The sequence below is a fragment of the Pelobates fuscus genome, chromosome 5 (assembly GCF_036172605.1).
Source record: "Pelobates fuscus isolate aPelFus1 chromosome 5, aPelFus1.pri, whole genome shotgun sequence".
In the NCBI taxonomy this organism is placed as follows: Eukaryota; Metazoa; Chordata; class Amphibia; order Anura; family Pelobatidae; genus Pelobates; species Pelobates fuscus.
The window spans coordinates 286,585,467-286,729,645 of record NC_086321.1 but is presented as its reverse complement, the minus strand read 5'-3'; the positions used below and the strand labels follow the sequence as shown (position 1 = coordinate 286,729,645).

General features: G+C 40.6%; 1 protein-coding gene across 1 annotated transcript; it reads left to right on the top strand.

Annotated features, from left to right (window-relative positions):
* Positions 1–54,078: 54,078 nt before the first annotated feature.
* On the top strand, positions 54,079–132,570 carry TMEM59L (transmembrane protein 59 like). Its single transcript, XM_063455405.1, has 8 exons — positions 54,079–54,348; positions 78,152–78,257; positions 106,497–106,591; positions 119,079–119,228; positions 121,423–121,531; positions 123,555–123,666; positions 125,546–125,663; positions 129,468–132,570. Exons 1-8 carry the CDS (start codon positions 54,184–54,186, stop codon positions 129,627–129,629), a joined length of 1,017 nt encoding a protein of 338 aa, XP_063311475.1. The 5' UTR covers positions 54,079–54,183; the 3' UTR covers positions 129,630–132,570.
* Positions 132,571–144,179: the final 11,609 nt, after the last annotated feature.

Genomic DNA, 144,179 nt, shown 5'->3' with positions numbered 1-144,179 from the left:
GGGAACAGGGCCGGACCCGCCTAGCCTCTCGGTTCTGCCGGTCCGCTGGTGGGCAGGATAGCTGGGCAGCGGCCGTCCGCCCAACTCACCACCCGGGCGGTCTCCGGGCGATCACCCCACCTAGGAACTAATACCTCGCGGCAAGCCTCTCCTCGGGACCGGGGATGTTGGCTTGCACCGGGGCACCGCTGTCGGTTGTCGGTTCAGCTTTTTGCCGGTTATTTGGGGCTAAAACGGAGCAGCCTTGCAGGAGCTGCTCCTCTGTGCGTCCGCTCAGCATGGCGGTCCGGCCCCGCCCCCCTCTCCTGTACTTTTCTATGGCTGTCAATTCACATATTATACAAAGTGTCAGAAAAAAACAGAACTTAAAGCATTAGTATATAGTTGATAGAATTTAGATGAGTGTGTGTGAGATACTTCTATTGACACACATCGCTATTCTAATACGGCTTTGCCTTGCTCTGGGGGGACACTAGATCTCATCATTAGAAATGTATAGCTATATGGGAGACTGGACGTCTGAGAGAAAGAACAAAACAAAAGAAAAACAAACATACATACAGACGTAGAGAACAACAAAAAAAAAACCATTATGGGAGGTTTTAGTTGCTGGGACCCCCCAAATAATTATTTCCCTCCTCTCTCATCTGTTCCCTAAGCACTTTCATATCTGCCTCCAATCTCTCAGTCTGTCTCTTCAGGTCCCAGTATTCTCTATTCCCTTATTTATTCCTCCAATTATCCCAATTTTGTCTATTGATCTGATGCTCATTCCATCTATGGTTGCTTCTCCAATTATTCTCCTAATAACAGTTTCTGTTGTTTCTCCATGTTTCTCCCAAACTGTGATTTTCCCAGTTATTATCTGTCCTTTTTAGCCTCTCCCAGTTATTATTATTCCAATTATTGTTGATTACCAGAGGCTCCTCCCATTTATTTTTCCCATTATCTCCCATGACATTGCTTCCTTGCTATAGTCCCTCTTTGGATCTCTCCAGCTTTTGTCAAAGTACTGTTTTAGTCACCAGTTCTCATTATCCTTCTTGTTCTGGGGTACATCCCACCTCTGGTTTCTCCATTTACCATCTATATCTCTATCAGACTCGACCTTGAATGTTCTTATGGCTGAAGCAGAGCAGGCCTGTTGTCACAAATACCAGGAGAACTTAAACACACAGACAGATCACAGACACAAAGATATTGCAATACCGGTCCTTAGAATGGCCAGGCTATGCAAAAGAGATAGAGTAGTCAGAGTACAAGCCGAGGTCAAGGATCACAGAAAACAGAGGAAACTAGAAACAAGCCGAAGTCACTAACCAGAGCATAAACCACAATACAAACGCGCTATTGGGCTATGAAAGGCCACAACAGGTCACTGAGGCAAGGCGGAGGTGAACTTATATACACACAAGGTGTGTATACAAGGCTAACTTCCAATTAGTGTTAATTACAACACATAGGAGGGTTCTTTTCCCTCTCAAGTGATCAGTGAGGTCATCACTGTGTGCCGGGTCACATGACCGGGTCTGACACACATATAAGGAAGCTGCCTTGGAGCGTGCAGCGTCAGAAACACTGTCAGGTTGGGGAGTGGCAGCAGGGACAGCTGCAAGCTGTGGACAGGAACCGGAAGACGCCGCTCGCGGTGATGGGGTAAAAAAGGATGCCGCGAGCGGCGCAGGGACAGGGGACCTGCCACCTGTTCTATGAAAGGATGCTTGATCCACCAATTGTCAGCTCTAGTTAGTACCATTTCTAGGTCTGTTTGTGTTGGATCAAAAAGCCTAACAAATTCTTGACACTCCCAAGGAAGGACTTCCATTACTTTAGTTATGTGTTCTTGTGAACCCAACATCATAGGGCGCTGTGGCTGGCACAATGTAGACAAGAACAATAACCTTTGGGCTACCTCTCTAGGACCATCTGTTGGTCTTTCTAAATGAAGGTCTATTGAACTTATTTACTCTGCATATACCTTTATTGCACCCTAGGACTCATTGTTTTTGCTAATTATTTTATCAACAAGGGAGGATCAACATCAAACACTTTGTCTCCTGATCCTGCAGCTCCATGTCGCTCCACACATGCTTGTTTTTGTCTGACAATATGTGAGTGTTTTTAATCTCTTAATGAATAAATTATTATGTTTTAACAGAGAGTACTATGGCTTTTTAATCAATCTTTCAGAACACAGTGAAGATCCCGACACTCTAGATATGTCACTGTGATCTGAGAGTGATTATCATCTTGTACTGCTTCTTACTGTCAGTATATTTACTGGCAGACATTTTGTGTTAAGACAGAAATTAAAAGTGTATACTGTAAGTCACCATCAGCACAGAGGTGACTCCATTTTGTATTACAAGGCTAAGACAGACACAAATTTCTCTTTCTGTAATTCTATTCTTCCAGATCTGAGCTAAGGAATGCGACTTACATAAACATTATAAGATAAAACCTGAGATAAGGCATGATGTCTAACAGCAAAAGGGGGGTTGAATGCTACAACCCAGAGACAATATATATATATATATATATATATATATATATATATATATATATATATATATATGTATATATATATTTACAATATCCACATATAATTTACTATTATTATATTAATCATATATAATTAGTACTGTGTTAATAATATAGAATATTCATTGATATAATATCAATGAAGAAATTACATATTATTTACTAACATTAGTGGAATATGTGTAATAGACATATATAAATAATACTAACTACACTGTTTCACACAAGAGAACCAGACACTAATGACAGATAACACAAGTAATTAATTTTACTATCTAAAAAAACTAAAAAAAACTAAAAAAAAACTAAAGGAAGGGTGAAATTAAAGGGAAACTCCAGTGCCAGGAAAACGATCCGTTTTCCTGGCACTGGAGGGTCCCTCTCCCTCCCACCCCCCAATGCCAGGTTACTGAAGGGGTGAAAACCCCTTCAGTCACTTACCTGAGGCAGCGGCGATGTCCCTCGCCACTGTCTCCTCCTCCGCGACGCTCCTCCTGTCCATTGCGTCGACCAGTGGGCGAGACTGATCCCGCCCACCGGCCGACGAGACCTAATACGCATGCGCGGCAATGCCGCGCATGCGCATTACATCTCCCCATAGGAAAGCATTGAAAAATAATTTCAATGCTTTCCTATGGGGTTTTGAGCGACGCTGGATGTCCTCACACAGCGTGAGGACGTCCAGCGACGCTCTAGCACAGGTTTCCTGTGCTAGGAACCAGGAAGTGCCCTCTAGACAGCCACTAGAGGTGGAGTTAACCCTGCAAGGTAATTATTGCAGTTTTACACTTGCAGGGTTAAGAGTAGTCGGAGTTGGCACCCAGACCACTCTAATGAGCAGAAGTGGTCTGGGTGCCTGGAGTGTCCCTTTAAGGCTACATATGCCAATTCTAAAATTATGACCAAAAAAACAGACGCTCTGGCTGGTTGAAAACCAACCAAAGCCTTTGAAGATGACAGCTTCTGTTATGTATAGTAGCCATAAGAGGTAACAAAAATTATGTCAGACACATCACGAAATACAGTTAACCTATTATACAAAAAGGTAAATGGACACCCTGACAAGAATTTTCGTTGATGTAATTGCGCCATCTACTGACCAAAATCTAGATGGTAGTCTGTAGGGAAGACACGCCCACATTTCTCTATTGGTTCTATCAACCAGCAGAGAATGTTTTCCTTTAAAAAGTAAGGACAAAGGGAAGAGAGACACTGATACTAAAACTGGACTCAAGACTCCCACTCTCAAACACTCAGTCTCTTACATTTAAAATCACTCTGGGATTCATACTCACACCCTCAAAGACTCTTAAACTCTCATCCTCACTCAAACTCACACCTAACATCTAAGGTCTGACACCTGGAGCCAAAGTTGGACACATCTAATTCTTAGTATCTTTTCCAACTAACACAACTTCAGAACTCTGAAAACTTTTCTATTTTCATAGAATTCTTTCATCATACTTGCATTCAAAATTCTTGGGACATATCTACTCATCTGATGGAAAATCTGCAACCTAACTGGTAATTATGCTGGTTTCATTTAATTAAATTATTAAAATTTTACTAATAGCAGGAATATATATCTGTATAAATGTTGGTCAGATTTCAATTATTAGACATTATAATTAGCTAAGGAATAAATGGTTATAAAAATTCCATTCCTGCAGGTGGAATAAAGATAACATAGTTATATAGTTACATAGCTGAAAAGAGACTTGCGTCCATCAAGTTCAGCCTTCCTCACATTTGTTTTTTGCTGTTGATCCAAAAGAAGGCAAAAAACCCAGTTTGAAGCACAATTTTGCAACAAGCTAGGAAAAATAATCCTTCTTGGCCCCAGAATGGCAGTCAGATTTATCCTTGGATCAAGCAGTTATTACCCTACATTGAAAGATTATATCCTTGAATATAACGATATATTAATGGTAAATTTGCCAAATGTTAGCATACCAAATTTTTATCCAGATGTATTGACTTGTTCTGATATTGAGGATAGAGAATCTTAATTAGGAAAGCTAAAATTCTGCAAAGCCTGGTTAGAATTATTCTTATTGGATGGACATAGGAATGGTAAATGATCTGGTATTAGAATTATTGTAGTTGTAAAAATTGCAATATAATAGGATATCTTGCCTATGAGGATTGTAGCTAGCAGTGAAAGAGTTAATTCAGTGTGACTTGACCATCAGCCAAAGTTTTCATTGCTTTACACTGTGATTCTGTGAAAGTGTTCTGTGTTAATTTGATTTCAAAGTAGTCCTGTCGTAAATCTTGTTGACAACTGTTGCATATAACTTGCTTTTTAGCTTTCTATATTGTGTTAAAAGCACTGCTATATTGTATACTTATGTTATACCTAAATATTCACTGATTGTCACGCATTTTTTATTATTATTATTATTATTATTGTAACAATAAATTATATTTTTATAATTAATTTGTGATTAATGTGTGAGATAAAATCTTCTAATGAAACTTCCTTTAGGATCTAGGAGAATTAAAATAGTGAGTAATTCTCAGCTTTAAATCATTAATTGGGGAAACAGTGCCAATATATCATTTTTTTATATAATAAAAAAATTATTACATTATTTTTTGATAATTTGTATGAAAATATTATTTTTAATATTTATCACCCCATAAATATCCTCACATTACTGCGGCTTATGATGTGCCAATTCCAAACTATTTTACACCCGTTCTACATTCTGCACTACAGGGTATATTATATCAGCCTTGCATAATCTGCAGCTCATGTTGCTCAATAACATAAGTTGTGTATCCAGTTAGCTGAGACATAGTTACATATAGTTACATAGAGACAATGCTACAATCTCTTTTACCACTGTGACTTTTTATGGATTTTAGTTTGATGGTATATTATTATTATGTTATTTATATAGCGCCATCAAATTCCGCAGTGCTATACAATGGGTGGACGAACAAACATGTAGTTGTAACCAGACAAGTTGGACACACAGGAATAGAGGGGTTGAGGGCCCTGCTCAATGAGCTTACATGCTAGAGGGAGTGGGGTAAAATGACACAAAAAGGTAAGGATAGTATTAGACGAGTGACAGTTGCAGAAGAAGAATCAGTCAGGAGCTATTAACAGTTTAATTGATACGCTTTTATGAAGAAGTGGGTTTTGAACAATTTTTTAAAGGAGTGGAGACTGGGTGAGCATCTAACAAAGGAGGGAAGCGAGTTCCACAGGAATGGTGCAGCCCTCAAGAAATCTTGAAGGCGAGCATCAGAGGTGGGAGTACGGACAGAAGATAGACGTAAGTCTTCAGCAGATCGTAAGGGCCTAGACGGGACATACTTGTGTATAAGGGAGGATAGATAGGTGGGAGCAGCATTATGTAGCGATTTGAAAGCAAGAACCAGAATTTTAAATTGAGCTCTATATTTTATAGGAAGCCAATGTAGGGACTGACAGAAGGGTGAGGCATGGGAGGTGCGGGCGGACAGGAAGATGAGCCTCGCTGCCGCATTCATTATGGACTTTAACGGCACAAGTTGGGAGCACGTAAGACCACTGAGAAGCGGATTACAGTAGTCAAGGCGAGAAAGGACAGTGGAATGGACCAACACCTTAGTCGCATCTGGCGTTAAGTAGGGGCGGATGCGCGCAATGTTTTTGAGATGGAAATGACAGGATTTGGCGATAGATTGAACATGAGGCTTGAAGGAGAGGTCGGAGTCAAAGAGAACACCTAGGCAGCGAGCCTGCGTGGTGGAGCTGATGGTTGCACCGTTGACTTGGAGGGAGACAGACACAGGAGTAACAACACTTGAGGGAGGAAAGGCCAGAATTTCAGTTTTGGTCAAGTTTATTTTAAGGAAGTGGGCAGCCATCCAGTTAGAAATAGCAGAGAGGCAGTCAGAGACACTAATCAAGAGGAACGGGGAGAGATCAGGAGAGGGCAGGTAGATTTGCATGTCATCTGCATAGAAATGATATTGGAAGCCAAAGGAGCTAATGAGTTTACCAAGGGAGGCAGTATAGATGGAGAACAGTAGGGGACCAAGGACTGAACCTTGGGGGACACCAACAGAGAGGAGTTGGGGAGAAGAAGCAGAGCCAGAGAAAGAAACACTGAAAGAGCGCTGGGAGAGGTAGGAGGAGCACCAGGAGAGAGCAATATCTTGTAGACCAATATTGCGGAGGATGAGAAGAAGCTGTTGATTATCAACAGTGTCAAAAGCCGCAGACAGGTCAAGGATAATTAGGATAGAGCAGTGACCACGAGATTTTGCAGCGAGTAGATCATTGGATACTTTGGTTAGTGCCGTTTCCACAGAGTGCTTAGCGCGAAAACCAGACTGAAGCGGGTCTAGCAGAGAGTTGGACTCGAGGACTTTATTATACATTGATGTGACATTCTAGATGCTGTTTCTCTTTTGTCCAGTTTTATATCCTGCTTGTATTGTTTTTAGTTTTCATTTTTCCATTTTGACCTTTTTTTTAGTCCACTACTTAGTTGACTGTGCCCTATTTCACCAGTAAGGGCAGCACTTTTCCTGGACATTTCCATTTTAATGTCTGATATCTGATTTTCTCAATTAGAAAAATATATGAAGTCTCTTACACACTCAGACTTACAATGGTGATTCCAATATCCACATACAGTGATATAGAATATTTAAAAAAAGTGATTTTAGTGAAATAAAAAAAAAATAACTTCCCTTAGCAATATAGGATATGCCCGAAGATTTCCTTCTATCTTTAATTCAACATATGTATGGTATAGGGCTATTCCAGGCTAGGGAAATAAGAAATATATGGCATAGTGCAATACTGTAGGTAATACAATTGGATATACAGGGAAGTGCCAAGTGCTCACTCACACTTTAACATCCCAAGAAATGCCTTCAAAGATATACTTGGTGTGCCATCTTGCTTCAATGCTTGGTATATGTAAATCTCATATAAAAAAATAGATGATTGTATGAATAAAGAGTGATGTAAGTAATAAATGTTTTTTTTACTCTTTATTCATACAGTCATTTCATCTATTTTTTTGTACCGTACTTTTATATGAGATTTACATGCACCAAGCATTTAAACAAGAAGGCACACCAAGTATATCTTTGAAGGCATTTCTTGGGATGTTAAAGTATGAGTGAGCACTTGGCACTTACCTATATATCCAATTTTATTACCTACAGTATTGCACTATGCCATATATTTCTTATTTCCCTAGCCTGGAATAGCCCTATACCATACATATATTTCTCAATTAGTGTCTGATATTTCATACATGTACCTACTTTAGCCATTATCCATATACCATTGGTAGAGATGTCCCGAACGGTTCGCTGGCGAATAGTTCCTGGCGAACATCACGTGTTCGCGTCCACCGTGGATGGCGAACATATGCGATGTTCGGTCCGCCCCTATTCATCATCATTGAGTAAACTTTGACCCTGTACCTCACAGTCAGCAGACACATCCCAGCCAATCAGCAGCAGACCCTCCCTCCCAGACCCTCCCACCTCCTAGACAGCATACAATTTAGATTAATTCTGAAGCTGCATTCATTTTTTTTTCTTTTTATTATACATTATCCTCCATAGCCAGTAACCTATGTTTATTATACATTATCCCCCATAGCCAGTAACCTGTGTTTATTATACATTATCCCCCCATAGCCAGTAACCTGTGTTTATTATACATTATCCCCCCACAACCAGTAACCTGTGTTTATTATACATTATCCCCCCATAGCCAGTAACCTGTGTTTATTATACATTATCCCCCCCATAGCCAGTAACCTGTGCTTATTATACATTATCTCCCCCATAGCCAGTAACCTGTGTTTATTATACATTATCCCCCCACAACAAGTAACCTGTGTTTATTATACATTATCCCCCCACAACCAATAACCTGTGTTTATTATACATTATCCCCCCCATAGCCAGTAACCTGTGTTTATTATACATTATCCCTCCCACATTTCCGGACTTTTCGGGACTTTTGTTGCAACCGCTTGGTAGATAACTCCCTAATTCCCACGGTATTAGGGAGTTATCTACCAAAAGGCTGAAAGACCTAAATTGGTCTTTCAGCCAAATTTAATAATACTAAGTAAAAATTACTTAGTGTTAGAAAATTGTGCCCCTACTCGCAATACTGCGAGTAGGGGCATGTCTATTAAACAGTGGGGAGGACGGTGGGGAGGACAATAGGTCCTCTCCCCTTTTTTTACTTAAGGGCCCCCACCCGCTCAGGGAGGGGGGACCCTTATTTATTTATTTTTTATTTATTTTTAACAGTGAGCAGCCACAGGCTTGTATAATCCACCAATCAGAGTGTTATGAGTCAAATTACACAGCGTGGGAAAATTCCAAAGAACTTTCCACGCTGTGTAAAATGACACAGAGCACGCTAATTGGTGGATTTCAAACCAACCAATCAGAGTGCTGTGAGAGGTAAATGTAGAGACTTACCTGTCAGTCTCTTCATTTACCTGTCAATGCACTCTGATTGGATGGCTTAAACCCACCAATCAGAGTGCTCTGAGCCTAATTCCAGGGCGGGGGAAGGCTTTATAAGCCTTCCCCCGCCCTGCAGAGCTCAGTCTGTGCGGAGCCCTCCATGGGTGAAGATGGATTTTTTTTTTTTTTTTTATTGCGTCGGTTATTATGGTTTTTTATTTGGCCTTTTTTGGGGCTGAAAAAATAAGATTTTAGATGAAAGAAAACATTGAATGCTAAGTTTTTTTTCTTTTTCTTAACAGGTTCCTAGTTAAAGGTCCCCCCCTCATAATTTTTAGGGTGAGGGATGTAGGTAGGGGGATACTTTTTTTTGGGGGGAGGAGGGGTTGACTCGGGGTTTGGGGACCCCTAGTCACCTGGGGGGGACGTTTTTTTTAGGGCCCCCACCCGCCGCTCAGGGGTGGGGGCCGGGGGGAGGACAATAGGTCCCCCCCTATTGGTATTTAAGGCCCCCACCCGCCGCTCAGGGGTGGGGGCCAAGGGGTAGGACATTAGGTCCCCCCCCCTTATTAGTATTTAGGGCCCCCACCCACCGCTCAGGGGTGGGGGACAAGGGGGAGGACATTAGGTCCCCCCCCTTATTAGTATTTAGGGCCCCCACCCACTGCTCAGGGGTGGGGGCCAGGGGGGAGGACATTAGGTCCCCCCTTATTTTACTGTAGGGTCCCCACCCACCGCACAGGGATGGGGGCCAGGGGGGAGGACATTAGGTCCCCCCCTATTAGTATTTAGGGCCCCCACCCACCGCTCAGGGGTGGGGGACAGGGAGAAGGACATTAGGCCCCCCCTATTCTGATTTAGGACCCCCACCCGCCGCTCAGGGGTGGGGGCCCAGGGGAAGGACATTAGGTCCCCCCCTTATTATAATTTAGTGCCCCCACCCACCGCTCAGGGGTGGGGGCCAGGAGGAGGACAGGGGAGGGAAACGAATTGCACATGTCTACACGTTATTCCAAACAATTTAGGCATGTTAGGTGATTTATGCCCTTTATGGATTAAAACCAGACTCTGCATCAACTATGTAATTTTCCATGGGAGTTTTGCCATGGATCCCCCTCTGGCATGCCACAGTCCAGGTGTTAGTCCCCTTGAAACAACTTTTCCATCACTATTGTGGCCAGAAAGCGTCCCTGTGGGTTTTAAAATTCGCCTGCCTATTGAAGTCTATGGCGGTTCGCCCGGTTTGCCCGTTTGCGAACATTTGTGGAAGTTCGCGTTCGCCATTCGCAAGCGGAAAATTTTGTGTTCGCGACATCTCTAACCATTGGTTATCTGCTCTAGTATAATCACCTTTTTCCACGTCTCTCACAAGTTATCTCCTGGTACGTTTAGGATCTAGTATTTTTACTTTTAATTTCACAGCAATTCTCCTTGCCTGATCAGACACACTGTTATTAAATCCCAATAGTCTGCTAGCCAAATGACCCATAGCATATTCTAACAGTTCTGTGCGTTCTTCTAAGTTAAGACCTCCTTTCTTAGCTCTATTTGCTCCCCTCATAAACCAATGTGTAAAGGTATTAAAGTTGTTAGTTGGCAAACTTCTCCACTATTTCTGGAAATTTTCTTTGTCTGTGATTGACATAGTCCTTGTCTGTCTAGAGAAGCTAGTAGGCATTTCCCTTGCATTAAAGTGTTCAGTTATTATTATAGGTGCTTGTGGGACACTATTTACAATTGGCACATTTCCCTTGTGTTTTGTTCCCAGCACTGGTTCTTTACTTTCAGATATAAAAAAAGACTGGCCTGGACATACTTTAGGAATCTCTTTATCCCATGTATTTGTATTTTCTTTAGCTTTAATGTTATATTCCATGACTAGGTTTTGGAGTTCGGTGATCTTAGCACTATATGCATCTTTCTGTTGTTCTATTTCCTTTAATTCCTTCTCCAACCTCTCAATCATTGTGTTTGTTCTTAGGGCAGCTATTTTAAAACAATCTCTTTCATCAAAAGCATCATTCCATTTTTTAGTGGTTACTAAATTATCTTGCTGCAATTCGAGTACCATGCTTGCCAAACTGCAGCAACAACCGCTTGTGCCACCAAGCTTTTCCTTTTCTTAATATGGCACTCCCTGTGATTCATGAGGTTCTCAGAAAGATCTCCAAGACGAGGTGCAAGGTGATTGCCATCATCCCATTCTGGGCTCAACGACCTTGGTTCCCGCTACTACAGAGGCTTATGCTCGATCAGCCTTGGGAACTCCTTCTGTTGGACGATCTGTTATCACAGGGACCTCTCCTTCATCCAGAACCCCACAAACTCAAGTTACAGGCTTGGCTCTTGAGAGGAAGTTGCTATTTTTGCAAGGAATTTTTTTGAAAATGTGGTATCCACACTTTCATGTTCTAGGAAGATTTCGATTCCTAGTACTTACCACAAGATATGACAAGCATTTGTGTATTGGTTGAAACTGATGTTCAGTCTTGTTCTATTTCCTCTTCACGAGTCCTTGGATTTTTACAATTAGAACTGGATAGGGTAATCAGCCTCAATGCTCTTAAAGTGCACTGTTTAATCATATCTGCCTTGTCAGGCATTAGATGGTCTGAAGATTTTGTGGTTATCAGGTTTTTTAAGGCTGACATTTAGATTAGACCTCCTACCAGACCATACTCTGCTATTTGGGACCTTCCGTTGTCCAAAGCACCTTTGAGCCACTGGAGAATATATCACATTGCTCACTCAAACAAAATCTGCAGCTGTTAGAATTGGTCTCTGCTAGGCGTATGGCGGACATTAAGGCCCTCTCTGTTGAGGAACCATACACCACCTTCTTTCACAAAAGAGTGGTTCTTCATCCCAGGCCAGAGTTCCATTCCTAAGGTGGTGTCAACATATCACATCAACCAGAAAATTGTGCTGTCAGACTATTTTCAGCTAAATTTTTCATTATGCCTTGGGGGTCTTTTAAAGGTGAAGCAGCCTCAGTTGCTACTCTCTGTTCCTGGGTTACTTCGGCTATTTCCAAAGCATATAAAACTCAAAGGCTTCCAGCACCTAAAGGTGTCCAGGCACATTCTACCAGGTCAATTTCCACTTCTTGGGCTGAAGAGGCTGATGTACCAGCTGAGAGCATATGCAAAGTGGATAATTGTTTCTCTCTCAAGATGTTTGTGCGCCATTATAAGGTGGATATTGCTGACCCCTCTGACTCACAGTTTGGCTTATCAGTTTTGAGGTCTTGTTCCTCTTAAGTTAATAAATTATTTTCTGGCATGTATCCCTGCCCTGTGTGATGTTCTTACTGCTTGGGTATTCCCCTTAGTTAAATGCTATCATGATTAGCCAGGAATATGGAAAATGTATTCATACTTACCATAATTTTCTTTTCCTGGCTTTTATCCATGGCAGCATTGCCCACCCCATTTTTATATTATCTTACTGGACTGAGATCATGGGGATGATGGGAGTACTCTTATACCTGTTTTTCCTGTCCTATTGGTTGGAGGGAGGAGCTAACCCATTAGTTAAATGCTGCCATAAATAATAGCCAGGAAATTGAAATTATGCTATGAATACATTTTCCATAATAATAATAATAATAATAATAATAATAATAAAATCTATTAACCCCTTAACGACGAGTGACGGACGAGGTCCGTCACTCAGGGGAATGCGTTAATGACGAGTGACGGACCTCGTCCGTCACCCGTTAAAATTAACCCCAGATCGCCGCAATCGCGGCGATCGTGGGGTTAATGGTGCTCCGGTCTGCCTCTGCATTAGAGGCAGACCGGGAGCACCGGATCGGGCTGTCAGAGTACATGTGCCCGCTCTGACAGCATGTCTGAGCGGGCACATGTGCTCTCTATACTCACCTCCGCCTCCCTGCACTTCCTGGTTCTGTGTGAAGTGCAGGGGGACGGATCTTCAGTGATCCTGCCCCCTGGTGTTAAAAAAATAAAGTAAAATTAAAATCCCACCCCCCTTTACCCCCCCTTTACCCATTTTAATAAAAAATTAACCCCTTCCCTGCCAATTGATCACTGACTACAGTGATCAATTGGCAGGGATTACATTTTACTAAGATCTGATTTTTTTTTAACCCCTGAGGGTTAATTCTTTTTTTTTTTAACCCTCAGGGGTTCAATTTATTTTATTAATTAATTTAAATATTTTAAAATTATAAATTTAGCTAGCTGGGGAGGGTGGAAGTTAGTGGGGAATTGGGGGATTTAGTATTACGCTAACTAGGGGTTAACGTTAAAAAAAGTTTAAAAATAAGCTTTAAAAAGTTAAAAAATTAAGTTAAAAAAAAGTTTTAATAACATTTAAGTAAAAAATTTAAAAAAATAAACCCTTTACCCAGTCCAAATAAAAATTAACCCCTTCCCTGCCAGTCGATCACTGCCTACAGTGATCAAAATACAGATCACAGTATTATACTGTTCTAATTTTTTTTTTTAACCCCTGACGATTAACTTTTATTTATTTTTTAACCCTCAGGGGTTAAATGTATTTAATTAACTAATTTAAATATTGTATAATTAAATATTTTGCTAGCTGGGGTGGGTGGGAGTTATGGGAAAATGGGGAATTTACTGTTAGTGCTGCTTACTGCTAGTTAGGGGTTAACGTAAAAAAAAAAAGCTTAGAAAAATGTTAAATCTGTCAAAAAAAGTTTTACGAAAGTTTAGGAAACTTTAAAAAAATGAATAATCAAAACAAAAGTTTAAAAAATAGTTTTAAAAAGTAAAAAAAGGTTTAAAAAGTAAAAAAAGACATTTAATAACGCTCATTACCACTACACCTGGTACAAGCTAGCGGAAAAATGATCCCACGCTAAGGTTCAAAATATGCCTTTTGAAATACCCTGGGATGTCTTCTTTAAGAAATGGTATGGCTTTATGGGGTATTTGGTTTATATAGCCTGGTAAAATACTCTAAAATGGGACATGGGCACAGCGTAAAAATTCAAAATTTGAAAAAAAATGGAATGGCTGTGTCCCAAATGTGCCCCTCCGATGTCCACATATACCTGGCAAAGGTACATACGGGGGTATTTTTGTACTCAGCAGACATAGCTGAGCAACATATGAAGTATTATACAGTGGTAGTACACATAAGGTTTGCAAAATATACTGTGCAAACTCACTTTGTGTGCCAAAAAGGCAGAAAAAACGCTTATTACCACTACACCTGGTACAAGCTAGCGGAAAAATGATCCCACGCTAAGGTTCAAAATATGCCTTTTGAAATACCCTGTGATGTCTTCTTTAAGAAATGGTATGGCTTTATGGGGTATTTGGATTATATAGCCTGGTAAAATACTCTAAAATGGGACATGGGCACAGCGTAAAAATTCAAAATTTGAAAAAAAATGGAATGGCTGTGTCCCAAATGTGCCCCTCCGATGTCCACATATACCTGGCAAAGGTACATACGGGGGTATTTTTGTACTCAGCAGACATAGCTGAGCAAAATATGAAGTATTATACAGTGGTAGTACACATATGGTTTGCAAAATATACTGTGCAAACTCACTTTGTGTGTCAAAAAGGCAGAAAAAAACGCTTATAACCGCTACACCTTGTACACGCTAGCGGAAAAATGATCCCACGCTAAGGTTCAAAATATGCCTTTTGAAATACCCTGGGGTGTCTACTTTAAGAAATGGTAGGCCTTTGTGGGGTAGTTTGAATTTAAAACCTGAAAAGATGCTTGGAAATTGCACATAGGCCCGGCGTCAAAATTCAAAGTTCGGTCAAATCTGATATGGCTTGGTCTCCTATATGGCACTGTAGCTTCACAAAATAGTGCCATAGACATACAATGGGGGTGTCCTTTTACTCAGAAGACTTAGCTGAGCATAATTTGGGGGGTTTGAACTTAGTGGCACACATGAAATATACAAAATGCCCAGCAAAAATGCAATCCGTATGTAAAAAATGCACAAAATTATTTTTTACCACATACTTTGGCATGTAATGGTAAAAAAATGGGGGCATGTTAAGGCACAATATGCACCTTATGAGATACCCTGGAGTGTCTTCTTTTACAAATGGTAGGCCTTTGTGGGGTGTTTTGAACAGTCAAACTGTTATAATACCCCAAATGGAAGCATAGGCTCATTAAATCCGTCTCTCAAAATTCTACTGTGAATACTGAAAAGGACAGGTCTCCTGTATGGCACTGTAGCTTCACGAAATAGTGCCATAGACATACAATGGGGGTGTCCTTTTACTCGGAAGACTTAGCTGAGCATAATTTGGGGGGTTTGAACTTAGTGGCACACATGAAATATACAAAATGCCCAGCAAAAATGCAATCCGTATGTAAAATATGCACAAAATTATTTTTTACCACATACTTTGGCATGTAATGGTAAAAAAATGGGGGCATGTTAAGGCACAATATGCACCTTATGAGATACCCTGGAGTGTCTACTTTTACAAATGGTAGGCCTTTGTGGTTTTTTTTTGAACAGTCAAACTACTATAATACCCCAAATGGAAGCATAGGCTCATTAAATCCGTCTCTCAAAATTCTACTGTGAATACTGAAAATGACAGGTCTCCTATATGGCACTGTAGCTTCACAAAATAGGGCCAAAGACATACAATGGGGGTACCGTTGTACTCAGCAGAAGTAAATGAACACATAATAAAACTTTGTACAGGAATAGCACACACCAACTTTACAAAATACACATGAGAAGTTCTTTGTTATAAGTTTGTGTGCGAAAACCACCAAAAAACACAATTTTACTCCAATATTTAGCAGAGGTTGGCGGTAAAATGGCTACGTAGAAAGTGTCAAAACAACCTTAGGTAAATAGCCTGTGGTGTCTACTTTATATAAATATATACTTTTGTGTGGCAATTTTGTTTTCTTTTATGGCTATTAGGCTTACAAGACAAACATACCAAATTCTAAAATCGCTCCACATAAAAAGTTTATTTTACTCCTTGTGCTTTGTGACCTGTAACCAGGGCTCGAGTCCTGCAGGAACGCATGGGAACGGCGTTCCTGCACTTTTTCCAAAGCAGGAACGCCGTTCCCGCTAGTGATCCTGCAGGACTCGAGCCCTGCTACCTGCAAACAGGGGCCATCACACGCTGTGTTCCCTCTCCAGCTCTAACTCTCGCGAGACCCCGCTGTCAGAGCGTTGCCACGGGTTACCATGGCAACGCTCCGCACAGGCGAGTCTCGCGAGAGTTAGAGCTGGAGAGGGAACACAGCGTGTGATGGTCTCTGTGTGCAGCGGCTGCCTTCCTCCACCGGACCACCAGGCGATCTCCCCCCTCCCTGACAAGGTAAGAAGCAGGGAGGGGGGAATAAAATAAAAAAAATATACACACATAAAGTTAAAAAAAAATGCTTCCTCCCATCATCCAGTACACACACACACACACACACACACACAATCCAACACACACACACATCATCCAGCACACACACACACACATCATCCAGCACACACACACACATCATCCAGCACACACACACACACACACACACACACACACACATCATCCAGCACACACACACACACATCATCCAGCACACACACACACACACACACACACATCATCCAGCACACACACACATCATCCAGCACACACACACACACATCATCCAGCACACACACACACACACATCATCCAGCACACACACAATCATCCAGCACACACACATCATCCACACACACACACACACACACATCATCCAGCACACACACACACACACACACACACAATCCAGGACACACACACACATAATCCAGCACACACACACACATAATCCAGCACACACACACACACACACACACATCATCCAGCAGACACACACACACACACATCATCCAGCACACACCCACACCCACATCATCCAGCAGACACATACACACGCATTCAGGGAACACAGCGTGTGATGGTCTCTGTGTGCAGCGGCTGCCTTCCTCCACCGGACCACCAGGCGATCTCCCCCCTCCCTGACAAGGTAAGAAGCAGGGAGGGGGGAATAAAATAAAAAAAATATACACACATAAAGTTAAAAAAAAATGCTTCCTCCCATCATCCAGTACACACACACACACACAATCCAACACACACACACATCATCCAGCACACACACACACACACACATCATCCAGCACACACACACACACACATCATCCAGCACACACACACACACACATCATCCAGCACACACACACACACACACATCATCCAGCACACACACACACACACACATCATCCAGCACACACACACACACACATCATCCAGCACACACACACACACACATCATCCAGCACACACACACACACACATCATCCAGCACACACACACACACACACACATCATCCAGCACACACACACACACACACACACACACACATCATCATCCAGCACACACACACACATAATCCAGGACACACACACACATAATCCAGCACACACACACATAATCCAGCACACACACACACATAATCCAGCACACACACACACACACACACACACATCATCCAGCAGACACACACACACATCATCCAGCACACACACACACCCACATCATCCAGCAGACACATACACACGCATTCAGGGAACACAGCGTGTGATGGTCTCTGTGTGCAGCGGCTGCCTTCCTCCACCGGACCACCAGGCGATCTCCCCCCTCCCTGACAAGGTAAGAAGCAGGGAGGGGGGAATAAAATAAAAAAAATATACACACATAAAGTTAAAAAAAAATGCTTCCTCCCATCATCCAGTACACACACACACACACACACAATCCAACACACACACACATCATCCAGCACACACATCATCCAGCACACACACACACATCATCCAGCACACACACACACACATCATCCAGCACACACACACACACATCATCCAGCACACACACACACACACACATCATCCAGCACACACACACATCATCCAGCACACACACACATCATCCAGCACACACACACATCATCCAGCACACACACACACACACACATCATCCAGCACACACACACACACACACACATCATCCAGCACACACACATCATCCAGCACACACACATCATCCAGCACACACACATCATCCACACACACACACACACACACACACACACACACATCATCATCCAGCACACACACACACATAATCCAGGACACACACACACATAATCCAGCACACACACACACATAATCCAGCACACACACACACACACACACACACACATCATCCAGCAGACACACACACACATCATCCAGCACACACACACACCCACATCATCCAGCAGACACATACACACGCATTCAGATATGTGATGGTCTCTGTGTGCAGCGGCTGCCTTCCTCCACCGGACCACCAGGCGATCTCCCCCCTCCCTGACAAGGTAAGAAGCAGGGAGGGGGGAATAAAATAAAAAAAATATACACACATAAAGTTAAAAAAAATGCTTCCTCCCATCATCCAGCACACACACACACAATCCAACACACACACATCGTCCAGCACACACACACACACACACACACACATCATCCAACACACACACACATCATCCAACACACACACACACATCATCCAGCACACACACACACACACATCATCTAGCACACACACACACACCATCCAGCACACACACACATCATCCAGCACACACACACACACACATCATCCAGCACACACACACAATCCAACACACACACATCATCCAGCACACACACACACATCATCCAGCACACACACACTGCATTCATTATACACAATCTGCACTTACTACAAACACACTACATTCATTATACACACTCTGCACTCATTACAAACACACTACATTCACTACACACACTGCATTCATTATACACACATTGCACTCACTACAACACAGTACATTCATTATACACACTGCACTCACTACACACAGTACATTCATTATACACATTCTGCAGTTCACTACAAACACACCACATTTATTATACACAATCTGCACTTACTACAAACACACTACATTCATTATACACACTTTTCACTCACTATAAACACACTACATTCATTATACACACTCTGCCATCACTACAAACACACTACATTCATTATACACACTACACTCACTACAGACACACTACATTCATTATTTATACTCTGCATTCACTACAAACACACTGCATTCATTATACACACTCTGCACTCACTACAAACACATTACATTCGCTATACACACTCTACACTCACTACAAACACACTACATTCACTATACACACTTTGCACTCACTACAAACAAACTACATTCATTATACACACTGCACTCACTACACACACTACATGCATTATACACATTCTACACTCACTAGAAACACGCCACATTTATTATACACACTCTGCCATCACTACAAACACACTACATTCATTATTCATACTCTGCATTCACTACAAACACACCCCATTTATATACACAATCTGCACTCACTACAAACACACTGCATTCATTATACACACTCTGCACTTATTACAAACACACTACATTCATTATACACACACTGCACTTACTACAAACACACTACATTCATTATACACACTCTGCCATCACTACAAACACACTACATGTATTATACACACTGCACTCACTACAGACACACTACATTCATTATACACACTCTGCACTTATTACAAACACACTACATTCATTATACACACACTGCACTTACTACAAACACACTACATTCATTATACACACTCTGCCATCACTACAAACACACTACATTTATTATACACACTGCACTCACTACAGACACACTACATTCATTATACACACACTGCACTCACTACAAACACACTACATTTATTATACACACTGCACTCACAACAAACACACTATATTCATTATACACACTCTGCACTCACTACAAACACACTACATTCATTATACACACTCTGCCATCACTACAAACACACTACATGTATTATACACACTGCACTCACTACAGACACACTACATTCATTATACACACCTGCACTCACTACAGACACACTACATTCATTATACACACTCTGCACTCACTACAAACACACTACATTTATTATACACACTGCACTCACAACAAACACACTATATTCATTATACACACTCTGCACTCACTACAAACACACTACATTCATTATACACACTCTGCCATCACTACAAACACACTACATTTATTATACACACTGCACTCACTACAAACACACTACATTCATTATACACACTCTGCACTCACTACAAACACACTACATTTATTATACACACACTGCACTTACTACAAACACACTACATTCATTATACACACTCTGCCATCACTACAAACATACTACATTTATTATATACACTGCACTCACTACAGACACACTACATTCATTATACACACACACTCTGCACTCACTGCAAACACACTACATTCATTATTCATACTCTGCATTCACTACAAAGCACTACATTTATTATACACACTCTGCACTATATGCATAGGAGTGTAATTTAAAAAAAAAATGGGGGGGGTGGGGGGCGGGAATCTTGGGTGAGTTCCCACACTTTTTTCCCCAGGACTTGACCCCTGCCTGTAACTACCAAAAAAAACTTAAAATCCCAGACACATTATATATTCTGTAATTCAGAACAACTAAATGAATTTATTTTTAATTACTTTCCTTAACCTGCACTAATTATGTACACATTATTATTGCAAAAACTGTAAAAAAACACACAAAAATTATTTTTTTTGCATATTTCTGTATTTTTTTTATAATAAATAAGCATTTATATATATATGTGTTACATCAAATTAAAGCCCTTTCTGTCCTTTAAAAAACGGTATATAATATGTGTCGGTGCAATAAATTAGTAAAATGCAAATTGCAGTTGAACGCAAATAGCAAAAAATGCAAAAAATGCCGTTGTCATTAAGTGAAAGACAAGCTTCTGAAGCTCTGTCCTTAAGGGGTTAACAGACAGATTAAATAGCTTATTTTGTTTATTGGTGTTAGACATTTTCAATGCATACTTTACTTTCACCTGACATTTGAATGACAAATTAGACATGGCTGTGTGCCAGAAGTGTTTTCAAGAAACATTCTTTCCTAAATAAAAGGTTCCCCGAAGATACAGACCTAGGTTGACAGTTGCAGAAAAATACCCCCACTAAAAAATCAATATGTTTCACAAAGAAAACAGTTTTCCAGCATGAACTGTCCCCAAGAGGCTACCTCATTCTATCTTTTAATTTATGGGTATTGATTAACTGAGCAAAAGGAAAATGTGCAGAGGGAGACCTGACATCTAATTTATTGAGTTGAAAATGAAATCTATTGTTATCGACACTTCACTGTGTGTGAAGCAAGCTATATTTGCTCCACACTCTCAGAAATGTGTGATACATAAAAAGAAAAACATTAATATTAAATGGAGAGAATAATACATTAGATTTGTTTTTTATTATGCGTAAAATTGATCTATGGAAAAATCAACCTTAAAATATTTAGTAATATTGCTTGAAAAATGCTACGTAACTGGTTAAATTCTGTGAATTCTTGAAAAATTCCTAAATCATAAATAAGTCAGGTGTAGTAGAGTCCATATTGGGTTTTAGAATAAATGATTAATGATTACCTTGAGGGGACAGTAGGTACGTTAGATTCAGCAAAGATAATTACAACTATAGGACGGATTTTAATTATTGTTTCCACTAGAGGGAGAACTTCTCCAATGCAAAAAAAAAAAAGACAGATGGGCCTTATTGTTTATATGTTCACCAATTATATTGAGAATTATATGAGTGAGGTAGCCTAATAAGCGTCAACTTACACTCAGAATTATGTGATGTTTTCACTTGACTGGTTTTAGTTAGCAAAGTGAAAAAAACAAACAAATAATTACTACTTTGCATTTAAAGAGAGCAGTAATTACATAGTTACATAGCTGAAAAGAGATTTGTGTCCATCAAGTTCAGCCTTCCTCACATATGTTTTTGCTGTTGATCCAAAAGAAGGCAAAAAACCCAGTCTGACGCGTTTTCAATTTTGCAACAAACTAGGAAAAAAATCCTTCTTGACCCCAAAATGGCAGTCAGATATCTCCTTGGATCAAGCAGCTATTACTCCACTAATTAGAAATTATATCCCTGTATGTTATGTTTTTGGAAGTATTTATCCAATTGCTGTTTAACCCCTTAAGGACCAAACTTCTGGAATAAAAGGGAATCATGACATGTCACACATGTCATGTGTCCTTAAGGGGTTAAACATCTGTATGGACTCTGATAAAACCACTTCTTTAGGCAGAGAATTCCATATCCTTATAGTTCTTACTGTTAAAAAAAAAACATTTTCTTTGCCTTACATGAAATCTCTTTTCTTCCAGCCTAAATGCGTGACCTCATGTCCTATGTATAGTCCTGTTTATGAATAGATTCCAATATATTTATATAATGTTATCATATCCCCTTTGAGGCGCCGTTTTAATATTTTAACCTTTCTTGTAACTAAAATGCTCCATTCCTTTTATCAATTTTGTAGCACAGCATATTGAATATGTGATTTATAAAGAGGCAAAATGATATTCTCATCCCGAGAATGAATGCCCTTTTTCATGCATGACAATACCTTCCTGGCCTTAGCCACTGCTGATTGACATTGTTGCATAGTTTGTTGTCTATAACAATCCCCAAGTCCTTTTCGTGTGTTGTTATCCCTAATTCGCTTCCATTAAGGGTATACGTTGCATGTGCATTCTTTACGCCAAAGTGCATAACTTTGTATTTTTCAACATTAAATTTCATCTGCCATTTGAGTGCCCAGTCCCCCAGTCTATCTAAATCACTCTGCAGCAAAGTAATATCTTCCACGCATTGTATTACTTTACAGAGTTTTGTGTCATCTGCAAACACTGGAACGTGACTTTTAATGCTTTTTTCAAGATCATTTATAAAGATGGTGTCCCAGAACAGAACCCTGAGGGACACCACTTGCCCCCTCTGTCCAGCTTGAAAATGTATCATTAATGACAACTCTTTGTACTCTATTTTTAAGCCAATGTTCTACCCAAGAACAAGCATTTTCATCTAGACCGATTTCATTGAGTTTGAACATGTCATACCTGGTGTCCCGCGCCGTCCCGGTCCCGCCGTCCGTCCTCTCCTGTCGGACGGTGTGGATCGCTGGCGGGCGTTGCGCACGCACACCTCCAGGGGTGCGCGCGCGCACAAGGTAACCAGCAGGGGTAGCGTGTATTCTATCTTAAAAAGATAGTAGCCAATTGCTACTATCTATTTATACCTCCCTCAATTCTGTCCCTGCCTATCAGTATTCACCTTGCCCTATATTAACCTCCTTCTGACATCACTTCCTTGCCCTGTCGTGGTTTATAGTAGCCCGAGAGTGCGTTCTGAGTAGTTGTCTTTTCTTTGGTTCCTGACTTCGGCTTGTTTATCGGTTATTCTCGTTTCTGGCTCCCTGACCTTGGCTCTGTCTATTCACTTTCCCGTATCTCTGTATTCCTGACCTTGGCGTGTTTGACTATTCTTATCTCTCATTCCTACGTTAAGTCGGGCCATTTTAAGGTCCGGTAATACGTATACCTGTGTTCGCCTTTATTGTTCTCTGGTTTGCGTGTTGTGGAGTATTAACCTTGACAGAACACTAATCTATTGTGTGAAACTGTATCAAATGCCTTGGCAAAATCTAAGTAGATCACATCCACTACAACACCCTAATCTATATAAGTAGAAGTATAGATCAGGGTGTTGCAGTGGATGTTATCTATTTGGACTTTGCCAAGGCATTTGATACAGTTCCACACAGAAGATTAGTGTTCAAACTCAAGGAAATCAGTCTAGATGAAAATGCTTCTTGGGTAGAACATTGGCTTAAAAACAGAGTACAAAGAGTTGTCGTTAATGGTAAATTTTCAAGCTGGACAGAGGTGGCAAGTGGTGTCCCTCAGGGGTCTGTTCTGGGACCCCTTCTATTTAACATGTTTATAAATGATCTTGAAGACAGCATTGAAAGTCATGTTTCAGTGTTTGCAGATGACACAAAACTTTGTAAAATAATACAATGTGAGCAAGATATTACTTTGCTGCAGAGGGATTTAGATAGACTGGGGGACTGGGCACTCAAATGGCAGATTAAATTTAATGTTGAAAAATGCAAAGTTATGCACTTCGGCGTAAAGAATACACAAGCAACGTATACCCTTAATGGAAGCGAATTAGGGATAACAACACACGAAAAGGACTTGGGAATTGTTATAGACAACAAACTATGCAACAATGTGCAATGTCAATCAGCAGTGGCCAAGGCCAGTAAGGTATTGTCATGCATGAAAAAGGGCATTCATTCTCGGGACGAGAATATCATTTTGCCTCTTTATAAATCACTGGTAAGACCACACATTGAATATGGTGTGCAATTTTGGGCACCTGTTCTAAAGAAGGATATTATGGCACTAGAAAAAGTGCAGAGGCGGGCTACAAAATTAATAAAAGGAATGGAACATATCAGCTATGAAGAAACAAATTTAAACCTATTTAGTTTAGAAAAACATCGCCTGAGAGGGGATATGATAACATTATACAAATATATTCGAGGCCAATACAAACCATTGTGTGGAAATCTATTCACAAACCGGACTTTACATAGGACACGAGGTCATGCGTTTAGACTAGAAGAAAGAAGATTTCGTCTAAGGCAAAGGAAAGTTTTTTTTTTTTACTGTAAGAACAATCAGGATGTGGAATGCCTGAAGAAGTGGTTTTATCAGAGTCCATACAGATGTTCAAAGAGCTACTAGATGCATACTTGCAAAAACAGAATATTCAAGGATATAATCTTTCAATGTAGGGTAATAACTGCTTGATCCAAGGATAAATCTGACTGCCATTCTGGGGTCAAGAAGGAATATTTTTCCTAGCTTGTTGCAAAATTGGAAGTGCTTCAAACTGGGTTTTTTTTTTTGCCTTCTTTTGGATCAACAGCAAAAAACATATGTGAGGAAGGCTGAACTTGATGGACGCAAGTCTCTTTTCAGCTATGTAACTAATTGAAAACTATACTTCTACTTACTTCTTCGTAGAACGCAATCAAGTTGGTTTGACATGACCTGTGCTTCATAAAACCACGCTGATTTTTGCTGATAACCATGTTCTTCTCAAGGAATTCTTGAATGTTATCCCTTAATAATTTTCATATATTTTCCCTGCCATAGAAGTTAAGTTTATTAGTCTATAATTTCCAGGCAAGGATTTTGAACCCTTTTTGAATATAGGAACAACATCTGCCTTCCTCCAAACCTCCGGAACACTTCCTGAAAGAAAAGAATCTTGAAAGATAAAAAAAAAGAGGTTCACTTATTTCTACACTTAGTTCCTTAAGTACTTGTGGATGAATACCAAAACTATTAATTTACTGCTCATAGGCATGACATACCAAGTTTATCCGTTTAATGTTTTTTAGCATGATATACAAAGTTTTGTAGTCATTTTAGTATTCCTATGTTGTCAGAAAAATGTATACATATTTATATCCTTTTGTTGAAACCAGCAATCTGCAAAGGAGATAAAATAAAAAAAAAAAAAACGATTTTGAAACTTGACGATTTAATAAACTTTTAAAGTGATGCTGTCATTTTGGACTTTTTCCATAAAGATAGATTCTTTATGAAAAATTCACTTTTTTCAGACTGTATGGGTATTTCATTGAAAGATCAACATTAATCAGAAAATACAGGAGTTCCAAGTTTTCCCGAATGTAGCAAATGATGGAGTTAGATGCAACTTTACCCTCTGTATCTTGCCAATGTCATTTTTCTATTAGCTGCTATGAACAATGGTTTTTGCAAGGTCATCTATCTTTCTTAAAACTCAGTATTCTATTTCTGGAATGTGAGAGAGATTACACCAATGACACAGCTCCTGGCAAAAAAATAATATGGCGATGCTAAGGGAAGAGTTTGAGTTAAGTATATTTACCTTCCTCCACAGGTGTCACTATGTGAAATTAAAAAATTAAATGCAAAGACCCCACAAGTAAAGGTTCTACTTTAACCCCTATACAAGTCTATAATAAATATGACTGTTACTTTATGAATCCAATATTTTACAGTAAAATTGGAAACTGTTCTTTTCAGTGCTCTTGGAAGCTGATAGGTTAATAAAGTTATTTCTGAGAAGCTCTGTGCAGTTGTAAGACAGGCACATCACATTAAAATCGAATAGGAATACTCTCTACGGACTCTGCAAACTGACTTTAACATCATATATACAATCATTACTGCTTTTCATTGCTCATCAAAATTGCCCTGGGAAATAAAAAAGACTTATCTGTGAGCATCTGGAAACATATATCTTAATGTATATTGAAACTACAGCTGCCTTACGAAAGCTAGATTTCAATTCTAATCCCAGCACTGCAGTGCTTTGCATCTGAACCTATTACATTCTGTTTTATTACCCTCTGTTACTTCTTTTTGGCATGGCTCCTGTGTTTTGGTTTTTTTTTTTCGATGAGCTGTTGACATGAATTAGGAGAGAGAGGTTGTATAGAGCAATTCTAGACTTTGATAGATCTAGTCATAGGGCACTGTTAAGAATAATGCCACATCAGCTTACAATGTTCTAAGGCATTTTTATTTAGACCTAGTGTTGACCCACTGTAGTTTGTCTGTATAAGATATATGTTAATAGTTTTGTCATTATGTCCTTGACACACTTGGACACAATTTTGTGAAAAAAAATCTCATGCCTATCAACATTAACAGCATACTTATTATCAGACCACTTTTATAACTGATACATACTGCTAACAGATGAATTTATTTTTACAAATGAAAGAAACTAGGCCCATAAAAATATTTAATAAAGTGATACGCAACTGTGCTCTTCCACCATAAATTATGCAATGAGCATAAGTATTTATATTTTTTTTGTGTCCCTTTAATAAATACAACGTTGATCCTGTACAGTGTAAAACGTTGATGTTGCATCTACTGCTGACTTGAGAATGTCAATATTTTTGTCTTTTTCGTCTCAATAAATTATGTCCGTGATTAACTTCACTTTTACTCGCAGCTTTTAAACTCAGCTTTTTTACTCGGTGGCTTTTAAAACAACATTTTAAAACAACATTTTAGGTTTATTCTCCCCCTTGACCCTCCACCCCCCTAAATCTCATTCCATCCACTCCCATTTAAATCCAATTTTAACAGACTAATATATGTTGGTTAGCAAATTGCAATTTAATTCATGAACTGGCAGCAATATTCTCATTTTGTGAGATTTTTTTTTTTTTTACTCGATGAAAATAATTGAATTTATTCACTTTACATTATCCAGATTAATGTAATTAGAAAAAAAAAATCGGGGCGGAGCTTGACTGCCATGCGGATCGGACGTGCTCAGCAAGAGCTCCCGCGTCTAGTCCCGAATAAGGGGGACGAATCCCGGTTCACCCACTCCAATTGCCTGCTGCCAGCAACCCTCTGGCTCACGGGTCGATGCTGCATCCGAGGGATACACGTCATGTGCACCTCCTTAACCAGCTTGCCCGACCTGAGGATTGTGGCCTACTCGTGCTGGAGCCGTGGGGAGACGGATGCTCTCCCGGCTCAGAGGTCGATCGGGTGGTCCCCACCTAACGCTACCTGCCCCCCTCTGGACCGGCGGGGGTTATCCCGGTCCCCGACGACCTGCTCCCCGTACACATCCTGGAATCAAGCGGCCCGCTCAACACAGGCCCCAACCGCTACACAGGCCCTCAAAATGGCGAGCAGACTCACTGGGCAGGAACTTCAGCAGCGGGCCCCTGCTTACCTGCCAACTTCCGATGACATCCAGCTGCGCATTGCTGCAGCATTCGACTGCTTCTGGGCCCAACTAGAGGCTCACCTTCCGGCAGAGACACCCTAAAGTGGGAGAAATGTACGCGGCTCGATGCAGAGTGGAGAAGAACAGGAGGGGAACAGGAGGTGGGGAGCCCGCTCATCGCATCACCACCACCATCAACAGGTGAAAGCACAGTGTCGGAGCACCCCCCCAACTGACTGCTATCTGAAGAAGCACAGCCCGACAAAAAAAGCGCACACGCACCGGCGTCAGGAAACACGGGGGAGGATTCCCCGATCATCAGCCTCAATGCAGCAGGCTGGATACCACCACGCTCTCGGGTTGAGAGCCCTAGGAAGAAGGTACCTACCACACATCATCAAAGGGGCCACCATACCATCACGAACCGGGGGGCAGCCGGCGGCAACAGGGAGAACAACAGCAGCGCGCAACACACTCCAGCTCTGGACGAGACCTGGACCCAGCAGAGTGGTCATCAGCACAAAGCTGAACTTTGGCTTGGCAGTGGGACTATCGTGGTGAGGGTGGGGGTAGGGTAATCCACATATGCGGGACTCTGACTAATGCCATCCTTATCCCTCACAACACGGCTTGAATTTTCAGTTCTTTTCTTATCTCCTCCTGTGATGCAAGTTTTTGTTTTATTTAGCAGATATAAGAATGTGCCTTTATAAGCTGCCGCAAACCGTACTTCTAGTTATAGCAGTGTCAAAGCTTAAAATGTATAGCTTCCCTAGTTAGTACCTACTTAACCACACTCTAGCGATAGTTAACCTTTGTTATATTTACTCCTCAAAATTGGGCAGGTCAGACAGGAAAGCTCACATGTTAAATGCTATGTTTACCCACTGTCTATGTTTCTCTCAACAAAATTTAAACAATTGTGCCATGTATTCATATGCCATGTTTGAATTGTTATGCCTGTTACTGCTTACGACTGCTATTGTGGCTGAGTAAGCCTATTGTTATATCACGCACAACAGAAAATAAAGAATAATAAAAAATAAAAAAATAAAATGTCTCCTTTGATCATTGGAAAAAAAACATTGCCTTAGCTCCTCAAAATTAGATTTCACTTTCATGAAAAGTAATAATATGCTTTGTAGACATTAAGTTCAGAACAGAGTATAGTAAACTACTGTGTTTCTCATGTCAACTTTAAAATAATGAATGTTAATTTCAGCATGATTTAATTGCCACAGATTGAAACTATGTCTATAGTTGTGCTCAACAGTTTGCATACCCTCGGAGAATTGGTAATATACTCAAACATGAGTGAGCACGCAAAACACATTTGTTTTATCTCTTATGGGATTCATATTCATCTGTAGGTTATAACACAATTTCACAATCTCTCCTCCCCGGACCTCTCCCCTGCCGTCCTGCAAAATGTCACTGCTTGCCTTTCTTCCATCTCTGACTGGATGTCCTCCCACTTTCTGAAACTCAATCTCTCTTAAACTGAGCTCATTGTCTTTCCTCCTCCTAATACTGATCCTCCTCTTTCGCTCTCCCTTCAAGTTTGTGGTACCCACATCAGTCCATCCTTGCAAGCGCGCTGTCTTCGCGTCATACTTGATTCTGGACTCACCTTTGAGCCTCACATCCAGCATGTTGCCAAATCCTGTAGATTCCATCTTAAAAACATAGCCCGCATCAGCCCCTTTCTTGCACCAGATACTACCAAGGAGCTTGTCCATGCTCTAGTAATTTCCTGCATGGATTATTGTAACCCTCTCCTGATTGGTCTTCCCAAAAGCCGTACTGCACCGCTACAGTCCATAATGAACGCTGCTGCTAGACTGATTTTCCTCTCTAGTCGTTTCTCTCACACCTCCCCCCTCTGCCAGTCCTTACATTGGCTTCCTGTATGCTATAGGAGTCAATTCAAGGTACTAATTCACACCTATAAAGCACTGAACAACTCTAGCCCCTCTTATATCTCCTCACAGATCCATAGGTATGTCCCTTCTCGGTCTCTCCGCTCTGCCAGTGACCACCTCCTGTCCGTTGTCCGCACCCGTACGGCCAACTCGTGCTTGCAGGACTTCTCGCGGGCGGCTCCCTTCCTATGGAATAGCCTGCCATCAGACTCTCCCCTAGTCTTGCATCTTTTAAGAAGTGCCTTAAAACCCATCTCTTTAGGAAAGCTTATGGCCTCCCAGAGTAACCTCTACCTCACATACCTGTCTCTTGCTCTCTCCTAAAGGGCATCCCACCTTATTTGACTGCAAATTCCTGTCCTAATGTGTTTTACACCCCACCTCATATAGAATGTAAGCTCGATTGAGCAGGGTCCTCTTCAACCTAATGTTCCCGTAAGTTTATTTGTAATTATCCTGTTTATAGTTAAATCCCCCCTCTCATAATATTGTAAAGTGCTACAGAATCTGTTGGCGCTATATAAATGGCAATAATAATAAATGATAATAAAACAAAACATGGCAACAAAGAAAAAAAAATATATTACCCTTGTTCAAAAGTCTGTATACCTTTAGCGGCTCAATTATATTAAGGTCAGGAGACTGTGATGGCCACTCCAGAAACTTCACCTTTTTTTGCTGTAACCAGTGGAAGGTCAACGTGGCCTTGTACATAGGGTCATTGCCATGCAGGAAAGTCCAAGAGCATCCCATGTGCAGCCTTTGTGCAGAAGAATGTAAATTGTCTGCCAATATTTTCTGATAACATGCTGCACTCATCTTGTCATCAATTTTCACAAGATTCCATGTGCCTTTAGAGCTCACACAGCCACAAAACACAGTGGAGATGGTATTTCACTTTAGGCCTCGTTGACCCCTCTCCAACAATAGCGCTTATGGTTGTGACCATAAAGCTCTATTATCATCTTGTAACTCCAAATTACAGAGTGCCAGAAGCTGTGAGGTGTGTCAAGGTGTTGTCAGGCATATTGTAACAGGGCTTTTTTTGTGGCATTGGTGCAGTAAAGGCTCCTTTCTGGCAACTGGACCATGCAGCTCATTTTTGTTTAAGTATTGTCGTATTGTGCTCCTTGAAACAACCATACTGTCTTTTTTCAGACCAGCCTGTATTTCTCCTGAGGTTACCTAAGGGTTTTTCTTTCTATCCTGAACAATTCTTCTGGCAGTTGTGGCTGAAATCTTTCTTGGTCTACCTGATCTTGGTTTGGTATCAAGAGATCCCCGAATTTTCACCTGCTTATTGCATGATCAGTCATATATTCAAAATCAATGCCAAATGTCACAATTTCTGCCAGGCTATGCAAACCTTTGAGCACAACTGTATATTGCCTTCAGTATTTGCTCTCCACATCATCTAGAGTGCAGGACTCCTTAACTCTCAATACCCTATAGAAAGAGTTAGGATTGCTGTTGACTTGGGATAAAGGTTATAATTATAAGAACATGTGCGTTATTGTTAGAGAGGTTTATTATTAAGGTTATTATTATGGATGCTACACATCCAGTTGCACCAGACCTGGTAGGACTGTCCTATTAAACATTATCTCCCCTGAAGTAGTACATTGTACCTCCTTGTGGAAGTTTCACTGGGGTTTTTCAGATGGATTAAATAGTTACATAGTTACATAGTTACATAGTTACTTGTGTCCTTCAAGTTCAGCCTTCCTCACATATGTTTTTGCTGTTGATCCAAAAGAAGGCAAAAAACCCAGTATGAAGCGCTTCCAATTTTGCAACAAACTAGGAAAAAATTCCTTCTTGACCCCAAAATAGCAGTCAGATGTCTCCTTGGATCAAGCAGCTATTACCCCACTAATTAGAAATTATATCCCTGTATGTTATGTTTTTGCAAGTATTTATCCAATTGCAGTTTAAACATCTGTATATACTCTGACAAAACCACCACTTCAGGCAAAGAATTCCACATCCTTATTGCTCTTACTGTAAAAAAGCCTTTTCTTTGCCTTAGATGAAATCTCCTTTCTTCCAGCCTATATGTGTGACCATGTGTCCTATGTATAGCCCGGTTTATGAATAGATTTCCAGATAATGGTTTGTACTGGCCCCGAATATATTTGTATAATGTTATCATATCCCCTCTCAGGCGCCGTTTTTCCAAACTAAAGAGATTACATTTTTTTAACCTTTCTTTATAACTAAAATGCTCCATTCCTTTTATCAATTTTGTAGCTCGTCTCTGCACTTTTTCTACTGCCATGATATCTTTCTTTAGAACAGGTGCCCAAAATTGAACAGCGTATTCAAGGTGTGGTCTTACCAGCGATTTCTAAAGAGGAAAAATTATATTTTCATCCCGAGAATTTATGCCCCTATTTATACATGAAATAGTATGTGTCCCAGATAAGATCCACACTCTGACAGATAAGATCCTCACTCTCTCATTGACTTGACTTTTCTTATTTTCTCTTTCCATTTTTATGGGTCTCTCCACACCCAGTTTTTTCCACTCTTCCTCCTTCACATTCTAGCTCATATTCCCCTCTCCCTGTTCTTGTTTCTCGTCAAGCTTCCATTCACCAATGTACTTTGTCTACACAAAACACAACACAACCCATCTTCATCCCTGAAGTCCTTGTTTTAATCTCAATAACTGTTAGGGGGCTGGATGTTCCGGAGAAGAGATCACACCTTGAGAGACAAGTCTGTAAAGCCCTCGTAGTGTTCATCAAGGAGAGGCACTTCTGGAGGGAGAGAGTTCCTACCCTCCAGGAGAAGCATTATCCCCGGCAAAAAGACTAAAGATGTGGGAATATTTTCCTCTAGCTATATTTGCTTTGTTAAACAAACTACCCTCCACGACTCAGAGAGATTTAACATTTTCACTAAAGACACTATTAGTGTAATTAATATTATAACATATACCTTCTCGAACATCTACAACCCCAACACAAGACATTATTCTTTTTTTCATTAAAGGACCACTCTAGTGCCAGGAAAACATACTCGTTTTCCTGGCACTAGAGTGCCCTGAGGGTGCCCCCACCCTCAGGGACCCCCTTCCGCCCGGCTCTGGAAAGGGGAAAGTCTTTAAAACTTACCTTTTTCCAGCGGTGGGCGGAGAGCCCTCCTCCTCCGATCCTCCTCTTCTCCTCCCCGTCGGCTGAATGCGCACGCGCGGCAAGAGCTGCGCGCGCATTCAGCCGGTCACATAGGAAAGCATTCATAATGCTTTCCTATGGACGCTTGCGTGCTCTCACTGTGATTTTCACAGTGAGAATCACGCAAGCGCCTCTAGCGGCTGTCAATGAGACAGCCACTAGAGGAAATAGGGGAAGGCTTAACCCATTCACAAACATAGCAGTTTCTCTGAAACTGCTATGTTTATGAAAAAATGGGTTAACCCTAGAAGGACCTGGCACCCAGACCACTTCATTAAGCTGAAGTGGTCTGGGTGCCTAGAGTGGTCCTTTAAGTGCTCCGCTTCCTATCGACTTTCACAGAGGAGTCCTTAATCCTTGGAGACAACCTCAATGCACCTCTTCATTCTATGTTCAGCTCTTCAAACGTGCTTCCTACACTCCAGCCAATAGAAATGGATGTGTTTTGTCACTTCTACACACACATCAACTTAACACACATCTGCTAAGGGATCATACCACCTGACAGACAGGGGTTTTATATAACACAAACAAAATTACTTTTTAATAATTTTTTTAATTACCACTCCCTCCTTTTGCTACATGATTGATTTTCTAGTCTAACAGACATAACAGACATGATATTCTGCTAATGACCACAGTCCTCTCCAGATATGCTTTGCATCCTCCCTCAAACACCCACCACATAACAGAGAGTTTAAACGGACACTATAGGCACCCATACCACTTCAGCGCATTGAAGGGGTTTGGGCTCCATGTCCCCATTTGCACTTAGTTTTACATTGCATGTTTACACTGCAGCAATAAGTTTGCCTACAGTGGCTGTCTACTAAACAGCCACTGGAGGCGCTTCCTGGCTGCTAATGGACTTTTAGTCCGGTAACTGACACTGGACGTCCACACGCTCTGCATGAGATCATCCAGCGTCCGCTATTTCCCCATAGCAAAGCATCGATTCAACGTGCGGCATTTACCACGCATGCTCAAAGCGGGATGGAGGAAAAGGCGGAGCCGCAACCCAGGGCCTACAAAATACAAAATATAAGAACTTCCTTGGAGTATTGGATAGAGACTGGAAGTTGCTGAACGCAGCGTCACGTAAAGGATTCAGACGAATCTGCTTTCCAGAAGAATGTCAATACTCACGGAGGATATGATGTTAGCGATGTGAGCCGGACGTGACGTCATGGGTGATATGACGCTACGCACCGGCCGGGAATGACGAAAATTTTGCAAATTGCACCCACATGGGGGATGATTGTTTGAGGACATAAATACTGGACTTTGTGGGACAACAGATCAGCACTAGAAGAAGGCTTTATGCCAACACACATTTGCTGTTTATTCATGTTATGTTGTTCTATTTCCTTTTGTATTGGATTATTGATCCGGGGTTACTTTTTGGTGGTAAGTGGCATTTTTAAATATCTATATATTTCCACTATAATTCTTTTTTTTATTTATTTTTTATTCTTTATTTTTGTTGTGCATATTGTAACAAAAGAACTTGCGCTGCCACGACAGCAGAGGCAAGTACAGTAAGGTCAACAGTGTAAGACAATGACATGGCATATAATAACGGCAGAATATTATTGTTTAGAGGAAATCTGGTGGGTCGCACTAGGGAACTGCGCAATTACAAACAAGGTATGTTAATGAAAGCTAGTCTAGATGGTGGTTATAGCAGAGGTTCTCTGGGTGTAGAAGGTTTGTCAGTGGATGTGTCTCATGTGTTTTTAGAGCAGTCTCGTAGTTAAATAAAATTAATAAGTAGTCGATAGACAGGGCTTTTAGGTTTTAGGGGGGGGGGGAATTATATATAAACCAAATTGTCACATTGTGATATTGCAAGCAAAAAGTACCCAACTTTGAACCACTGTAAGATGTTGTCTCAAGGTCCTGTGTGGACCTCTGTAGGTTGAGAGTTCCATGGTGAAGGGGCCGTGTGTGCCCTCTGGTGGCACCTGGTGTCATATGGACGGAATAACGCTGAGGGAGGAATCTTCGAGGATATGTAGGGAGCTGCGAACTGCAATTGGTAAGTGTCCTTATGTTGGTAGGTGACTGGGGTCAAAAGACCTTTGATTCAGGTGGTGGCGGCAGCATGCGTCTTCGTTCCAAACGGTTTGGTTTTCGCCAGGTTTCATCGGTGTGTGGATAGGTTGTTTCATGGTGGTGTGATGTGGGTTAGCGAGTCCCCTGCTAAGCAAAGCGGCCGGAGCAGTGCGGCTGCCTCTTTCAGATCTGTGATGGAGTGGACCGTGTTGTTCTGCAGAACTTGCAGTGTCCACGGTGTGCACCATCGGTACTCTATGTTGCTCTTTCTGAGTAAGGCTGTAAAGGGTTGCAGCGAGCCACACCATTGTAAAGTGTCCCCTGACAGTTCAGCATAGAACTGTAGTGTCATGTTTTCAAACTGATACGGTGTAGACCCTTTGAGGGCACCTAGCACCGCTGCTTTATCGGCATGTGAATGAAACATGACCACAAGGTCCCTTGGCGCCGTCGCTGGGGCTCTGCGGGGTTTGGGGACCCGGAAAACTGCCTCTACGTGGGTATTTCTGGCTTGCCTGGGTGCCAGCAGGGCTCCGATGAGTCACCGCGTAAGGTGCGGATGTTCTTCGGGTAGGATGTACTCAGGAATTCCACGGACTTTCACGTTGTTGTAGCGTCTTTGGTCATACAGTGCTGCAAAATGCTGTTCCATCTTGGATTGTTGCGCCTTGAGTGTCATCACTTCTAGTTGGAGCCTGGGTTTGGGCCTGGGTTTCTGTGGAGGCCTCAACCTTCTCAGTACGACCAACTAGGCCACATCAGCCTGGATTATCTTTTGAAGGTCACCCACCATGTCTTTGAGCATCTTTGCCGTGACAGGCCTGGAGTCCCCCGTTGTAGGAGCTTGCTGTGCCAGCGGAGCGAACATACCGCCTGCATAGTCGTCCAGGCTTAGATCCTCCGAAAAGTCTGTATATTCCCCGAGGTCAGCAGCCATTTTGGCTCCATGTGCGTTTTGCACCTGGTGAACAGCTCGCCAATATTTACTCCCGGCTTGGGCTTGTCCGCTTTCTGCTTCTTGGTTTTTCTTCCCATGGCTCTTATGAGCCAGTTAGGGACAATCACACCCGGTTTGTTTAGTCAGAAAGCGTTTTGGGTGCAGAGCCCATCGAGTGTGCGTCCGTCTCGTTCTGCAGCCAGGCTCTGCCCCCACTATCATTCTTTAAGTACCCAGTATATCTTCATCCTGTTTTTACATTTTTTTTGATTTACAATAAATACATAATTTTGGTGAATTTTTGAAGTTCTGTATTCAACTCTAAAAGTGGATCCTTTAGCGAAAATTTGCTTCCCCCGCCCTTATACAGAGACTGTCAAGGCTCTGGAACATGTGAGTTGTAGTCTAATCATTGATCCTGTTTTTTTATTGCTATACAGATTACACTATGTGTTTGTTTTCTGTTTCTATTAATAAGTTTTTATCTACTTCTGTCATACTTATATGCATTAGAATACGTTTGTATATTTTTGTATTTTTGCACTTTGGTTTTGTTTCACTCTGGTATATATATTCTTTATTTATTCTTTATTTATTTAAACACCATTGTAGAACACAGCACGTATGAAACACCTAGATGCAACACTCTGTTAAAACATTTTTTTTTTTACCTGCGCTCTTCCCAAATCCCTATGCATATCCATTGGAGCAACTAAATAACCTCTATTTGTTTAAATATGCATAGGGATTTGTTATTGGATATTGGATATTGTATGTTCAACAATGTCTGTTTTTTTTTTTCTTCCAATTGTAAAATTTTTGCACCCTAAACGTCATTTCTGAATATGCACCATTTTTTTGCCAATGCAATGGATTTATGAATATCAATACTAATTTTTCCAACAGAGAAGTAGAATAATTTTTACCACCACTATAAGTTTGAGAGTCTTCTGATTTTTTTTTGATTTTTTTTTTTGATGATGGAATTTAATTGACACTTTTAGAACACTTTGATAAATATCACCCAATGTGGTGTTTTTTTGTTCAGGTTCATGAACAATCAGATCTGAAAATTTGGATGATGTTTCTCCCTTTTCTCTTTCCATTTGCAATATTGCCTTATTTGCACTTAAATATATGTAGTGATTATACAAGCATTGTCATATGATTTAAAAAATTACCGTATATACTCGAGTATAAGACGAGTTTTTCAGCACATTTTTTGTGCTGAAAAACCCCCACTCGTCTTATACTCGAGTCAGTTGTCTGTATTATGGCAATTTTCATTGCCATAATACAGACATGGACCGGGGGCTGGCAGGAAGCTGTTACTTACCTTCACCGCAGCTCCTGTCAGCTCCCTTCTCTCTCCTCCGTCCGTGCAGCTCCCAGGTCAGCTCCCTCTGCAACTCTCGCGAGAGCCGCAGGGTCAGAGCGTTGCCACGGGTTACCGTGGCAACGCTCCGCGCGGCCGCGAGACTTGCAGAGGAAGCTGACCTGGGAGCTGCACGGACGGAGGAGAGAGAAGGGAGCTGACAGGAGCTGCGGTGAAGGTAAGTTACAGCTTCCTGCCAGCCCCCCTCCTACAGCCCATCCACTGGACCACCAGGGAGTGAGAGCCCCCCTCCCTGGCCAGCTAACAAGCAGGGAGGGGGGACGAAAAAATAAATAAAAAAAATAATAATAATAAAATAAAAAAATAATAATAAGAAAAAAAATAATAACATTTAAAAAAATATATATTATAATAATAATTAAATAATAATAATTAATAAAATGCCCACCCCCACCAATGCTCTGCACTCACACACACACACACTGCACTCACACACACACACACTGCACTCACACACACTGCACTCACACACACTGCACTCACACACACTGCACTCACACACACACACACTCATACACACACTGCACTGCATTCATTATATACACACTGCATACACACTGCACTCACACACACACACACACACTGCACTCACACACACTGCATTCATACACACACTCATACACACACTGCACTGCATTCATTATATACACACACTGCATACACACTGCACTCATACATACACACTGCACTCATATACACACACTGCATACACACACTGCATTCATACACACACTGCACTCATACATACACACTGCACTCATACATACACACTGCACTCATACATACACACTGCACTCATACATACACACTGCATTCATACATACACACTGCATTCACACTGCACTGCATTCATTATATACACACTGCACTCACACACTGCATTCATTATATACACACTGCATACACACTGCACTCATACACACACTGCACTCATATACACACACTGCACTCCATTCATTATATACACACTGCATTCATACACACACTGCATACACACACAGCATTCATATACACACTGCATTCATACACACACACACACTGCATTCATTATATACACACACTGTAAATAAATATTCAGTTAATATAACTTTTTTAGGATCTAATTTTATTTAGAAATTTACCAGTAGCTGCTGCATTTTCCACCCTAGTCTTATACTCGATTCAATAAGTTTTCCCAGTTTTTTGGGGTAAAATTAGGGGCCTCGGCTTATATTCGGGTCGGCTTATACTCGAGTATATACGGTAAAACAGGATATATTGATATTGGACACTATTATTATTATTATTATATTATTTATAGAGCACCGTCAAATTCCGCAGCGCTTTACAATGGGTGGACGAACAGACATGTAGTTGTAACCAGACAAGTTGGACACACAGGAACAGAGATGTTGAGGGCCCTGCTCAATGAGCTTACATGCTAGAGGGAGTGGGGTAAAATGGCACAAAAGGTAAGGATAGTATTAGACTAGTGACAGTTGCAGAAGAGGAATCAGTTGGGAGCTATTAAGAGTTTAATTGATACGCTTTTATGAAGAAGTGGGTTTTTAATGATTTTTTTGAAGGAGTGGAGACTGGGTGGGCATCTAACGGAGGAGGAAAGCGAGTTCCACAGGAACGGTGCAGCCCTCGAGAAGTCTTGAAGGCGAGCATCAGAGGTGGGAGTACGGACAGAAGATAGACGTAAGTCTTCAGCAGATCGTAAGGGCCTAGACTGGACATACTTGTGTATAAGGGAGGATAGATGCACAAGGTCCCCACACTTCTACTGCAGTTAAACCTGTGAAAAAAGGTTTTTACGTACCTGGAATACAGCGCAGGGCAAAGATATCAGCAGTATCGTCAATGCTCCATCCTTAAATCACAGGGGCCGTGAACCGATTGCAAGCTCAGCTGATGCGCGCACTCTAGGTAGTCGAGGGAGGCAGAGTGAGGACTTGGGGAGGCGAGGAGATCAAGAGTTTAAAAAAAAAAAAAAGCAGAAACACTGCACATGTATATTCCGACCACGATGACCACTTCAAATCACTGAAGTAAGTGCTCATGGTGGTTGAAGTAACCCTTTAACACTATCAGTTCTTTGTTTTTTGCAAATTAAAGAAAATATCATAAAATAGATCAACTGATTGGTTTTTATTAAAAGGAATACCTCATGTATACAACCTGATATTGTATTTAAAGGGACACTCCAGGCACCCAGACCACTTCAGCTAATTGAAGTGGTGTGGGTGCTGTGCCCCTATTGCACTTAGTGCTGCAATGTAAAACATTGCAGCTCTAAGTTTGCCCTCTGTAGCAGTCTATCATACAGCCACTAGAGGGCTTCTGGAATCCAAACCGACGTGCATGCGCATTAGGTCTCCCTTGCGGGCTAACGTCGGTGGGGGAGGCGGGTGGGCGGAGCCTGACCCAGCGCCGAGGAACATCGGCACTGGATTCAGGTAAATAGCTGAAGGGATTTTAACCCCTTCAGCGACATGGGATGGGGCGGGAGGGAAGGGACACTGCAGGATGCTGCAGTGCCAGGAAAATGGGTTTGTTTTCCTGGCATTGGAGAGTCCCTTTAACTACGTTACTGGCTATGTAAAATAGGTTACTGAGATAATTCAAACATGTAATTAAAGATATTATTATTATTATTATTTGTACAATGGTTGGACTAACAGACACATAATTGTAACCAGACAAATGGATGCACAGGAACAGAGGGGTTGAGGGCCCTGCTCAATGAGCTTACATGCTAGAGGGAGTGGGGTATAGTGACACAAAGGGTATAAGTAGGGGTAATTAAATAGGTTGCTAGAAAGGTAATCACTGAGAACTTAGAAGGTTATTTTTGACAGTTGCAGGAGAGGAGACATGGGCTGGGGTGGGGGGGGGGGGGAGGATGAAAACCCGCTAACAGTTTAAATTATATTCTTTTCTGAAGAAGTGTGTTTTCAAAGATTTCTTGAATGAGTGGAGACTGGGTGAAAGTTTAACTGAGAAGGAAAGGGAGTTCCACAAAAAAGGTGCAGCCCTGGAGAAGTCTTGGAGGCGAGTATCAGATGTGGGAGTACGGCAGAGCGCAGGGGCCTCGACGGGATATATTTGTGTATTAGGTAGGTTGGAGCAGCATTATGTAGTGAGTTGTAAACAAGCACCAAAATCTGAGAAAAAATTGAGCCCTATATCTAACTGGAAGCCAATGTAGGGACTGACAGAGGGGGGACGTGTGGGAGGTGCAGGCGGAGGGGAAAATTAGCCTCGCCGCTGCATTCATTATAGATTGGAGCAGTGCAATCTGGGAACATGTAAGACCACAGAGAAGGGGATTGCAGTAGACCAGCACCTTAGCTGCGTCTGGTGTTAAATAAGGGCAGATGCAAGCTATGTTTTTGAGATAGAAGCAGCAGGATTTGGGGATCGACTGGACATGAGTGGTTAAGGAGAGGTCGGAGTCAAAGAGAACACCCAGGCAGCGAGCCTGCGAGGTAGAGATGATGGTGGTGCTGTTGTCTTGGAGGGAGACAGACACAGGAGTAGCAACACTTGAGGGAGGAAAGACCAGATGTTCTGTTTTGGACAGGTTGAGTTTAAGTGAGCAGCCATCCAGTTGGAAATCGCAGAGAGGCAATCAGAGACACAAGTCAAGATGGGCAGAGAGAGATCAGGAGAGGACAGGTAGATTTGTGTGTCATCTGCATGTAAATGATAATCAAAGCCAAAGGAGCTGATGAGTTTACCAAGGGAGGCAGTATACATAGAGAACAGTAGGGGACCAAAGACAGAACCTTGAGAATGCCAACAGAGAGGGATTGGGGAGAAGAGGCAGAGCCAGAGAAAGCCAGAGAAAGAAACACTGAAAAAGCGCTGGGAGAGGTAGGAGAAGCACCAGGAGAGAGGAGTATCCCGTAGACCGAGATTACGGAGAATGAGAAGAATGAGAAGACGTTGTTGATGATCAACAGTGTCAAAGGCAGCAGAAAGATCAAGGAGAATTAGGATAGAGTAATGGCCTCAAGATTTAGCAGTGATTAAATCATTGCTTGGTTACAGCTGTTTCAACAGAGTGATGAGCGCGGAATCCAGACTGAAGCGGGTGAAGTAGAGAGTTGGATTCGAGGAAAAATGTCAATCTCGCATACACAACTTGGAGGCAAATGGCTTCCTAATGCTTATTTAGGCTGGTCAGAGATTGAGCTCTTATTAAAATTAGATGGGTACACATTAATGAGATTATTATTATTGTATTTGTATTTATATAGCTCAATCTTGTTCCGTAATGCTTTACAATATTATAAAAGGGGGGAATTTAGCAATAACAATTGCAAACTATTACAGGAACAATAGGATGATGAGGACCCTGCTCAAACGAGCTTACAGTCTAGAGGAGGTGGGGTATAAAAACACAATACGGTATGAAGGGGAAAGCAAACAAACAAGGTGGGGAAAGTAGGAGAACTGAAGGGGAAAGTGGAGTGTGGCCCCTAGGAGAGAACAAGAGACAGGTTTGTAAAATAGAAGTTACTCTGGCAGGCCATAAGCTTTTAAGAAAGCATGGGTTTTGAGGGACTTCATAAATTAATGAAGTTTAATGGGGTAGGCTTGCTGTTCCAGAGAAAAGTAACCACCTATGAGGAGTAAGGGTTAGTATTTTGAATTGACCTATAGGATGTATGAAGTGGGAGAGGAGCTGCAAGAAAGAAAGATCAACCTGGAGGCGGCATTCATTACAGATTGTAATGGGGCAGTACAGCTTCTGGGTAGGCTGAAAAGTAGGGAATTACAGTAATCAATGCAAGAACTTACAAGAGCATGAACAAGCTCATTGGCAGCATCATGTGTAAGAAAGGGGTAGATGAAGGCAATATTTTTAAGATGGATTCGACAGGTTTAAGCTACAGATTGGTAATGAAGTGCAAAGGTGAGGCCAGAATGAATGATAACATCAAGACAGCGAGCTTGCATAGATGGGCTGATGCAGGTATCATCAATCTGCAAGGAGAGCGAGAGATGAGGCTCAGTATTACAGGGAGGGAAAATAAGTAGTTTAGTTTTAGAGAGATTAAGTTTCTGAAAGCGAGAGGACATCCAGTCAGAGATGGAGGAAAGGCAAGCAGTGACACATTGTAGGACAGCAGGGGAGATATCTGGGTGTCCTCAGTGTACAGGTGGTAGCGGAATCCAAACTAATTAATAAGTTTGCCAAGAGAGGCAGTATAACGCGAAAACAGAAGGGGACCAAGAACAGAGCTTTGAGGGACTCCAACTGAGACGGGACGAGGGGAGGAGGTGAGATTGGGCAAGATAGTAGGAGAACCACAAGAGGGCAGCATCACAGAGACAGAGTGATTAAAGAGTAACGAGAAGGAGGACATGATCAACAGTGTCAAAGGTGGCAGACAGGTCAAGAATTAGTATGAGGTATATGTTTCAGAGATGTTCTCTCGGTAATGGCACAAGATGAGCAAAAACCAGCTTGAGAACTGAGCGGGGACCCACCGAAGGGCAGGCTATTTCAGCTGCTGCTAGTTCTCAGAATTCTCTTGCGACCCATTTTTTTGCTCTCCACAAGTATAGAGGGTAATCCAGACGTGGATCCCTTGCTCACAGTGCCTAGGGAGATATCAGCTATGCCTCACTGATGAGGCCTAACAAGGCTGAAATGATAATCTGGGGTTGCTGTATCTCTCGTGCAGAGGGAACTTGCTGGCATTTTGGATCTGGACTGCCCGTATGGGTGGGACCAGTCTGATATGTTTCAGAGATGTTCTCTCTGTAATGGCACAAGATGAGCAAAAAACAGCTTGAGAACTGAGCGGGGACCCAACGAAGGGCAGGCTATTTCAGCTGCTGCTCGTTCTCAGTATTCTCTTGCGACCCATTTTTTTGTTGTCCCTTAATAAGTCTTCAAATATTTTTCCAGCCATAGAAGTTAAGGCTATAATTTCCAGGCCAAGATTTTGAATTTGGAACAATATCTGCTTTCTTAGATTAAAAAAGAGAGGACCCCACTTAGTTCCTTAAGTACTCATGGGTAAATACTGTCAGGCCCCAGAGCTTTGTTAAAAATAACTGGCTTAGTTGCTGCATCATCTTGTCTTGAGTCATCTAATCTCAATTTTTCTACAAGTTTTTTTAAGGAATCATTTGCATGTCTCTTGCCATAGGATCCTCTGTAATATATACAGAGGAAATATAGTTATTTCAAATTTCTGCTTCTTTTCCTGGTCTTCATTAACGAGCACACCCATCTTTGTTGATTTTGCTCTCTTTGGCTATCACTTTCTCATTTTCTAGTTTAGCCAGTCTAACGTCCTTTTTTGCATGCTAGAAAAAAAGTTTGGCATCGTCACCATTGGGGCAAGAAGTGTAAAAATAAATAAACAACTAAAAATACCAATATACATTTATGTATACTTTTTTTCTGTATTAAAAACAGGAACACTTTTTTTGTGAACTCAACTTGCCAATTTTGAATTAAAAAAAAAGAAAAAAAAGAAGACACTATATATATATATTTTACTTGGTCAGTGCAGTTGAAGCTCCCCTCCTGACGGTCATACTAAGAGTCTGAAAGTTTCTCACCTGGCATAATAGCAGTGTTGAAGTCAGTTGGATCCCATGTGCATTGAGTTATAGAAGGTTCCCTCCCACCAGCAAACATAAGCAGTAGAGGGTGTTGGTACTTGTGGATGGAAAGCAGACATCTGGAGTTGACACGCCATCAAAAAGTTCCCCTACTGCAATAAACTTTTTCTTTGTACAGTGCTCCTCAAAATATTAGTTTCTTTTTGTTACAGAATTTGTTATTTTGTTGACATTACCAGGTAATATAATAGAAGAATATCTGGAAACAGAGGTGGGATATTGAACTCATGATATTATGGATCAGCTACAGGGAATTAAACAATGCAAAAAAAACAAAAACATTTCAGATGAATAAAAGAACAAGACATTGACTTTGAATAAACAACTCCTGAGAATGGAAATGGGTTTCTCAAAAGTCTGAGATAAGGTCCAGCTCTTTTACATTATCTCAAAGAATGTAGAAGCATTTATCACATCATATGTTCTAGGTGTCTTTAATGGAACTTAGATGCATTCTAAGTGGCTTAAAACCTTAATGATTTATTGTAGTACTTTGCCGTAGACATACCGTAATTCAGCATGACTTCTCTAATTGCTTAGTTGAGTTCTACCTGTTTTTGTATTCATCAGCACTTAATTTGCATTACATCACCTTCAACGTGATATATTCATAGCATTCAGTTCTGCATTGCTCAGTGATTTGTTTTCTGAGTTCTCATTTATTGCTATATGCAGTACATTAAAGTGTTTGTTGAAAAAGATTGCTCTCACGTTTTTATGTTTTAATATTTTTAATATTTTTTTTAATTTACTATACATTGAACCAGTTGTGCAAACATTGCATTAAAATGAATGTGGATTATAGGTTTCAGCCAGGGTAAACCTTGTGCCATATGACTCACTGAGCATAACATAAATTAGTTAAAGGCTTGGTGTTCTTATCCACTCCAAGAGATTACCTCATCTCCACACTTCTGGCAAGCATGCTCAAAGATTAGGGAACAAGGAATGACAAGAGATTAGAAGCCATGATTATTAAATCAAAACTCAAGTAATTCAGGAGCAAAATGTTAAATTTGGATAAATCATGACAAACATTTCACTATTTTTATAGAGATATTTTCACTTGAATACATTTGTTATAACATTTAATGTATACATTAGTTCAAATATGAGATGCACATATAGCACAGAATGTAGGACAAAGCAGTTTAAAGGGATCCTATAATGTAAGGAATACAAATCCGTATTCCTTACACCAGCATTTCCCAATTAATTTTTCCCTTGGAACCCTTGGACATGCTATAGCAAAACTTTGGAACCTTAACAATAAATGTGTGCCGTAAAGTAGCGCAGCGCAAACCTTTCAAAGAGCAGAGTGTAATGTTCTCTTTTGCTGGCAAATTCTTTTTATATCTGGTTTAATTGTTGACAATTGTATTCGCATGTCTGCAGTTGCGTCAAGTCGATTTCAATACTTTGTTTTTGTTGCAGAGTAGAGCGAGAATGGCAACAGAACTTTGATTGCCCGCTTGTACAATTCTGGGTATTTTTTGCGTAAATCAAAAAACAATAAGAGAAACTTCATTACATTTTTGTCTCAGTTGACTATCAGAAGTTATATCGATCAAATTTTCTCAAAATCGACATCAGAAAAATTGGCTAGCTTGTCTTTTATGAATATATTTCAAACCCAGTAATTATTTTTTTAATTCAAGAATGGAAAATACTGATTAATAGATGTGATTTAATGGCGACGATGAACAATTTCATTGCAAATTTCATCTTCAAGTTCAATTTCTGATTCTTCAAGAAAATCCTTAAGTGTTGGAAAAGAGTTCAAATTATTTTGCTCAACAGCTGATGTCCAAAACTGCAGCTTACTAGACAGTGAAAATATTTTATCTCTTGCATTAAAAATCTAAGTGTTTTTTCCTTGGAGTGATAAACATACGTCATTTAATTTTGTGAATATGTCTGCAAGATATGTTACTTTGGATAACTACAGAGTGTTTGTTAATCGATCAGATAAACCAAATGTATGATCCTGGAAATATGCAAACAACTCTTGACGCAATTCAAACATTCTAACAAGGACTTTACCTCGTGATAGCCAACGGGCTTCTGAATGCAAAAGCAGAGCAGAGTGGTGACAATCAATATCTTCACATATTGTTTTAAATAGTTGTGACTGTAATGGTCGACTTTTTATAAAATTTATAATCTGGTCTGATTCGTCTAGCACAGTTTTAAGTGGGCTTCTTGAGGGCTGCACCGTTCCTGTGGAACTCACTTCCCTCCTCCGTTAGATGCTCACCCAGTCTCCACTCCTTCAAAAAATCATTAAAAACCCACTTCTTCATAAAAGCGTATCAATTAAACTCTTAATAGCTCCCAACTGATTCCTCTTCTGCAACTGTCACTAGTCTAATACTATCCTTACCTTTTGTGTCATTTTACCCCACTCCCTCTAGCATGTAAGCTCATTGAGCAGGGCCCTCAACCCCTCTGTTCCTGTGTGTCCAACTTGTCTGGTTACAACTACATGTCTGTTTGTCCACCCATTGTAAAGCGCTGCGGAATTTGACGGCGCTCTATAAATAATCTAATAATAATAATAATAAGTGAGACTGAAATATTTTTAGCTACCAGAGCATGTCTGTCAACACAGTGGGAACTGGTGCTGTTTTTTGCTACATTTCTTATTCGTGTCACAGCACCTGCCACTTTCCCAACCATTGCTTTGGTACCATCACTGCACACATCTACACATTTGTCCCAATTTATACTGTGTGTGTTCATGAACTTCTGGATACAGTTAAAGATGTTCTCACCAGTGGTATGAGTTTTCATAGCTTCACACAGAAGCAAGTCTAACAAAAACCAACAAAATTGAAAGTCCTGCAACATCTGTGGACTCGTCTTATTGCAGTGAGTACCCATCATCAGTGGCGTACATACCGGGGTCGCAGGGGTCGCGGCTGCGACCGGGCCCGGCCCACCAGGGGGCCCGGCCGCCCTGCGACCCAGGTATGTAGGTCACTGGGCCAGCCTCTTCTGCTGGGGGGCCCAGGAGCCGGCCACCTCCGGGCCCCCCCGAGGCTGGCCCTGCTGTCACCCGGCTGGCTGGCGGGAGCGCGAGGGAGCACTGTCCCCTGGGTGCTCCCTCTTCAGCTCCCTCGCGCACCGCACTGAAACCGGAGCCGGAAGATGACGTCATCTTCCGGCTCCGGCATCAGTACGCGGCGCGCGAAGGAGCTGAAGAGGGAGCACCCAGGGGACAGTGCTCCCTCGCGCGCCCGCCAGCCAGCCGGGTGACAGCAGGGCCAGCAGCACCACTGGACCCCAGGGAATCCCCTCAGCTCTCCCACAGGTAAGGAGGCTGGGGGGATTAAAAAAAACAAAAAACGTTTGAGTGTGTTAGTGTTAGTGAGTGTGTTAGTGAGTGTGTGTTAGTGAGTGAGTGTGTGTTAGTGAGTGTGTGTTAGTGAGTGTGTGTGTGTTAGTGAGTGTGTTAGTGTTAGTGAGTGTGTTAGTGTTAGTGAGTGTGTTAGTGTTAGTGAGTGTGTGTGTTTAGTGAGTGTGTGTTAGTGTTAGTGAGTGTGTGTTAGTGTTAGTGAGTGTGTGTTAGTGTTAGTGAGTGTGTTAGTGTTAGTGAGTGTGTGTGTTAGTGAGTGTGTGTGTTAGTGAGTGTGTGTGTTAGTGAGTGTGTGTGTTAGTGAGTGTGTTAGTGTTAGTGAGTGTGTTAGTGTTAGTGTGTGTTAGTGTTAGTGAGTGTGTGTGTTAGTGTTAGAGTGTATGTGTTAGTGAGTGTGTGTGTTAGTGTTAGAGTGTGTGTTAGAGTGTGTTAGTGTTAGTGAGTGTGTGTGTGTTAGTGAGTGTGTGTGTTAGTGTTAGTGAGTGAGTGTGTTAGTGTTAGAGTGTGTGTGTGTGTTAGTGTGTGTGTCTGTTACTGAGTATGTTTGTGTGCATCTTTCACTGAGTGTGTGTGTCAGTAAATGTGTGCGTCTGTTCATGAGAGTGTTTGTGTGTGTGTGTCTTAAGCACTTACCTTTCTCCAGCGCCGGACTCCCTTAACGCTGGGGATCTCTCCGTCCCCATCCGCATCTCAGCTCCGAATGCACATGCGTGGCAAGAGCCACGCGCGCATTCAAACCGCCCATAGGAAAGCATTACTCAATGCCACGATCATGTCATCACCACATGACAGAGTCCTTCAATGTCCCTGACAGAGCCTTTTAATATCCCTAGCAGAGAATTTCAATGCCCCTGACATAGTCTTTCAATGCCCCTGGAAGTCTTTCAATGCCCCTGACAGAGAATTACAATGCCCCTGACAGAGCCTTTCAATGTCCCTGACAGAGAATTTCAATGTCTCTATCTATGACAATAACAGAGCTTTAACTATCAGCTCCACTCTCTATCACTCCTCTACCACGAGTGATAGAAAATGGCTGACGGCAGGGCTGGCTGGTTGACTGCTGGCCGGGCCGGCTGACAGCTGGGAGGGCTGGCTGACGGCTGGGCGGGCTCTTTCACAGCCGAGCTAAGTGGCTGGCTGATGGCAGGGCGGGTGCTAGGGCGGGCTCTGACGGCAAGGTGTGCTGACGGCAGGGCGGACTTAAGATTTGCGGGATCTCTGCTGTTTCCGACCTTCCGGCGATCTTGGATATGGCAAAATGCCACAGAACCCCAATTTTGTTCTCACAGAACCCTTGAGTTTCGCTGAACACCATTGGGAAACGCTGCCTTACACTATACTTCCTTCTGTCCTCCCTCCCCACCCCATCCCCCACCCACACTGTAAGGGTTAAAAAACTATTTCTGCACTCACTTGATTCCAGCACTGATCTTCCTGCAACATCACCAGTAAGGGTGTGTGCTATTATACATTGGTGGTGAGCACATTAGATGCTCCCCATAGGAAAGCTTTGCTTCAGTGCTTTCCTATGGGGATTTAACTGAGGCTGGATGTCCTCATGCAGAGCGTGTGATGACATCCTGCATCAATGAAATGACCAAAAGTTGCCTAGCAAGCAGGAAGTGCTTCTAGTGGCTGTCTGTTTGACAGCCGCTACAGCCAGTCTTATTCCTGTAATGTAATGCAATGATTTAAATTTCAGGGTTAATGGGACAGGGACACTGCACCCAGACCACTTAAATGAGATGAAGTTGTCCAAAGTGCCTATAGTGTCCCTTTGATTTTAAAATTACTTTTGTTGGATAAATAAAATTATACAAAAGGGCTGGAGTCCATACAACATCCTTTATGGTTTGCTTTTGAAAGAGATTCATCAAAAGACACATCTATCTTTTAATGCCCTTTTAACAAATTGAGTTTTATTTTTGTGAATGTTTGTAAAATGCACAACAGGCAGTTAATAACCCAACCACCTTTCAGCATTACCAAACTCTAGGCACGGCTAGCACATTTGCAAATATATATAATTTTGGGACAGGAAAATATATATATTTTGTAGGAAAAGCTCATTGCTTCTGTTTGGTCGTGTTTAATGTGGTTTCCACACCTCTGCTAATTATGTAAGGTCAGTGCAAGTAAAAAGCATAGTTGGGAAGCCAGAAGGAAATCACTAGCTGTGAGGTTAGTTAATTATGGTGTTCCAGTGGGGCGAGGAGGGAAGTTAAAGGTATGAAGGAGGCATTTGGGATCATGAGAGTAGGTTGAGCGAGACTTTCACATTGACAGTGCAGGCTTTTTACCCACAAAACATACCAGCCCCTGCAGGAGAGGTGGAATGTCGGATGAATCCTTTTGCCAGATTTTCATGGATGTACTCCTTCAATATCCATAGTACATTCTCCGCTAAGAGGTAGATCTTGCCGAAAGGAATAGGAGCACCAGGTAGGAGATCATTGGGACAATCGTATTTCTTTCTCAGTGGCAATGTTTCAACTTAATTTTTGTTAAATATATCCCTAAATTCGTGGTACGCTTGTGGGATTATGAATCTTCCCCTTTTTTCTTATTGACATCTAACATAGACTGTATAAAGCCCTTCTAGCATTTTTATTGAAGACACTGTGTAGCACAAAGTGACAATGAAATGGACATACTTTCGTGGTCCAGCTGATATCAGTGTAAAGGACACATGGCCAAGGTATGTCCAGGATAACTGGCAACAGGAGTGATGGCACCAGGTCAAATATGAGATCCTCTACATCAGGGGTGCACAAAAGGTAGATCTCCAAATGTTGTAGAACTACAAATTTGATGATGCTTTGCATGCCTTTAGAATGCCTTTAGAAAGACAAAGCATCATGAAAGCTGTAGTTTAGAATATATCCTGCTCTACATGTTTTCCTATAGAGACTCGGATAGGTAGAGTTTGTTTGAGTAGTGGGCCTTATTTCAAGAAAGACCCATCTGAAACTTGAATTTTGAAGGGACCAATTATGAAGGGACCGTACTAATAGTGTGGTGAGGACATTCTCAGTCGAGAAAGAGGTTGTCCTTTCTTCTATGCTGTAATTCTGCTGGGGGAAACCACCCTTGCACAAATCCCACCTGCATGGGGTCCTCAGTTTGCGATGAAAAAGTGTTCTAGGGGAGACCGGGATTAGAAATTATCGATCTGAAGTTAGATGGTTAGGTGGTTAGACATCTGTCTAATTGGATAGCCTGTTGCATAAAGGCCTCCAATAAGGCAGGAATTCCGAAGCAGGGAAAGTTGTCCATAAGGGGATCTGATAGTTCCAAGTGAAACTGGTTTATCAGTACAATCTTGCTCCATTGGGTATTGGTGGAATGTCTCTTGAAGTCTGTTATTTAATCCTCCACTGGTCTACAACCCTGACGCATTGTTGTGGTCTGAGATGTTTTCTGTTTGTTTAGGTCGTCACACATGGAGGATATAGTAGCTACTATGGAAGGAATCCCAGGTCTGGATGCTTGGGTCATTGGAATGTAATAGGTCATGTGCACACTCCTGTGGGGAACCAGGGAAAAACGATATGAGAGTATGCACTTTGATGGCCTCTGAATGATATGTGTAAGATTTTAGGTCAAACACAAATTCACAGGACATAATAAATTAACTGTACTTGGACTTGTCTCCCATAATTCTTTCTGGCATTGGGATTTGAAACTCTGGTACCATGGATTGGTCCTCAGGAAGGGGCAGGGGTGTACCTAGAGCAGAGATAGGCAACCTTCAGCACTCCAGATGTTGTGGACTACATCCCCCATAATGCTCTTACACCAATAATGCTGGTAAGGCATCATGGGAGGTGTAGTCCAAAACAACTGGAGTGCCGAAGGTTGCCTATGCCTGACATAGAGCATATGGCCCCCGGGGCGGATCCAGTATTGCCCCTCCCACTCCTCTCCAACTTTAAAAATGTAAAAAACACCCATTCGTTGTTCAAGTTTTCAAGAATATTTATGGCAAACTGTATGTTAGAAAGAGTCCCCTCAAGGCCCCATTAGAGTATAATGGGCCCTGGAGAGGGGTCTCTCTAAAACTCTGTCCCCCATTCTCTGATACCCAGCCAAAGTTGGATCATCTCACCCTAATTACTGTTGTTGGCTGGCTGCTGTTGCTTGCAGGCTGCTGCAGCTGACATGCTGGCTACTATTGCTAGCAGGCTGTTGCAGCTGACAGGCTGGCTCCTGTGGATGATTGGCAGGCAGGCGTGCTGGCTGCTGTGGCTCGCTGGACAGCTGGCTGTCCCTGGCTGGCAGGCCCTTTTTCTTCCCCAGCAGGCATCTATCTGTTTCTTCCCAAACTTCTTTGTGTCTCTTTTTAGCCTTCCCCTTTGTGTGTTTATTTTTTCCCTTTCCCTCTGTGTGTCTCTTTCCCCCCAGCCCCACTGTGTGTCTGCTTTGTTCCCCCAGCCTTCTATGTGTCTCTTTGTCCCCCCTGCCCCTTTGTGCATTTGTTTCTTCCCCAACTCCTTTTCCTCTTCCCCAGCTCCTCTGTGTGTCTCTTTGTCCCCCCTTGTGCCCGGTCCTACAGGAAGCAGTTCTGTGCTCTGTCAAGCCGGGAACAAAGGCTCCTCTACTGCAGTTTGCCTGCTCATGTAGTGACCAGCAGGAGAGGAGCACTGTGCAGTGTGCTCCCATCCCTCCTGTTGGTCATTGGGAGATCTGGCCCTCGAGCACCCTAATGAGTGGCATCCTCCCCTTAAAGAACACATCAGATATCCCTAGGTGGGGATACCTCCTAGTACCTCCCAGGCGCATTAAAGTAGTGCTAACTTAAGCTCTACACACTGTAAGTGCATTTCCTTTGCTTTCATTTTCTCTTCTACCCACTTACATCAGAGATACTGCACACTATTTTGCTGTATTTTCTCTTTTTATTTAATTACGAGAAGTTCTTCAGAAGCTTCTCCCTCCTTCCATCACATAAGTCTGTTCATGTATCTATGACTTTCCATGCAGAGGGGGTGACCAGACATAACACGATAGAATCCCTTTAAGAGAAAGGGGGATGGAAGCTGCACATTAAAGGATAACAAGCACAATAATTCTTACACTGTGCCGTAAGATTATGTTGTCTTTTGCCATGACAGATACTTTTTCAATTCTACATTAGCCGTACAGCTGAGGTGAGGGTGGTCTTTTGGTGCTGAAGAGAGCTCCATTTTTGGTCAAACTTCTCCTAAACCAGAACCTCTAAGCTACAAACTGAGTGTGGTGTATCACCAAATTAATATATATATTACACAAGGTTCGTCTACATTAAAAGGTATTTATTTAGAAGGCAACAACACAATACTATAAATGTATCACAAACACACAGCCCAGACCCACGGAGCAACAACCTTTTTAAATCTATCTAGCTATATAGTAATCCCTTTCCCCACACGTTTGATCTCACCCACGGTTAGGCCTTCACATCTAGTAATGGCTCACTGCTGCAAGTCCAACATCACATCCACCAAGGAAGAAAAGGAAGCAACAGAGTGTAACATGGTTCCCCATGCTAGCACATGGCGTCTGCACATCTGCTCAGCAGCACAGCCAAGAAGGAACAGAGAGGAATGAGGATAGTGGGGGGAGTGGTTATCTCTTTCCTGACTTGTAAATTACCATATCAATTACCATATCAAAGTAAAGCTTATCCCCCTGTAAGAAAGATCTACATGAACTTGATCACATGACCCCTGGTCACCATGCTAGTTTGATGACAGAATGTCACCACACTGAGCACAATTGGTTATTTTGCGCAGTGTACTCAGGATTTTTAACATTTTGTTTGCGTACCTTTTATTTACTAAACGTGCGTTTTTGTGGTGTGCCAAATTAAATTAGATGTAGAGATCCAAACCTCTGCAACTGGGAGTCTCCATTTTGCTCTCTTTCAATCATTGTTACAAATTCTGTCCTCAGTGTCTGCAGTCAGCATAGAGAACGTTTACAGAGGAGAAATAAAACTATATTTCTCCTCTTCAGGATAATGTTTGCCTTGTTTGAATTGCTTTGTGATGTGATTTGCTAAATACTTAATACAGACTCAAAAGAAAGTGGGCATTTCATAAAAAAAAGGTTAGCTCAACTTATATGTGATTGCCATTTTTTATTCATTGGTTACAGTGATTTTAGCAGACGGCTGCAGATGTCTATAAATTCTGGCTTATCATTGATGCAGTATATTTTATAAACATTATTAAACTAGACAAAAGTGACTCAGTGAGGGTGTTTTTAGAGCAAATCAATGGAAGCACTGAGGAAGAGGATAACTTTGACAACGTGTTCCCCTGTCACAGAACATAATAAACTTTTAGCCAGGTTTTCAATCTACTGCAAGCCATTGTTTCTGACTGATTTCCAGTACCTACCTACACATACATTACTATTATAAATAATAAGTTGACAATTACTAAACCCTATACTGACTGATTTCCAATACCTACACATACATTACTATTATAAATAATAACAATTTGACAATTACCTGAACATACAAGGTATTTGTTTTTATATACATGCAATACTACCCTAAGGATAGTTGAGTAAAAATACCAATTAAAATGATTACATATATTCCTCATATAACTCAAACACACAAAAAACCATCAGTCAGTGTTGACAAAATGTTTCCACTTGACAGGGAAGTTAGTGAGACAGAATAACAGCCTGAACTGTTGCATCCCAGCAAAGAGCAATGCACAAACACTGGTGCATATTGTACACCCCTCCTTCTCTCTCCCATAGTCCTTTTCAGTGAGCACATGACGTCAGGGCTGCTCTGACACTGCACATTGCTTGCTGTTCCCTGTCTTCAGTGCATCTTCACCTGGACCTGTATATAAAGCTACAGCAGAATGGGATCTCCAGAGCATTGGAGCTGTGACCTCAGCCTCCTTCTCTCCCTAATTGTGATAGTGTCTGCAGCCTATGCAGGGGACCCTTTTGACTCTCAGCTGGGGGACATCACCTCTTGCAGCAAGCAATGCGAGCTTCTCTTCAAACCCAAAAGCCCAGCTGAAGTAAGTGACTAGTGGTTTGTGTACAGCAATTGCAAGGTCTGCAAGCATATCTCTCTCTCTGTATTGGGTATACGTTATATAAAGTAATTTTTCATTATACTGCTTGGTCTGCTGCTCTTGAACAACATCCTCTTTAAAAGGTATCAGGGCAGGCATCCATCTTTAAGAATGTGAGAAGCTATATGAAAAATATTGTAGATTTATTTTATTTTTTACACCCTTATTTTACTAAAAATAATTGCAAAAAAAGGTTGTTTAAATGCTGTAGAATTTTGATATAATGTATTAAAATTCTTCATTAACTAATTGTTTCAGTGAATGCTGGAGCATTCATTAGAATGTCTGTGTATCCAGTGTTGCATAAATAGGAATTGTCAAGTCGTGTATTGCAATCAAATTATGTTTTTTCTTCCTGTTTGTGTCTTTCTCTCTCTGCCTCTCCTTCCTAGTGGATGCTTAATTTCACATCCCCTGGGAAGCATTTCACAGTATTCTGTCACTGTAGTACAGAAAACCTTTGTTGAATTGAATTGGTTCTGCAGAAAAATAAAAAAAACGGAACAAAATCTAATCCACTCTAAATTTTCACAATAATTGCAGTTTTATGTAAGCAGGCATGTAATGTATAGTAAGGTCAGAACCTGGTGCTACAGCAAACATATTTCTTACACAATTGCATTATGGATGGTGCGCAACCTACGCAGAAAACAAATGTACAATAGTGATTATTTATGGGTCTGATTCATTGGAAGGCATTGTATATTCAGCAGAATTGGCTATCTTTACAATAATATAGATCGGTGATGGACTGTGTTTACGAAGAATTTCCATAATGAGATCTAGCAGATGCATTACTTGTCTTCCAGAATTAAATCAGTCTGATCTTGCAGGTCCTGGATGATCTTAAAGATATATATTCGGGTCATCATAATTTCTAACTTTTTTTTTGTTTTTGTCTGAAGTAGAAAAAAAAAAGTGTTTTCATTAGATTTTTTTTTTTTTTTAGTATGCATTCATTGCTCATGGCTGACCTTGAACTTACAAGACCTGTTAAAATGATGCTCACACAGCCCTTACTTGGGAACCCCCCCCCCCCATTAATTTGCAACTGTGGACAAAATTTTATTGGTTTTACCGTATTATCTTCCAGAATATGGTGAGATACTTGGTACTACCGTATTACATTCCAGAATACTTTGTACAAATATTGTAATTTACTTTGCTGCATTCCACCTTATATTATAAGTCATCGTCCGTCCTAGGTATGTGGCACTTTTACTAAGGCTGCTTTGACTAGTGGGCAAAATAAGCATTTTCTCTGTCAATCATTGAGGGGCTTGTACCTTTTAGGTTTATTCCCACCCAAGAGTGAGGAATAATGGCAGTTAATAGAAAAATGGCTGCTTTGAAAAACAAAAATAGGGGGGGAGGGGGGGGGGACTTGCTGGAGAGATAAGGGAAAAAAACAGCAGGTGAGAGAAGAGGCCTCTTGAGCCTCCTGCAGATGTACTTTACCAGATCCTCCAGATTTCTACTTTGGCTTTGCTACCCTCACAAGGTATATCACTTCCTCTGTTACTCTCGATTCCTTATCATGTTTTATATTTGTCCTGTTGTTACATTGATAGCCATTCATTTGTTAATTTTGGAAATAAAAACTTGGGAGTCATGTCATCTGGAGGTTAAGCCGTGTACTGATGTGAAGATAGGCTCGGGGGTCCAAAACTATCTCTTTATTGTTGATGAATTCTAAAAAAAAAAAACTAGAGATTACTGCCCTTGGGGAATTGTGTTACGCACAATATTCCAGTTCACTTATGTAAACTTGGTGTTTCACAAATAGTTATTATATATTAGGCTTAGAACTGGAAGTCAAAATGAAGACAAATAAATTGTGGTATCACTGGACAGTTGGAATGCTGTAAAAGATTTGCCCTTTCCACAATTTTTATCAAAATTTTCTACAGAAATTATGTATATATTATGTTTTTATATAGTTATGGATTGGACACTCGAGCTGTGTTGACCCCAATTATAATGCATTAAATACACAACATATTAAAAAATACAAATACATAAAGATATTCATCTTTAAAGTTCTGAGGTTTGTTGCACATCCCCGGGATTTGCAACTTCCTGCTATGAACTCTGCTCAGATCAGGAAGTAATTGACACTTGTCAGGCATTTCTTTCTTTTTTTTTCTTACGATTCTTTACCCCTACTCAGTCAGAGTTTATGGGATATGTAGCTAGGCACTCAACAGACATGGCTATCAACTATAGTCAGATATCAACGAAGGAGCTGCTCAAGAATATGGAGACTTGCATGGCATTTTTGGAAAGACAATTTCAGATTACAATTGCTTCTTTACCTCTTTAAAGGGACACTTTAGTCACCCAGAGCACTTTATCCCAATGATGTAGCCTGGGTGCAGATGGCCAGTCCTTTTAAAACATTGCCATTTTTTTTTAGAAACTGCAATGTTTACATTGACAGGTTAACTCCACCTCTAGTGGCTGTCAGTATAAAAGCCACTAGTGGCACCTCCACTGCACTGACTGAGTAAAACTCAAAGCCCAATACAATGATTTTCTATGTGAAAACTTGAATGTGCGTATGGCACTCACCATGCATACGCATTAGGAACCTTGGATTGGACCACACAGGAGGAGGCCTTCCCTCCTTGATGACGTTGTGGAAGGTTCAAGGGAGCCTCTGCACTGAAAAAAAAACATGTAAGGGTTATTTATTTTTAATTTAAATAGGGGGGCCTTAATACGACCAGGGGAAGGAACACTGTAGCGTTAGGATTCACTTGAAGCACTGGATAGGACAGTTGTGCCATGGGTTGGGTGGCTGCACACACCGATGTCTGACTTCTTTAAAAAAAAAAAACTGGAAAAAATTGTCACACAAACATTATAGAAACCACCACATTTGAAAACAATGAGTAGCACGTGACATGTCGGTTCAGCTGCAGAAGTGTGGCTGGCTGACTCTCCCACTTAGTAAAGCCGCCTGTATCTTTCTATCCTGAATGATGAAGAATATATATATATATATATATATATATATATTTTTTTTTTATTTTTTTTTTTTCAACCATACAATAGTGTAGGTCAGCAGGAGCAAACATTTAAAGGAACACTCCAGCTTGAAAAATAAGTGCATTTATTTTCAACATTGAAGAGTTCCTTTTACAGTTTAGATAAAGGGACACCCCACACCTCAGTCACAAGTGAAGATGGCTCAGCCAATCCAATGCTTCTCAAAAAGAGTCTTTAGGAAGTGGGGTCCAATGGAAACCAGGACTCCTAATCCATATAAAAATAAAGGATTTATTTACCCTAATTAATTAAAACCAACCATTTATTTTAAAACCAATTAAAGCAGTCTTGCCACCGCATATTACTTAATAGCCTAGATATGAAATATACAAGGTTATTTACAAAAGTGAGATTTGTTGGGAGTTTAAAGTGGATTTCAAATTTAATCAGTAATAGCTAAATTGCTGAACAGGAAGGATAGCTGGGAGATTTTTTTAAAATTACTATAAGTGAGAATTAAAGTCTACTTGTAGACTTATTTTGTTACAAAGAAACTTTATCTAGATAGTCTTGATAGTTTGGCATGAAATGATTGTTTTAAAGCAGATCTGTCACATTTTGTAATGTTGGCATGTTTCAGTCCCAGAAAAACAGAAAGTCCCTTAAATATACTGTGTGGTGTGTTAAAGGGACTCTCCAGTGCGAGGAAAACGATCAGTTTTCCTGGCACTGCAGGTCCCCTCCCCCTCCCACCTTCCATCCCCGGTTGCTGAAGGGGTCAAAACCCCTTCAGTGACTTACCTGAGGCAGCGCCGATGTCCCTCGGTGCTTCTTGTTGGTCCGCCCCCGCTCCTCCCCGTCACCACGTCAGCCGGCTGGGGAGACTGATCACACCCGCCGGCGGGGGAGACCTAATGTGCATGCGCGGCAATGTCACGCACGCGCATTAGACCTCCCCATAGGAAAGCATTGAAAATGCTTTCAATGCTTTCCTATGGGGATTTAACAACGCTAGAGGTCCTCACATAGTGTGAGGACGTCCAGCAACGCTATAGCACAGAAAATCTGTGCTATAATCCCGGAAGTGCCCTCAAGTGGCTGTCTTGTAGGCAGCCACTAGAGGAGGAGTTAACCCTGCAAGGTAATTATTGCAGTTTATAAAAACTGCAATAATTACACTTGCAGGGTTAAGGGTAGTGGGAGTTGGCACCCAGACCACTCCAATGGCCAGGAGTGGTCTGGGTGCCTGGAGTGTCCCTTTAAGGGATCCTAAATTAGGGGGTAACCCTTCCGATTCACACACATTACATACAAAGATGTCCAATGGACTCAAGGTCCAGCGTACACAAAAGGATCCCTAATAGATATAAACAAAGAATAATAAAAATGTACAACTTTATTGAAAAAAGAGAGAGGACTTGCAATAAAAAAAATAAACATTAAAAAAGCCAAGTAAGTGGCTCTGCGGGTGGATGTTTCAATCCCTTCCACTGTTCGTTTTTTGTTTTTAATTATGCTTTAGAAAAAGTTATCCATAAGAAAAAGTATGGACTACTGTTTTGGTTAATTCACTAAACAGTGAGTTTTTAATCTATTTATAAATGTTACCTAGCAGTGGGACTTTGATCATATGTGTTATCTGATAAAGCAGACAAGAATAAAAAGAGAGAAACCTGATAAAATTAATCATTTGCTTCAGGCTTTAGGCCTGATCAGAAATAACAAAATAAAAGAATACGGAAATGATGCTCTGCCTAATAGAATAGTAGCTATTTTAAAGTCTAACAAAAGAGCAGACTTCCACACATGGGGGAGATTTATCTCCACTGGGGGTGAGCCTAATGCGCATGTGCGACGAGAGCATGCATCAATGCTTTCCTATGGGAGATTTGTAGATTTGTAGTCCAGCTTTGTTTCGTGGAGTCAAACACTGTGAAACAGCAGGAAACGCCTGCTGTAAACATTGCAGTTCTCTGAGATTAAGTGGTCTGGGTGCCTATAGTGTCTCTTTAATCAGAAACACATGTGCTAAAAATATACTAAATCTAAATGGCTGAGTTTACTTTTCATATGCCCACTGCTTAGCAGGATGTCAGGATTAGTGAACATGAACTAGCTCTTCATTAATTGCACATTTTTTTGATTAGATAAGCCAAGCTGCTGACCAAAGAGGATTAAAGATGGCTGGCCCATTGAGCAACAGTAAAGGACATTCAGTAGAAATATGTATTTACTTATATGTATTCATTACAAAATAATATACACTAAAGCTAGAGTTTGTGAAATCCTTTTTTTTTTTTTATGAAAAAAAAAAGTGTTTTTGTTTTTTTTAAGTATAATCAACAGAAAAACATGTCATTTTTTTTAGACATTCAAACATCTTTTCTCATTGTGGAATTACATTGAACAATCAATTGTTATAGTTGACTATCTAGTAGCACAATTTAGGGTAAATAAGCCAAGTTGATAACTTGGCCAGATAATTGTAACATGGTTATCCCTAAAATAATTGAGTTATCTTTCAGTATTATTTTCTGCATAGTTAAAGGGACACTATTAGCACCAAAACGATCTTAGCTTATTGAAGTGGTTTTGGTCTAAAAAATCATGCCCTGCAGTCTCACTTTTCAGTCCCCTGCCACGTATAAGTTAAATCACTTTTGTTTATGCAGCCCTAGCCACACCTGTGGCTCTTACAGCCTTCCTACACGCTTCCTGAAAAATAATCTACAATTGTAGCTTCCTTTTATTGCACAGTGTGTTTAATTTAGAGTTTCAATAGGACAATAGGCTGGCAAGACATTTTCCAGAGCATTTGGCAAGCGGCTTTTTTGCCGCCCCCTTGAAAGTGCCACCCAAGGCAAATGCCTTACCAGCCTCGCGCTAAATACAGCACTGCAGGGGAGGTGTGGCTAGGGTAGCATAAAAGTTAATTTATTCATAAATGACAGATAATTGAGCAGAGATGTTGCAGGAACATGGGCTATACACTAAAACTGCTTTATTAAGCTAAAGGTTTCTTGGTGCATAGAGTGTTCGTTTAATTTGTGTATCATCAACTTTTACACCTATAACAGCAAGTAATGCTGAAGAGTGACCAACAACTGTGACTAACTAATCAAATAGCTTGCAAAAATCAATAATGGGACATTATGTGCAAAGGATATGGGAAGTTATGTTAACTGCGTTTTGCATAAATTTGTGCTGAGTACCAAAATACGTCAATATATATTTGAAGGTACATTGTGTTAGCTGATAAAGCAGACAAGAACAAAAAAGAGAAATATAATAAAATTAATCGTTTGCTTCCGGCTTGTTTAGAAATAACATATAACAGAATACGAAAACAATTCTCTGCCTAATAGAATAGAAGCCACGTCAAAGTCTAACAATAGAGTATACTTCCACACATTGGGGAGATTTATGGGAAAAAAGTGATATTCTGGGGCAAATAGCTAAATTAAGGAACAATCACCATGGAAACCTATATAATGCTTCTCACAATTTAGCATTTTGCTGCTAAAATAGCACTTGTTTTGCCTTGATAAATTGCCCCGTCAGCACCGACGGTGCATGGTTGACTAGCGACGCACTCGCATTAGGCCTTCCCCATAGGAAAGCATTGAATCAATGCTTTCTTTGGGGTATTTGAAGACAGTGAACATCTTCATGCACAGCATGAGGACATTCAGCGCTGTTTCATGGATGCTGGTAGACAGCCACTAGAGGCAGTTTTAGCACAGCCACTAGAGGACACTTCCGTGTTCACAGAACACTCTGCTAGTGTTGCAAACTTCACCTTGCCATCCACCTTAATACTGGGACCAGTCAGCATGTTGGTACCTTGCTTGGGGTTGGTTAATACCAGTTGGGATCTCCCTTATCCTAGTTGGGGTAAGCCCCCTTTTTGTGCTGCTGAGCAGACCTGTGCATGCAGGCTCCAATTCTCCTGGGTGAGCCCCGGTGACTTATAGCCTTCCCATCATATTGGCCTACTGGCTGGCAACTATTTCAACAGGCATTCAGAACAAATGTGACACACCTCCCCCCCAGGTCTCCTACCCTAGTGCTGCACCTTGACCATCGCGATCTCTGAGACCACAGTTATTGTCGTGCCCACCAATTTTACCAGCTCATGTTGACGTTTATGGCCCATTGTGGCAGAGGAGCCGAACGTGGTTTTAAAGAGCACAGGATAAACTGCTGGATGCCATCAAGCCCGGGTGATGTATTTGGCTGTTGACGCCTATACCCATGCGGATACTTTCACCTCAGATATGGTGCACAAGTGGGAACACAATATGAGGGAGTGGGCACAGAGGCGCTTTTGCTTCCTCTGCAATACTAATGTGGCGCTCTCTTCAGAGAGACGCCGAGCACCACTTTTCCAAATAGACGTAAAAGTATCAGATCTCAGCACCAAGGAGCTTGGACCCTCGGCACAGGGTAGATTGTTTGGAGAGGCTTTTCTAAAGGAACTTAACAAACACCTTAATATATTTACTTCACTGAATAAGGCTCAGTCTTCAATGCGAAGAGTCTTCGGCAATGCAACACCCAGAGGTGTTTTTGGCAGGGCTGGTCGGCAGAGGGGCTGTGCCACCAGCCGCTTCTGGCCATCAGGCCCCCGTACAAACCAACACCAACCCTTCTACCCAGAGGTGGGGAACCACCAACGCTTCCATTATTCCAGAGGCTTGAACGGCAGCCGTGGTGGAAGAGGTCGTTCCCATGCAAGATTCAACTCTGGTAAGTCACCATTTTATTTTCCCTTCACATACCAAGTAGCGGGCCGTGTTTCAAATTTTTTCCAGAACTGGGCAGACCTTTTATCAGACACTTGGATTCTGCAAACCGTGCAGTGCTACCGGATAGAGTTTGAGGACGTCCTGGTTCAAATCCAAACCCCTCGTCCGCAGATGAGCAACTGATAGACCAGGAACTACGGCACCTGCATTCGAAAGCTGCTATCCAACCGGCTCCGGACCCGGGTGGTTTTCCAGCAACATTTTCTTGGTCAAGAAGAAATCTGGGGAATTTCGCCCGATCATCAACCTTCGGGAACTGAACACCCATGGAGTGTACCGTCACTTAAAAATGGAGGGTATTCACCTCTTTCGGGACCTGTTCCGTGACCGCAACTGGTTCACCCACCTGGACCTCAAGAACGCATACCGTTCGATTTCCATGCACAAAATGAGTCGTCCATTCCTACGTTTCCTCTGGCATAGGACCACGTGGCAGTTCACATGCCTGCCATTCGAACTCAGCTCAACTCCCTGGTGCTTCACAAAAATGCTAAAACCTGTAGTAGCACTCAGAGGATACTTTGCATCATATATCTAGATGATATCCTACTCTTCGACTAGTGCAGGGACACACTACAAGTTCACACCACCTACACCGTCCAGTTATTGGAGTCCTTGGGTTTCGTGATCAATCAGCCAAAATCGGCGCTGAACCCCTTTCAGATGGTACAGTTCCTGGGATTTGAAATAGACTCCACATCCTGTCTCTCCAGAAGGTCACCGCCATTCGAAACAAGATTTGCAAAGTGCTTTGAATGCCATCCATCCATCTACAATTGTTCGCACGGATCGTGGGTCTGCTGTCCTCCTCCATCCAGGCGAGTTTCCCAGGCCCTTTACATTATCGTGCCATGCAACGCCTCAAGACACGGTTCCTTTGCCAAAACCCCACACACAGTCAACCTGAACCAATACCTGGACTGCATGCAGGTTTGGAACGGCCGAGCCATATTTGGCACTCAACCATATTTCATCTTGGAATCAGATGCCAGCCTTCAAGGCTGGGGGGCCACAGACCACAGCCACGGGAGGCGTATGGACTTCCCAAGACCTGGCTATCCATATAAATTGCCTTGAACTTCTGTCAGGTTCATTCACAATACGCAGCCTCACAAAAGGAAAATCTGATTGCTGCATCTTGCTCCAGATGGGCAATGTCTCAGCGGTTTGTTACATCAACTGCCTTGGTGGCACCCATTCACAGGTGGTGGATCTCACGAAGGAGATTTTCAACTACTGTCTACCGAGAAACATCACTTTCCTAGCGGAACATTTGCCGGGAGATTCCGACCTCACAGCGGACTGGTTCTCTCATCACTCGCGAGACGGAAGTGACTGGCAATTGAATCCTCAGGTCTTTGCCAACCTCAATTACCAGACAGGGCCATTTTAAATAGAAATGCTTGCATTCCGCAGCAACAGCCAAACACTTCAGCTGGCTTCCGGATCCGCATAGCGTCTCGGTGGATGCCTTCCTTCAGACCTGGCCACACCACGGAGCCTATGCCTTCCTACCATTTGTGATGATAGCGAGTCCTACACCAGGTCCGCCGTCAGGATGTGGCACTGACACTACTCACACCTCTATGACAGTATCAACCCTGGTTCCCAGACCTACTGGAGTTGTCTTACGAGGATCACCTCCTCCTGCCGAACAACCCATCGGGAAACCGTTAGGACAATCACATCCGATGATCCTAGACAGCCATCTCCTCTTGGTGACTTGGATGCTTTCCAGGGTGCATGGTGCATTGGAGACTTATCGCAGGATGCTAAGGACCTCCTCTGTGACTCCTGGGCGCTGGGGATGAGAAGATGCTACCTCTCAGCCTGGCTGTCCTTGCCCTCTCATCGCTATTTATTGCTGGGAAAACTTATCGTTCCATTAACATGGTTCGGTCGGCTATATCAGCAGCCCACATACCATCGCAAGGAATTCCGGTGGGGCAAGATCCCCTTATCTGCTACCTTCTCCACAACATTTGATTGCGTCGTCCTCCAGGACTCAAATATTCACGACTTTGGGACGTCGGGGTTGTCCTCCAGTTTTTGCGTAACTGGCCCTCTAATGACCGACTCTCTCTACAGCAACTTACGGCCAAGTTTACTTTTCTTCCTTGCTTGGTCTCTTTCCGCCGGTTTGCGGACATGCGGGCTTTCAACGTGGATGCCTTCACCTTGTCCCCTGAAATCTCCCGTCCCACCAAAACCGACTCCACTTCCATTTTCTATGCATTCTTCCCTTCAGATCCTCAACTTTGCATGGTGTCGATCCTACGCTCCTACGTGGCTTCTATCGCAATTCTATGGTCTCCCTCCTCCAGCCAACTGTTCATATCTTATGTTCAACCTTACAGTCCAGTTACGGTCACTACATTGGCCAGATGGGTCCGTTGGCTTTTATCTTCGGCAGGGATAGACCCTGTTTTCGGGGCACATTCGGTGCGAGGAGCAGCCGTCTCTTCTTCTCTATCAGTGGGTGCTTCACTCCTTGATATCCTACACACAGCGGATTGGACACGTGAATCCACGTTTCAGACATTCTACTTTTGTCCCTCGTTGAACCCCGCTTTTTCTTTGCTATCTCAGTGTTGAAATTGCTAAATATGAAGCCTGTCATGTTGTCAAATTGAAGATTTTGCTAGCTTTAGTGTACTAATAATCTTAATTTTAATAAGGACAGGAGGCGAATATTTTCCCACCCTCATTATCTATCTTCTCTTCCCAAACTTTGTGTTACTTTGGCTACACTATTTTGTTAACCCTATGTCTGTTTTCGATTATATTAACCGCGTTTACTGTTTGTTTTACTGTAAGTATGTCTAACCCTTGGGTTTTAACTCTGGGCGTTCTTTTTCCAGATTTGTTTAGTTAGTTAGGGCCAGGGGATCTTGTTTACATTCCTATTTTTCATATATTAATATTATATGTTTATTTACAATTGTATGTTAGTACAGTTCAGTAAGGTTTATCGTTGCATACAGTTTATTTCATTCTAGTAACACTTTCTCTTCCAGCTTAATTTTTCTATGTATTCCCGTCTGTTCCTGACTGTCAAATTTGGGGATATTGTTCCTGAATTGGTTTTCTTTCTACTACGTTGCTACTTCTCCGTTTAGATGAACTTATGGACTTGACGCAGTCTTTCAGAGGCTATGCCTCTTTTTTTTTTCTTTTTTTTTTTTTTATATAATTTATTTGTTTTATCATTGTTCATCAGAAAAAAACTTTACATACAAAGGCGACAATTATCCATTGTCCCTTCCTTCATCTGTTTCATCATATTATTGATACATGTAACATATATTATATTTGACAATACATACAACATATATATATATATATATATATATATATATATATATATATATATATATATAAAACTAATTTTTTCTATTTTCAATAAACAAGTTTGTGTCTTTCTTTTAATGTTATCCTGAGTCAGGATATTCCCTTGTGGCAGAATCTGATCAAACAATAGATGTGTACATATGTAATATATATATCAATCTATAGAGGGCATATCAAGAATCTTAATCCATTTGTTCAAAATTTCATATCTATACATACTAATGCAGAATTGTGAGGCGATGCCTCCTTCCATTTTGCATTGGATTCTGATAGCCTCCTTAACTTGCTGCCAAGTATCTATTGTTGTCTTTTTCCAATTTCTGGCTATAGATATTTTAAAAGCCATCAAGGCATGGATCAGAAAATATTTCTTCTCTTTTGATATTTGAGGTAGTTTTAGATATGTATCTCATCTGCTCCTTCTGATCCGCATCTCCAACATTTCTGTGTGTCCGAATTGGAAAATTTAACTAATTTGGCAGGAGTCAAATACCACCTATTCACCAATTTATAATGGGCTTCCATTATGTTTAAACAGTAGGCTGAGGAGTAAACAGATTGAAGGGCCGCATTCCACTCTTTTATGTAATTTTTTTTTTTTATATGTAGGTCCTTTTCCCATCTGCATTTAGCAGGAGGGAGATTCTGAATTTTAACAGATTTTATAATATCCACTCATTTAGTTAATTACTTTGCAGTTTTCTCATTTTTAATTAGCTAATTTAATTTAAAAACAGAAGATATCCCATTCAGATAATATATAGAGCTGTATAAAAAGCTTTTTGTATTCTAATGAAATTAAAATTCTATGTTTAAGCATAGGGACAATCTCAGCTACAAGCATCATTTGGCATCTCCCCTGTAAACATAGCTGAGTTAAAACATTCCACAAGTCTCTGAGTAAGTATGTCCTTAGAAATTTTATAGAAGGAATCCACAAACCGGTCCCAGGGCCTTATTTCTTTTTATTGCATTAATAGCTTCTATCATTTTCTTGGGACATTATTTATTTGTTCAATTGCTCTAACTGGTAATTATTTAGCCAGGGAAGATCCTTACCAGAAAAATATTTATTTATAGCTTCTTGAGATGTTGTTAAAGGCAAATTATATAAAGAACGATAATATTCTTTAAAAACCATGCCAATTTTTCCAGGTTCTACTATTACTTCTTGCCTTGTCTTATTTTGTTTATTAATGTATTCTTTTGTTGAGCTTTGACTTTATTAGTGAGTAATTTGTCCGCTTTGTTCCCCCTATAAGAATAATTAATTTTCATATGTTGCATATTTCTATTTGCTTTAAATATTAAGATGTCATTAATTTTATTTTCAAGAATATTTATTTGATTTGATAAAGCTCTCGCAGGAGATGATATATTTTTACCTGGCTGATTTTACATGTGCTTCTAGACTGATTATGTGGCCTCTTATGACATTTCACCATTTCATCATGGTGACACTTCATTATCCCCATTATCTGACCAATACAGATCTATTGCATTTGCAATAGGATCTCTGTTATCTTTGGATATAAGTATGTTATCATCTAGTTTCCAATCAGGTTGATGTCTAGTCAATTCCGTTTTCAGTTGTAATTTAACCATATTGTGGTCCGACCATATAATTGAAATAATATTGGAAGATTTTACTCTTTCCAGCAAATTTCAAGCAATCAAAATTAGGTCAATTCTTGAATATGCACAGCGTGTTTTACTAAAACAGGTAAAAGATTAAACACATTCTTAGACTTTTTTTCTTTTACCTTTTTCTGACCTTTTATCTAGTTTAGGGTCAATTACACAGTTGAAATCTCCCGTTGCTATAACTGATCCTTGTTTGATTTGATCTACTTTTGAGACAAATTTTTATATATACTGGATTTGGGAAGAATTTGGGACATAGATATTAGCTATTGTATACAGTTTCTCGTCTGTATTACAAATTGTTATAATCCATCTGCCCATTTTATCTGTACTCTGATGTTTTCTAGAAACGTTCAACTTTGCTGAAAATAGAGTAGCTACTCCTATTTTCTTTTTCTCTTTAAACATTAATAAATGTAAAGAAGAAAATATTTAAACTTATATAAATCTTTAAACTTTTCATCTGCTTGTCACCAATGGGTCTCTTGAATACAAATAATATGCGGTCAACTAAAATTCTCATTTTTTGGGGTGAATTGAGCTCATGAGCATTAATGGAAACAATATTTAACACTGTGTTATCTGATTTTGAAAAACCACATATCTAGACATACAGAATTCTATCCTTGTAATATCAATTTGTGTCCTATATTTAGGGCGCAAGTACCCTCTATTTAATATCATAACCTCAAGAAAGAAAGTTAAAACCGCCACAGGAATTCCTGACTCAGTTGTCCAGCACAACACTTGTTGATTAAAATGTTTTATCGTGAAGACAAGACATTAATAGTCACTGCTTATATTTGATTGGTTCTCAGTTTTTTTTTCTTTGCTGCAATGGAGTGAGTAAAGAAAAATTATGCAAAATATTCGCCTCCTGTCCTTATTAAAATTAAGATTATTAGTATACTAAAGCTAGCATAATCTTAACTTTCTTTCTAATCCAGTGACATGATGGTCTCCTCTCCACGACTCTGTTCAGCCTCTGGAGGAATATCAATAGTGAAGCTATTCTGACCAATTCAGTGCTTTTAAAAATAAGAGAGAGGGGACACTGTTAACTCCTAAATCACTTCAGCTATTACTTCTAACTATTACTTCTTGAATTTTAGCACAACCTAATAGTTAGTGCTTTTTTAAATTTATTTTTTCAAAGTGTTTTTTTTTATTTTATTTTAATTTACATGCATTGATGAGCAATTGAAAACTGATAACTTTTAAGTGGTGTCAAGGAAGTTTCACTTACCTTGAAATGACCGTTGTTTATTAAGATAGTCTTGTGTTTGGAGAATAATAGTGTACATTTTTTTGTTATATTGGCACATATTAGGCTTTCATAATATTAGTCGACCATCATGTGAATACAGTTGTATTTTTGCAAAGCATCTATCCACTTTGAAATGAAAATAAAAAGCAATATGGCTACCTCCAGTAAACATATTACTATAACGCATTAATAGAATGTAACTGTACTCATTTATAACATCTTACAAGACCCCTGGTCAGGTGAGCAGTCTCAGTTTGGGACCTTTGCCCAGCCAAAGGTTTTATTATCTGGTTTTCCACCTCTGGAGCCACCAGTGGGAATCACCAAAACACATGTTGCTAAATTTGGACTTGTTGCATCTATGATCACCATTCAAGCACACCAGGCAGACATGCTCCCTTTTAGACCTTTGCCCATGGTGATAGGAATGAGGAACATATTCGCCGGAGGATCTGACACTTTTTTTTATTTTTTATTGTGCATCTTGCACTCACGGGCTCCAAGGAGCAGAAAGACCAACAGTTGATTGGCAGCACCCACTCGCACCCCAGCACAGACTCTCCAACAACCACTCACCTAAACCGAGAGCCTCGAGGATTGAAAAACCTCACATCGCTGCCAGACATCTGGGTGGACATGCCTGCGGACTCTGATGCCGACTCCAGATAGAGCTCGATCGGAGGATGCCAGAAACGAACTTGTGCTGCAACCTGCAGGATCTGACACTTTTTTTTAACATTTTCCTCTTTATATCCACATACTTCACACAGTTAGAAGGCATGCACGTTAGAACAGATGGTGACTGAAAACACTACATATTTTATAAGGGTAATCATGGCTAATATATGAAATGAGCACAGTTTTTCTTTAGTTTCCAAAAATACTCTCATATATCCAGTTTCGTTCTTTTGGAAAAAAAACAAAACATTTGTTATGTTGGATTTCTTTACCAATTATTTCTGCTGAGTGGGTCATTACTCCTGATTACTGCAGTCATAGAGAAATCAATAATGAAGTCATCATGATGGACACTTAATTATCTGACTCATTTCGTACATTAGTATGCAATGCTAAAAACCTGAAGCGGTTGAGAAAAAAAAAAACCCAAAACTAAATGCCCAGTATTTGTCAAAGGGATATTTGTGCACCAAAAAAAATGCCATGATAACGTTATTTTCGTGACATGATTCATAAATCCACTTTGTAACTCTTAATGTATCAGTTAGACTAACATCAGTACTATCACTAGCTGATATCTGCTCTCCTGGCTTTATATACTGTTTAGAACGCTAAGTTGAATAGGCTTAATTTTCTTAAAGAAACCCTCCAAGCACCATTACCACTACAGCAAGCTGTACCTGCTTCTATGGAGAGCATCAGTCATGCAGGCTCATTTGCATTCATAGCTTCAATACACTTTTTCCTTATTTTAAATTTCCAAGCTAGCCTGGAAGATGGTATACAGTATAGGGCAGATTTATGGCATAACTGTAGGAACTGCCTCCCCCTTGTGTTTAATTCAGACACCAATCTTTATAATGTAGTAAAAACCAAAGAAAAGAAAATGTTACTTGCGCTTTTTCCTTAATCCCTATGTATATTTAGACAAATGGAGGTCATTTAGTTGCTCCAATGGCCATTGGAGGGATGCCCGCCTGCCAATGTCAAGGCAGACCCCCCCTAAGCGGGTCCTAACACTGACCCTTCAGCCTGCTTCCTTGAGCTTCTGGCAAAGATATCTCTAATGAGACAGAAAGGGGTAATTTTTATATACACCCCTTTACTTATTAACCCTTAATAGGGAACACATGGGATGGGTAGCAGCATTGTAACCAGGCTGTGTGATACAAAGTAAATACAAATACAAAAAGAGAAGTCCTGCGCTTAAGCAGCAAGGACTACAACACACATCAGCCCCAATATATAGTAAAAACCAAAGAAAAGAAAATGTTACTTGCGCTTTTTCCTTAATCCCTATGTATATTTAGACAAATGGAGGTCATTTAGTTGCTCCAATGGCCATTGGAGGGATGCCCGCCTGCCAACGTCAAGGCAGACCCCCCCTAAGCGGGTCCTAACACTGACCCTTCAGCCTGCTTCCTTGAGCTTCTGGCAAAGATATCTCTAATGAGACAGAAAGGGGTATTTTTTATATACACCCCTTTACTGGTGTATATAAAAAATACCCCTTTCTGTCTCATTAGAGATATCTTTGCCAGAAGCTCAAGGAAGCAGGCTGAAGGGTCAGTGTTAGGACCCGCTTAGGGGGGGTCTGCCTTGACGTTGGCAGGCGGGCATCCCTCCAATGGCCATTGGAGCAACTAAATGACCTCCATTTGTCTAAATATACATAGGGATTAAGGAAAAAGCGCAAGTAACATTTTCTTTTCTTTGGTTTTTACTATATATTGGGGCTGATGTGTGTTGTAGTCCTTGCTGCTTAAGCGCAGGACTTCTCTTTTTGTATTTGTATTTACTTTGTATCACACAGCCTGGTTACAATGCTGCTACCCATCCCATGTGTTCCCTATTAAGGGTTAATAAGTAAAGGGGTGTATATAAAAAATACCCCTTTCTGTCTCATTAGAGATATCTTTGCCAGAAGCTCAAGGAAGCAGGCTGAAGGGTCAGTGTTAGGACCCGCTTAGGGGGGGTCTGCCTTGACGTTGGCAGGCGGGCATCCCTCCAATGGCCATTGGAGCAACTAAATGACCTCCATTTGTCTAAATATACATAGGGATTAAGGAAAAAGCGCAAGTAACATTTTCTTTTCTTTGGTTTTTACTATATATTGGGGCTGATGTGTGTTGTAGTCCTTGCTGCTTAAGCGCAGGACTTCTCTTTATAATGTAGTGTCTATAAAACATGCTCATCCTTTGCTGTGCCCCTGATACAGAAATATATATTTTCATCTATGAAATGGTCGCAATTTATCCATTTCATACCCATCTTGCAAAACCTGTCTATGACATTATAGAGCAGGTGTACCAGTTTCTTCAAAAAAGCTTAAGTTACAGTAATCAAGTCTGTATTCCATTTGTAGGGTACGCTGTCACCATTATCAATATGTATACCAGTAGGTAGAATTAGTCAAATATTTTTACAGGTTTATTTTATTAGACCCCTCGGCAGAGTATTGCTTCCTGACTGGTAATGATCACTTAGCATATCAAAAAAGGTTGACTTCTATGAGGCAACACAGGCAAATGAGGTACAGTCATCTAGTCTGATAAAAGATAGACCTAAGGTCAATGTGTGTGTAAAATTTCACACGTGGCACTTGGTTGGAGCCCCAGCTTCAAAAGAGGAATTCATGTTGCTGGGCATGATAATAATGTAACCATAAATAAAAATGATGCAGTTCTATACCGTATTCAGGGAATGACCGAAACATCTCCAACTTGAGAAAGGATTCCCACGTATATCTTAAACTCGCAGCCCTATCTCCCTTGCCATGTGTAGATGTGAACAGAAGTTTCATAAAGTAATTATCCTGTACCATGTTGATTCATTCTCTCACAGTTAGAGGGTCCTTCTTCCTCTAGTGGGGAAGAACCAAACATTCTCGTTCTTTGACCTGGAGGACAAAAGCCAGGGTCGATATTGTTGTCAGACGGGTGAATAATGACTCTTTGAATGACCTCCCATGAGGGGCATGTACATTTACAATCCCACCAAAAGTAGGATTTTACACTTGCAACACACATTAGGGACTCCAGGAAAGATTTTAAGAAGTGTTTTATACACATGTGTACATGTGTACATGCTTTAAAAGCAGACTCTATAGCAGCGATGGCGAACCTATGGCATGCGTGTCACAGCTGGCACACCAATCCTTCTCTGTGGGCATGCAGCCATAGGTCACCGGTAAGGTGCCAACGTGTCCCGGATCACCCAGGACCAGGGCCGGCGCCTTATATAGGCGAATTAGGCAGTCGCCTAGGGCGCACCGGCCCGGGGGGCACCAGATTTGAGTAACCCGGTAGGAGGGAAGCGCACAGCACTCCCTCAAGACAGTCAATCTGAGTAGCATGGCCAGGCGGCATGGACCGCCTGTACCCAGCCAGACTAAAAGGAAGTGCTCACTGAGAGAGTACTTCATTTCAGTCCGGCCGGGTACAGGAAATAAAAGCTACACAGGGAGGTAGGATGCACAACAGGGAAGGGGGTTAGCACTAAGGGGAGGGGGAGAGAGGAACACTAAAAGGGAGGGAGAAACCATTAAAGTGGGGGGGGGGGGGGAGAATAGTGACCACTAAAGAGGGGGGAGAGACCACTAAGGGGTTGGGGGGAGAAGAATGAACATTAAAGGGGGGGAGAGGAGTGACCACTAAAGGGGGGGGGGAGGCGAGGAGAGACAACTAAGGGGGTGGGAGGAGAGGAGAGACGCCTAAGGGGGAGTGGGGAGAAAAGGGACCACTATGGGGGAGGAGGGAGAGGAGTGACCACTAAAGGTGGTTACAGGAGAGAACCACTAAGGGGGGGGGAGAGGAGAGAACCATTACGGGGGGAGGGGAGAGTAGAGACCACTAAAGGACTATCAGCATACTAGTTGATCCAGCACGCAGAATTGTGTCACACCTAGAACTAAAGGTAATGTCTTACTGGGCCTTAGAATGGCTGGACTTAACTAGAGAATAGTCAGAATACTTGCCGAGGTCAGTGACACAAAAAACAGAAACAGCTGGTTTTCAGTGTGGTCACGCCGACAGAAGCCTCCGGCACCGTGACAGTACCCCCCACTTCAAGACCATCCACTGCTTGGGCAGGACCAGGTTTGAGAGGGAATTTGGCATGAAAAAAACATATCTTGCGGAAATCGGAAGCAACCGTGGCACTTTATAAATTTCTCTCGATATTGGGACTTTCATAAAGTAAGAGAGAGGGGACACTCCGTTAACTCCATAATTGCTTCAGTAAGAAGAAAGAGATTCTAGAGTTCAGTTCCTATACTTTATTTGTATGGCATTTATGAGAATAATTGTAATGAACAATGATAAAAATGTGTCCAAACAATGTATCTAATGATGTAGGCAATTGGTAATTTGTTATTATATATATTATATTGTGGATCTACATTCTGCCCGCATGGGCACTCATTCTACCCTCCAACACCAAGCAATCGCGTAACCTAGAAACATCTTCCAAAATAAAGACTTGACACTCAATCTTCTCTCAAAATATTCTCCTGGAATGTAAAGGTTGCAAATACTCCTCTCAAAAGAAAGAAAATTCTCACATACTTAAAATGCCAGCCACATATAACCATCCTGCAGGAACTGCCAGTACTCCGCTTAATGCTCCATGGATTATTTCTTGCATATTGGCCAAATACAACTCTAAAGCCTGAAGGGTGGCAATCCTGCTACATTTAAGTCTCCAATATGTAATACAGCGCTGTGATACCGACGTTATGTTAAACTGTCTTACTGTTAATGCTACTTGCTATTGCACTGTTATTGTATATGCACCTCCTCCGCTCCCTTTTTTTCATAAAACTTTAACCCCTTAAGGACCAGACTGTTTTTGCGATGTTGTACATTTGCGACCAGGCATCTTTTTACACTTTTGTGGTGTTTGTGTTTAGCTGTAATTTTCCGCGCTCTCATTTACTGTTCCCATACAAATTATATATTGTTTTTTTCAGGACAAAAGGGGCTTTCTTTACATACCATTATTTATATAATCTCATGTAATTAAATTTTAAAAAAATGAAAAAATATGATGAAAAATTGAAAAAAATACATGTTTTTTGACTTTTATGTGAAAAATCTTTTACTCATCTACAAAAGCAAATCAAAAAAACTGCTAAATAGATGAAAAATTCTGTCCTGAGTTTAAAAATACCCAGTGTTTACATGCTTTTTGCTATTTTTTTGCATGTTATAGGGCTATAAGTACAAGTAGGATATTGCGGTTTCAAAACATAAATGTTTAAAATGTATCAATAGTGACATTGTAACACTATTATCTGTCATAAATCGCTGAATAACACCCCACATGTACATATTTTTTTTAAAGTAGGCAACCCAGGGTATTCAATATGGGGTATGTCCAGACTTTTTTAGTAGCCACTTAGTCGCAAACACTGGCCAAAGTTAGCGTTCATATTTGTTTGTGTGTTAAAAATGTAAAAAACTAAATTGAATGCTAATTTTGGCCAGTGTTTGTGACTAAGTGGTTACTAAAAAAGACTGGACATACCCCATGTGCAATAATACCTTGGGTTGTCTTCTTTTGCAAATGGTATGCCATCATGGGGGTAATTCTCATTCCTGGGCTACCATACGCTCTCAAAGGCAACGTAACCAACCTGGCCATTTTCAATGTAAAAATATTTGACCCTGTAACTTTCAAAAACGCTATAAAACCTGTACATGGGGGGTACTGTTATACTCAGGAGACTTTGCTGAACACAAATATTAGTGTTTCAAAACTGGAAAATGTATCACAACAATTATATCATCAGTAAAAGTGCTGTTTGTGTGTGAAAAATGCAAAAAAAGTCACTTTCACTGACAATATCATCGCTGTGATATGTTTTACTGTTTTGAATCACTAATATTTGTGTTCAGCAAAGTCTCCCGAGTAAAACAGTACCCCCCATGTACAGGTTTTAGGGTGTCGTAGAACGTTACAGGGTACAATACAGTGATAGCAAATTAAATTCACTGAACTTTCGGCCTGGGTTGGCAGGCAGGTCCCTTAAATTGCAATCAATACAATAACTTAATTATGTAAAAATATTACACAAATACGCACGTAGAATTTAAATATATATGCATATTTATATATTTGAAGTCTACGTGTATATTTATATAATTATTTATGTAATTTTGTATATGGACATATGAATAGTTTGTATTCTTTTTATTTATTTATATATACATAGATATATATACAATTTCATTCTAAGTGTATGTTGATATAAATATATACCGTATATACTCGAGTATAAGCCGACCCGAATATAAGCCGAGGCCCCTAATTTTACCCCAAAAAACTGGGAAAACTTATTGACTCGAGTATAAGACTAGGGGGAGAAATGCAGCAGCTACTGGTAAATTTCTAAATAAAATTAGATCCTAAAAAAAATATATTAATTGAATATTTATTTACAGTGTGTGTATAATGAATGCAGTGTGTGTGTATGAATGCAGTGTGTGTGTATGAATGCAGTGTGAGTGTATGAATGCAGTGTGTGTATGAGTGCAGCGTGTGTGTATGAATGCAGCGTGTGTGTATGAATGCAGTGTGTGTATGAATGCAGTTTGTGTATGAGTGCAGTGTGTGTATGAGTGCAGTGTGTGTGTATGAATGCAGTGTGAGTGTATGAATGCAGTGTGAGTGTATGAATGCAGTGTGAGTGTATGAATGCAGCGTGAGTGTATGAATGCAGCGTGTGTGTATGAGTGCAGCATGTGTGTATGAGTGCAGCGTGTGTGTATGAGTGCAGCATGTGTATATGAATGCAGTGTGAGTGTATGAGTGCAGTGTATGAGTGCAGTGTGTGTGTATGAATGCAGTGTGTGTGTATGAGTGCAGTGTGTGTGTGTGTGTGTGTGTGTGTTGCAGAGCCTTGGTGGGGGGTGGGCAATTTTTTTTTTTTTATTATTTTAATTTTTTTATTATTATTTTTATTTATTTAATTTAATTATTATTATTGTATTATTATTTATTATTTAATTATTATTATTTTTTTATTGTTACTAATTATTTTTTTTAGTCCCCCCTCCCTGCTTGATATATGGCAGGGAGAGGGGCTCTCCTTCCCTGGTGGTCCAGTGGCATTGTCAGTTCAGTGAGGGGAAGGGGGGGCTGGCAGAGCTGTAACTTACCTCTCCTGCAGCTCCTGTCAGCTCTCTCCTCCTCCACGCCGTCCGTGCAGCTCCCTCTGTCAGCTCCCAGTGTAAGTCTCGCGAGAGCCGCGGCTCTCGCGAGACTTACAGTGGGAGCTGACCGAGGTGCTGAACGGACGGCGCGGAGGAGGAGAGAGCTGACAGGAGCTGCAGGAGAGGTAAGTTACAGCTCTGCCAGCCCCCCTCTCCCCCAGTCTGTATTATTGCAATGCAAATTGCCATAATACAGACTATTGACTCGAGTATAAGCGGAGTTGGTTTTTTTTAACCCAAAAAATGTGCTAAAAAACTCGGCTTATACTCGAGTATATACGGTATATATTAATATCAAAATACAGTTAGAATAAAATTTCGTATAGATATATAATTTTTTTTACAATTTTTATTATTTATTATTATTTTTATTATTAATTTAAATTACTTATTATTTGTATTTTATAATAATATATATATACAATATATATAGTTATTATATATATTATATATATACGTGTGTAATTTAATTATAAGTGTATTTTTATATTAATATATGTGCATATTAATATAAAAATACACTTAGCATGACATTATATTTATGATATATAGACATATTATATAGGTATAATATATGTCCATATATCATGTATATATCATGTATATCATGTATATATATACACAGATATAATAATAATTTTTTTAATTCACTTTAACTTAATTTTCTTTTAGGATTTTACAGCAGCAGGGAGACTGCCTGTCAGCACAGACAGTCCCCCTGCAGGCAGACACATGGACACCTATTGTGACCATGTGGTCGCCCTGTTGGGCGATCACATGGCCACAGGGGTCCTAATCCGCCATGGGGAGACTGTCTGGGCTGCAGGCACTCTCCCCACAACGGGAGCACCGCCGATCGCCGCCGGGGAAACTACGACGATCGGGTAAGTACATCTTAAATTTAGGACGGTTCAGGACCATCGTCGGTCGGCAACGCAAAAATGCCGATGACGGTCCTGAACCGTCCTAAGTCCTTAAGGGGTTAAACACTGCTTACCCACGTCAATAAAGATCAGATTATATAGTGGTCTCCTGGTCTATTTATAAAAGTATCATGCTCCCCAAAAGTCCTGGTTTCATCAGGACAGTCCATCACAATTTTGTTACCTAGTGTCCCACATCTGGGAACACCATAGACATGTCCTTGGGTAGCACAGCACGAGTGCATCATTACATAGTTACATAGCTAAAAAGAGACTTGCGTCCATCAAGTTCAGCCTTTAGTTTTTTGCTGTTGATCCAAAAGAAGGCAAAAGAAGGCAAAAAAAAGTTTGAAGCACAATTTTGCAACAAGCTAGGAAAAAAAATCCTTCTTGACCCCAGAATGGCAGTCAGATTTATCCTTGGATCAAGCAGTTATTGAAAGATTATATCCTTGAATATTCTGTTTTTGCAAGTATGCATCTAGTAGCTGTTTGAACATCTGTATGGACTCTGATAAAACCATTAGATGCATTAGTGCTGTCAATGGTCACTAGGACCCTGCAAAGAGTGCTTCAGGAGAACTCTCTTAAAGGTCTTGTTGATTGGAGGCCGGCTAGACAGTCACGTCATTGGTAAAACCCAAATTGGACCTGATCACTTGTCCCAATCTCATACTTCCCAATGTATGAAGTATACATCAACATGTACTTTTATGTGCTCACTGTGCAAGTCATGGAAAAAATAAATGTACCACTTAATATTATAATATTATTTTCACAACAAATAGATTGGTGGTGAAAGTAGTAAGACATTATTTAAAAATGCTTTATCAAAGCCAAATTTTACAATAGTTCTTTCTCTGTTTTCAGGATTCTGTCCTTGGAGCCTGTTCTAGAGGGTGCAGATTGTTTTCAATATGCCACTTTGTTGATGTAACTGCTGAACTCAACACCACAAGAGTTGAATGTGAATCAGGTAATTTTTCCCCCACTTATGTTAATTATCTGTAACCATATGTTTCTAAAAAAACATTCCATTAAACCTTGCCATAGTAGCTTGAATATAATATTAATGCTGTATTTAGAACTATTTCTGTTTATTAGCAGGTATATTTTCAATCCATATATTTAATTTGTTGTTTTTCGTTTTGAAGGGTTGACTTTTTGACAAAATCTTATGTTAGTCCTTCACTATTATTCAAATTAGGATTGGCATCCTCAAATATATATATCTAATATGAAATAACTTAAGCCAATTTTTAACACTGCTTTAGGAATGTCTCAGCATAATTTCACTTTTTAAGACCATGCATGATTTTACAACCGTAGCCCTATTATGTGCAATATTGGGGATTTTGTGGAAAGTGGGTAATTGAAATTCAATCAAAGCAACAAAAGGATGGCTATAATGGTTGGTAGTAATAGGAAGATAAGCTGTCTTGTCACAATGGATACTTAGCACATCCTCTTGTTCATTCAGACCTTTGCCAGGCTTGTCAATGTACTTTATCTACATTAGTGATGCACATCCCTACGTAAAGATGAAAATATACCCGATGTGAAGCCCACACACTTGGTACTTACCTTTCCAGCTCAAGTGCAATCCCAATACCTCTTTTTAACACACACAGTGGTATAACTTGGAATTATGAAGCAGGAACCTTATTCTAGACATCATTTACCGTTTGCAGTTAGAGAATTCCTAGATCCTGAAACATTATTGTGAGATGAATCTCAATAACAATTTGTGCAAGTCAGGAAATTCAGGAATTCTGTCACTTATTTTTGAAAATATTCTAAAAGTAAATGAATGCTACTCCTTTCTAATTGTAATCCCTTTGACAATTTGCCTGTGGTGATGTTTGTAATAATGTTGTAATATGTTTTATACTGCCTTTGTTTGATAACATCATCCTTTTTCAGGACCGTCCTATCTCATACTAAAAAGGGTCTTAGATCACTTGCAGAGGGCTATAGATGCTTTATTTGGGGCAACAAGAGGATGGTTAGAATTGACAGAAAGGTCTTGTATTGTCCCAAGAGTGCCATGAATCTGGGACTTCCTAATCTTCTTATCTGTTATAAGTCTGCTTAAAGGGACTCTATAGTCAACATATAAAAGCAAGAAAGACAGGTCCCCAGCCTTCCTTCTGGCTTTTATATGAACTTTCTTGGATTAAAAATTATTTTCGAGGTTTTTTTATATTAAAAACTTACCTTTGTTCCAGCGCCGAGATCCCAGCCATGCCGCGCCCCCTTTTTCGTCAAAATTACGAAATCGCGGGGCCCAATAGGATGCTTCTCAGAGAGAAGCGTCATCGCGATGTGGTGCGCATGCGCGGCTTCGCGCTGCACCAATCGCGTTCTTCATAGAGCGGCATTGACAGCGCCCTATGAAGAACCTGAGCGCTTTACCGCGCATGTGCGCGGAATGCGCATTCGCGAGCTGAGCTGTCTGACTGACAGCTCAGCTCGCTTTCTAAAACTAACAATATGGGGGGACCTACTGTCCCCCCCCCGGCCCCCACCCCTGAGCGGCGGGTGGGGGCCCTAAAATTCACAATAAGGGGGGACCTACTGTCCCCCCCGGCCCCCACCCCTGAGCGGTGGGGGGGGCCCTAAAATTCACAATAAGGGGGGGGACCTACTGTCCCCCCCCGGCCCCCACCCCTGTGCGGCAGGTGGGGGCCCTAAAATTCACAATAAGGAGGGGACTTATTGCCCCCCCCCCTCCGGCCCCCACCCCTGAGCGGTGGGTGGGGGCCCTAAATACAAAGGGGGGGGACCCTAGTTAACCCTTCCCCCCCCAAAAAAAAATTATCTCCCTACCTACCCCCCTCACCCTAAAAATAATGAGGGGGGGACCTTTAACTAAAAACCTGTAAAAAAAAAAATATGAGATAAAAACAACTTACCATTCGATGTTTTCTTTCTTCTAAAATCTTCTTTCTTCAGCCCCAAAAAAGGCCAAATAAAAAGCCATAATAACCGACGCAATAAAAAAAAAAAAAAAACGAGCGCAAAAAAAATAATCCATCTTCACCCATGGAGGGCTCCGCGCAGACTGAGCTTTGCAGGGCGGGGGAAGGCTTATAAAGCCTTGCCACGCCCTGCAATTAGGCTAAGAACACGCTGATTGGCTGGTTTAAGCCAATCAGAGTGCTGTGTGTCATTTTACACAGCGTGGGAAAATTCCAAAGAATTTTCCCACGCTGTGTAAAATGACACAGAGCACTGTGATTGGATGGCTTGAAATCCATCCAATCACAGTGCTCTGTGTCATTTTACAAGCGTGGGAAAGTTCTTTGGAATTTTCCCACGCTTGTAAAATGACACAGAGCACTGTGATTGGAGGGCTTGAAATCCATCCAATCACAGTGCTCTGTGTCATTTTACAAGCATGGGAAAATTCCAAAGAACTTTCCCACGCTTGTAAAATGACAAAGAGCACTCTGATTGGCTCAAACCCACCAATCAGAGTGTTCTTAGCCTAATTGCAGGGCGGGGCAAGGCTTTATAAGCCTTCCCCCGCCCTGCGGAGCTCAGTCTGCGTGGAGCCCTCCATGGGTGAAGATGGATTATTTTTTTTGCGCTCGGGTTTTTTTTTTTTTTTTAATTGCGTCGGTTATTATGGCTTTTTATTTGGCCTTTTTTGGGGCTGAAGAAAGAAGATTTTAGAAGAAAGAAAACATCGAATGGTAAGTTGTTTTTATCTAATTTTTTTTTTTACAGGTTTTTAGTTAAAGGTCCCCCTCATTATTTTTAGGGTGAGGGGGGTAGGTAGGGAGATATTTTTTTTTGGGGGGGGGGGGAAGGGTTAACTAGGGTCCCCCCCTTTGTATTTAGGGCACCCACCCACCGCTCAGGGGTGGGGGCCGGGGGGGGACAGTAGGTCCCCCCCCTATTGTGAATTTTAGGGCCCCCACCCGCCGCTCAGGGGTGGGGGCCGGGGGGGACAGTAGGTCCCCCCCCTATTGTGAATTTTAGGGCCCCCACCCGACGCTCAGGGGTGGGGGCCTGGGGGGTACAGTAGGTCCCCCCCTATCGTGAATTTTAGGGCCCCCACCCACCGCTCAGGGGTGGGGGCCGGAGGGGGGGGGCAGTAGGTCCCCCCCCTTATTGAGAATGTTAGGGCCCCCACCCGCCGCACAGGGGTGGGGGCCGGCTGGTGGGGGCCCTATTGTGAATTTTAGGGCCCCCACCAGCCGCACAGGGGTGGGGGCCTGGGGGGGGACAGTAGGTCCCCCCCTATTGTGAATTTTAGGGCCCCCACCCGCCGCTCAGGGGTGGGGGCCTGGGGGGTACAGTAGGTCCCCCCCTATCGTGAATTTTAGGGCCCCCACCCACCGCTCAGGGGTGGGGGCCGGAGGGGGGGGGGGCAGTAGGTCCCCCCCCTTATTGAGAATGTTAGGGCCCCCACCCGCCGCACAGGGGTGGGGGCCGGGGGGGGCAGTAGGTCCCCCCCTTATTTTTAATTTTAGGGCCCCCACCCGCCGCACAGGGGTGGGGGCCGGGGGGGGAAGGAGAGTAGGTCTCCCCCCCCCCCTTCAACCACTATTGTGGCCAGATAGCGTCCCTGTGGGTTCGGGCTTCAGCTGTCAGCTGAAGCCACGCCCACAGCAGTGCTGACAGGCTATCAGCACACAAAGCGCGTTCACAGTGCTTTGTGTGCTGATAGCCCGTCTGATGTATTCACCCAGAATGCATCGGACGAGAGGCCTTTTTAGGGCCTCTGAACTCGGAAGTCCCTCTGGTGGCCGTCTGATTGACTGCAACAAGAGGTGTTCCAAGCTTCCAATGTAAACACTGCAATTTCTCAGAAAATACAGTGCTTACAAGAAAAAGGCTCCGGGTAGGTGTAGCACTCACCTAAACAACCTCATTAAGCTGAAGTTGTTCAGGTGACTATTGTGTCCCTTTAACTAGCGCAAATGGTCCTATGACTTTTCCCCCCTCTGTCAAAGGAGCTGGATGGATTTAGAGACTATGCCTATGGGTTCTGATCTACATCAGTTCTACATGTGGTTGGATAGGTCACAAAGGATTCTGCTTATGGCTCACTGCCCAACTACTTTATACTCTTTAGATTTATGAGATAAGTTAAAAAAAATGAGGTTTTCTTTCACTTTCACACATTCTCCTATTGCCACTTTCTTTTGCAACAGAGATATTCTCCCAGGTATGGTGCCTAGGGACATTGGGGGCTAAGATGTTATCTTTTATTGGTATTCCTCCGGTTTATCAGCGTTTGTAACGGAGCTCCCTGTACCCCTGGCTGGGTACCTGTGCCAAGGACCGCTTCCTAGCTGGAACAGGGGAAAAAAAACGCAGCACTTCTGCCCATAGTCGCCGTGTCTTGACTGAGGTCCTGGAACCGCTTCCTCCTGGAGCTGAATGGGGAATTCGCTCTAGACACCCCCAGGCACTGGACGACACTCAGTCCTGGGAGCTCTACCCTTTACAAGGACTTTTCCAGTCAAATTCTCCTGTGACAAACTCCCCTCTCCAAGTGAGTTTGCCCCGAGCTCCTGGAGGAGCTTGTTGCCAACCTCCTGCCCACAGACTATGGGCCCTGCAGGGAAACTTGTGAAAGACTACCAAACTTGACCAACTGTTAGCACTGATTTGTCTGGAACTGTTTTGGGCATAGGACCATATGCATGGTCGGTCAAAACTATGACTTACAGGAAATTCCTGAAGCCCTGAACCGATCTGGATGATTTTTGGATGTCCCTGTGCCCAACAAGGTCCACCTGGATGTCACCCATGTTGGGAAACTTGTATAAAAGGCCAGTGTGCCTCCATTAAAATGCTATTCCAGCTTACACTCCAAAACTGTGTGTTGTCCTGTTATTGGAGGCAAAGAAGATTTACTCCTGTGTCTGCTGTTCCAGGTTGCAGGGGATTCAACGGGGAAAGTCCTTGTAAGGACTAGAGCTAATTTCCTATTCGACCCCAGGAAGGAGCGGTTCCAGGGCCCCAGTCAAGCCACAGCGACTGTGGGCAGAAGTGCTGCGGTTTGTCCCCTGTTCCATCTAGGAAGCGGTCCTTGGCGGAGGTACCAAGTCAGGGTACAGGGAGCTCTGCTATACTAGCTACTGCACTATGCACATGAATGGAAAGTGGGGAACTAAGGGGACCTGACCTGGCCCATAGTCTAGGGGCAGGAGACCAGATTCCACACTCCTCCGGGATGCATTAAGGAAAGGCATCTGGTACGAGGCCCTGGATAATGTACAATACCAGCGGGGTGAGAGTCTCCCCAGTGAAGAGCAGCGGTTGCAGAAGCAAGTGGCCCTGCGGATGCCCTTCTTGGGAGAGCAGCCCCTGGAGGAATGGGTGAAGGAACTAGAGCACCGGGTATGGCAGGAGCTATGGCTGGAGGATGCCTACCAGGCGCTCTGGTGGTATATGGCACAGTATATACCCTGGACAGCCGAGCATGACAAGCCAGAGGGAGAGGAGTTTGATGGTCCTGGCTTGTTATGGGAGTCCTTTGCAGAGACCGACTTCGGGAGACCTGCGCAGACCAGACTTCAGGACATTTTCTACGAGAGGGAGGCTAGGCATGACTGGGATGACCCCCATGAGGTAGAGCAAGACCTGGCTCACCTAGCAACCCTGGAGTGGGAACTGGAGCAGGACTACCGAGATCTCTTCCACTCCATTGGGAAGGCTCAGCAGGACAGCAAGGTGACAGACCCAGATCCAGACCCATTCAGCTGGGAAGATATTGTAGAGATTTACTGGGAGGAACCCCAGGCGGCAGGTGGAGATGGGACTGAGGTCTCTCCACTGGCCCTACAGGGATGATGGGCGGTCAGCCCAGATCCCAAGCGGCAGATTGGTTTGCAGGGAATAGAGAGCCGTGTCTCCTTTCCCCAGCGGCAGTGTGAAGTGCAGGGAGTGGAGAGCATCGTCTCCCCTCCCCAGCAGCAGTGTACCTTGCAAGGAGAGGAGAGCAGCGTCCTCCCTCCCCAGCAGCAGGGTGAGCTACAGGGATCAAACAAAAAATTATTCAAACAGCTGGAACAATCCAGACTGTCCGAATATAACTGGATATGTTAGGGAAATAAATAAATAGAATCAATACAATCAAGTGAAAATTACTTGTATTTTAGATAGTGTGAAACTTGCCTTAATGGCTCACCTCTCTAATGCCAAGTGATACTCAATTACCCATGAAACTCCAATTTGCTAACTGGCTACTGACTTTATTGAGCATAAGACTGGTCAAGTCCAGAGCTAGGAGCGGAGAGGGTAGGTGTATGACACTTGGCTGACATAGGTATCTTTGGTATGGTTACTGAAGTGTAAAAAAATTTTTTTTTTTTTTTACAACGCCGTATGGCTAGTAGCTGGCTCCAGACTATAGGTCATCTGAATATAAGTAGTAACAGTAGTAAACCGAGTCATGGACCAAGCCGGCATAAGGGGCCGCATATGGCTGTCCCTGTGGAGATAAAGTCTAGCTATTAAGGGAGAGATAAGGAGATCCCTTGAAAATATTGAGCTAGGAAACTGCAACATTCAACAAATAACTGTTGCAGTTGAAACCAGGGGTCCCCTAATTCAGTGAGAGTAAATTCTCAGCAGGCTGTTAAAAAGTAACCATAACCAAAATTAAAGAGAGGTGAAATGAAACAAAGTTAAAGTGGCTCCATGTGCAGAACCATACTTAGAATGTTGGTTGCCTGCACATGGTGATAGATAACCTCCAGTGTATAAATGGTGAAAGGAAAAGAGCCCATAGAGCCCGACGCGCGTTTCGGTGCTTTCTTAGATGCACCTTCGTCAGGGGCTGATAGGAGACTGGGTGCTAGTCTCCTTTTAAATGTATTCAGGTCTCTGTAGATTAAGTGACTGTCCAATCAGATACCCGGGATCGAGCGCCAAGAGTCCCACGTGGGCATATGCTAATGACCCTGACTGGTCAACCAATCATATGCCTTGTGTCCTGACGTAATTCCAAGATCGTTTAACCAACAATGTGCCATGAAGGAGAAAGAAACACCGAGCTGTCAGTGTAGATCAGGGTATGCGGAGCTGTGTTATTGAACTTAGCAACAGTAACTACGTAGCCTAAGGAGTCCTTCTTGTTATATGTACCGGCACACGTAATACAGTTTAGCTTAACGTAACACGATGTGTCTGTATACATATTAGTATTCCGTCGGCATATGCTAATTGGCTGGTACGAGACAGCCTATCATTGGCATAGTGTGTCCGAGTTAGATTTAACCCTCTCACTGCCGAGAGGGGTCTATAAGTGTCTAAAGTTGGGTCCCTAAGAGGCTGTGGCGGTTATAGATTGTCACAGTTTCTAAATCAAAATGGGGATGCCAGACTTCCACAACTTTCGGTTCTAACTTCAGCCATAGGTATAGTCTAACAATCGTTGGTTTATACTAGTACATAAATGCAAACAGGAGACTGTAACGACCCATCAAAAAAATCCCGATCAAGGATTATTCCATATGTCCCTAGAGTGCTAAATAGCTAATCTGCTGTTCGTAAAGTATATATATAATTCAATATGTCTCTGGATGGGATTAAAGGAAAATCCGAGTGATGGGGGTAATATGGATGTAAGGTCTCTTAAGTTTGGTAGACAGTACATAGGTTTGCATGATATACTTCGGTCTTGGACGATAAGGTATCGAAATATTGGTTGTGAGGACAGATAATACTAGGACCTACAGGTACAAAACTTAATAGGAGAAGAGAAATTATATATTAGTATTTACAAGTATTTACAGTATATACACTTATTTACAATTTGGTAATGAGTATTAACAAAAGCGTGTTTAAAAGATGGATATAGTATTATAGATAATAGTTATTTATATGTAGCCAACATAGGACATGATACGGTCAGTATATTTTATAGACAGTTCTCATATAAACGGAGTATAGGAGAAGCCCTCGTTCAGACCATTTGGGATCTTTAATGTAAAGATCCAATAACTTTCTCTTTGGAGTAGTTTGTTGTCTATATCCCCTTTCCTGGGACCAAGCTTTATTTTTTCGATTCCACTGAACCGTAAACCATTTGCTGAGCCTCCGTGTTTTAGTTTCAAGTGCCTGGAGATCACTGTATCAGTTTGTCTATTGGGGTTCACTGAGTTAACATGTTCTAGGATCCGGTTCTTAAATGGTCTAAAGGTTTTTCCTACATATTTTTGATCACAACTGCATGTTAAAAGATAGATCAAACCTGCAGTTTGGCAATTAAAGAAGGTCTTAACCGCATGTGTCTGGGTATTTGTGGAATTCGAAAAGGTTTTAGAATTCTTGCGGATGAACTTACATGCCTTACATCGGCCACATTGGAAAGTGCCAATAGCTGGTGTTTTCAGCCATGTACTCTCAGATTTGGCTAGTGACAAATGGCTGGGTACCAGAAGGTCCTTGAGATTGCGACCTCTCCTGGCTGTAAGCGAGACATGTGGAGTTAGGACTTCTTTAAGGTGTTGGTCTTGGAAAATGAGAGGCCAGTATCTGTCTAGGATCCGTTTTACTGGGTCCCAACCGGAATCAAAAGTACCGATGCACCTGATTAAGTTTTGAGGCTTGTCTTTCTTGTGATTATCTTCAAGGAGAGTTTCTCGTTCCGTCATTAGAGCCCTCTTGTACGCTGACTTGAGGCATCTATTCGAGTATCCCTTGGTTTTGAACTGGGATCTCAGAGACTTAGCTTTAATTTTGAATTCCTCCAGGGTGGAGCAATTCCGTCTAACGCGCAAGTACTGGCCTACCGGTATGCCTTTCTTCAGAGTGCTGGGGTGGTGACTTTGCCAGTTCAAGAGGTTGTTAGTGGCGGTAGGTTTTTTAAACAGGGTAGTGGAGACATGATGTTCATCTTCTGTGATTTGTAAAGTCAGGTCCAAGAAATTAATCTGTTTACCGCCTATTTCATGGGTAAACTTGAGGTTTAAATTATTGATGTTAAGTGTCTTTACAAATTCTTCAAAACACTCATTGGAACCTGTCCAGACAATTATCACGTCATCAATGTACCGCTTCCACATTTGGATGTGGCCATGATAGTCTGCAAATTCATGACCGAAGACAATGTTATGTTCCCACCACCCCAGGTGGAGGTTTGCATATGAGGGTGCACAAGTTGTCCCCATAGCAGTCCCTCTCACCTGGTGGTAGTGGGTGCCCTCAAACAGAAAGTAATTGTGCATTAGGATAAATTGCAAGAGTCGCAGTACAAATTGGTTGTGATCGTTTAGAGACGAATCACGTGTCTGAAGGAACCATTGTATGTTGTTAAGGCCTATCTTATGGGGGATGGAGCTGTACAGCCCTTCTACATCGAGGCTACATAATTTTGCCTCGCTCTGTAGTGTCAGATCATTCAATGCTTTTAGGGTCTGTTTCGTATCCCTCAGATAGGATGGGAGGGTCTTGACTATTCCGCTCAGAATACGTTCTACATAGATACTGCAGTTTTGAGTGAGATTATTGTTGCCTGATACAATGGGTCTACCGGTTAGTATTTTCTGCTGTTTGTGTATCTTGGGCAATGAGTAGAAAGTTGCTATAGTCGGTTTTTTGTTGAGCATGAACTTGTATTCGTCCATGGTTATTAGTTCATTCTCAAGGGCTTGATCAAGGATAATTTTCAATTCCAGGTAAAATCTTTTGGTAGGGTCTGTAGGGAGTGCTGTATAGGTATCCTTGTCATCCAGGGTTCTAAGCACCATTTGGACATATTGTGTCCTATCTAATATTACCAAGTTGCCACCTTTATCAGACGGTTTGATGATAATCGTCTCATTTCTTTTTAGTTTGGCTAGTGCTTTGGTTTCTAGGGTACTTAGGTTGTTAAGCTGGCCACTGGAATGAGAGTCAGTATCTATTGCCTCGATTTCCTTACAGGACAATTCTACAAACAGGTCTATATATTTATATTCAGGTATATAGGGCGTAAATTTACTCTTTGGTTTTAGGTTAGTAAAGGGTGCTGTTTGTGTGTTGGATGGATCATTGCTATTAAGAAGCTCCACCAAATTATCCAGCAGGTTCATATCTCTATCCTCTAAACCCAATCTCAATGCTTGCTTTGTTCTCTTGATACAATGGTATTTGTGGAGAGCCAGTTTTCTAGCAAACAGGTGAATGTCCTTCGTCCACCCGAATTTGTCAAATTTAGGTGTTGGAACAAAGGACAGTCCTTTTTTCAATAGCTGGGTTTCCGAGGCGGTGAGCTGATAGGAGGATAGATTAATGATTTGACTCTCTTGAGTCAATACGCTTTCCTCCGTTGGAAGCCTCGAGGGGTTTTGCTCCTTGTATTCCTCTGGGGTCGTGCCTCTTGATTCGCTTTGGCTAAAAAATTAATCCCTTTCTTCAGGATACTCTTGGGATTAGATTCAGTAGGGGCAGAGGAACTGTCAGAGCTAAGTTCTGGATCAGAGCCGCTTGTGTCGTATTCTGAGGTAGAAAATTGATCGAATTCAACCCTTCTATTTTGTTTAGATCTCTGGTACACGTTCCCTGTTTGGAAATCTTTAGTGTCCCTTAGAAATTTGGAATGTTTTCTGGTTTTAATAGTAGATTGAAATCTCTCTAGTTGATTTTTTAGTTTGATTTCTAATTGTTCGAAGCTACTCTCAGTTTTGAAGGTTTCAATTTTTTCTACCTCCTCATCCACTTCCTTATTGATTTTGTCAAGCCTTTGTTTTTCAGATCTACATAGAATGTCCATGAATTTACGAGAGCATGTACTGGCTGCCTCCTCCCATTCTTTAATGAATTCAGTCCCTTCAATGTGAGGCCCAGGTATATTTTGGACTCTCAAACCCCTTGGTATTAATTCTTTACTTAGATATTTCTCTAGAGACGCTACCTCCCAACCGGCCTTAATCTGTTGTTTAAACAGATATGTAAGGTGATTAAACGCTGAGTTGATGTTAGTGTATGTAACACTTTCATTCAGGTGCCCTTCAGAGAATACTGAGTCAATATCTGTGTACCATGCTTCCCTCGTGGCTTTGTCAGATAAAAATCCAGCCATGCTAAAGCTACGCTTCAAGGTGATGGGTATTAAAACCCGGTATTCAGTAAATGTAACAAAAAAGATTCCACCTGTGGGGACGGGTCCAGAAGATAGGAACCTTCCCACTGGTGGAACAACACCTTTGTGGACACTCCAGTAGTGTCCTGGGGCTTAACCCCGCTATGAGAACAAACAAAAAATTATTCAAACAGCTGGAACAATCCAGACTGTCCGAATATAACTGGATATGTTAGGGAAATAAATAAATAGAATCAATACAATCAAGTGAAAATTACTTGTATTTTAGATAGTGTGAAACTTGCCTTAATGGCTCACCTCTCTAATGCCAAGTGATACTCAATTACCCATGAAACTCCAATTTGCTAACTGGCTACTGACTTTATTGAGCATAAGACTGGTCAAGTCCAGAGCTAGGAGCGGAGAGGGTAGGTGTATGACACTTGGCTGACATAGGTATCTTTGGTATGGTTACTGAAGTGTAAAAAAATTTACAACGCCGTATGGCTAGTAGCTGGCTCCAGACTATAGGTCATCTGAATATAAGTAGTAACAGTAGTAAACCGAGTCATGGACCAAGCCGGCATAAGGGGCCGCATATGGCTGTCCCTGTGGAGATAAAGTCTAGCTATTAAGGGAGAGATAAGGAGATCCCTTGAAAATATTGAGCTAGGAAACTGCAACATTCAACAAATAACTGTTGCAGTTGAAACCAGGGGTCCCCTAATTCAGTGAGAGTAAATTCTCAGCAGGCTGTTAAAAAGTAACCATAACCAAAATTAAAGAGAGGTGAAATGAAACAAAGTTAAAGTGGCTCCATGTGCAGAACCATACTTAGAATTAAAAACATTGTCCCCAAATGGTCTGAACGAGGGCTTCTCCTATACTCCGTTTATATGAGAACTGTCTATAAAATATACTGACCGTATCATGTCCTATGTTGGCTACATATAAATAACTATTATCTATAATACTATATCCATCTTTTAAGCACGCTTTTGTTAATACTCATTACCAAATTGTAAATAAGTGTATATACTGTAAATACTTGTAAATACTAATATATAATTTCTCTTCTCCTATTAAGTTTTGTACCTGTAGGTCCTAGTATTATCTGTCCTCACAACCAATATTTCGATACCTTATCGTCCAAGACCGAAGTATATCATGCAAACCTATGTACTGTCTACCAAACTTAAGAGACCTTACATCCATATTACCCCCATCACTCGGATTTTCCTTTAATCCCATCCAGAGACATATTGAATTATATATATACTTTACGAACAGCAGATTAGCTATTTAGCACTCTAGGGACATATGGAATAATCCTTGATCGGGATTTTTTTGATGGGTCGTTACAGTCTCCTGTTTGCATTTATGTACTAGTATAAACCAACGATTGTTAGACTATACGTATGGCTGAAGTTAGAACCGAAAGTTGTGGAAGTCTGGCATCCCCATTTTGATTTAGAAACTGTGACAATATATAACCGCCACAGCCTCTTAGGGACCCAACTTTAGACACTTATAGACCCCTCTCGGCAGTGAGAGGGTTAAATCTAACTCGGACACACTATGCCAATGATAGGCTGTCTCGTACCAGCCAATTAGCATATGCCGACGGAATACTAATATGTATACAGACACATCGTGTTACGTTAAGCTAAACTGTATTACGTGTGCCGGTACATATAACAAGAAGGACTCCTTAGGCTACGTAGTTACTGTTGCTAAGTTCAATAACACAGCTCCGCATACCCTGATCTACACTGACAGCTCGGTGTTTCTTTCTCCTTCATGGCACATTGTTGGTTAAACGATCTTGGAATTACGTCAGGACACAAGGCATATGATTGGTTGACCAGTCAGGGTCATTAGCATATGCCCACGTGGGACTCTTGGCGCTCGATCCCGGGTATCTGATTGGACAGTCACTTAATCTACAGAGACCTGAATACATTTAAAAGGAGACTAGCACCCAGTCTCCTATCAGCCCCTGACGAAGGTGCATCTAAGAAAGCACCGAAACGCGCGTCGGGCTCTATGGGCTCTTTTCCTTTCACCATTTATACACTGGAGGTTATCTATCACCATGTGCAGGCAACCAACATTCTAAGTATGGTTCTGCACATGGAGCCACTTTAACTTTGTTTCATTTCACCTCTCTTTAATTTTGGTTATGGTTACTTTTTAACAGCCTGCTGAGAATTTACTCTCACTGAATTAGGGGACCCCTGGTTTCAACTGCAACAGTTATTTGTTGAATGTTGCAGTTTCCTAGCTCAATATTTTCAAGGGATCTCCTTATCTCTCCCTTAATAGCTAGACTTTATCTCCACAGGGACAGCCATATGCGGCCCCTTATGCCGGCTTGGTCCATGACTCGGTTTACTACTGTTACTACTTATATTCAGATGACCTATAGTCTGGAGCCAGCTACTAGCCATACGGCGTTGTAAATTTTTTTACACTTCAGTAACCATACCAAAGATACCTATGTCAGCCAAGTGTCATACACCTACCCTCTCCGCTCCTAGCTCTGGACTTGACCAGTCTTATGCTCAATAAAGTCAGTAGCCAGTTAGCAAATTGGAGTTTCATGGGTAATTGAGTATCACTTGGCATTAGAGAGGTGAGCCATTAAGGCAAGTTTCACACTATCTAAAATACAAGTAATTTTCACTTGATTGTATTGATTCTATTTATTTATTTCCCTAACATATCCAGTTATATTCGGACAGTCTGGATTGTTCCAGCTGTTTGAATAATTTTTTGTTTGTTCTCATAGCGGGGTTAAGCCCCAGGACACTACTGGAGTGTCCACAAAGGTGTTGTTCCACCAGTGGGAAGGTTCCTATCTTCTGGACCCGTCCCCACAGGTGGAATCTTTTTTGTTACATTTACTGAATACCGGGTTTTAATACCCATCACCTTGAATCGTAGCTTTAGCATGGCTGGATTATTATCTGACAAAGCCACGAGGGAAGCATGGTACACAGATATTGACTCAGTATTCTCTGAAGGGCACCTGAATGAAAGTGTTACATACACTAACATCAACTCAGCGTTTAATCACCTTACATATCTGTTTAAACAACAGATTAAGGCCGGTTGGGAGGTAGCGTCTCTAGAGAAATATCTAAGTAAAGAATTAATACCAAGGGGTTTGAGAGTCCAAAATATACCTGGGCCTCACATTGAAGGGACTGAATTCATTAAAGAATGGGAGGAGGCAGCCAGTACATGCTCTCGTAAATTCATGGACATTCTATGTAGATCTGAAAAACAAAGGCTTGACAAAATCAATAAGGAAGTGGATGAGGAGGTAGAAAAAATTGAAACCTTCAAAACTGAGAGTAGCTTCGAACAATTAGAAATCAAACTAAAAAATCAACTAGAGAGATTTCAATCTACTATTAAAACCAGAAAACATTCCAAATTTCTAAGGGACACTAAAGATTTCCAAACAGGGAACGTGTACCAGAGATCTAAACAAAATAGAAGGGTTGAATTCGATCAATTTTCTACCTCAGAATACGACACAAGCGGCTCTGATCCAGAACTTAGCTCTGACAGTTCCTCTGCCCCTACTGAATCTAATCCCAAGAGTATCCTGAAGAAAGGGATTAATTTTTTAGCCAAAGCGAATCAAGAGGCACGACCCCAGAGGAATACAAGGAGCAAAACCCCTCGAGGCTTCCAACGGAGGAAAGCGTATTGACTCAAGAGAGTCAAATCATTAATCTATCCTCCTATCAGCTCACCGCCTCGGAAACCCAGCTATTGAAAAAAGGACTGTCCTTTGTTCCAACACCTAAATTTGACAAATTCGGGTGGACGAAGGACATTCACCTGTTTGCTAGAAAACTGGCTCTCCACAAATACCATTGTATCAAGAGAACAAAGCAAGCATTGAGATTGGGTTTAGAGGATAGAGATATGAACCTGCTGGATAATTTGGTGGAGCTTCTTAATAGCAATGATCCATCCAACACACAAACAGCACCCTTTACTAACCTAAAACCAAAGAGTAAATTTACGCCCTATATACCTGAATATAAATATATAGACCTGTTTGTAGAATTGTCCTGTAAGGAAATCGAGGCAATAGATACTGACTCTCATTCCAGTGGCCAGCTTAACAACCTAAGTACCCTAGAAACCAAAGCACTAGCCAAACTAAAAAGAAATGAGACGATTATCATCAAACCGTCTGATAAAGGTGGCAACTTGGTAATATTAGATAGGACACAATATGTCCAAATGGTGCTTAGAACCCTGGATGACAAGGATACCTATACAGCACTCCCTACAGACCCTACCAAAAGATTTTACCTGGAATTGAAAATTATCCTTGATCAAGCCCTTGAGAATGAACTAATAACCATGGACGAATACAAGTTCATGCTCAACAAAAAACCGACTATAGCAACTTTCTACTCATTGCCCAAGATACACAAACAGCAGAAAATACTAACCGGTAGACCCATTGTATCAGGCAACAATAATCTCACTCAAAACTGCAGTATCTATGTAGAACGTATTCTGAGCGGAATAGTCAAGACCCTCCCATCCTATCTGAGGGATACGAAACAGACCCTAAAAGCATTGAATGATCTGACACTACAGAGCGAGGCAAAATTATGTAGCCTCGATGTAGAAGGGCTGTACAGCTCCATCCCCCATAAGATAGGCCTTAACAACATACAATGGTTCCTTCAGACACGTGATTCGTCTCTAAACGATCACAACCAATTTGTACTGCGACTCTTGCAATTTATCCTAATGCACAATTACTTTCTGTTTGAGGGCACCCACTACCACCAGGTGAGAGGGACTGCTATGGGGACAACTTGTGCACCCTCATATGCAAACCTCCACCTGGGGTGGTGGGAACATAACATTGTCTTCGGTCATGAATTTGCAGACTATCATGGCCACATCCAAATGTGGAAGCGGTACATTGATGACGTGATAATTGTCTGGACAGGTTCCAATGAGTGTTTTGAAGAATTTGTAAAGACACTTAACATCAATAATTTAAACCTCAAGTTTACCCATGAAATAGGCGGTAAACAGATTAATTTCTTGGACCTGACTTTACAAATCACAGAAGATGAACATCATGTCTCCACTACCCTGTTTAAAAAACCTACCGCCACTAACAACCTCTTGAACTGGCAAAGTCACCACCCCAGCACTCTGAAGAAAGGCATACCGGTAGGCCAGTACTTGCGCGTTAGACGGAATTGCTCCACCCTGGAGGAATTCAAAATTAAAGCTAAGTCTCTGAGATCCCAGTTCAAAACCAAGGGATACTCGAATAGATGCCTCAAGTCAGCGTACAAGAGGGCTCTAATGACGGAACGAGAAACTCTCCTTGAAGATAATCACAAGAAAGACAAGCCTCAAAACTTAATCAGGTGCATCGGTACTTTTGATTCCGGTTGGGACCCAGTAAAACGGATCCTAGACAGATACTGGCCTCTCATTTTCCAAGACCAACACCTTAAAGAAGTCCTAACTCCACATGTCTCGCTTACAGCCAGGAGAGGTCGCAATCTCAAGGACCTTCTGGTACCCAGCCATTTGTCACTAGCCAAATCTGAGAGTACATGGCTGAAAACACCAGCTATTGGCACTTTCCAATGTGGCCGATGTAAGGCATGTAAGTTCATCCGCAAGAATTCTAAAACCTTTTCGAATTCCACAAATACCCAGACACATGCGGTTAAGACCTTCTTTAATTGCCAAACTGCAGGTTTGATCTATCTTTTAACATGCAGTTGTGATCAAAAATATGTAGGAAAAACCTTTAGACCATTTAAGAACCGGATCCTAGAACATGTTAACTCAGTGAACCCCAATAGACAAACTGATACAGTGATCTCCAGGCACTTGAAACTAAAACACGGAGGCTCAGCAAATGGTTTACGGTTCAGTGGAATCGAAAAAATAAAGCTTGGTCCCAGGAAAGGGGATATAGACAACAAACTACTCCAAAGAGAAAGTTATTGGATCTTTACATTAAAAACATTGTCCCCAAATGGTCTGAACGAGGGCTTCTCCTATACTCCGTTTATATGAGAACTGTCTATAAAATATACTGACCGTATCATGTCCTATGTTGGCTACATATAAATAACTATTATCTATAATACTATATCCATCTTTTAAGCACGCTTTTGTTAATACTCATTACCAAATTGTAAATAAGTGTATATACTGTAAATACTTGTAAATACTAATATATAATTTCTCTTCTCCTATTAAGTTTTGTACCTGTAGGTCCTAGTATTATCTGTCCTCACAACCAATATTTCGATACCTTATCGTCCAAGACCGAAGTATATCATGCAAACCTATGTACTGTCTACCAAACTTAAGAGACCTTACATCCATATTACCCCCATCACTCGGATTTTCCTTTAATCCCATCCAGAGACATATTGAATTATATATATACTTTACGAACAGCAGATTAGCTATTTAGCACTCTAGGGACATATGGAATAATCCTTGATCGGGATTTTTTTGATGGGTCGTTACAGTCTCCTGTTTGCATTTATGTACTAGTATAAACCAACGATTGTTAGACTATACGTATGGCTGAAGTTAGAACCGAAAGTTGTGGAAGTCTGGCATCCCCATTTTGATTTAGAAACTGTGACAATCTATAACCGCCACAGCCTCTTAGGGACCCAACTTTAGACACTTATAGACCCCTCTCGGCAGTGAGAGGGTTAAATCTAACTCGGACACACTATGCCAATGATAGGCTGTCTCGTACCAGCCAATTAGCATATGCCGACGGAATACTAATATGTATACAGACACATCGTGTTACGTTAAGCTAAACTGTATTACGTGTGCCGGTACATATAACAAGAAGGACTCCTTAGGCTACGTAGTTACTGTTGCTAAGTTCAATAACACAGCTCCGCATACCCTGATCTACACTGACAGCTCGGTGTTTCTTTCTCCTTCATGGCACATTGTTGGTTAAACGATCTTGGAATTACGTCAGGACACAAGGCATATGATTGGTTGACCAGTCAGGGTCATTAGCATATGCCCACGTGGGACTCTTGGCGCTCGATCCCGGGTATCTGATTGGACAGTCACTTAATCTACAGAGACCTGAATACATTTAAAAGGAGACTAGCACCCAGTCTCCTATCAGCCCCTGACGAAGGTGCATCTAAGAAAGCACCGAAACGCGCGTCGGGCTCTATGGGCTCTTTTCCTTTCACCATTTATACACTGGAGGTTATCTATCACCATGTGCAGGCAACCAACATTCTAAGTATGGTTCTGCACATGGAGCCACTTTAACTTTGTTTCATTTCACCTCTCTTTAATTTTGGTTATGGTTACTTTTTAACAGCCTGCTGAGAATTTACTCTCACTGAATTAGGGGACCCCTGGTTTCAACTGCAACAGTTATTTGTTGAATGTTGCAGTTTCCTAGCTCAATATTTTCAAGGGATCTCCTTATCTCTCCCTTAATAGCTAGACTTTATCTCCACAGGGACAGCCATATGCGGCCCCTTATGCCGGCTTGGTCCATGACTCGGTTTACTACTGTTACTACTTATATTCAGATGACCTATAGTCTGGAGCCAGCTACTAGCCATACGGCGTTGTAAATTTTTTTACACTTCAGTAACCATACCAAAGATACCTATGTCAGCCAAGTGTCATACACCTACCCTCTCCGCTCCTAGCTCTGGACTTGACCAGTCTTATGCTCAATAAAGTCAGTAGCCAGTTAGCAAATTGGAGTTTCATGGGTAATTGAGTATCACTTGGCATTAGAGAGGTGAGCCATTAAGGCAAGTTTCACACTATCTAAAATACAAGTAATTTTCACTTGATTGTATTGATTCTATTTATTTATTTCCCTAACATATCCAGTTATATTCGGACAGTCGGGATTGTTCCAGCTGTTTGAATAATTTTTTGTTTGTTCTCATAGCGGGGTTAAGCCCCAGGACACTACTGGAGTGTCCACAAAGGTGTTGTTCCACCAGTGGGAAGGTTCCTATCTTCTGGACCCGTCCCCACAGGTGGAATCTTTTTTGTTACATTTACTGAATACCGGGTTTTAATACCCATCACCTTGAAGCGTAGCTTTAGCATGGCTGGATTTTTATCTGACAAAGCCACGAGGGAAGCATGGTACACAGATATTGACTCAGTATTCTCTGAAGGGTACCTGAATGAAAGTGTTACATACACTAACATCAACTCAGCGTTTAATCACCTTACATATCTGTTTAAACAACAGATTAAGGCCGGTTGGGAGGTAGCGTCTCTAGAGAAATATCTAAGTAAAGAATTAATACCAAGGGGTTTGAGAGTCCAAAATATACCTGGGCCTCACATTGAAGGGACTGAATTCATTAAAGAATGGGAGGAGGCAGCCAGTACATGCTCTCGTAAATTCATGGACATTCTATGTAGATCTGAAAAACAAAGGCTTGACAAAATCAATAAGGAAGTGGATGAGGAGGTAGAAAAAATTGAAACCTTCAAAACTGAGAGTAGCTTCGAACAATTAGAAATCAAACTAAAAAATCAACTAGAGAGATTTCAATCTACTATTAAAACCAGAAAACATTCCAAATTTCTAAGGGACACTAAAGATTTCCAAACAGGGAACGTGTACCAGAGATCTAAACAAAATAGAAGGGTTGAATTCGATCAATTTTCTACCTCAGAATACGACACAAGCGGCTCTGATCCAGAACTTAGCTCTGACAGTTCCTCTGCCCCTACTGAATCTAATCCCAAGAGTATCCTGAAGAAAGGGATTAATTTTTTAGCCAAAGCGAATCAAGAGGCACGACCCCAGAGGAATACAAGGAGCAAAAGCCCTCGAGGCTTCCAACGGAGGAAAGCGTATTGACTCAAGAGAGTCAAATCATTAATCTATCCTCCTATCAGCTCACCGCCTCGGAAACCCAGCTATTGAAAAAAGGACTGTCCTTTGTTCCAACACCTAAATTTGACAAATTCGGGTGGACGAAGGACATTCACCTGTTTGCTAGAAAACTGGCTCTCCACAAATACCATTGTATCAAGAGAACAAAGCAAGCATTGAGATTGGGTTTAGAGGATAGAGATATGAACCTGCTGGATAATTTGGTGGAGCTTCTTAATAGCAATGATCCATCCAACACACAAACAGCACCCTTTACTAACCTAAAACCAAAGAGTAAATTTACGCCCTATATACCTGAATATAAATATATAGACCTGTTTGTAGAATTGTCCTGTAAGGAAATCGAGGCAATAGATACTGACTCTCATTCCAGTGGCCAGCTTAACAACCTAAGTACCCTAGAAACCAAAGCACTAGCCAAACTAAAAAGAAATGAGACGATTATCATCAAACCGTCTGATAAAGGTGGCAACTTGGTAATATTAGATAGGACACAATATGTCCAAATGGTGCTTAGAACCCTGGATGACAAGGATACCTATACAGCACTCCCTACAGACCCTACCAAAAGATTTTACCTGGAATTGAAAATTATCCTTGATCAAGCCCTTGAGAATGAACTAATAACCATGGACGAATACAAGTTCATGCTCAACAAAAAACCGACTATAGCAACTTTCTACTCATTGCCCAAGATACACAAACAGCAGAAAATACTAACCGGTAGACCCATTGTATCAGGCAACAATAATCTCACTCAAAACTGCAGTATCTATGTAGAACGTATTCTGAGCGGAATAGTCAAGACCCTCCCATCCTATCTGAGGGATACGAAACAGACCCTAAAAGCATTGAATGATCTGACACTACAGAGCGAGGCAAAATTATGTAGCCTCGATGTAGAAGGGCTGTACAGCTCCATCCCCCATAAGATAGGCCTTAACAACATACAATGGTTCCTTCAGACACGTGATTCGTCTCTAAACGATCACAACCAATTTGTACTGCGACTCTTGCAATTTATCCTAATGCACAATTACTTTCTGTTTGAGGGCACCCACTACCACCAGGTGAGAGGGACTGCTATGGGGACAACTTGTGCACCCTCATATGCAAACCTCCACCTGGGGTGGTGGGAACATAACATTGTCTTCGGTCATGAATTTGCAGACTATCATGGCCACATCCAAATGTGGAAGCGGTACATTGATGACGTGATAATTGTCTGGACAGGTTCCAATGAGTGTTTTGAAGAATTTGTAAAGACACTTAACATCAATAATTTAAACCTCAAGTTTACCCATGAAATAGGCGGTAAACAGATTAATTTCTTGGACCTGACTTTACAAATCACAGAAGATGAACATCATGTCTCCACTACCCTGTTTAAAAAACCTACCGCCACTAACAACCTCTTGAACTGGCAAAGTCACCACCCCAGCACTCTGAAGAAAGGCATACCGGTAGGCCAGTACTTGCGCGTTAGACGGAATTGCTCCACCCTGGAGGAATTCAAAATTAAAGCTAAGTCTCTGAGATCCCAGTTCAAAACCAAGGGATACTCGAATAGATGCCTCAAGTCAGCGTACAAGAGGGCTCTAATGACGGAACGAGAAACTCTCCTTGAAGATAATCACAAGAAAGACAAGCCTCAAAACTTAATCAGGTGCATCGGTACTTTTGATTCCGGTTGGGACCCAGTAAAACGGATCCTAGACAGATACTGGCCTCTCATTTTCCAAGACCAACACCTTAAAGAAGTCCTAACTCCACATGTCTCGCTTACAGCCAGGAGAGGTCGCAATCTCAAGGACCTTCTGGTACCCAGCCATTTGTCACTAGCCAAATCTGAGAGTACATGGCTGAAAACACCAGCTATTGGCACTTTCCAATGTGGCCGATGTAAGGCATGTAAGTTCATCCGCAAGAATTCTAAAACCTTTTCGAATTCCACAAATACCCAGACACATGCGGTTAAGACCTTCTTTAATTGCCAAACTGCAGGTTTGATCTATCTTTTAACATGCAGTTGTGATCAAAAATATGTAGGAAAAACCTTTAGACCATTTAAGAACCGGATCCTAGAACATGTTAACTCAGTGAACCCCAATAGACAAACTGATACAGTGATCTCCAGGCACTTGAAACTAAAACACGGAGGCTCAGCAAATGGTTTACGGTTCAGTGGAATCGAAAAAATAAAGCTTGGTCCCAGGAAAGGGGATATAGACAACAAACTACTCCAAAGAGAAAGTTATTGGATCTTTACATTAAAAACATTGTCCCCAAATGGTCTGAACGAGGGCTTCTCCTATACTCCGTTTATATGAGAACTGTCTATAAAATATACTGACCGTATCATGTCCTATGTTGGCTACATATAAATAACTATTATCTATAATACTATATCCATCTTTTAAGCACGCTTTTGTTAATACTCATTACCAAATTGTAAATAAGTGTATATACTGTAAATACTTGTAAATACTAATATATAATTTCTCTTCTCCTATTAAGTTTTGTACCTGTAGGTCCTAGTATTATCTGTCCTCACAACCAATATTTCGATACCTTATCGTCCAAGACCGAAGTATATCATGCAAACCTATGTACTGTCTACCAAACTTAAGAGACCTTACATCCATATTACCCCCATCACTCGGATTTTCCTTTAATCCCATCCAGAGACATATTGAATTATATATATACTTTACGAACAGCAGATTAGCTATTTAGCACTCTAGGGACATATGGAATAATCCTTGATCGGGATTTTTTTGATGGGTCGTTACAGTCTCCTGTTTGCATTTATGTACTAGTATAAACCAACGATTGTTAGACTATACGTATGGCTGAAGTTAGAACCGAAAGTTGTGGAAGTCTGGCATCCCCATTTTGATTTAGAAACTGTGACAATCTATAACCGCCACAGCCTCTTAGGGACCCAACTTTAGACACTTATAGACCCCTCTCGGCAGTGAGAGGGTTAAATCTAACTCGGACACACTATGCCAATGATAGGCTGTCTCGTACCAGCCAATTAGCATATGCCGACGGAATACTAATATGTATACAGACACATCGTGTTACGTTAAGCTAAACTGTATTACGTGTGCCGGTACATATAACAAGAAGGACTCCTTAGGCTACGTAGTTACTGTTGCTAAGTTCAATAACACAGCTCCGCATACCCTGATCTACACTGACAGCTCGGTGTTTCTTTCTCCTTCATGGCACATTGTTGGTTAAACGATCTTGGAATTACGTCAGGACACAAGGCATATGATTGGTTGACCAGTCAGGGTCATTAGCATATGCCCACGTGGGACTCTTGGCGCTCGATCCCGGGTATCTGATTGGACAGTCACTTAATCTACAGAGACCTGAATACATTTAAAAGGAGACTAGCACCCAGTCTCCTATCAGCCCCTGACGAAGGTGCATCTAAGAAAGCACCGAAACGCGCGTCGGGCTCTATGGGCTCTTTTCCTTTCACCATTTATACACTGGAGGTTATCTATCACCATGTGCAGGCAACCAACATTCTAAGTATGGTTCTGCACATGGAGCCACTTTAACTTTGTTTCATTTCACCTCTCTTTAATTTTGGTTATGGTTACTTTTTAACAGCCTGCTGAGAATTTACTCTCACTGAATTAGGGGACCCCTGGTTTCAACTGCAACAGTTATTTGTTGAATGTTGCAGTTTCCTAGCTCAATATTTTCAAGGGATCTCCTTATCTCTCCCTTAATAGCTAGACTTTATCTCCACAGGGACAGCCATATGCGGCCCCTTATGCCGGCTTGGTCCATGACTCGGTTTACTACTGTTACTACTTATATTCAGATGACCTATAGTCTGGAGCCAGCTACTAGCCATACGGCGTTGTAAATTTTTTTACACTTCAGTAACCATACCAAAGATACCTATGTCAGCCAAGTGTCATACACCTACCCTCTCCGCTCCTAGCTCTGGACTTGACCAGTCTTATGCTCAATAAAGTCAGTAGCCAGTTAGCAAATTGGAGTTTCATGGGTAATTGAGTATCACTTGGCATTAGAGAGGTGAGCCATTAAGGCAAGTTTCACACTATCTAAAATACAAGTAATTTTCACTTGATTGTATTGATTCTATTTATTTATTTCCCTAACATATCCAGTTATATTCGGACAGTCTGGATTGTTCCAGCTGTTTGAATAATTTTTTGTTTGTTCTCATAGCGGGGTTAAGCCCCAGGACACTACTGGAGTGTCCACAAAGGTGTTGTTCCACCAGTGGGAAGGTTCCTATCTTCTGGACCCGTCCCCACAGGTGGAATCTTTTTTGTTACATGAGCTACAGGGATGCTGGGCAGTCGGCTCAGATCCCCAGCGGCAGAGTGATATGCAGGGAATTGGGAGCCCAGTCTCCATTCACCAGAGGCAGTGTGATATGCAGGGAATTGGGAGCCCAGTCTCCATTCCCCAGCGGCAGTGTTATATGCAGAGAATTGGGAGCCCAGTCTCCTTTCCCCAGCAGCAGGACTCTGTATTGGGAGCATAGACAGTCGGTCTCCCTCCCCGCGGCTGGAAGTATGTATGGGAGAGGAGCTTGTTACCTCCTCTCCCCAGCGGCAGCTGGGACCGTGGTCTCTGCACTTACAGCACAGGGTGTAGGGAGTCCTGTCCCCCAGCAACAGGGCTATTTAGCCCAAGGGGAGACAGTCGGTCTCCGCCTCCAGCAGCAGAGCGGTGTATCGAAAGGGGAGACAGTCGGTCTCCCCCCACAGCAGCATGGTGGTTTGTCCAAAGGGGAGACAGAACTGTGTGTCCAAAGGGGAGACAGTCGGTCTCCCCCTCCAGCAACCAGGCTCCTACCAGGCTACTTCCGTGGTAGTGCTGGCACCAGGGCAGAGTACCGCTGGTCTCTGCCCACTCTGCAACCCACCAAGGCAGCCTACCAGTCCCCCACACAGCCGTGGTGAGGCACCTGGACATGGACAAGTTTCTCCCTTACTCAGGTGTAGTAACCATTTATTGTGGGTGGGCTGTACTGCTGTTTCTGTTTTGTGGGTGGGCTGCTGGACTAACCAGGGCACTGACCGGCAGGAGGTCAGATACCCTGTTAGTCTGTTTGGAAAAGGGGAGAGATGTGACGAGACCAATCTCCCCACTGTGCATTGGAGGAGCCTGGTTGCCTGCCTGCTGCCTTTTGACTATGGCATTTAAATACTTTATTTTCCTATGCAGAAAGGTCTATTCATGTATTTCTGCCCTGGCGTTCGGTAGATTCTTGGATTTACTGAATGAACTCATTTAACCCAGATGGCAATGCCATGGAGCCTATTCGTGTAATAAAAGACTTTGGCTCCATGGCAATTGAACTGTATGTGTGTCGTCTGAAGCGCCATTCAGTAATAAGGTGCGCTCAGACCTAAGCTATCTGGGAATATGTTGCATGTCTGTATTTTATGTAATAAATGTAACCTTGTGTATTTTATTGCATTTTACTGTCTTTTTACTGCCATGTGCTTAATGGAGTTTTGCCTCTGTCCTTGGAGATAATTGGATTACTTCCCAATTATCTCCAGGATAGAAGACTCTGTGGAACTGGTTTTGCGCAGAAAAGCCATGCTTACTTTGGTCACAAAGGACTTCGATCTATCTTTTGAACCAATGGACCAATTTGTATGATTTTGACGTATGTTGTATTTGGAGTATGCTGATTCTGAAAATGTGAATGTGATGCATACTTTTAAAGTTATGAATAATGTGGAAAAACTGTATTTCTCTGCCTGTGATAATTGCATTACCCATTGTGTAAGGTAATTGTATCACAGGCAGAGGGGAGGATTTTGTGTGGGAGTGTCTGAGTGTATTGTACGTGTTTATTGTTTGTTTTCCGAAACCCTGTGGGTGGTACTAATGTGTATATAAGAACAATACACCCACAGCTCTCTGTTCACTGCTTGACCCTCAACACAGAGCTTTGTCTCGTTCTTGTGGGGATTTATTGTATGCTGTTCCAGTTCGACTGCTAGGAGTGTAAACCTTTCGTATGGTTTTTCCTATTCGGCTGTTTATGGCATTCATATGGTTTTCTGTTTGGCGGATTGGTGTCTTTGGTAGTTGCCTGTGTATCTGGAAGGGAAGATCTACTAAACGGCGGTTTAACCCCCTTTATGCCTAGGGGTGCCGTTACAATCAGTTAGGCTTTACAAGCTCCTGGGTGGTCTCCTGTTCGTGCGGCTGGCGTGAAACAACCTGGATGCACCCCCCCCTGGTTGGACCAAGTTGTCGCTGGGGACGAAGGGCGCAGTTTCCCTCATCCGTGCCTAGTAGGCAAATGCCAGCGGCACTCTGCCCCCATAGCCAGTGGTTCAGCTGGGTTGTTTATCTCCACCTGCCAACTGGGGGTCTTCCCAGGACCATTTGATAAGGTCTCTTTCTCTGGGCTGGTTGGGAAGTAGGTGGTACTGTACCCGGGTCTGACAGGCTTAGCTGCTGGGGAGGAGGGACGAAACTCAACGCTCCCGGTGGTATACAGTCCATAAGCCCCATCATGTCAGAAACAGGTGGGGTTACCCTTTGGAGTAAGCGAGCATAGTCCTGTTCGAGCCCACACTCCAAGTTAACCAGGTAGGACAGATCCAGTTGTAATTCTACCACCACTGTAAGCCCTAAGCTTACTTCCCACTTGTCGCGGATGCACCCGTAGCGGGTACTGTCCAGGTTTTCAAACCCCAGGGGATCCTCAAAAGCCTCCCACAACAGCCTGGGCCCAACGCAGTCCTTTCCCATGGGGAGCTGGTAGGGGAGTACCACCTCCAGACCCGGTAGGATTCATCCAACCATAAATCAGATCGGTTCAGCTCGGGGCAAACTCACTTGTAAAGGGGAGTTTGTCACATTTACCATTAATAAAATGTATCAAGGGTATACACTGCTTCTGGTGTTGTGTTGGTGGAGGCTGGTTGTAGGGTTTTATGTCTGTCAGGTTATTTGTGTGGGTGGCTGGTAATGTTATTGAGTGTGTGCGGGCAGACTACTTGTGATGTTACTTATTTCTGGGGGTGCTGATTTGGGGGTTTTGTGTGTGGGGGGGGCTGCTTGTAGGGTTTTGTGTTGGGGGGAGGGAGGGTAGTTAGGTTTGAGGTTAGAGAATTCCTAGATGTGTGTGTGCATGTAAATAAGGCAATAAGAGCTATATGTGGATAGGGATTGTAGTGTGTGTGTGCGTTGTGGGGAATAGGTGCTGTAGAGTGTGTTTGCAGGGGGTTTGGGGCTGTATGGTGTATTTGTGGGAATTGGGGCTGTAGGGTGTGTTTAGGTTTAGTGTGTGTTTGGGGGATTTGTAGGGGGATTGAGACTGTAGTGTGTGTTTCAGGTGAAATTGGAGCTGTAGTTTGTGGGAATTTGGGCTGTAGTATATGTGTGGGGAGGGATAAGGGCTGTAATGTTTGTGTGCGAGGGACATAATGATTAGTGTTTGTGTGTGGGGGTAGGAGATGTAGTGTGTGATAGGGACAGTTGTTTGTGTTTGGGTGTGATAGGGAGAAAGAGTCTGTTGTGTGTGCTTAGGGAGATAATTAGGCGGCTGTGTGCATGTATTGAGTCAAGAATAGGGACTGCTGTGTGTCTTTCGGGGGTGTAAGGGCTGTTGTTTGTGTGTGTGTGTGTGTGTTGGGGGAATAAAGAGGCTGTAGTGTGTGTTGAGGAGTGATATGGGCTGTTGTATGTTGGGGGCGTAGATATTAAGAAGAGTATATGAGGGAGGTTAAAAAAAAAAAAAAAGTTACCTTAGTCCTGGTTGGGACAGAGAGGAGGGTATATTAATCCCAGGTGGTCCAGTGGCTATATCATTTGACCTGAACCTTTGGCAGGTGCAGACTGCTTGTATTGCTTCTTCCAGCAGAACGTTGCTATGGTACTCCATGTCAACTCTTCCAGGAGCAATACACTTGGAAATGCAAATAAAAAGCTTCTGCCCTCCTCCTCCACTCCAGCATGAGAGTGTGTTGGCTGGTAAAGGGAATTTTTGATTTCATCAGCGGCTATGATGCCCCTCTCATGCCTGCTGCTCAAGGCAAGTCTTGGACTAAGCTGAGTTGCATATAAAACATCTACTATTGGTGAAACAATTGTGAAAGGCTTGAAAGCTATAACCTGCTGTATGGAGGAGAAGATTAGTTCACAAAATGTAAAATAAGGAACATCTTCTTATTAATCATCCATATCCTGTATTTTGTTTTTAATAGCCTGTGTTGAAGCATACGTCAAGGCAGATGAGCAATATGGATGCATCACTGGCTGCAGAAAACAGCTCCCTGAAGTGGAAAACCAGAAAGAAAAAGTATGTACACTCACAAATACACCCTCCCTCTCTAATGCAATATTACACATTAGACAAATAAAGAATTGCATACGAATATGAATTGAAGCTTGACCGACAGTTTAAATTAATGGAGTGAAAATAATGTGTTGTTTGGAACACATGGCTGTATGGTAAAATCTCTGAATTAAGTGGTGCAATAAAGCACACGTCATGTTTGTATTTTTAATAAAGTTATCCATATATCATTTATTTAAAAATGGGAGGCACAGCTAGCACATCAATATAGAATAGAACAGACAGTTGGCTTCTAAATTACTTTTTAGTGATAAGTGCAAAGTAAATGTATAACTATTTGTTATATACAGTATGTGTGACAGATATTGTCAAAACTAGTCAAATATTCTGCTTATGGGTATAAATAAGGAGCATGCTGGTATTTGATATTACAGTTGCATAAAATTGCCAACAGAATGTAAAGAGAATGTCTGCATGTGGGCACAATGTCTCCATGGAGTAGTATACTTACACTTAACAATTTTATGAAAGTAGGCCCATAGTGAGGTGAAAAGCCGAGAGGAAAAGAGTGTGGATATCCCCACCACCACTACACTCTGCATTTACATTGTCTTGCGTGAGTAAAGAAGCTAGAATATGGGTAATTGAGCAAGATCTTCCATAGTTAATTGCTCATCTATCTGTTAAAACAATGTCATCCTTACTTTGTTTCATGTATATCTTTAGATCGAGTTGGGATCTGTCATAGTATTTTTCATAAACCGTTTATCTTTTGTGGGAGGAGCTTAGCATCAGTTATGTGCACACTCCATTTTATGCTGCTTTTGAATTTAATCGCAGAACCTACAGATTATCCTCGAAACACCTAGTCACCTTTAATATTTTATTATATAAAGCCTCTCTGCTCCCCTAAGGCCTACCATCCCAAACCTCTTGATGCAGTGATATACAACAACGGGGGGTTGGTTGCCTGGAGTACATGACTTCTCTAATGATAACTGTTCTGCTTGTCCTGAGATGGACCACAGATTGCAAAAATCAGACACTTAGCAACATCATTTTGCAACAGTCATGCAGCAGTTCCTACAGTTTGGTCAGAAGATACCACCAAAAAGGACATTCACAATTTATTTACAGATATTCAAAAGCTGTTTGTGTCTGATTTGGCATTAGTAAAGGTGGAGGTGCAATCAGTCACTACCTGCTTCTAGCCTTCAGGTGAAGACTTATTGGATCTTTGGCAAGTTCTGACTTCCCTAGGGGAAACTGTATGCATGCAATCCCTACACACCACAATCTTACTCTGTCGGTTGATGGAGTTTCTCATATCTCCAATTCCTGTTCGCACCAAGTTTGCCCATAGAGATGTCATTCTACGCTGTCAGTCTTGTGAAAGATAAACATCACTTAAGGGCTGCACATCTAGGGAAAGCAACATATGATTTTGAGTCGCTCCAACACCTTTTTCCAAAATGTACTCACCCATCTGATTAGATGCATTTTCATATTTTATCAATCACATAATCATGTCTCCCCTTGGCCAGGGGCATTTAAGCTACACAGAGCCTATTCTTAACAGCCAAGGGCATATGTTTTTTTTTGTTTGTTTTTTAAAGCACTGTAGCATTTCTGCCCATTTAGTAGCCTCTTTAGTTCATGTTAAATTATATTAATCAGGATCTTACCCTGCTTGTAGTTAGAGCTCATGTTTTATAATTCATTCATATATTCATCTTTTGTTTTTGTTTTTTTCCATTTTCTTTTACATATATGATATTTTTTTGCATTGTAATGTATCACCCACAAAAATATTAAATCAAAAACCTAAAAAACTCAGACATGACAATGACTACTATTGTTATGTTCATAAATAAAGTATCTGTCGCTAATGAAGGTTATTTGGAGATGTTTTCATGAATTTTATTACAGATTCAGACATTGTACAATGTGAATATTTTCTCAAAACATCCACCTATTGTTTATGTTTTTACATGCCAGTTATTACTGCTATACATTTTTGATGTTTTTTAATATGATTAAAAGTTATATGCAGTATAGCTGTTATTAAAGCATGTTCTGGAGGACAGTCTTTCCATGCGATTTTACTAGGTTATGCTCTGCACGATCTGAGTTAGTGGCAGAGCTGTCATTGACCATTAGACAAAAATAGCTAGTGTAAGTACACAGTCAATATTAGGACAACATTTTCTGTTGGCTATTCACAACAGGAAGCTGCAGACCTCAATCCATCAGCTTGAGAGACAAATCAGAATGCAGACTTTGACATCCACTAAACAATGGGCCAGTATCACACAGTTTATTGTAATAAGCCTTGATGTGTTGGTATGTTCAGCCTTTTGGAATGTACAGCTGATACTACAGCTATTACTGTGCAATATGGGTCCGTGCTGTAAGTTAAATATGACCAATTTCTCAAGTCTGCAAATGCAAGTTAACCAACTATTTATGTATTTAAAAGGTAAAAGATGCCTAACAGCTAACGTCATAAAAGCTTATTTTGAAAATACTGTGGGTTCTAGGTAATCAATTAATTTGTATCTGGTTAGTGGGGACGTGGTACATTTTCTGTTTATCCCAAAGAGGATGTAATTTTAGGATCTCAGATATTAGGAAAATATTTGACCTTTGATACACAAAGTTATTCCTTATCTTTAAAATTTATTATCAATACCAAATTGCCTTTATTTATATCCAGATCAATTCAAGTATGCATGATTTACATGAGAACTCCTTTTGGGTATTGCAGTATTTTGTTTTAAATAGGATGTGGGTGTGCTCTGTAGTTCATACACTGAAACAGTTAAGGGACATATTGAAGCAGACAGTACAGCAATGGACAGTTTCTTCCAGGGCACTCTTCTGGAGCCAGAACAACATTAGTCATAAGGTGACCTTGGGCGACCACCAAGGGCCCAGTTAATCATTAGTTAGCCTGGTCCATTCACCATCGCTATGTGAAAAAAGAATCATAGGTTACCTGTTAAATCCGTGGGATATAAATCATTCCTGTTCCGTTTTATGAACCAAATGCCTTTAAAAAATAAATCTAATAAAATGGACACTATGCTAGTGAGAGCTGTTAGACTTAGACAAGGTATTAAGCCAATCTCAGCCATTTAGAATGGGAATAGAAATGTTGTAACCTCGCCAGATAATATTAACAAGGTACTTACCAATGTTTTCCCTACCCTATGCAGCCATACCCCTTACCAAGGTGACACGAAAAGATAAAATATCAAACAATTACATAGTTCCTACAACCACAACAGTGAGAGTTTACAATCTCTCATAACTCAAGAAGAGATACAACAAGCCATAACGAAAGTGAAAGTGAATAAAACCCCTGGGACGGTCAGATTCAATGGGAACATCTACAAAACATTTACGGAGAATCTAGTACCACAGCTGAAGACCCTCTTTAATAGCTTAATGAGCACGGGGCTCCCAATCCCCTAAACAATTTCCTTAATTAATTCTGATCTAAAAGTTTTTGCTAAAATTTTGGCGGAAAGGCACACGAACCACATGGGATTCATTTTGGGGAGACAATTATACAAGAATATACAAAGAAATATAGACCTATTGTGGCATCTGGTGAAGTCTAGGACGCCTACTCTGGTGCTCTTTATGGATGCGGAGAAGGTGTTCAACAGAATAGAGTGGCTCTATCTGTTTGAGCGCCTTCATCATCTGAACTCTTCCACTAAATATATAGATGCTGTTAGAGCACTGTACACCAACCTACTAGCCTATACCTTAATTACAGGATCTAAACCCCACCATTCAAGATAGAAAATTATACCAGGCAGGGATGCCGCCTGGTACCCCTGCTATTCACTCTGACATTAGGACCACTACTTCACATAACATGTAATTATCTGGAGTAAACATAGTAGGTCTTGCCTTCACAGTAGCATCATACGCAGTCAACCTGTTGCTGACTCTGATGGATCCAGCCCCCTCCTTGCTTCAACTGAACTTAGTCTGTGATAAATTCGGAGATCTGTTCGAGTACAAGATAAACTTAAATAAATAACAGGTAATGCCAACACACGTCTGGGTTGCGAACACAGCACTCATTGAGTGGTCATACACTTTGCTACCGTCTCCTTTAAATATTTAGGGATAAACATCACCTCAGACCCTTCCAAGTTATACGAGAAGAATTATACCCCACTTATTAAATCCTTAATTAGGGACTTGGATAATTGGAGAAATAAACCAATTTCATGGATAGGGCACATAGATAGTAAAAATTAATATCCACCCCTGAATTTTGCTTCAATCTCTTCAGGTACCAGTTAGCAAAAGAGATTTAGCCAATCTCCAATCAATTTACTATTGATAAATTTGTTTGGCAGAATAAATTACACAGCATCGCTCAGTGTTTTATACTGATCCAATAAGATGGAGGCTTAGGTCTTCGTAAACTATTCCTATAGTACCCTTTGGCACAATTAGTTCAGATTGTGACATGGCACTCATCACCAGAGCAGAGAAGATGGACTGATTTGGAAGCCCTATTTAAGGGGGCTGATCTCCCACAGTTTATTTAACTTGGTCCACAAAATAGTAGGGCATTTTTACGCACAAACTGCCTTTCAATTCTGAACTCTATCTGTATCTGGGATACATTTTCAGTCAAATACTTACCTGCGACTCCCTTCTTCCATGACCCCATTCCTGAGAAGAGTAGCATTCCTAGCCGGTATGAAGCCCATAGGCTTTAAAGGCATAGAATAAGCAGGCATTCAGAGAATAGGTATCTTGTATATAGACAATAACTTGGTCATATTCATCACATTCTTAGAATTTCAGAACCGAACCAGACATAATCCAGGGGGCTTCTTCAAATACCTCCAAATGTGGGATATTGCATCACGAGGATAAATGAAAAGGGCAGTTAAAATCCCCCTGAAAAACTATGCTTAACTGAAACACCTCAAAAAGGTCTAAAGCTAAAATATATAGACCTATGGGAAGGGTACCTGGGAGAGACACTGGAGGGCAGGCAGTGAGAAGACCTATGGGAAGAGCCCTGGCCCAATATTGGTTAGGAGACAAAACACCCGCAATTGAATGTGTGAGTCAAAAATTAGAGACAACTATCTTATGGACAAAACAACCCAAGGGAAAAATAAAACACCCCTTTTACAGAAAGTATGGGCAATGGAAGAATCCCCTTTCCTTACATACCTCACCCCTACTTTTCCTTGTTGCTTATTCATTTTTACATTATTTTTTAGGTGATCTTTCTGTTCTCTGGATAAAAACGCAGGTCGGCTATACATTTTGTCTTTTGTATATTTTATGTCTTGATGCAGATGTATTGCTACTTGCACCTAAATAAATATTACTTTTTTAAAATAGTAATATTTTACATGTAGGAAATGCAATTATTATCATCATCTGAATTTCAGAAGACCCAAAATGTTTTCATCAGAATTTTGTTATTTACTGTATTTAGACAGTTTGTATACATTCTGTACATCAGCTGGAAAAACATTCACATTAAATAGACCTAAAAACGAGAGAGGATTGATTATATTTGTTCACACAATGCTAACTGCTGCAGTATGAATTAATTCTTTAAAGCATCTTTTCTTCTCATGCAGAACTAATTATGAACAAAAATTCCCTTATTATTATCGGCTTGTATAAAATGCTAATTAATTCCTAGACAAAATAAGCAGTTTTCCTGTTAGCCAGAAAACTGTCGCATTCTGATTTCTTCTGTAAACTGTATACATGTTCTGAGAATAATTTCCATATTCTAATATGGCATTTATTATTTCAGGAATTTAACAACACTGAACATGTCTGCAAAACACCAAATTGTGGTGAATAAAACCAAACTGCAAAATATAAGCAACATTAGCTAATTTTGTAAAGTTATTCAACTTAGTTACAGTTAAAGTTGAATTTTGAACTAAAGGAACACTTCACTGTCCAAATACAAAAAAAAACAACATATTGCTATTTAGAACATAAGAAAACATGCATGCATTTAATTATGTATGTTTTATGGGGGTATATCTAAAACAGTTCAGCTGTTTTGCAAGCACTCCCCTTTTCCCCCAGCCCACACTTTCTGTGGTTGTCCAATCACAGACTTTCCAATGCAGCTAATCGAAAGGATTTTGCTAGGCAGGTGCTCTGGGTTTTTGCCTGCTTCTTGAGTTTAACTTCACTTAGATAAACAACTAGTAAGTAACAGGACTTTTTGTCTGATTGACAACCATGCAGAGTGTTCAAAGGTAATGTATAAAAGTGCCAATTTGTATTGAAATCTGCACTTTTTGTAAAATTAAAAAAGATTGCACCCTTTTCACACATAATGCATTTCACGCAAGATAATGTGATTTAGGTGTTTGGAGTGTTTAATTAACTTGCAGAGTATTAATTAAACACTATAACCACTAGTGTGCTAGGATATGCATAGCTGTGAAAACACAATACCAAGATAGATTGAGTGGAGAGACAGATAATCCTGGAGTGAGTCTTGTCAAGAGAGTTGCCTTGCCTCTGTCAGTTGTCTTCTTGTCATAAATGTACCCACTGAAGCTCCTCTTTCCATTGAGGTACCTGAGCGATATACAGATTTTATGGAATGTATTTGACTAGAAAGAGACTGACTAATTGCCACCATATCACCTACATGATTGTGCCATAGAGATTCTCCTGGGCACTAAAGGGTTCTAGGGTCTTTACCAAATTGGTCCTCAGGGGTGCTTACAAATTGGCATGGTTTAAACCCAGTGGTGAAGGGAAGACAACCTTTTCAACCACAAGTGGGCATAATGGATATATGGTAATGCTCTTTTGTTTATGCAATGCCTCAGCCGTCGTCCAAGAACTTATCAATGATATACTCAGCGACCACATGCATAGTTTTGTGCTAGTGTACTTGGATGACATTTTGGTGCATTCTTTTAACTTGCAGACCAATCATATGCATATAACTTTGGTATTACAAACATTTTTAGACAATTATTATTTTGTAAGCTGGAGAAATGTCTATTCTGCCAGACCCAAGTACAAATGGGCTATGTGATTTTAGGTTCTGTTATCCAAATAATTTTGAAAAATGGCTATTCTGCAATGGCCCTTGCATTTAGGTCACAAGTTGATTTGATTCTCAAGTAACTATAGAAGGTCATAAAGGGCCTGTCCCCTCTGCTTGCTCCAGTTGATGACGAATGGAGCTAATACGCATAAATGGACCCCTCAAACTATAAAAGCATTTGAAGAGCTTAAAAATGCCTTTGGCATTTTAGTCTGACACTTTTTTCATGAGTTATGCCCTCCCCTTACTTGAATCTCTACCTGAGTGAAAAGGGTATATTCTGAAATATTTGATCATGGAGAATCTACATCAAGATACATTTTACAACTCCTGAGCAAATAGGTAAACAGTTGGGTTTTCAAAGATCTCTATAACATTTAGGCACATATATAAAATCAAAGACTTTCAACATTCATGGCATGAGATATTTGAAAACCCATCTGTTTACCTACTTGCTCAGGAGTTGTAAAATGTATCATGATGTAGAATCTCCGTGACCAAATTACATTTGGACCCATGCCATTAATGTTGGAAGTCTTTGATTTTATATATGATTTTACCAATAGCAAATCAGTAACCAACATCATGCTAAAGATTTGCATTAACAATGAAGCAGCTGTCAATGAGTGGTTTACTGGCTTTGCATCTTTTCCCAAGTTGTGTTTTAAAGCTGTTGTATACATCAAACACAGACTCCATGTTTAAAATGGAATTATGCAAAAATGTGATTCTCTGTTAAACAGATTTGCATATGCCCACCCAGAATCCTTTGCAGTAGTAACATCACTGCACATTTGTGATTTCTGTGGGAAAAGCAAGTCTTATGGCTTGACTGGTGTGCAGATTTTTGTTTAACATTGTATTAAAGGATCACTATAGGGTCAGAAACACAAACATGTATTCCTGACCATATAGTGTTAACACCACCATCTAGCCCTCCTGGGCCCCTCATGCCTCCATAAATATAGTAAAAATCTTACTGTATTCAAGCCTGAAGCTGTAAATCTGCATGCTGTTAGACTCAGAAAAACAAGCAGTCTGCTGACATGTGGTAGCCTGATCCAATCAAGTGCTTCCCCATAAGATTGGCTGAGACTGACAAAGAGGCAGATCAGGGGCAGAGCCAGCATGATTTAAACACATCCCTGGCCAATCAGCATCTCCTCATAGAAATGAATTTAATCAATAAATCTCTATGAGGAAAGTTCAGTGTTTGCATGCAGAGGAAGGAGATACTGAATCACAGGATGCTGTGCACAATGCTGCCCTGTGATCTGCTGACAGCAGATCTGAGTGGATGGAGGCATATTATGCCTACATCAACTCCAAAGTCCCTCTGGTTCACTCTGAGTGACTGCAACTGGAGAAAATACAGTGTTTACATGAGAAAGGCTGCAGGGAGCTATAGTTCTCACCTGAACAACCTCATTAAGTTGAAGTTGTTCAGGTGACTATAGTGTCCCTTTAAGTATATACACTGCTCAAAAAAATAAAGGGAACACTTAAACAACACAATGTAACTCCAAGTCAATCACACTTCTGTGAAATCAAACTGTCCACTTAGGAAGCAACACTGAGTGACAATCAATTTCACATGCTGTTGAGCAAATGGGATAGACAACAGGTGGAAATTATAGGCAATTAGCAAGACACCCCCAATAAAGGAGTGGTTCTGCAGGTGGTGACCACAGACCACTTCTCAGTTCCTGTGCTTCCTGGCTGATGTTTTGGTCACTTTTGAATGCTGGCGGTGCTTTTACTCTTGTGGTAGCATGAGACGGAGTCTACAACCCACACAAGTGACTCAGGTAGTGCAGCTCATCCAGGATGGCACATCAATGCGAGCTGTGGCAGGAAGGTTTGCTGTGTCTGTCAGCGTAGTATCCAGAGCATGGAGGCGCTACCAGGAGACAGGCCAGTACATCAGGAGATGTGGAGGAGGCCGTAGGAGGGCAACAACCCAGCAGCAGGACCGCTACCTCCGCTTTTGTGCAGAGGAACATGAGGAGCACTGCCAGAGCCCTGCAAAATGACCTCCAGCAGGCCACAAATGTGCATGTGTCTGCTCAAACGGTCAGAAACAGACTCCATGAGGATGGTATCAGGGCACGACGTCCACAAGGTGCAGGACGTTTGGCATTTGCCAAAGAACACCAAGATTGGCAAATTAGCCACTGGTGCCTTGTGCTCTTCACAGATGAAAGCAGGTTCAAACTGAGCACATGTGACAGAGTCTGGAGACGCCGTGGAAAACGTTCTGCTGCCTGCAACATCCTCCAGCATGACCGGTTTGGCAGTGGGTCAGTAATGGTGTGAGGTGGAATTTCTTTGGGGGGGCCGCACAGCCCTCCATGTGCTCGCCAGAGGTAGCCTGACTGCCATTAGGTACCGAGATCCTCAGACCCCTTGTGAGACCATATGCTGGTGCGGTTGGCCCTGGACAATGCTAGACCTCATGTGGCTGGAGTGTGTCAGCAGTTCCTGCAAGACGAAGGTCGAAGGTTCCCCAGACCTGAATCCAATTGAGCACATCTGGGACATCATGTCTCGCTCCATCCACCAACGTCACGTTGCACCACAGACTGTCCAGGAGTTGGCAGATGCTTTAGTCCAGGTCTGGGAGGAGATCCCTCAGGATACTACCCACCACCTCATCAGGAGCATGCACAGGCATTGTAGGGAGGTCATACAGGCACGTGGAAGCCACACACACTACTGAACCTCATTTTGACTTGTTTTAGGGACATTACATCAAAGTTGGATCAGCCTGTAGTGTGTTTTTCCACTTTAATTTTGAGTGTGACTCCAAATCCAGACCTCCATGGGTTGAAACATTTGATTTCCATTTTTTTATTTTTGTGTGATTTTGTTGTCAGCACATTCAACTATGTAAAGAACAAAGTATTTCAGAAGAATATTTAATTCATTCAGAGCTAGGATGTGTTATTTTTGTGTTCCCTTTATTATTTTGAGCAGTGTATATAATCAAAGACTTCCAACATTCATGGCATGGGTCTAAATGCTAAATGTTATATATATATGGTTGTAATAAAAATTATATATACAGTTGTAATTAAAATGATTCAACCCCCATTAAAAAACAGCTGTATTGTCAAAATGTACAGACTTTCAGCTGTTTGCAATGAACAAATCAAGCAAAAGAAATTGAAATAGCTCAACACAGTTAATGCTTCAAGTGGTTTCCCCAAATTCAGCTGAAAATGCAACTTATAATGACTTCTCCAGTCTTTAAAATTATTCAAACGCAGAAGGTTTCCATGCAAGAGCTCCAAGATGTACACCACTACTGACCCAAAAGTCGGCTCCAGTATGATCAAAATTATATATATATATATATATATATATATATATATATATATATATATATATATATATAAAGCCCCAAAAGTTTTGGAATTTTGTTCTGTGGAGTGATGAAGTAAAAGTGGAACTTTTCATCCCAATGAATCAGCGGTTTGTCTGTAGGAAGAAGAATAAAGGATATCCTGAAAATAACACTCTGCCTACAGGTAAGCATGGTGATTCAGTAATGCTATGGTGCTGGCTTGCATCCTATGGCACTGGAAACCTGCAGCGTGTGGAAGGCAAGATGGATTCATTGAAGTATCCGGAAATTCTAGGAAATAATGTCATGTCATATGTGAGGACTCTGAAGCTTAGGCATCATTGGACCTTCCAACAAGACAATGATCCCAATCATACCATTATGATACCATACAGACACACATACAAACTTCTAACAAATTTGCTCATGATTCTCCACTCATGTTAATGGACTTCTTGTAAAGGGAGTCCTTAAGTTGAGAAACATGCTGTGTATCTGCTCCTTTTCTCTGTACAGGAAAGGAAAGACAGTGAACATGATGAGGCCCCAGAGATATGCTTTCTCGCAGAGAATGAGCAGACTCTATGTATTTCCCTAGGGATTGTGGCTGCCTAGCACTAAGGGCGCTGGGCAGCTCTCTGTGGGATGTATCGAGGAATGGCAGCTGTGTCTCTCATAGGTTACAGATCAAGTGATATATAATGTAAGTGACTCGCAGTACAAGTCTTAAAAAGGCAAAAATATTGTTTTACAATGCAGAATATTTGTCACAAACAGTTCACCGCTATTACGTAGGTAATGTGGTGTACAGAGGTTTAAAATATGTAACACCTTCGGTACCATAGGTTTGCTGCCCTGACATTGAAATGTTCTTTGCGTATCCTTGGATGATAGCGGAAGGGATGTTAGTGCTTATTATGTGACCAATGTTTTGGGAAAAACTTGCTCACTTCAAGTTTAGATAAAGGGGACATCCATCCCCTGGTTCTATATACCCATGTAGAAGGTATATATTTTGTCAGGAGACTGAAAACCTGTCGCCTATCATCATTATAATTTTCATTGCTTTGTCCTGTAGCCCTGGGGACAAGATGTAAAAGCCATCAACTGAAGATCAGATTTATGGGACGGTAAAACAGGTATTAACAGGAGGCAACCGTAACATGGGATGGACATTTTCTTTTCTGAAGCTTCGGTGCCACTACTGAAGAAACTATGATCAAAAAGTGCTTCACATTTTGACTGTCCAACTCACCCCTTTATAATAAGTAAATATTATAATTGAACTGCCCACAAAATGAGTGGGGCTCACCTAAATAGTTAGCAAAACATTATATTGTTTGTAGACATGTATCAACATACTCTAGTACCATCACACATTCAAGTAGCCTTTCACCTAGTGTGTCTCATACATACAGACACACAGTCACAAAATATATGCCTTCTGTATGAGTGCGTAGAACGTTTTTCACATAATAAGTACTAACATCCCTTTGGCTATCACCCAAGGACACGCAAGAAGCATTTTAATGTCAGGGCAGCAAACAGCACCTTTGGTACTGAAGGCGTTACCTATTTTAACATTATAGTGTAAGAAATACATGAGAAGCAATTAAGCCTAACTTTTACTAGCCTTTCCTTGAGGCTCTTCCCTTTGCTACATCCCATGACTGAGTTTGTATCTTGTACTATCTAACACATCTTATTTATTGAAATACAGTATTTAACATTTGTGCTAATTTAATATGTGTCAGCTATTCTTAATATTTTGACATAGGTACGGTTTATTGATGTACCTCAACACATGTACAGACTTGTCTATTTCATAGGCTCAATAAGAGTCACTAAGTAAAGAGTCACTAACGAGTGAACAATCAATGTGTTATGCCATTGGATGTGTTATATTTTAGTTTTATTTGAATATAAGTGTAGTAGGGTAGAATAAAAAGGCCATTAAACATGCAAATGTTGACTATGTGGTTTGGTTTGTTTTCTTATATATGTATGTGTGTTTCTTAATTGCTTAGTAAACACTGTGATTTTTCTGTACTATACAGATGCTGGATCTCCGACTCCCCTCCTCTTTCTCTATGTTTGATTTGATCTCAGGATTCTGCAATGACATTGTCAGTTCAGCTCAAAGTTTCATTTCCTCAACTTGGACTTTCTATCTGCAAGCTGATGATGGTAAAGTTGTGGTATTTCAAGTGAGTATCATAGGTAGAGTAAGAAAGGCTGAGTTAATTATGCTCTTTTGGCCATCATATATTATATAATATATATATATTAAAGGGACACTATAGTCACCAAAACAACATTAGCTTAATGAAGCAGTTTTGGTGTATTGATCATGCCCCTACATTCCAGATGCTCAATTCTCTGCTATTTAGGAGTTAACTCACTTTGTTTATACAGCCCTAGTTACACCTCCCGTGCATGTGATGTACACAGTCTCCTTACACACTTCTGTAAAGAGAAATCTAACTATTAAACTTCCTTTTTTGCACCGTGTGTTTAATTTAGAATTTCTTATCTCCTACTCTGTTAGTAGCCTGCTAGAGGCCGCAGTAGCCGTGTGTGTGAGATTAAAGTTTATTTAACAGTGCAGGTGATAAAACTTCTAAAGTAATAATACTGTGCTGTCACATCTGATTGAATAAGGAGCCATTTATTCATGAAGGCTGTGTCAATCACAGCCAGGGAAGGAGTGGCAAGGGATGCAAACACAGAAATATGTGATTTAACTCCTAAATGAGAGAGTTTTACTTATCTCAAGCTATCACTCATGGCCACCACCAATTTCGTCCAGCAGGTCATCTTCAGCTATTGTTACTTGTTAATTGCCAGGAGCCACGTTGGTGCTGTATTCCCTCCATAGACAGAGCTTAGTGTATCCTTGATTAATGTTTTAGACTGCTACACTCCACACTCATGTAATTCACCCTATCTAAGTCATTCTGTAGCTGTAAGTGGGCTGTGGGTATGTGTCTGATGTTTGTTCTAAAATAAGAACTTTAATTCGCAACCTCATGGATAACAAGGTTAGCTTCAGTTAGGTATTACAATTTAGACATTGTGTAATCTATACATTTTGCTGGCAAAGTGTGCAGTTAATGTATAGTCTAAGAGATCTACTTACTATAAAGAGAAAATGTCACCGTTTTGTTATTAATCCAGTATCTCAGTAAATGTTAGATATGGGATCCATTGTATATAAAAAAAAATGTTTGCATTGGATTTGAACGTGGTAATGTTTGGAAGTGGTTTTAATGAATAGGTGAGTATTTAGAAAAGAAAAATTACATCTTTTACATTTATATTGCAGACCCGTTCTTTTCATCCTCATTAAATGCAAAACTTCTTGCTGCTTCACCCACCTTATTAATGTAGAAGTATAAGTTTTTATACCCTCCAGCATCTCTAAAGGTAGCATGCATAGGGAATGTAATGTTATATTCTTGACACTTGCTGCCTGTTATTGGGCAGCCCACTGAGAGGAAGTAGGAAGGAGTCTGTGCTAGCCAATACACAGCTTTCCTGCTTACCCATCACTAGAGATCAGACAAGCTACAAATTAAGCCTATTTTTTTTTTTTTACCTATATTTATGACAGGGGAAAGCTGCATGTGGAAAGGGAGGTTTATTCTTCCAAACGTTATATGTGTGTGTGTGTGATCTAACTTTGTAAATGGGTGATTTTTTTCTGTGTATCTGACTATTGCTGTGATTATGTGTCTATGTATGTACGTGACTGTGTGTCGGTGTGTGCCCATATGTGCATGCACCGAAGTGTGTTATTGCACATATGTGACAGTCCTAGTGTGTGTGTGTGTGTGTGTATGTGTGTCACTGTGTGCATGTCTATATATGTGTGTCTTTATATGTGACTGTGTGTCTGTATGTATGAGGTTGAATTTATGATGGTAAAAAGTATGTTGATACCAATACAAACGACTGGACCTGTGCTGCTTAATTCTTTGTTATCCATGTCTATCCCTCCCTCTTTTGTCTTTACTTCTGCTTCTTAGCAATTATTATTTTAGATCTACTTCAGATAATTTCTAGCCTTTTCCCAGTTCTTTTAGATATAACAATGTTCTTATAATTTAGAGAACATCATAGTTGTTAAAGATATAATAAAAACTAGCATATTGCTTATGTATTTTTTATGCATTATAGAGACAGTGCTTAAAAAGATATATTGTTCATATATTTTTCTTCATTTGTGATTCTTTTGTTCTCAACTGTACCCAATTTTATATTTTTTATGTTGAATTAATATTTCCAAATAAAAAAATGCTTTAATTTTTAAACAATTGATGCCTTTCTCATCATGTAAAATGAAAGAAAGTAATGTACATTTTTCTCTTAATTTTTTTCATCTGTATATTTATTTTCTAGTCCCAGCCAGAGATAGAATACCCAGTTCTAGAATTACAGGCTCCCAGATCAGATGTCACAGAGAAGGCTTGGCTTACATCCAAGTTCAACACCTTGAAACCACACACAGGTATATAGGACAGTGAGATTAAAGGTACAAACCCTTTGCAAGTGGTTGTAAAAGTCTGCACACAGTCATCAACATCACTAAGTTTGACTGTGATATTTCAGCATTGTCATTTGGTATTATGCAGTCAACCATTGTGCAAGATGGAATTATAAATGCATGGTGTTTCCACCAAATTATATAGCATTGCATGTCAATTATACGTAATATGGGCTTCAATTTTAATATTTTTTGATAAGCTTTTGAAATTATGTGATATTTTTGGATAAACTTGTAAAATTATTTTGTTTTTGTTTTTTTATATATATGGTATATAGGCTGTTCTCACGGTCAACGAATTGGTCTGTAAGTGAGGATGCGTTAGCGAGCATGCGAAAGAGAGCAGGTCTACAATTCCCCCAAACTTAGACCAGTTCACTAGTGCAGGGAATCCTTAAGTGCAAACCATCGTAAAACCAGTAGGTCATTAAGTGAGGACCACCTGTATTTTTTATATTTTAATATTTGGGGGAAAAACATTTTTTTTGTACCCAAAAATATTAAATCATTTGAAAAGCCTTTTCAAAAATATTAAGTCAAGTCTACTGAGTGTAGATATGAGATATTATAATATAGTAACATAATGCATATTTGTATTTTTGTAAACATTGAAAACAGATGTGCAAATAAGGTTGAGGTCCGTTATAATTATATGGAAATTGCTGCAAATTAAACATTGTCACCATTCATTTAACTCTCAAAATGTACTAACAAAGCAAAATATAAGGGACACTAAAGTCACCCAGACCACTTGATCTCAGTGAAGTGGTTTGGGTTCAGGGGCCTATATATTTAATACTGCAATATAAAACATTGCAGTTTTGTAGAAACTGCAATGTTTTTATTGCACGGCTAAACACATCTCTAAGTAAAAATTGATCATGTGATGTTGCAGATTATAGAAAAACATGAAATTCAGTTTTTTACTTTTGAGAAGCATTTGGATGCGCACGCAGAGCTGGCAAAGGCATGGGCATGAGTCCAAGTGCTCCTCTGTGTCACAGAAGCACCAAGGTAGCCTCACCACCTTAATACTAGTGCAGAAATTACTTGATGGGTTACTCCAAGCACCATGGCCATTTAAGTGATTTGAAGTAGTCATGGTCCATTAGCCTATATGTGCAGCATTTCAGTATGAAGCTCTGAACACACTGAGATCATTGAAGTCAACCTACAGCAACATAATTAGTAGCCCTGGAATGAGAGTATGTTAAATCACTGCATAAAAAAAACATCCAGTGTCAGACCGCATAACATGCTAGCGACTGACGTCCAGTAGTGGCATAGTCTCCCCCCGGTGCTGCCCCTTCCTTAGCCCAGCCTCTATGGCATTCCTCTCCCTGCAGTGAGGAGGGAAATGGCATCATTGAATATTAATCAAAGTGCAGGAAGAACTTAGTCTTTGAGGAATTTGTTACAGGCTGTTCTAATACTCATCATGAATCCTTGGCAATGCTGACATGTGTGTACAGTGGTGTACTGAAGTTGTAGTTGAAGTTCAGTATAGTTTATTTGTTTGTTATTAATGTGCAGTTGTCATCCCTAACATGACCTGGTATCACTTTAAAGAGCACAATGTCCTCAAAAGGCTGGAGAGGCTGTGCATGCTAAGAATTTTGTGATACTATCATGAGATTTAGAGGCGAGTCAGCTATTCAAAGCTATAACTCCTACTGCGCTATGTCACTCCATCCAACAAATGTAGAATTTGGGTGTTAGCAAAGTGAAAGCTCAAAATATTCCTCCCTGGTTGGGAATGTATAGTGGAGGAAATAATATGATTTAGTGACATCATATAACAATCCTGTTGATATTTGATTTAGTGTTGTGAATATGAGGTTAAGTAAATATGGTAGATAGATTTGCACAACAGTTGGCAGCCAAAATGTGATTGTGTTTTGTGCATAGATGTAGAAAATGGCAAGTAGATAGTTACTCTTACAGGCTTGTTTATTTAAATAAAGATCATTTTTCAAATTCTTCATAGGTCTGCGGGACAAACTGGAAAAGCCCTCTGCAAAGGACTCAAAGATGAAACACAAGCTGCCTCATATGGAGACATCACAATCAGAGCACGATTTCCTAGGATGTATGTCCAAGTGAGTAGACGATAGCTTTTTATGTTGTATTTATTAAGAAAAATACATCATCGGTACTAACATAATTAAAGCAGATCTATCCCTTTGTGTTTTTTTTTTGCATACTTTGCAAAGATTCCCAAAAGGGACATATTTGGTGTAAGTCTGGTGGCCACTGTTTGCATGGGAAGGTAATCTTTACTTACCTCAAGCTCACAGCCACTGCCATCTTTGGCCTGAAGGTCTTTCAGTTGCTATGAGCTCTACTCTCAGAAAACTAAGATCTATGGAAGATCTGGCAAGACTACAGGAGACTCCATAGAATAAGACTGAATCTCAAAACCATCACTGCTGCCAACCTAGGGCTTGTCCATAAAGCAAAGTAGTCTGTTTGGATTGCATTGGAATTTCACTGAAATTCCAACACATTGTTGATCAGTAATTGATAAGGACTATACCTTCATGAAATACTAAAAAGTGTCAGATCCACTTTTTATCTGACTTTTAGATCTTACTTTACAGCTGTGGATTTTCAGATTGATAGTGGTATTATGTCCAGGAGAGTTTGTGTTAAAGAACATTTGAATGCTTAATTGTAGTGATATATTTTACCATAAGCCTAAGCTGTTGCCTGACCATGCAGTATATCGCAAAGCATTACCATACCACTACTTAAACCATACGAACAGTCGAGAATTCAGGCATTTTCCAATTCTGTTTCAAAGGAGATAATAACAAGATCTGGACCATAGGTGTGCTTAAGGGTTAGGCTGGGAAACTGATAATTAGGTCATTGGATGAAACACAGAGAAAGAAAGATGGAAGGAAGGTCTTCCATGCCAGTATAGATTGAACGTAATATTTGTCCAATGCATACTACAGAAAATCACAACTTTCCAACATGATAAAGCAAATAAATATTTATTAGTACATAGGAGCACTTAAACAGATGAAACAGATTAAACTAGACCCCAAAGATAAAACGGGTGCACAAATGGTAAGAATTCTGCTTTGTAGGTAAAACCTTTTACTAGACCAAGATTGCAGCATTGTTTTTGTTTTGTTTTTCTCTTTTTTCTGTGACATTGAAAACATGCGCATGCTATGCAAAATACATTTACTTGAATACATACTATATCCAATTTAAACTGCAATTGGATAAATATTTACAAAAACATAGCATACAGGGATATAATTTCTAATTAGTGGGGTAATAGCTGCTTGATCCAAGGAGACATCTGACTGGTATTTTGGGGTCAAGAAGGAATTTTTTCCTAGTTTGTGGCAAAATTGGAAGCGCTTCAGACTAGGTTTTTTGCCTTCTTTTGGATCAACAGCAACAACATATGTGAGGAAGGCTGAACTTGATGGACGCAAGTCTCTTTTCGGCTATGTAACTATGTAACTATGTAACTTTCATACTGTCATATTGGAAATATTGCTATAAGTGTTTTTTTTTATAGGCTCAATAAAGATTTTCTTTTGATACATTTGGTGTGTATCCGGTATTATATTGTACAGTAAATAAGTATAACAGACGTGAGAAGCAATACTAATGCATATCTTAGACCTACCAAAAGAATATAGAAGTTCGAGGTTTGCTCTCATACTGCAAAACGTTGGTAAAATGGCTAAAGAGGTTAAATACTAGGTAAACAGTGCCATTTAAATTTTCTGTTCATATATCTTTATGATTGTACTACACTATACATAATATATCTAGCTTATAGCCATGCACATTTGAAACCTTAATTAGAATAAGGATGTATGTGTCACAACTGAACTTTAACTTTGCCACTGTCACTTATTTTATACCCGTTATAGGATATTGTTGGCACCATGCAGGTAATGGTGCCATTTGCTAATGCATGGTCTATTGATTTTCTATTGACTCTCCCAGGCGCTCTGGACTGCCACGTTGGATTCTAGCTGCTTGCCTCTTCTTATCAATCATGGTAATGCTGTGGCTTAGCTGTGCCAGTCTGGTGACAGCACCTGATCAACACATAAAGGCACAGGTAGAGTACTTTGACATAGCAGAACACTTTATGTCACTTTAATTGTTGAATATACAGTGCTCATAAAATAGAAAGAGCACGGAATGTTTCCAATCTCTTTCTTTGTACCATGTTGTGCATACAACAGTTGTGCAAAAGTTTGTTTCGTCCAAATCAAATGCCTTTTAATCTGCACCTGGACAAATTTAATTAATAAGACTCCTCTGGTATATGATTCTTCTGATTGTGGATTTAAAGGCATTTCATTTAGATGAACCATCCAAAACAATCTTTTGCACCAGTCTAATGCATCCACTATTTTGTCTGCAAAAACTCGGTCACCATTGACATACGTAAATTGCTAAATAAAAGAAGGTAAAATAATAATTTGTCATCATTTTACTTTTGCTTGTGATTCTCCAGGGGGATTTGGAAGCTACTATTCAGAAAATAGTTTAGATAAGTCATCCACATAGTTTTACCTTTAATTATTCATAAATATTTTACAGGAAGAATACATTGTAAAATTTCATTTCTGCCAGCATATCCTGGAAAGTTCAGCTTACTAAGTATTCCAGTATTATGCATATAAAGCATATACAAAACAAAAATTACAGTTTCATTGTAAATACAGAGAGGCAGAACTCTGCCTTTTCAAATCAAAGTGGTTAGAAAATAGATGTTTCCTGTATGGTTATTCCATATTGTATTGCTCTGTAGGAGAAGCCTGCTAACCCTACCTAAAAAATGCTTTGTGGTATGAGGAATTATTTGTCATAAAAGTTATACTTGAGGTTTTAGAAGGAGTAGGAATCTGATTTTATAGCACGCTAGAGAGATAATTATGAACCAAGCAAATAAGCACTGATTTTAGGAGAACTTTTGGATGATAGTTTAGCAATGCGAAGTCCAGGTGATATATCAGAGTCTTGCCACATTCCAAAATATTTTAAAGGATCACTATAGGGTCAGGAACAAAAACATGTATTCCTGACCCTATAGTGTTAAATCTAGCCCCCCTGTGCCCCTCATGCCTTCATAAATATACCAAAATCTTACTGTATTCAAGCCTGAAGCTGTAACTCTGCATGCTGTTTGACTCAGAAAAACAAGCAGTCTGCTGACATCATCAGAAGTGGGAGCCTGATCCAATCACAATGCTTACCCATAGGATTGGCTGAGACTGACAAAGAGGCAGATCAGGGGCAGAGCCAGCATGATTCAAACACAGCCCTGGCCAATCAGCATCTCCTCATAGAGATTAATCGAATCAATGAATCTCTATGAGGAAAGTCAGTGTCTGCATGCAGAGGGAGGAGATACTGAATGTTTGGATGCATTTTAGGCAGCCATGACCCAGGAAGGATCCTAACAGCCATCTGAGGAGTGGCCAGTGAAGTTATCACTAGGCTGTAATGTAAACACTGCATTTTCTCTGAAAAGACAGTGTTTACAGCAAAAAGCCTGAAGGTAAATGATTCTACTCACCAGAACAAAGTCAATAAGCTATAGTTGTTCTGGTGACTATAGTGTCCCTTTAAGTGTTAACTGGAACAAGCTGCAATGTTACATTACATTTGGATATGTAACTGGGATTACGTTGAGTATTTTGGTGTTTTTCCAAATACCATTGAAATTGATGAATGTAATTGATTATGCAAGATCGTTTTGTTGGTGAGATCTGTCTTTAAGCAGGAAATCCTGCTGTAATGCAAATTGTGACATTTTATGGTATCCTTTTATAAACTATGGTACTGTGTGAATAAATGCTCACAGTATTTCAGTATTCAGTATTGAACAGGTATCTGTATATTTCAAATAGACTTGACTCTAAAACATTGCTATATCAAATCTTATGCTTTGCCACTTCATTTAAATTGGATTTTCAGCTATATTTTGTTGTATAAAATGTTATAAAACTCTATATTAGGACTGGGGAAAGGGTAAGTTGTTTCCCCTAAACACAATGTTATACTATAATTTTGTTTTTTCACAAAAAAACTACGAGAATGGGGGGGGGGGGGGGGGTGGAATGACTTGACTGCAAACTTAAGCAAAAGTTTGAATTAGTAGGGCATGGAATTGAGCCCTTTCTACAAAAGAAAAAACAACAACTTTTCAGTCAAATGTAAGGAGTCCCATAGAAACCAAAACCCAGTTCTTATTTAGTAATTATTATTTATAAAAGTGTTACATATCTAGCGCAAATCCTCTGCATCTACAAACCATTGGTTACCATTCATCAAAGGAAAAAGTATGTCAAAACTTTAAATGCACAAAGCTGCTGGTTCTCACTGAAATGTGTAGTTACATTTAAATACTTTGGACTCTGTGTGCTCCTTAGTAATTTTCCTATTTTAATGTGAGTCCCGTTGCTTACTCTCAGTTGTGCTGCTAAATTTATCTTAACCCCTTAAGGACGGAGGCAATTTATCTTAACCTCTTAAGGACGGAGGCAATTGAATTTGAGCTATAGGTTTGTTCCACCATAATTTAAGAGTTTTACTTTAAGTGACCCCACACATATTATATATTGGGGGGGGTTTAAGGACAGAAAGGGCTTTTATTTAATTTCCTATATGTATACCTAAAACAACAACATATTGTATAAAAAAAATAGAAAATTGGGGGGGATGTTTTTTTTTTTTTATATTTTTGCTTATAATACATTTTTACACATCCAGTGCAACAAAAATAAAAAAAAACCTCAAATATATTTATATATCAGTCCTGATTGTTAAATTTCGCATATGTCTAGGATCTACATACATTTTTGAAGTTAATGCTAGCCCTACCAACCCCCACACTAACGCTATGACAACCCAATGCTTACACTAACTCTAACTGTATGCCTTAACCTTAACCCTACACTATACCTAACCCTAAAACAGCATTCACCCATACCCAGCATTAACCCATACCGTACCATAACAGTACCTTAACTCTAATGCTACCCTACTCTTACCTCTAAATCTCAAAAAGCACTGCTAATATCAATTCTGATATTAGAAATAGTTTTTACTATTTAACACAGCAAATGGTAATCTGTGACCGCCATCTAATGGCCTTTTTCAAAATTACACGTAGTATAAAACGAAAGAAAACTCATCTTTATTCCAGTGCTGCATTGGTCTGCTGGCTCTGGCTCCACCCATGCTCCACCCACTTGGCTGAAATCATAAAAACTGATGATCTCAGCCAATCCAATGCTTTCCCAGTCAGCATCACCTCATAGATATGCATTAAAACAAACTATGTGGGGAAAGCTCAGTGCATCCATGCCACTAGAGGTGTCCCTAGACAGTAATGTACAAACTGTCTTTTCTGAAAAGGGAGTGTTTACTGCAAAAAGCCTGCAGGGACTGACTATACTCACCAAAACAACTACATTAAGCTATAGTTGTTCTAGTGACTATAGCTTCCCCTTAACCCTGCTCACCTCAAATCTGCAGGGTGTTCAGTACGTCCTAACAACATTAAGGGCATAAACAAGCTTTAAGCTTTAAGTTAAGAGTTCTGTGTGTCAAAATTCCAAATAGTCTATCACACCTGTAAAAATGTGGAATATTGTTGATGTAAAAATGTCCAGAAAGATTTATTTGCCATTCTGGAAATGAATTAATGCAATTAATTCATATAATTTATTTTAAAATAATAATTATTAGTACTAATTAATTAATATAGTTTGTTTTTACATTAAAAATTAAGCTGTAGACATTTTGTGATTTAAAAGTATAATTTCCTGTTGTTGCCAGATTAACTAGTGATTTTTCTTTATTGAAAGTCATACTCAATATGTATTGTTTCATCTATCTCTCTCAATAGCCACTGAGCATCAACGGGGACAAAGAATATCTTGATGACATGGAAAAGCCCGCTCCATTTCCATTGCAACCAGTAGTTGCAGTTACCATCTGCCCCACCGAAGAAAGTGAGGAGGCAGGACCACTCCCAGTCAAGGTTGACCTGGACAAAACCATGATTTAAGATGGCTTTTTATAAACCCGTAGCATTAGAGGGTGTGTGCATCACAATGCATTGTGGTCCTCTACAGCATTAGAGGGGATATTTGTCTCTTTAATTGGGTTTCATGAACTATACTCTTTTTGCTTCCTTTCTTTGCAAAGCATCTAGATGGTTCAACTACCACATAAAACCATGACAGAAATGATCTGGTCATGTGGAATTTTCTTTGGACAGTGAAAAGCTGCAGTAGCCATGTTGGTCCTGCACACAAAAAAGGGTTCTTTCCAAACTGCTTACAATTGTTCATAGGTGTAATACGAATACAAGGCAATGGCAGGATAGATATAATTTAGTGTAGGAAGAACTGGATTTCAAGAAATCACATTTAGGGTTATTTACTAAAGAGAGAGTCCAAAGTTAACTTCTGAGTCAGAAAGTAAAAATTCTGAGTCAGATATGCATTTAGTTCAGGGTCTTAATTTTGAAGGTCACTTTGAATACTCCTTGAATAGTCACACTTTAGTAAATTAACCCTGATAGGGTTCAAAAACACCATTTATAAGTGTAAGCTTTGACATATGTGTCACAGTTTTAAAAATAGAATACATAATGATTTGCTGTTTAAATTTAGTGTTTTGTATAATAGTATTTGTATAAAGACCCTTATATGGCATGTATTTTATTATGATATGTTTCCCTAATTATCATTTGCTTACACATCTATTAAAGGCTACCGTTTTGTATGCTAATTGCAACGCAGATTCCACGCAAAAAAATGCTGTATTTTCGGAATTGTCTGTTTCCTGTAATCTAGTGTCTAAATTGGACTTTGTACATGCAATAGGTTGTTATGTTTGCTTTGTAGGTGTTTTTTATTATTTATTTATAGGCGCACACATGTGTGTTTTTCGTTAATTATTCATTTTATTTTTCAGTGGCAAGAAAGCAGGACTTAGTCGAATAAAACCAGATTTGCTTGTCAATCTCTCCCCATTATGCTTTTAATAAAAACTGACTACTTTGAGTTACTGTTGACTGGAAATAACAGGATAACAGGATTTGCATTTAAAGGGCAGACATCATGTTTTCACATCACAGTATCTCATCTGTTTCTTTCATAAAAATGCTAGTACAAAATCACATGAAATAATCTTAAAAACTGGATCATGCTGACTTTAATACGCTTTTATGCATTGGTACGAAAATGAAAATTATTGGTAAAATGTTCTTGTGGAAGTTGATTGGAGCGTAAGTACATTTTTTATAATGAAAATCGTCAAAGGCAATAGTACAATAATTATCGCTGCATATATAGATTATTTGGTATATGTGTATATATGCTCGTCAGTCTGTCTATGCAACTGTCTGTCTGCCTAAACTATATTTCAATTAAACAAACCGCATAGAATGGCTTACAAAATTAAACTGCTGGAAAGCAATCTCTCAAAATCAATAAATATATTTATCACATCTTTCCTTCACCAGGCTCAAAATCTAATATTCTGTGTGCACAAAGTTAGATATAATTGGGACACAGCAATACTATTTAATTACATAGTCAAATGTATAGATAAATGCGCAATCCAATGTGTTTTGGTGATCATACTTAAAAGTGAACCCATCATAAAAAAAAATAATATTTTTTTAAATAAGTTAAGATAGGGTTGGACAAACGGTAGAACCCCAAATGTTCTGAACATTGTAAAGGCTGGCAAACCATCATGGACGCTGATGTTCTGAAACCTCTGGAAATCTACCATTTGCCCAGCCCGTCATGTATTCAGTACTTCTAAAAATATATATAAAAGCATTATTTCAATGGAATCATATATAGGTTCATAAAAATTACACAACTCTGAAATCTTCTTATCCCTTATGACTTCTGCTCCAGTTTTAAGACTAGCCAGTCACAAAGAGGATGTGTGGTGCATGCTGATGAGTCTAATAGTCTAAGACGTATGTCCTTATAATTATACCTGTATATTTGACTAGCAAAAAGGTGACCAGATATTAAGTTTAGCAGGTATTTTACAAACAGGTTGATACACATTCCATCTCTGGCCACAAACTAGCTTCAAAGTCTGTGCACCAATGTGTCTTCCCAGCATCCCTTGCGATTCTCACAGACTGCCATTATACGGTAACTCAAAATTCCATGACAGATGATGCAGAATGCTGGGTGGATGTTACTGTCAGATCCTGCAGTATGGCTTGCTTGTGGCTAAAATTAGAATGTGTGATAAAAACCTTGTAATTTTCCATATCTGCTATGCCTGCTATTCTGTATATTTGTTAAAAATTTGGGCTGTGTATTTACAAGTTATACTGTTCACTATGTATGACTGAGTGGCTGAAGGATGACGTTACTAGCAATGCAACAGCCGATCCCAAGACCGAATGTGGATCATCCCACCAGGCTATATTTATAACTGCACAGAAACGAAAAAGTCTATACGGGACTAGGAACAGGTTGAATTATAGGCCAATGACTAGCAAGATCAACATACAGTGCAATGCTGACAGAGGCAGATGTTTAGACTTGGGGCAAAACGGTATGTAAAGAGTAGATAAGAAATAAGAGCAGAAATGTTTACTAGCAATCTCTAGGTAAAAATGAAATAAAACTAGCGAAACCTGTATGGAATTTCCATGCCAGAATGATTTATTGCTCTCTATTTTTGGCAAGAGTGACTCTGGGGACAATCCCTATTTCGGAGTCACTTTTAGCTGTTAGAAGCTGCACTGGACATTGTGTGAACATGAGCAGGACAAGAAAAATGTATTCCATATGTGTTTACGTTTATTTTCTATTAAGTCATACTTCTAGATATGTGCTAAAGAAAATGTACTCCTTTAGTACTTGACATGTGTTGCTTTTATTTGTGTGCATGCCACGTTTTTTTCCCATATGTAATATCATATCAGTAATTACCTCCATTAAAAACAATTTTTGCGCCTGTAATTGGTGCCTGTGATAATAGACGATGGGGTACAATGGGGATATTTACTAATGAGAAATAATAGTTGAACTTTCACTCCAGCGGAAAATGCCCATCAGGTATATATATAATAGACACTGGATATTAAAATCATGTGCTCATGGAATGTAGTTTGCTAAGGAAAACTCAGAATTATAAATAGATTTGCAACAATAGTGTAGAGTTTAAAACAAAAAAAAATAATATAACTGTCTCCACGCATAAGGACCAGTACCTCTATCTTATATTGTCATACATTTCACTAATATTAGTATATTTTCCTTTTTCTCAAACTAACTCAATATTCTAATTTACCTCTTCAAACTATGTGGGAATAGTCAGTTTATGTTTTATCATTATTAATACACTTGCGATTTCAAACTGCAATATTTAACGTTATACTTCTAACTTCTCAACGTGACAGCATCTTACTGTGTGGCATGCAAAACTGTACAATGTAGAGATTTGTGTCTAACAAATATGAAGTATGAATGGTTTGATTATAATATTATCACCTGACTGTAAACCCTTTTAATGTACCGCTAAATGAAAACCAAAGTAAGGCACCATTTCATGAGAAGAGGCTGATTAATTCATAGTTGTTATAATGGCCGGCCCACTGGAAGAGGAAAATATTTCATATTTGATAGACCATTAATCAGGAATCCAGGTCTTGCACGAGGATTTGCAATTAAGGAGATATGAAATGCCAGATCAGAATACAGTCTGCAGTCTGGGCAAGTGCCAGGATTTGTTAGGAGTGAAATTAGATCAAGAGAATCCCCTATGCCAGAATTTATAGGTATTGAACGTATTTTGTGCAACTTGATGTAGAGATAGAATTGTCATTTGGGCTGCATCACAATATCACTTGTCTGAGGGCCGCCAACCCGGATTATAATAGTAGCTTTTTTTTGGTATTTTTAGGTAATAAGTGAGGAAAGAGCAGGATTATAATGATCTGTTAATATATGTGATTCTTTTCATTAATCTTGTATCTTTGCTTATGTACCAAGTTAGAATATGCATTCATGATGTGGCTTATGGTAGTTTGTGTAGTCTTTTAGTTTTCACTATAAGCTCCATGTTTTGTTGTTGTGATTAGGTTGTACCTACTTAATATGCACATTACATTTGAAATACATCTCATCCTCACGACTGTTTTCTGCCATCAGTTATTGGCATATACATCAACAAACATTTGGTTGCTGGCTGTGTTCCCATATTAGTGCTAGAATTTTTTGGATGTGAGAGGTCTCATGTAACATTGCCCTGTTCATTGCCCTTTACTAAAATTTTTAGAGAGGATTATTTCCTTTTGTGAAGCAAATCTCTAAAACTGCACTTACAAGCTAAATGTGTTTTTTTATGGTCTCGTGTACCTCTGTAGCTCTTGTGAAATTACTTTATTGAGTTTCCTAACAATTATAAAGCTACATCCTGGACACCTTGTGTATGTATACAGACACAGTCACACAAGAAACCACAAGCAGCATGTTAAATGGTCTGTCATGGCCTTGCAAGGTGATTTCAGGTTTACAAAACTGCACAATAGTTGAAAAGCGATGTGTTGCCCACTACTAGCATAAACTTTCACTTATGCAATGCAAAAAAAGATTGTGAATACCATGAGATGAATATTACACATGCTCCTACTGGCCTTAAAATAAATGTAGTTTTGACCAGTCGTGAAGCCAAAGCACTATTCCAGAATCAAATGATCTTTACGTCATACATGTATAATTTCAAGACCAGACTTGGAAACACACCAGATGACAGGGATGAGTCCTCTGAGAAGATCCATAGTATTGAATATATTAGTTTGCCAGTTCAGGAAACATAAGTCAAAGGAGCATGTAGTGGCCACCCACAAAAATACCCTAATTTAGAATTGATCGCATTTAGGTTTTTTTTGTAAAATATATGCTAAAATCTCAGATGTGATACAGAGCTGGAGCACACCGTCTAAACACGAGGAAAAAATTATTTATCCTGATGATTCTTCACAAATGCCTTGGGATAATGGTGATAGGCTACCTCTGGAACACTAGGTGGTCCTTTCTAAACCTTTCTACTCTCATATCTCCTGCACCTCTACAGGCTGAATTAAGTGTCCAAAAGACTTCCCGGTCCTCCATTTGAGAGAGAGAGGCATTGACCCAAAACAGATGAAACATGGAGGCCAGAGTCTGCGTTCAGAACAGCATGGTGAACTGAGAGGATATTTAAGTGATCAAAGAATTTGGGCAAAGGAAGGATACAGATTTATTCTTTCTGTCGGGCACAACAAAATAGCGCACAAAGTGGGAAACAAAAACCTGAATTGGTATAGCCCACAAACCTAAATATAGCACATAGTGACTGAAACCAAGGGACTGAAAAATTACTAAAGATCTAGGTTAGGTTATAAGACATGCTTCATTTAGGAAACATTTCATCTGCATCAGAGTCATATATATTTATTAGGCCTTTTTAGCTTTATCAGGAAATACATGGAAACTGTTTGGACTTCCTTAATACCGATTTTCAATGTTTGAGCAGTACAAGCAGACAAAATTTTACCAAAATGGAAATTAATAAGGAAAAAGAGGTAAGCTCTTGAAAAAAGTTTTTTTCTTAAAGAAGAGACTGGATGTGTAAGTACACGTTAACTATTGAAAATATATAAAAAATATTTCTTAAAATGAATACAATATATCAGAGATGCTTTATATGTACTATTTATGAATACAATATTCTCTGAGGAGGCACTTTCATTTTAAACCTCCTTCTTACTACAGTTTGATGTGATCTTGTACCCCTATTAATCATGTGGATTCAGTGAAACTATATTCATTCTGTCTGATTCTGATAGATGAAACCATTTAGAGCTCCATAAATAATAAGTAAATATCTGATATTTCCCAGCTGTCATACCTTCCCTTCCTGTTAAAGTTCTAATAGTTACTGTAACTTCCTTTACCAGTGCCGCATTTCATTTTATATTTTTCTAAATTCAAGAGTAACCAGATATCTGAACGGAATGTGCAATTACAATGATGTAAATCTTGGTATGCCAATTACATTCTATAAAACTTTTTTAAACTTTTAAAAGTTTTATGTTGATATCTTCCAATTAAACTGAACACTTGTATTCTTATTTGGGGATTGTAACCTATTTTATGTCTCAAATAAACTTATTGAAAAACAAAGTTTAGAGCATAATGCTATAAAGCTAATTTAATTGTGTGTTTGAGTATATGTTTACATTTACAACGTGTTTTTCTCTGCGTTTAAGACTGTGTGTATCTATCTGTAATAACCATAAGTACTTAAATTTGCATTTGAACAAACATGAGCTTTTACTATTTAGAATTTAAAATTGTGTTGGAATCCTGCATTTTACGATTACAAAACTTTTATTTTTTTTAAATTTAGTTTTATTAGCAATTGACAATGTAATATCTTGTAGGTGTGATATATAATTTGATGCATGTATAGTAATGGTGGGACTCCAGGCCTAAATACTTATATTTTAAATATATAAATACATCATATAAATGATGTAACTCCTATAGTAGATGAGTAGCTGGTGTGAGCTGTTCTGGCACTGAATTTATTTTGCTTTCTCTGTCTTTACATTTTCAAAAGCTCAGCATTTATTATAGGTTATATACATAAAATATTACATGTATCAACACTTTTTTCTTACTCAAACTACAACTAGGGCACTTGCTCATGCACTCAACATTTCCCAACTTGACTATTGCAACTCACCACTCATCTGCCTTCCAAATACCCAAATTGCCCATTTTCAGCCTTTAATTAATTAATGCTGCCGCCAGGCTCATCTTCTTGACTGACAGTCCTCCCATACCTCACCCTTTTCCAATCAATATATTGGCTTCCCTTGCCCTTTAGGATCAAATTCAAACTGCTAACAGTAACCTACAAAGCCCTCACTAACTCCTCTCCTCACTGCATTACCTTCTTCTCGTTCATGCACTGTTAACTTTCATCTGCAGGATTTTTCAAAGGCTGTACCTTTCCTTTGAAATTTCCTACCCCATGTCATCAGAATCTCCCATAGCCCCAGTCCTTTAAAAAAGTAATTGAAAGCAAATGTGTTTAGGAAACCCTACCATTTTCCTAAATTATGCTCTCTTACTATCTCCTTACACACACCACTTCTACTGCCTTATTTTGCATTTTATCCATCAATCCCTCTTACTCTCTGACATGCTGTTCTCCCTCTCGTATATCTTTACCCCTTACTTGTGGATTCTAAGTTCATTTGAACTGGACCTTCTTCACCTCCTGTCTCTGTTAATATTTGTATGTCAACTACTTGTCAATTATCTCCATTCTGTAATTGTAAAGTGTTGCAGAATATGTTGGCACTATATAAATTCTAATAAAAATAACAATGGGAGATAACGTTGACTCATGGCATAGTGTAGAATATCAAGCTAAAGGGAAGATAATGGGACAGTTGTTCTATGCTGCAAAAAGTAGAAGAGATTTCAGGTAACATACCATAAACTATTTAACAGTCAGTGAAAAGAATTGGGTGAAATAACATAAAAAAGGAGGAATAGTAGAATTGTTGACTACCCACAAAATAATTGAACAAAAACACTCTATATAACAAGGTATACACCAACAGTGGGTATATAGTGATAAGGTGATCAATGTAATTTTACCCATATAAAGGACAATAGATTGTAAAAAGACTCATCTTGTCTTCCAAACAAATGTATAAAAAAATACAATCTAAAAAAGAGAACGCAATAGTGTAATACTAAAGACTCCAAACAGTGATGGAGAATGTATTGCACTCAAAAAGGTTTAATTGATTGCAGGCCCTTATCGGTATCATTAAGGGAAAAGCCTTCTTTTATTCTCTTCCCAAGTTAGTACATGTAAGGGAAAGAAAGAGAGATCAACATAGTGCATAAAATACTTAAAAAGGAACACTTTTATTTCAATTGCACTCACAAGATATATAGTTATAAGATGCACATCAAAACATCCAACATCAATGCGCAGGTCCAGTCCCACATCGACAGGAACGGAAACATGGCAATGAATTAAAATACAAAATAAAAAAACTATGAGAAATAAATAAAATAATAAATAATCCAACTTGCAATAAAGAAGCTCAGCACATATGTAGGACTCCTAGCCCTACGCGTTTCGTCTGATATAGGACTTCTTCAGGGGCATTCCAATGTGTGTGTGGAAATCCTCTCCTTTTTTCGGTTTAAAAGATGCCTTCAGACAGTCGGGAATGGTGGCTTGTTGTGCGTCACCTTTTTATTAAATTTTTGTTGATTTTTATTTTTATAAATAGGTTTTTATAGATTTATTTGAATTATTTCATAATTATATTCTGTCATTAGAATATTATATGACAATTTACCTTTATTTTATTTTGTCCCCTCCTCTTCACACAATCTTAATATTTATTTCTATACTTTTATTGGTATTTTCTATTCAAGATTTGGAACATTTCTCATAAATGTCTTTAGTTAGATCTGGTTATTTAGAATTAGTATATAATAATATTCATTTTATTTAATTTTAACTCATACATATTAAGTATTTTCTATTTCAAGTCTGGTAGTAGGATTCTTAATGCGTTATTTCTTGTTTTCATTTCTTATACAATGCCAATATGGCATGAGAACATTGTAGATTTAATTTATCATGTAGTAGAACTTATGGACCGTTGTTACTTCTGGGTCGCACGTTGGAAAGCATTAAGTGCTCCCGGCGGAACCGGAAACATGTCATTGGATCGCAATTTTGAGCTTATTGTTTGCAGGTGACACACAACAAGCCACCGTTCCTGATTGGCTGAAGGCATCTCGGGACGGCGCGAAGGAAGACTTTTAAACCAAAAAAGGAGAGAATATTCACATACACATTGGAATTCCCCTGAAGAAGTCCTACATTGGACGAAACACGTAGGGCTGGGAGAACTTCTGTATCGCAAATTGGATTCTTTATTATTTTCTTTATTTCACATAGTTTTTTATTTTTTATTTTAATTCATTACCATCATTCCGTCGATGTCGGTCTGGAACTGCGCATTGATGTTGGATGTTTTAATGTGCATTTTATAACTATATACATATTGAAATAAAAGTGTTCCTTTTTAAGTATTTTCTGCACTATGTTGGTCTCTCTTTCCTTCTCTTACATGTACTAACGTGGGAAGAGAAGAAAAGAAGGCTTTTCCCTTAAAGGTACCAATAAGAGCCTGCAATCAATTAAACTCTCATGAGTGCAATATATTCTCCATCACTGTTTGGAGTCTTTAATATTACACTGTTGAGTTCTCTTTTTTTTTTTTATTATTGTATTGTTTATAGACTACCAACAAGCAGGAGTTATGGAGAAACCACATTTTGGGGAAATTATAGGGGCAACTGTATTTTGTTAGTAGACTTGGTAGGAGAAAATATCCAGAGTCTTTTCCCTAATTTACATGTATGTCCTTTGTATAAGTTACTAAACCCATTTGCCAGAGTTATGCATGTGTATCAATTACAATATCAATTAACACATGGCATGAGGAGGCTGTTAAAAAGTGTGTGCTAACTATAACAATTTTTTTTCTATACAAATGCTACATTCAACATAGCAAATTAATTCAAAGTAGGGCATTATTTATACATTATTTAAATCAGATAAAAGGCTTCCTACTCTGCTATCTATAATCTTTTAGCTAATGTGCTCATAGTAGGATCTACTTAAACGTTGAAGACATTTACACAGTGTGATTACAATAAAAAATAAAAACAATTCCCTTGTATAGTCAATAAGCAAATCATCTTGTTGTTCTCACTCCATGCACCTATGATGGAACAAAGCTTCAAATATTTATAACTTGTTTTGTTTGTTTTACATCCAATGTTTAATATTTGCACCTTTTGCTCTAACCTGCCATCTTCCAGGAAACCGGTGAAACAGGAAAGACGTTATGTGATATGCTCAGTCCTCTTTCAGCACAGGAGACCAAGTTTCAAGTAGATTCATTCATGAAAAAAAACATGTATGAAGCTATTGTTGAGCAGTTTCTATTAAATCACTTCATTCTTTTTATCAGTCAAAATTCTTATATCTGCACATAAAAGTTTTAAAAGAAACCAATTGTTTCTGAGCAATCAATAGAAAAATAGCAGATTTAAGGGTTTGTCCCAACTCACAATTTATGTTCTTACTTAAATGTAATTTTTTTTTTCATACTATTTTTCATGTCACAACTTCATAACACATCTAAATGGAATGGTATAAACCCTTGCTTGTATTGTTGTTTTCTTGCATATATTAATTGTTACATATACCGGTAATTTAATTGTCACATGACACACTCATTCTCATACAGCGAATGAAATATCCAATTTGTTCTTGCTTAAACTGTACAACTTTGATATTGAAGATCCTGCTTTCTTCCACATTTATTTTCATTTTGTGAGAAGCAACTGTGATTCCACCTGAATTTGGTACACGCATGACACCAGCATGTGTGGTGGGAATAAAATAATTTTTATAGTATTCCTATAAAATGTCGTAATATCCATTATCTGTGTATCCACATATCTAAACTACAGGTTGCTTGTGTAACAGTATGAGTAATTGTTTTAAAGAGACTTGATTTCAAAGTTAGGGACTTTTTAACATCACCAGAACCAAAATCAGGGTTGTGATGCCTTAATAAAAATCAGACACAAAGGGACATTTAAAGGGTCCTTAATTATACAATTAAGGTAATACTGAGGGAGATTTATTAAAGTGCTCTGTTCTCAAAAGTGGTGCAGAAATGTAGAAGGGCTGGAGTCACCAATGGAATGTGTCTTGTGGTTCAACTGGTTTCCACCTTGACAAATTTCACCCATAGTACATCAAAATACTTTCACCTGTAATGTCGGTGTCCATTTTTTTAATTCCAGACGGTATTGGTGGGTTTAGTAGGGTGAGTTATTCAGGGGAGGTAAGTTTAAAGCACATGTATAGAATATTAATTGGTACTGACATGGTCCATGCTGTGTGCCAAGCTTTGGCCTCTGTTAAATATTTAGTTGTAAAAACCTGCAAAATGCAGAATCTATAAAAGTTCACTTAAACATGATTGTTTCTGTAAATGAGTTAATTGCTGCCCCATTCACAATAACTGTGAACAGTAATTCAGACTCTGTAGATGAAGGATCTTTGAAATATGTTTGGCAATGCTTTTTGGTGTTCTCTTTGATCACTCTTGCTGTATATTGCTGTAGAAATAGGTGTAGGTCGTATTATTATGTGACACAAACACAATATGCAACTAAAATAGCTTTGTAATCACAATATTGCTTACATGCAATGATAGAGGGAGTATTATTGTAACTGTTTCAAACAAGGTTTGTGTTTAAATATTGGGCCAAAGCAATAATGTGTAAAGAACACCTTGTTGTTGTTTTTTTGCTTTCTTTCATGTGAATAAATCATGAAATAATAAAATGACTGTTTATAATGGATTTCATAGTTATTTGTGTTTTAGTTTTTATATATATGTTTTTTTTTTTAAATCTGTTTATTAGGTTTTCAGAAGGAAGAAGAATAATCGTTGCGAAATACAGTACTTTTTGTAAGAAAATAGTATGTCGGACACGCAGGTCCTCGAGACTTCAAAATATTACATGGAACATATATACACATTATGGGACATAACTGACCGGGCTGTGTTAGTTTAATGGAGACCAGCCGTATCACATCTAAGCACATGGGTAGACAGATAATATGCAATATTACTCATCAACACCTAGCATTCCCTAATAACGACATGTATAACCCCGTAGAATTCACCAATGGGTTGCTTGTCGCTGGTACATCCTGCTATCCAGTGTGTTTTAGGCATTTCAGCGGTGGGGGTGTCGCTTTTATATCGAGAGGTCGGGAAGGATGGTCACACTAGGGTGTCGCGGTATACATCAAGTGTAGTTATGAGCTTGCGTGTTAAGTTACTGACATATCACCGTGTCTGCCAGGGATACAGGCGTTAGTGTGAGAGGTATCTGCCTTGTCGTCTGCCCATGCGTCCTCTGGCCAGTTCCAACCAGGGTACATGCTTTGTAACAGCGTGGTTTTATCGTGTCTATGAGTGTGTTTATGTAATAGGTGTGTAGTTGAATATGACAAATATTGTAGAAGAGAAGTAGATGGAGTTACGAAGATGAGGAGAGTGTGAGGGGTTCAAGAGGGGAGAGGGAAAGAGAGGTTGAGGGGGGTGGGAGTTCCATGACCTATCCCAGGCCAGGTCCGGGGTCTGGGTCTCCCCTCCTCCAATTACCGCTCCGCTCGCCCGCCCGTGGTCCGGTCGCCACCCGAAACGAACATGAACCATGGCTGCCACATTTCCGCATGCCTGTCTTCCCTGCCCGTCCAAGTGGCTTGAATTGCCTCTGCGGCCTGAATGTCCTCAACCCTGTGGATCCACTCCTGGACTCCTGGTGTCTCTGTTTTCTTCCAGTAGAGCGGGATTAGGGCCTTGGCCGCGTTAAGTAGGTGTCGGAGGATGGTTCGTTTGTACTTGGATCTCGAGAGCTGCGAAATGTGTAGGAGGACAAGAGCCGAGGACCATTCCAACTCGTCTCCCAAGATTTCCTCCGTCTTATCTTTGATGAGATCCCAATATGGGGTTATCAAGCGACATTCCCACCATATATGGGTTAGCGTGCCCCTCTCTTCCAAGCATCTCCAGCATGTGGGGGATGTCGTGGGGAAGATTCTATGGAGCAGCGTTGGGGTCCTGTACCAGAATGAGATTAATTTATAGTTCGTTTCCTGGAATTGGGTACTTGAGGAGCTTTTATGTTGCCAGAACAGAGCATTTTCCCATTGCTGGTCCGTGAATTTGGTGTCCAGGGCTGTCTCCCATTGTCTACGGAATGTGTTGTTTTCCGTTAGATGTCCTACTAGTAAGTGTTGGTAGAGGGTGGATACCGGAGTGCGAAGTGTGGAGCCCCTATCGCATCTCTTTTCGAACCATGTGAGGTCCCTATGCAACTGTGCCCTACCTTGCATGGTGTTGTAGAAGTGCTGCATTTGCATATATCTCAGAATGGTCAGGGGCGTCCGGGGCGCCAGATCTAGCAGGGAATCCAGGGAACGGAGAGCTCCGTCACTTAGGATCGTGTAGATGGGTACATATTCCCGACCTTCCGCGAAGGGCCACCGCCGTAGTGAGAATCCTCCACCTATCTTCGGGTTATGTGTGACTGGGAGTAATGGGCTCGGGACAGGCGAGATATGAAGTTGATCTCTCATTCGGGTCCAACCGGCCAGGGTTTGGGCGATGATGCCTCCTGATTCCCAATCGCCACTGGCGTTGATGTTGCCTGTCCAGATGGCAGATTTCAGTTGGGCTTCTTGCCCGTCCCTGGTTAGCGTCACCCATTGTTTGCATCGTGTGGTGGCATGCCATTCTAGGATGCACTGCAGGACGGTAGCCTGGTGGTAGCGTCGAAAGTCCGGCAGTGCTAGGCCCCCGCGGTGTCTCGGTAGGCAAAGTAGGTCGTGTCGAAGCCGTGGTCTCTTCCCCATCCACACATACCGGATAGCCGCTGACCTCAGTGTGGTGAAAAAGTGAGGAGGTAGGCATAACGGGACAGTCTGAAACGAGTACAGGAGCCTGGGTAAGATGTTCATTTTAAGAACTGCGATCCTCCCGAACCATGTTATGTGTGGATAGGACCATCGCTCCATATCAGCCAGGACCTTCTGCAGCAGTGAATCAAAGTTGTGAGTATATAGTAACCCCGGATCCGTCGTAAGCCAGATACCGAGGTATCTCATCTTGCAGAAGCACCATCGGAATGGGAACAGGGAGTCCAATGCTCGATATTCCGCATCTGGGATAGTGATGTTAAGTACTTCACATTTGGTTAAATTAAGCTTGAAACCTGATAGCGTGCTGAATCGTGATATCGACTCCATCAGGTTCGGTATTGTGGTTCTAGGCGAGGTGATGAAGAACAGGAGGTCATCCGCGTATGCGGCGACCTTATGTTCCGTTCTATGCCCTGGGTATCCTCGTATGTCGGTGTTTTGTCTGATTGTCTGGAGAAGGGGCTCCAGGGACAGGGCGAACAGCAGGGGTGACAACGGGCAACCCTGCCTCGTACCGTTTGAGATAGCGAAGTCAGCGGTAAGTGCCCCGTTAACACGTACCGAGGCCCGTGGTTTGTGGTATAGTGCCCGAATCCATGTAAGGAGCCGCTGTCCAACCCCCATGGTGCTGAGGGTGGCCAGCAGGTATCGCCATCTCACCCGGTCGAACGCCTTTTCTTCGTCCGTTGAGAGGAGCATCAGCGGTGTTCTCGTCTTTCTAGCTTCATGCTGTATCGCGAAGGCCCTCAGGGTGCTATCCCGCGCTTCACGGCCGGGTATGAAACCTGTTTGGTCTTTGTGCACTAGCGTAGGAACCACCGGCTGAAGTCTCATCGCCAGAACTTTAGTGAATAGTTTGGCGTCCACATTCAGCAGGGAGATCGGACGGTAATTACCGCAGATCATCGGGTCTTTCCCAGGTTTCGGGATCACTGTTATTATGGCCGCTTGGGATTCCGCC

Bases quoted from the DNA above. Each gene is read 5' to 3' on its own strand.
- TMEM59L (XM_063455405.1), top strand. From the start codon at position 54,184: ATGGGATCTCCAGAGCATTGGAGCTGTGACCTCAGCCTCCTTCTCTCC. The intron at 54,349-78,151 runs GTAAGTGACTAG...CTCTGTTTTCAG, and splicing joins AACCCAAAAGCCCAGCTGAA to GATTCTGTCCTTGGAGCCTG. The intron at 123,667-125,545 runs GTGAGTAGACGA...TGACTCTCCCAG, and splicing joins TTCCTAGGATGTATGTCCAA to GCGCTCTGGACTGCCACGTT.